The sequence below is a fragment of the Salmo salar genome, chromosome ssa02 (assembly GCF_905237065.1).
Source record: "Salmo salar chromosome ssa02, Ssal_v3.1, whole genome shotgun sequence".
In the NCBI taxonomy this organism is placed as follows: Eukaryota; Metazoa; Chordata; class Actinopteri; order Salmoniformes; family Salmonidae; genus Salmo; species Salmo salar.
In genome coordinates this window covers 40,286,917-40,427,185 of record NC_059443.1, presented here as the reverse complement: position 1 = coordinate 40,427,185, position 140,269 = coordinate 40,286,917, and the positions used below count along the sequence as shown (strand labels likewise).

The window sequence follows — 140,269 nt, the reverse complement described above, 5'->3', positions numbered from 1 at the left end:
ATGGTTCTGATTTATATCAGGACTTGTTAAACAAGCCATGTTCCACCCAAGATAAGAGTTTACTGCAATGTTTGTGCTTACAGAAACACCATGCCAATCTGTGCCAAAACAATGCTGGAGAAGTATAACAAAATGAAACGTCTTCACAATTCTTTAGTATGTTCTAATACAGTATTCCAATAATATTTGTTATGCAGTCTAATGGGGCTTACAAGGTAATTTAGCAAACGGCGACTGCATGCCAAATAGAAGCAGAGTGGAAATACGTGTTTAGATTTCTTGATTTCATTAGTTCATCATGCAGTGAAAAAGATACAAAATGTACAAGCTTTTCCATAATGGATCTCTCCACTCGTTCCAACTGAAGCACTCTATCCCACGCCTGTGGATTTCAAGGAGCATCTGCCAAGGAGGGGGCTGCGATGGGGGGTAATCGGCACGCTTGAGAGGGGACCCCCCCCCCCCAAAAAAAAGACCCAGTAGGGCTCCTTTGTGCAGCTGTTCAGCCGTTTTAGCACAAACCCCCAAGAGCCACCTGTCACTGCAACTAGAAAGGAGCTTGTGTGTGTGTGTGTGTGTGTGTGTGTGTGTGTGTGTGTGTGTGTGTGTGTGTGTGTGTGTGTGTGTGTGTGTGTGTGTGTGTGTGTGTGTGTGTGCGCTGGGGAGCAGGGGGCTTGTGTGTGTGTGTCTGTGCACATGCTTGATTGTTTGTTTGCATATCTGACAGTTACATTTTTGAAGAGGTAATTTCAAATGAAAAGAGAGGAGACAGAGATATTCAGTTGGACTTGGCTTGGGATGAATCCAGAAACCTATTCAACAATCTTTCATTCGTTTTATGATTTGGTCTCAGTAGTATACCCAAGAGCCTTTTACAAAGATATGAGATGAATAGGAGCAAATGAAGCACTTTCTGTTGCCTGTGGAGGTCTTTACCACATATATGAAATGAAGATGAATTGAAGACTGATGTGAAAAAATACATATAATAGCATCGAGGGAAGAGCATGACGTTTCATTTGCAGGAGATGAAGAGTAAATTAAGCATCAATATCCTTCTGCCTTGCAGTCAGGCATAGGTTCATGTACAGTGGAGAGCAATACGCTAATAAACATGTGAGATTACTATTAAAAATGGGACAAGTACTTTACATTTGGTGTTGTCAATTTGATATAACATAAGAGCTCATGACACATAGACTGGGTTGGATATGCTCATAGTTCAATGTTGCATAGTGCAATAACCTAACAACCGTGTTGGCAAAACAGGTTGTCTTTGTATGTTCTCTTTCTGTATACTAGAATGTGCTACTGTGAGTGCTGCAAGCTGGAGACCTAGAACATTGTACAGTTAGACCTTTCAGCATGACTTCCCTGCATGCAGTATTTGGAGAGATTTGGGAGTTTAGTGCAAAGGTTTAAAAGGTTTATTCACTACCTCTTTAGAGCTCCTTGCTTTGGCTTTGTCATTGTAATCCCAATGTTTCTGCCAATCTATCAATTTTTCTGTACTCGCACAGAACAGTAAAGAGCAACTTGCCATGGGTAATTTAATGAGGAACAATGCTTTTCTTAATTAGCTCTCTCCGTGATAAACCACTCTTCATACTTTCATACTTTGGACTACGTTGTAACTGCCCATGGCGAAACAGGGATGACATGGCATGTGAACAATTCGATCAACAATACAAAAGCACTCTTTGCTTATTTCATCCTGTTTATTCAACTTGAGACACCTTTTAACGTCCTTGAATGTTTCACATGGACTGTAGCTGAACAAATGCAAACCTTTCGAAATCTAATTTTATTTGTCACATCCTTTGTAAACAACAGGTGTAGACTAACAGTGAAATGGTTACTAACGAGCCCTTCCCAACAATGCAGAGAAAAAAAAAGAGAAATAGTAGAAAAAAAAGATTTTAAAAATGAGAAGATTAAAGGATCAGTGTAGAGTTTAGCACACAGAACAACATTGTGTTCATGCCATTTGAAATGTGTCAATCTTTGCACAGGAAGCAAAGGAAATCTGGTCCCAGATCTGTTTGTGCTGTATCACCAACTCGTATGGTTGTTATCAAGGCTATAGAGCACAAACAGATCTGAAACCAGGCTAAAAGGAACTCATTGATTTGATCACAGATTTCTTAAACATCTCAGTTGTGATGACAAGAAAAACACAATTTTAAAGAAAGGTTTGTAGATTGGGCCATTCTATAGGCCCATAATACATAACTGTGACAATAACAGTAGAAGGAATATAAACATTTTAGATGGTCTTCTACCTGGAAGTTACTGATTAAGCTTTTTCATTTCAAGAGCCTTTTTCTACTGCCCTCTCAAACCCAAGCTTGAGGGAGAAAAGCAGTCTTGCACCCTTTCATTCTATGTGCTGGAGCACACTTCTTTTTAAACCTCCTTTTCAAGAGATCTGCAAATGCACCTAATCTTTTGTACCCCCTCTTTCCAGGGTATTCATACCCTCTCACACCCCTCTTCCCCCATCCTTTCATCTGTCTCTCAATGACCCCACACACGCAGTCACACACAGGATTAATATGTTGGATAAATCTTTTGATAAACACACATTTGCTACAGCCTGTAGTGCCAGTGAACTTATTGCAACTGAATTATCTTGATAGATCCACTGCACACCCAGTGCATGATGCAAAGTCCTCACCCTATCTTTAAAGAATATGGGTATAACTGTTTCTCTGTGCGCTGAAGTAATGGTTGGTGATAAGGCTACACAAAGGAGTCAGTGACACTTGTTGTAAAGTTGGCCTCCAAAAATACAGTACCAGTCAAAAGTTTGGACACACCTACTCTTTCCAGGGTTTTTCTTCTTTTTTTTAAACTCTTTTCTACATTGTAGAATAAAACTATGAAATAACACAAATGGAATCATGAAGTAACCAGAAAAGTGTGAAACAAATCAAAATATATTCTTCAAAGTAGCCACCCTTGAATGAGTAGGTGTGTCCAACATTTTGACTGGTACTGTGTACATGAATAACAAATGAATACAGAGTCGTCTTGTGCAAGATTACAAAAGCGACACATTCGCAACTGTGTGTAAAAAGCCAGATTCTTCTCTTTTTTTTCTTTTACCTTTATTTAACTAGGCAGCTCAGTTAAGAACAAATTCTTATTTACAATGACGGCCTAGGAACAGTGGGTTAACGGCCTTGTTCAGGGGCAGAACGACAGATTTGTACCTTGTCAGCTCGGGGATTTGAACTTGCAACCTTTCGATTACTGTTTGAGAAGTTCCAACTACTGAACAGTGAAGCCACCTGATTGTTCCAGAACACCTGTAAAACAGAAAGAAGCTTTAAACAATGAATAACAAATAATTCCATGGTTGAATTACATTGGGTTGACTCAATTACATTGAGTTGCCTCACCTTATTTTGGTGGAACACCCTCAATGTACTTTTAAAGGTAGTCTCATCCATTCTATACAGCCGTATACTTCTGGCGTGCTCTCTCTTTATTTGCTTGAGCTGACAGCGTGATAGGAAAATGAAAGGGCCCAGAAAAAAGCACACTGTTGGAGGAGTCAGGAGGCCTATGTTCTTATAGAAAGCATTACCATGTGGTGGTAATGAGCCATCGGAAACAAGGGGGGGTAGAGAGGAGAAAATGGCCTGACATGAGGGCTTCCATTAGCTTTCTGCATGTAAAGGGGTCTACATAGAATTCGCAAACAGGGCCGACAGAGCGTAGCGCAGTGTCGCAATGTCTTTTTTCGTCACAAGTTTTAGGAAGCGTCTGTGCAAACTGGTGAGACATACGAGAGTCTTTACCACCCTTCGATACAGTTGTATTCGGACGAACACGCAAAAGACAACAGCTGGAAGGAGATATCCCGGATATCACATTTGATCACTGATACTGATATCAAAGAAACATGGAGAAAGATTTGGGACTGGTATGTTCGCAATCTGAAAAGGGGGAAGGAGATGAGGAGTGGGGCTGCCGCTGGTGTGTGTGTCCCACCGATTGTCTGACACCTGGATTGGTTTTGTGTTCACATGAAACATTGTCAGACACCAATAATATGCCAAATACGGTATGTACTCTTGTCAAATCAAATCTAATTGCATTGGTCGCATATACATATTTAGCAGATGTTATTGCGGGTGTAGCGAAATGCTTGTGTTCTGTCATGCAGCCGAGTCCTTTTGTACATTGTGTGTGTTTCTAATCCTATGTTTTTAGACGTAGCTAGATCATGTGAAATTTGCTCTTTTCTGGATGGGAGAAATTGTGAGTGGGAAATATTCAGTGTTGTTATCATACTGATTATCAGGGCTAGTTCAACAATCTGAAATAAGACACTGTGGTGTGTCGGTGTGCTAATTAGATTGAGATGTTTATAAAAATCTGTTATTTTGAGTTAGCACTTTAACTCAAAAGGAGCCTATGAAGATATTTTAAGATTGCTTGCAATGTATTCTAATGTATTCGCCATCTGCTTGTAGGTGGTGGAGTGGGGTGGTGTTTTGGACAGCCCAGAAACAGAGTTGAGCCCTGAGGGCCCATCTACAGGTGGTTCATTGCCCCTTGGTTTATCATCGCTCTCCCCGGCCTGGTTCATCACCTCCTCGGCCCTTCTCCCCAACGCCCAGGCCCTTCTCACCAGCATGTTTTTTTTATATTCACTTATTTCCTAATTCATGTTACTGTTGTTTACTTTGTGTTTTTTCTCTCATTTCCCCTTTCATCACACTTTTCACCTGTGTATTACATAGTTTTACGTTCAACTATTTTCCTAAATAAATATCAAAAAGGTCTGCAAATGTATTTGTCTGGTTATTTACACAAAAAATATTACTGTTCTGAATCAGTCACTCAGTAAACTACTGCTTTGTACTGTACATGAGCTATGTAGATGAGGTTAATGTATTGGGGGTCTGTCCTTATTGCCTTCAGCTGGACACTCATTCTCACCGCTGTACCATTGCAATAAAGTAGCGTGTGTAGCGTGTTGATGACTGTGTCGTCAGTGTCTGTAGTGCAAAGGTAATTGTGGAGGGCCACGCAGGCCTTCACAATGGTCTCAGCTTTCTGTGGGGCAACCTCAAGGGCTCGTTCCAGGATCCTCCATCTTGCAGCAAGGATCCCAAAGCAGTTCTTTGACATTGAGAGTGGTGGTAGTTGTAGATATTCTTGGCCTCATCAAGGCCAGAAGAACCTTTGAATAAAATAATTATTGCCATTAGTATTGAACAACGACACGATGGCTATCAAATGTGTACCGTAACAACCGTGTGGCCTATGCTTTGGACATAGGCCTTTATCCTTTTACTGGGATGCCAGATCACTTTTATGCGAGACATATAACTACAACATCTTTAATGGTATAATGTTCACATCATACTGTATGTACAGTACAGTCAAATGTATTTAGCATATCTTACCTGGATATGGTTGCATTAGGTTTACCATCAGAGGGAATGCTTTGTCTCCCACAAAGACATATGGGCTCAGTGTTTGGGTCTGTCGGCAAGCACTCTGACCTTGGTAGCGGCAGCTGGCCGAACTTGCTTCAGACTATGCGGCAACGTTGATCATGGTGAAGCCCATTTTGCCAAGGAGGGATGAGAAACAAAATCCTCCTTCAGGACATGCCAGATGGCACAGCGCATTTCCGTGACGATGACACAAACTGTTGAGATTCCTAACTTACAACTCACAGCAATACTTTGCTGTGTGCTGCCAATCGCCAAAAGCCGAAGGGTCACAGACAGCCTTCCTGCATCAATTACGGGCAAGCTGTGAGTTCTCTCACATACACGATGTGAGAGGCAAGCCGCTGAAGCGAGCCGTGAAATCTGGCAACAGAGAGCCGAAAGTATTGAAAATGTCTTTCCTCGTCAATGCTTTGCAAAGTTTGGACAAGAGACTTGTATTCTCCATCGTCCCCTCTTGTAGATTTTCAATTTTTTTTATTCTCCTGAGTAATAAGAGCAGTTCAAGCTCTTGCTGTTCAAACTTTAGCAACTGCAATTCATAGAAAGACATGTTTGCTTCTGTGGCTAGCTAGCTTTCGTAAACAGGCATATGACACCAGGTCCCGAAGTTCAAATGTCGTCGCTAGCTAGAGTCAAAAAGAGTGCCTCGGCCCCTCTTGATTGGTAAGCAACTCTGGCTTACCCCAAGCCCCCTAGGGGATATACACTACACAGACTTCTTCTCTGGGTGTAACGCAACAAAAAGAGTCTACGCACGTAAACCATGTAGCAGCCTTTAGACTTCATTGCATCGCACACACTTCACACTGCACACAGGAAGAGGGGTCCCACCCTCCCCTCTCTCATCCCTCGCTTATTCACTCACTGCTCAGGAAAGGGCTTGATTTGAGAGTTGCAGCTGCACTCTCTTCACCCAAACACACAAAGAGAGAGGGAGAGGCCCTCAAACTCAGACACATGCATAATCACTAACATGAACAAGTACACAAGCAAGCAGGCCAGTAAGCAATAATCACGTCGCTCAATAAATTGCTACTGATTGCTTTGAGTGGCGCAGGCCTGAGGCCCAGCAGTTAATTAAGGAAATTGGGGAATAGGGGGGTAAATAAATGGCACTGAGATTTTGAAACTATCACTGAAGAAACAAATGAACAAAAACAAACAAACAATAGAAAAGCAGAGTAAATACAGATGATACAAGATAATAGCAGACAGACAGATCACAGATCTTGCCATGAAATTATGGAGAGCCTTTGCAGGGAGACTGAAAAGCGACTGATACCACAAAGAATGAAAAAAAGCCACACAAGATAAGTTATCTACAGACAGATAACACTTGAAACTCGCCTGATCTGATTGTCTTTGTACACTTCCCTTTTGAGCATTATACTCTTTGAACATATTGGCTATGGTTGTCTCTGATGGGTAACGATATAGTCCATAAGCAGGGTTGGTTAGGTTACTTTCTAAACGTAATCTGTTACAGTTACTAGTTACCTGTCCAAAATTGTAATCAGTAATGGAACTTTTTGATTACACCAGCTCAATAACTTAATCTTTCTTTCAGTTACTTTTGGATTACCTAAAAGAAGACAAAAAGGTTCCAACAAACACATTTGGTGTGTCATCATAGTCTTCTCTGTCTTGTGGTCAGACTCACTCAGGTAGAACAAACTTAAACTTGCAACTTCTCCCAATGCTAAATAGAATGTAATTGAGGAAAGAGAAAGGTGTCATAATGTATTGTTTCAAACATCCTTTCTGAATTTAAAAGTAATCCAAAAAGTAATTATCTAGTTTTTCAAAAGTATCTGTAATCCAACTACAATATTTTCACTGGTAATGAAACTGAATACAGTTACAGTTTTTGTTGTTGTTGTCAGATTACATGTAACTGATTACATGAAATCAATTACTCCCCAACCCTGGCCAGAAGATAGTTTAAAAATGCTGTCATTTTGTAAAAAAAAAAATCTGATAGCTGTGTGTGTCTGTGTGTGTGTGTGTGTGTGCGTGCGTGCAAGTGAGTGAGAGGGCACTTGTTTTAGAGGGCGCAGTGCAGTGGCCACAGACCTATTCTGGTCTCTATTCCACAGAGCCTAGTGTCCACCGACACAATGAGTCTGGACTCTGAAGCTCAGCTGCTGTGAATGGCCGAGGTCATCCATGGCCCCTTAATGAAATAACAATAGCAGGAATGTCCAGAATGTCCCAGGAGAGAGTACGCCCAGCCAGCTCGTATAGTCTACTGAACATGCTATCTCTGAATGTTGCCAAATGCTTTCTGTGATGCGTGGGTAGAGTAGCATCAAGGAAGCTTGGTCAAGACAATAGTTAGCTGTCAGCCTATATGCTGGATTTCATGGTGTCTGAATTTGTTTTCATGCTAACCTGAAAAGCATCAATTGCAGCTATACAAAACTATTGGTCAGAATAAGTGTTTCGTTAAATGTTTTTTTATTATGTGTTATAACCTGTAATACAACCCTTAAATACTTACTAGCAACAGACACTGATGTTTGTACAATGCCTTTGAAAATGATAAGCATAATTCCACAATAGCAGTCCATTGAGCATGTTAAGACCTGACAGATACATACGAGCTTGAGTCATCCGAACACATGAGTTTGCTTTTAAATTACAGGTCTGGACGTGCAAAATACCCATTTTGTCCTGATATTGCTCTGGCTGCCCACCTCTGGAAGTGTTCCGGAACAATCAAGTGCCACGTGTCTCCAGTAATGTTCACTTTTTTAAGTTGTGAGAGGATAGCCTACATATCCTATAATTCACATTCTATACTATGTGTAAGACCGTGCAGGGGTGGGCAACTCCAGTCCTCGAGGGCCTGATTGGTGTCACACTTTTTCACAATCCCTAGCAAACACAGCTGATTAATAAAATTGCATTCTAAACTGAAGATCATGATTAGGTGATTATTGGAGTCAGGTGTGTTAGCTGGGGCAGGGGCAAAACTCTGACACCAATCCGGACCTCGAGGACTGCAATTGTCCAGACCTGTAAGAGAATAAAGTCACAGGGCTCCATACTAACATTTTCAGTTGGTGACAGGGCTAGCTTTCAGTAGCACAGGGAGTTGGCAAGCTGGCCCAGTGGAATGCAGAAGAACCGCATGCATAGATGCTATCTGAAATACTCTAAGAAAATAGGAGATGCTAATCTGGTTAGCATCAGCTATAATTCCAATAAGAATGCTAACAATTTTTTTTCAATTGGAGTCAATACCTTTTTCATAGGTCCACATGGGGAAGTAACGTTTTCAATGAAAATCACGGAATCGGGGTACGGGCCAATCTTTCCCAATTGAAAGCAGTTCAGCCAAGCCTGAATTAAAGCAATATTGACACACCATAGTTACATTTTCGGGGGTATTATAACTGGATTAGAACTCCCGTCAAAATGTTGTGAATGATATATATTCATGTCATTACACTCAAAAGTGACTTCGTCTTCAACCAGTGAATGCTAGCGATGCTAATAGCACACCCTGCACAGGAAATGTATATTTTTAAGGAGTGTGCAGTAGCTTGGTAACGATATCAACCAAATTATGTTGTATCTGACATATCAAATAACATTCCCAGCTAATGAGAAAACAGTCATGGTATTTAGTTTGAGAGAATGAACAAGATTTAACAAGGCAACCTTGGGGCTAATTTGAATGGTCTCCAACGCCATATTTTGAGGGATTTTTACATCCGTACCCCAGTACGACCCACGTGACCACAGTAAAACGTCACTCCATGATAAGGTATAGTTCCTCACAGGAATAAAGTTTCACTGCGGCAGTGGAGGCTCCTCAGAGGAGGAAGGGGTAGATCATCCTCCTCAGTGAAATTCATGGTAAAAAATTTAGAAAACCTTAATCAATAATCAATAATTTAGTGACGTGAATATACACTGCTCAAAAAAATAAAGGGAACACTAAAATAACACATCCTAGATCTGAATGAATGAAATAATCTTATTAAATACTTTTTTCTTTACATAGTTGAATGTGCTGACAACAAAAACACACAAAAATAATCAATGGAAATCCAATTTATCAACCCATGGAGGTCTGGATTTGGAGTCACACTCAAAATTAAAGTGGAAAACCACACTACAGGCTGATCCAACTTTGAAGTAATGTCCTTAAAACAAGTCAAAATGAGGCTCAGTAGTGTGTGTGGCCTCCACGTGCCTGTATGACCTCCCTACAACGCCTGGGCATGCTCCTGATGAGGTGGCGGATGGTCTCCTGAGGGATCTCCTCCCAGACCTGGACTAAAGCATCCGCCAACTCCTGGACAGTCTGTGGTGCAACGTGGCGTTGGTGGATGGAGCGAGACATGATGTCCCAGATGTGCTCAATTGGATTCAGGTCTGGGGAACGGGCGAGCCAGTCCATAGCATCAATGCCTTCCTCTTGCAGGAACTGCTGACACCCTCCAGCCACATGAGGTCTAGCATTGTCTTGCATTAGGAGGAACCCAGGGCCAAACGCACCAGTATATGGTCTCACAAGGGGTCTGAGGATCTCATCTCGGTACCTAATGGCAGTCAGGCTACCTCTGGCGAGCACATGGAGGGCTGTGCGGCCCCCCAAAGAAATGCCACCCCACACCATGACTGACCCACCACCAAACCGGTCATGCTGGAAGATGTTGCAGGCAGCAGAACGTTCTCCACGGCGTCTCCAGACTCTGTCACGTCTGTCACATGTGCTCAGTGTGAACCTGCTTTCATCTGTGAAGAGCACAGGGTGCCAGTGGCAAATTTGCCAATCTTGGTGTTCTCTGGCAAATGCCAAACGTCCTGCACGGTGTTGGGCTGTAAGCACAACCCCCACCTGTGGACGTCGGGCCCTCATACCACCCTCATGGGTCGGGCCCTCATACCAGCCTCTGCTCAAACGGTTTCTGACCGTTTGAGCAGACATATGCACATTTGTGGCCTGCTGGAGGTGATTTTGCAGGGCTCTGGCAGTGTTCCTCCTGCTCCTCCTTGCACAAAGGCGGAGGTAGCGGTCCTGCTGCTGGGTTGTTTCCCTCCTACGGCCTCCTCCATGTCTCCTGATGTACTGGCCTGTCTCCTGGTAGCGCCTCCATGCTCTGGACACTACGCTGACAGACACAGCAAACCTTCTTGCCACAGCTCGCATTGATGTGCCATCCTGGATGAGCTGCACTACCTGAGCCACTTGTGTGGGTTGTAGACTCCGTCTCATGCTACCACTAGAGTGAAAGCACCGCCAGCATTCAAAAGTGACCAAAACATCAGCCAGGAAGCATAGGAACTGAGAAGTGGTCTGTGGTCACCACCTGCAGAACCACTCCTCTATTGGGGGTGTCTTGCTAATTGCCTATAATTTCCACCTGTTGTCTATTCCATTTGCACAACAGCATGTGAAATTTATTGTCAATCAGTGTTGCTTCCTAAGTGGACAGTTTGATTTCACAGAAGTGTGATTGACTTGGAGTTACATTGTGTTGTTTAAGTGTTCCCTTTATTTTTGTGAGCATTGTATTTAGTATAGTTTTATCTAAAAAGGATAACCTCTTTAATGTTTCACAATTTATATTTTTATTCAATTCACCGAGGAGGATGGTCCTCCCCTTCCCCCTCTAAGGAGCCTCCACTGGCGGATTGATGGCAGCCTTGTTGTGAAACTGAAGGAGAGATGCTGCTTATAAACATAGCAAGGTGACTGGGGACAATTGTAGGGTTAAACAGTACAAATACGACCTACGCAGATCAATCAAGACGGCGAAACCCAAGTATAGGGACAAAGTGGAGCAATTCAGAGGGTCGGACACGAGGCGTATGCGGCAGGGGCTTCTAACGATCATGGATTTCAAAAAGAAAGCCAGTCATGTCGTAGACACCAATGCCGCCCTACAGGACATGCTTAACACCTTTTTCTCATGCTCCGAGCATAATGACGACTCTGAGCTGCCAAAGAGAGCCCTTGAGGACAACGAGGGCTACATGCTTATGGTTTCCACGGAGAACGTATGTAAGTCCTTCAAACGTGTTAACCCTTGCCGGCCCAGACAGCAACCTAGCTGCAGACCAGCAGACATTTTCAATCTCTCTCTAACTCAGGCCATTATCCCCACTTGCTTCAAGATGTCCACTATCATCCCCGTGCCCAAGAAAGGGAAAGTAACTGAACTGAAAGACTACCAACCTGTAGCACTCATTTCTGTCATCATGAAGTGTTTTGAGAGGCTAGTCAAAGACCACATAACTTCCTCCCTCCCAGACACACTTGACCCTCTCCAATTCGCTTACCGCCCGACAGATCCACAGACGACGCAATCGCCATTGTACTGCTCACTGCCCACACTCACCTGGACAAAAGGAATGCATATGTCAGGATGCTGTTCATTGACTACAGCTCGGCCTTCAATACCATAGTGCCCTCTAAGCTCACCACAAAGCTCATGGCCCTGGGTCTGAACACCTCCCTATGCAACTGGGTCCTGGACTTCCTGACGGGCAGCCCCCAGGTGGTGAAGGTAGGGAACACTACCTCCTCCACACTGATCCTCAACACGGGGGCCCCACAAGGATGAGTTCCCAGTCCCCTCCTGTACTCCCTGTATACCCCCGACTGCGGGCCCTCACAGTTCCAACTCCATCATCAAGTTCGATGACGACAGTAGTAGGCCTGATTACCAATAATGACAAGACACACTACAGGGAGGAGGTAGGCACTCTGACGGCATGGTGCTAGGTAAACAACCTCTACCTCAACGTCAGCAAAACAAAGGAGCTGATTGTGGACTTCAGGAGTAACCAGGCTGGGCATGCTCCCATCTTCATCAACCGGGCCGCCATTGAGACTATCAAAAACTTCAAGTTCCTCAGCGTACACATCTCCAAGGAACTGAAATGGTCAAACCACACAGACACCATTGTGAAGAAGGCATTACAGTGACACTTCAACGTCAGGAGGCTGAAGAAATTTGCCCTGACCCTGAGGGCCCTCAGTGTTCTACAGTAGCACCATCAAGAGCATACTGTAAGGCTGCATCACAGCCTGGTACGGCAACTCCTCCACTGCCGCCCGCAAGGCGCTACAGAAGATGATACGCTCAGCCAAACATACAGTACCATTGGGTGCACACTGCCTACCCTCCAGGACACCTATAACACCAGGTTTCGCAGTATGGCCAAGAAAATCATCAGGGACCTCAGCCACCTGAGCCACTGCCTGTTTTCCCTGCCTCCATCACCCCCCCTCCCCCTGCTGCTCCCCCCATGGACATTTACACCCTCCCCCCCGTAATGAAATGGCTACCTGGACTATCTGCACTGACTCTATTTTGCATAAACTCCATATACACTCACAGGACTCTATCAACACACTCACACTGACCCTCTTACACAAACACATGTACACGTTCACTCATTTTATACACTGCTGCTACTACCTCATATTCCTGCACATTGATATGGTACTTGCACTCCCTATATATAGCTTCCTTCTTGTGTTTTATTTCTCTTGTTTTTATTTTTCTTATTTTAACTCTGCATTGTGTGGTTGTTAATTTCTGTATTACCAAAAATGAGGAGAGAGACAAACTTCACACACCAGTCAGAGTTATACTTAAACTACATCTTTAATAATAAGAACTTTGCAATAGCACTGACTTTCAACGATTCCCTATTTCTAATGAACCGTTGAGAGTGACAACACAAAAGTACAAAGATCTTTTATAGCCAAGATACACCCCCCCTAGTCGACACAACAAACCACAGATATTAGGAACAGTTCACAAAGGAAGACTTTATAATGAGAAAGGAGTATTCCGTAGCCAGATAGCATTCACTATAAATTATCGTTCAGTTTGGTCCCTAATATGAGGTTCTAATCATTTTCCTGGTACTTCATAGCAAAAAAAACACCAACTCATCCAATGGCATAACTCAATTGTCAACACTAGATACTCCCATCTCAAGTAAAACCCCTTCTTGACCCCTCTCCTGGACAAGCTCACTGAGGGGAGTGAGCCTCTACGTCATACACTATCCCAGGATAAGTGCAACATCAGAGGGGACATACAATGGTTCCATACACTGCCATACACCTCCCCCCAATGCCAAAGGAGGGAGTGGCTTGCACACAGACATTGTGGAGACAAGTAATTGGTTCCCCATTAATCACACCATCCCTTCACATGGTTTAAGAATAGGTAAAGACACATTCACATATGAAGACAATGTTCCATCCTGTCCTCTTCCCTTTCTGATATTCTGCATAGCACCAGAGACATGTAAAAGACAAGTCTGACCTCTCCCCTCTGGGCCCCAAGTGACTGAGCCCTAACTGAGGGAAGAAGTGCAACTGCCAATACCAGAGTCCAAAGGGATACATTCTAATAACAAGTATATCACATAAGCATATTATGCAGGTAAGACATCTTAATTATCTATGTTACCCAACTAAATCTGATTCATCGGCCACAATTGTTTGTCTACACTTGTTGTATTCAGTGCCTGTGACAAATAACATTTGATTTGACATTAAAACTTAAATAACCCGTCCTTAGCTAGCTAGTTATTCCAAACAACATCTGTTCTGAAACTATGTCAAGATGACACATATGTTCCCAAAACACAAAAACTGTCCAGTTGTGCGGAGGATTCTACTATGTTTATTTTAGTTTGCAAAACACATTCACCTGATGTTACAAGAACATTCGCAGAACACATTTTGTCTGTTCTTTAAAGTTTCCCAGAACGCTTCTTTAGGTTGTGGGAACATTGTGGAGACATGACAAGACATGTGCTGACATTCAGATGATGTTTGTATCAGGGAGCAAAAGACATTCCTTTGATGTTGCAAGTATGATGACAGAACAGCCTTACTAAGTTCTTTAAAGGTTCCCAAAACATTTAATTAGGTTGTGTGAGTTGTTCCCAAAACACAAAATATGCTCAGTTGTGATGACATTGATACAGTGTTTAACATAGGTTGCACAGGACATTCTTAGAATATTGTTAGAATGTTGACAGAACACCTGGTCTAAGTTCTTTAAAGGTTCCCAGAACATTTCATTAAGTTATGGGAGTTGTCTGAGATGTTAAAATAATATTCTTGTGATTTTCACATAGGTTGCACAGGACTTTCCCTTTATGTTGTAAGAATGAAAGAGGTCGTTTTTTTATGACATTTATAGCATATTTGTTTTAGGTTGAACAAAATATTCCATTGATGTTCACGCAATATACATTTTACCTCATCTTGGAGGTCCTCAGAACATTTCAAGAACATTTCGAAAATGTTATATTTAACTTTTACCTAATATTACCACAACATTCGCAGCATGCAAATTAAGCCAGATTTGAATACATCTCCATTATGTTTTCTCCAGATTTAATGGCAATTCACATTTGGGGACTGCCTTTCATTCATACGACATTTGAACAGCATTTAATGATACAAACAAATGTTTTATACTTGTATGTTGACAAATCTGCACATGATTTCATTCATAGGACATTTGAACAGCTGTTACTCATTCAAACACAACCATATTTTTTTTACACTTCATATGTTGACAATCTGCATATGTGGGGTTAAACCTGCAATGTTTGGTTCCCAAGACAGGTCTTTTATCTTAGCTAATGTTATGGGAATGTTCCCGGTTTGCTGGGTTTCCTTTTATTGGAGAATTTGTTCTGTGTAGCCGCCCTCAAGATCTTCACCCCCACCCCCGGATGCAGACGCATTACTTTTTATGAAAAAATATAAGTATGAAATAACAGAAATCAGAATAGAGTATGCAATGATTCAGTAATATAAAGAAAGATAACTGAAAGCCAACACTTCATTCAGTGTATTCAACAAACTCACCAAAGATGGCATCCATCCTAACATTGTCAAGCTGCGGTGCAGGTGGGAAGTCAACATTTGCATTTGACTATGATGACTTTGACACAAGCCCAGATAGTGACGACCGTAGCTAACGTGGCCAATTTATTCCCTACCACTTGATTTCACTTCGAGTAGGATAGCAGCCTTTCTTTTTTTTTAACCTTCTACTGCAGGTCCTCGAATATCACATATGTGACGACGCATTACGTAACTAAGTAGATCAGTATTATAATGCAGTTAAAAATATGCAATGAAGTAATTATTTATAGCAGTGTGTTTGTCTAGAAGTTGTTGAATGTGGTGGGCCGTAGCAAGCTATCTGCTTTAGATTTCGACATGATCGATCTCTGTCGAGGGAAGAGGAGCTGGTTTTACATATTGTGTATATTTATTTCTTCTAAACACATTTCCGTTTGTTGGCAATGTCCGACAAACTACTATCAGTTATTTGTAATGTAATTATTTAGTTATAGAAACATGATACCATCAATGCAAGCTGTAAAATGACTCCCAACATAGAACACAGCAACCTTAGTAATGTGCAGTGCCTTCAGAAATGTATTCACACCCCTTGAATTTTTCCACATTTTGTTGTATTACAGTCTGAATTTAAAATGGATAAAATTGCAATTTTGTGTCCCTGGCCTACACACAATACTCCACAATGTCAAAATAGTTTATATATATTTCTTAAATGTGCTTAACAAGTCACATAATAAGTTGCATGGACTTAATAATAGCGTTTACCATGATTTTTGAATGACTACCTCATCTCTGTACCCCACACATACAATTATCTGTAAAGTCCCTCAGTCGAGTACTGAATTTGAAACACAGATTCAATCACAAAGACCAGAGAGGATTTCCAATGCCTCGCAAAGAAGGACTCCTATTGGTAGATGGGTAAACATAAAAAAAGCAGACATTGAATATCCCTTTGAGCATGGTGAAGTTATTAATTACACTTTGGATGGTGTATCATAACACCCAGTCACTACAAAGACACCGCCGTCCTTCCTAACTCAGTTGCTGGAGAGGAAGAAAACCACTCAGGGATTTCACCATGAGGCCAATGGTGGCAATAAAACACCATTGTAGTTACTCCACAATACTAACCCGAAAAGAAGGAAGCCAGTACAGAATAAATATATTTCAAAACATGCATCCTGTTTGCAATAAGGCAAAACTGCAAAAAATGTGAAAAGAAATGAACTTCATGACCTGAATACAAGGCATTATGTTTGGGGCAAATCCAACACAACACATCACAGAGTACCATTCTTCATATTGTCAAGCATGGTGGTGGTTGCATCATGTCATGGGTATGCCTGTCATCGGCAAGGACTATGGAGTTTTTTTAGGATAAAAATAAATGGAATTGTCACAGATCCCTAAGGAACTTTCATTGCGCACACCTGTCCCATATTCCCACTGATTAGTATTTGTATATATATGTGCCCTTTGGATTCCATTTGGGGGTCGATTATTGTTACATTGTCCGTTGGTGCGTGTGAGTACCTGTGCTGTGTGTTTTGGGCTTACGTGCCCTTGTGGATTGCGCAGATGATTACGGGTCTCGTCCCGTGTGTTAAACATTGTGCGCGTGTGTAATTTATTTGAGGTACTCGTCTCTTTTTTTGGGGTTTCAACCCTGTGTTTTTGTTACGTGTTTGTTTAGTCTTCGTCCCCGTGCCTTTACATGGCACGCTGTAATTTGGGTCAATAAAAAAAACTATTATGCATTCCTGCGCCTGTCTCCCGATCACTTTATACCAATGTGACAGGAATACAGCTATGCACAGTCAAACTGCCTAAGGAAAACCTGGTTGCCCAGCTGCTGGGTCAATCTACCAACCCAATTTGCTGGGTTTATGTCACAACCCAACACACTGGGTTGTTTTAACCCAGTAATATAGTCTAATTTACCCAGCAATTGGGTCAAGCCCTCAACCCAAGGCGCTGGGTTGAATTAACCCAATTCTATGTTTGTCCAATATTGACCCAGCGCTGGGTTGTCAAAATTACCCAAATTGGGTTATTTTTAACCAAGCATTTTTTTGAGTAACAATATATATATATTTTTTATAATATGAATTGCCATATTAGGCATAACTCAATTTCTACCTTTTAAGATGCCAAAATATAAATATTTTTCAGTAATTGTTTTCAGTATCCTACTTTTCTTTTCTTTTGATTGTTTCAGTGCATGCATTCAACAAGCTTTGGATGAAGGTCTTGGCCGCCATCTTCGAAGTTCACTCAAAAAGACAATAGTTCTGAAATGGGTTTGATTTAGTTTTTGTTGTTTTAATTATTCATATTTTGTTAATTCTCTTTTAAACTTCCATTGGTTAATCTATTGTTCAATTATCACTTGGCACATGTAAATCATTCTGTAGTTGTCCCTTGAAACATCCTAAGGTCAACATCCCCATAGTGTTCACACTTCTCTCATGTAAATGTTGTAGTTACATAAAAAGATGAAACAATTTACTTGTCTTTGCTATTTTCTTCATTATCATGCTGATGATTTCAAGTTGTATTGAATTTATGTTTATATGTTAAAGACATTGAATGTATGTTGTAGTAAATATATACAGTATATTTACTACATTTAGTATGTTTCGTTTTTTTTATTTGAAGTAAGTTCATTTAAAGTTATGTGATTCGGTTTATTTACATATATTTCAATGTTGTTTAACATGCAGTAACATAAAACCTGATCTAATTTGCACATTCATACTGAATTCGCAGTAAACAAAATGTTCGCCACAAGTTTCCCAGAAGTGTTTGCCAGAAGCCAGTTTTTTTGGTAAGCGTTTACTGTACTAAGTAAAGCATTATGTAAGTGGGAAAAAATTACACACAGTTCAGACTAATGTGACACAATGACACAATGCGACGCCGAACGTGTTGTCTGTTGGGCAACAGGGTACAGGAGGCTAACACCAGAATGCTCCACAACACGTGGGCCTGAATGGCTCACTCAGTCCACCTTGCCTGCCCTCAGGGTCCCGCGCCATACCCACTTTATACCCCCTTCTTCTGCTTCAATGCACTCCATGTTTATATGACTGCATCGCTTCATTTCACCGGACTCCCCCCCTTCACATGCACACAACCCCCCTCAGCAGCAGGTTAAAGAGCCTCCCTCAGTGCCTTCATTACCATGACAAACCAGAGAGAAAGAGAGAGAGAGAGAGAGAGAGAGAGAGAGAGAGAGAGAGAAAGAGGCCGAGAGTGGGAAAAGTAAATGAGAGAATGGCACCTCCTTCCCTTGACCTCTGGTTGCAGCTGAACGTTTGGATTGTCCCTCCTCTCCTACTGGCCCTGATGGAGTATTCATGAACCTCAATTGGTCAGCACATTTATGAATTGTTGTCCGTCAAGAAATGTAGTTGCCTGTATTTAGATACACTCTGAACAAATAATTGTATTGTAACGGGAGTATATCAGTGCTTTTCATCTACAAGGATGATCAAGAGAAGGACAGATTTATGCTGTTAGGAAAGACAAAATGTTTTTAAAGGCATTGATTAATGTACATCATTTTCATTAAAAAAGAAAGAGACAAAGAAGCATGGGGCACTGGGTTTATAGACTGAGCTATTAGGTAGGAATGCTCACATTTGCTTTGCCGTCTGCAGCCAACTGTTGGGCTTAGGTCACTAAGCCCAAAAAATGTATTGATTAGATGTCACATGTGCGGACAACTGTCAAAGTGTCACACAGGCACAGGAGGTTGAGATAACTAAGGGGAAAGGTCAAAAGGTCAAGCCCTGGTGACTGTGACTCCCCATTTCTCATTACCATCACACACACACACACACACACACACACACACACACACACACACACACACACACACACACACACACACACACAGGGTACATTTGGACAGCTGGCAGATGAACAAATTTTCGAATGACAATGTCTGTTACAGTAATTCATTCTCTCTCATCACTGTCCATATATCATACCATTGCCACCAACATGGTCATTAGAAAGTCCCATTCCCTGTTAACTGGCCACTGCGAGACTCAGTCAACTTACTGAAATATAGGCCAAGGTCCCTCACCCATGGGAGTAATCACATTCTTATCATCAACAGGGAATGACGACACTGTGAGGAGTGAGCTCACACGCTGCCTGCCATATGCCCTCGCCACACAGTTCTAGCATACACACTCAGAAGATAAGGGTCTGTGCATGTGTGTAGAATACGGTGTCCGTGTTAGGACAGCTTCCACCTTGGGATACGATCTCATTAGGAGTTAAAATAATGAGGATGATGTCCCTGACCTGGTGTGCACCACATACATACAAGATCTCAGTAGAAGCAACACAGCATGTTAGTGATTTTGAAGATTGTCTGTAGTTTGCAGTATGATTAGGCAGATGAGTTGGTTATTTACCAGCTGTGCCCACCAATATGACCCATGAGGGGTATGTACTCAAGAGGGTGCAGTCTTTCAAATACAGAGTACAGAATACTCTCAAACAGACGTTTACAAACAGTACACCAGAATGATCTATTTTAGGATAATCCCCCCCGTGTTAGTCCCCAGTGGTTTAGACCAGACTCTTAAAGAGACCACAATCCCCATTACAATCCCTTTGTTAGAGATTCTCATTATTCGTCTATCAATGGATTAGCCCCACCTTCCAACCAGCACTGCAGAGGGGGAGGACAAGGAGAGAAGAAGATTGAGGAGTGTTAAGAGCTATAGGTTATAAGCAATGGAAACAGAGCTAACCGTTGTCCTTACTTTACCTATAAACTTAGAAATGCAAACAGTACTGTCCTTGAACATCTTAATGGAATTAATACTGTATCAAAAATGAGGGCAAGAAGAACGCTGTAGGCCTAGTATTCCATTTTCAGTAGATACAGAAAGTGAATTGGGCCTGTCCAACAACCACTGGTGCAGTGTTGGCAGCTTAAATTAGTTTATAGAATGTTCCGTCACATAAAAATCTTTGAAAAGGCCCCACTATCAACCAACCATCTTAAATTCAATTTCTTATCCGCTTTACTGTAAATTAGTTTTCTGTCCCACATCAGATTGGACGCAATCATGTTACACAGAGAAACTCAACATAATTCCAATACAATCCTACAGGAATGACTTCTGACGACAACAAACAATTTTTATCCCATTAGATGGACATGCTTAATTAATACCACCGAGGTACAAAGCCTGTTACAGCAGTGACTCAAGGGCTTCTTTTAACTTTGCATTCAATTATCCTATGAATGCCTTTAAGATGACAGCTGCAGTCCCCTAAGATGATAAGACATTATAAAGGCGTTATTCATGCTTATATCAAGCCTTACAATGCATAATAACCCCATCATAATGCACTATACCTGCACACACACTATGAAAGGTTTTACTGAAATAAATATTGGAAAATAGCAGACAAAATTTGCCTGCTGACAGCTTGGTCCAAGGACACAGCAGCGAACGCCTGGCTTGATTTATTGCTTATTTTTATTTTATCTTTATTTACCTAGGCAGTTAAAGAACAAATTCTTATTTTCAATGATGGCCTAAGAACAGTGGGTTAACTGCCTTGTTCAGGGACAGAACAACTGATTTTTACCTTGTCAGCTCGGGGATTCGATCTTGCAACCTTTCGGTTACTAGTCCAACACTCTAACCACAAGGCTACCTGCCGCCCCTGTACATTTAACCTCTCTTGGGTAGGGGGCAGTATTTTCACGTCCGGATGAAAAGCGTTCCCAAAGTAAACTGCCTGTTACTCAGGCTCAGAAGCTAGGATATGCATATAATTTGTAGATTTGGAGAGAAAACACTCTAAAGTTTCTAAAACTGTTAAAATGATGTCTGTGAGTATAACAGAACTGATATGACAGGCGAAACCCCGAGGACAAACCATCCCCTCCAAAAAATAATTCAGCCTACCACTGTTTTCAATGGTTGTCACTTATTATAAGGGGAAATATTCCCATATTGCAGTTCCTAGGGCTTCCACTAGATGTCAACAGTCTTTAGAAAGAGTTTCATGCTCGTTTTTGGAAATATTAGCCAGAAATTGTAGTTTTTCTAGGTGGCTCCCATTTTGGCTGTAGTGTTTCCAAGCGCGTGGAAGAGAGTGCGTTCTTTGGTATGTTTCTCCGGTAAAGACAATAACGATTCTCTGTCTTAAATTTTATCGTTTATTTACATATTAGGGTACCTAAGGTTTGATTATAAACGTTGTTTGACTTGTTTGGAAAAGTTTATTAGTAACGTTTGGGATTCATTTTTGTATGCATTTTGATGGAGGGAAACAGGGTGGATTATTGACTGAAGCGTGCCAGCTAAACTATGTTTTTATGGATATAAAGAAGGACATTATCGAACAAAAGGACCATTTGTGATGTATCTGGGACCTTTTGGAGTGCCAACAGAAGAAGATCATCAAAGGTAAGGCATTTATTATATCGCTATTTCTGACTTTCGTGGCGCACCTGACTGGTTGAAATATGTTTTTCATGCTTTTGTATGCGGGGCGCTGTCCTCAGATAATCGCATGGTGTGCTTTTGCAGTAAAGCCTTTTTGAAATCTGACACAGCGGCTGGATTAACAAGAACTTAAGCTTTATTTTGATATATTACACTTGTGATTTTATGAAAGTTCAATATTTATAATTCTGTAGTTTGCATTTTGCGCTCTGAAATTTCACCGGATGTTGGCCAGGTGGGACGCTACCATCCCACCTGCCCATAAGAAGTGTTAACCAATGTACAGTATATTGCCACAGAGAGAGATCAGTACTGATACAAGTCTAGTGAGGTGTTCTGCTATCAGTTCAGGGCTCTGGTCAAGGCAGAAAATACTCTCCCGAATAAGGGCTGCTTGTTCTTCTTCTCCTTCTCGGAAGAACAGGAGGCAGAATTCACCTCTTGTGCAGTCTGTGGTGTCATAGCGCAGCAGGTTGAAAACAGAATATTGTCTGCCCTACAAAACAAACAGCATTAGGATATCTTAAAGGATTTTGGAAATATTGACCTGTAAACACAGATACCATAGGAGGAAGTATTAGTTCTGAATATTTATGATGAACTATTTGGTTCAATACACAACTTTACAAGTCAAATGTCCTCTCATTCAGTGCTGTGTGGTCCTGCCTGACAAAAATACATACAGTTACACGTTTTTTTTAATATTGTGGCTATTGTAATCGGCTCTAAGGAAAACAAGTGGGCTCAGACATCAACATTTATTTTTGGGGGGTCCAAGGTTCCATGAAGGATTTTGTATCTTTAGCCCCTAGTCTTGCATTTAAGTCAGGGGAACCCACTAGATTTGACTCCAAATACAATATTGAGTCCAAATTCCAATATGGCTGCCACATTACCATTAAATGGTAGATTAATCACCTGTATATGTACACATTTTAAATTCAGAGACAATTTTCAGATTTGTGTACTGCACATATGACCTGTACTCAAGATTATTTTTGTGTAAAAAAGTATGGGCATTAATATGGAGTTGGTCTCCCCTTTGCAGCTATAACAGCCTCCACTCCTCTGGGAAGGCTTTCCACTACTGTACAGTGGGGGGAAAAAGTATTTGATCCCCTGACGATTTTGTACGTTTGTCCACTGATAAAGAAAGGATCAGCCTATCATTTTAATGGTAGGATTATTTGAACAGTGAAAGACAGAATAACAACAAAAATATCCAGAAAAACGCATGTCAAAAATGTTATAAATTGATTTGCATTTTAATGAGGGAAATAAGTATTTGACCCCCTCTCAATCAGAAAGATTTCTGGCTCCCAGGTGTCTTTTATACAGGTAACGAGCTGAGATTAGGAGCACACTCTTAAAGGGAGTGCTCCTAATCACAGCTTGTTACCTGTAAAAAAGACACCTGTCCACAGAAGCAACCAATCAATCAGATTCCAAACTCTCCACCATGGCCAAGACCAAAGAGCTCTCCAAGGATGTCAGGGACAAGATTGTAGACCTACCCAAGGCTGGAATGGGCTACAAGACCATCGCCAAGCAGCTTGGTGAGAAGGTGACAACATTTGGTGCGATTATTCGCAAATGGAAGAAACACAAAAGAACTGTCAATATCCCTCGGCCTGGGGCTCCATGCAAGATCTCACCTTGTGGGGTTGCAATGATCATGAAAATGGTTAGGAATCAGCCCAGAACTACACGGGGGGATCTTGTCAATGCTCTCAAGGCAGCTGGGACCATAGTCACCAAGAAAACAATTGGTAGCACACTACGCCGTGAAGGACTGAAATCCTGCAGTGCCCGCAAGGTCCCCCTGCTCAAGAATACATATACATGCCCGTCTGAAGTTTGCCAATGAACATCTGAATGATTCAGAGGACAACTGGTGAAAGTGTTGTGGTCAGATGAGATCAAAATGGAGCTCTTTGGCATCAACTCAACTCGCCGTGTTTGGAGGAGGAGGAATGCTGCCTATGACCCCAAGAACACCATCTCCACCGAGAAACATGGAGGTGGAAACATTATGCTTTGAGGGTGTTTTTCTGCTAAGGGGACAGGACAACTTCACCGCATCAAAGGGACGCTGGATGGGGCCATGTACCGTCTAATCTTGGGTGAGAACATCCTTCCCTCAGCCAGGGCATTGAAAATGGGTCGTGGATGGGTATTCCAGCATGACAATGACCCAAAACACACGGCCAAGGCAACAAAGGAGTGGCTCAAGAAGAAGCACATTAAGGTCCTGGAGTGGCCTAGCCAGTCTCCAGACCTTAATCCCATAGAACATCTGTGGAGGGAGCTGAAGGTTCGAGTTGCCAAACGTCAGCCTCGAAACTTTAATGACTTGGAGAAGATCTGCAAAGAGGAGTGGGACACAATCCCTCCTGAGATGTGTGCAAACCTGGTGGCCAACTTCAAGAAACGTCTGAACTCTGTGATTGCCAACAAGGGTTTTGCCACCAAGTACTAAGTCATGTTTTGCAGAGGGGTCAAATACTTATTTCTCCCATTAAAATTCAAATCATTTTATAACATTTTATGACATGCGTTTTTCTGGATTTTTTTATTGTTATTCTGTCTCTCACTGTTCAAATAAACCTACCATTAAAATGATAGAATGATCATTTCTTTGTAAGTGGGCAAACGTACAAAATCAGCAGGGGATCAAATACTTTTTTCCCCCACTGTAGATGTTGGAACATTGCTGCAGGGACTTGCTTCCCTTCAGCCACAAGAGGTCGGGCACTGATGTTGGGCAATTAGGCCTGGCTTGCAGTAGGCATTCCAATTCATCCCAAAGGTGTTCGATGGGATTGAGGTCAGAGCTCTGTTTACGCCAGTAAAATTCTTCCACGCCGATCTCAACAAACCATTTCTGTATGGACCGCGCTTTGTATATGGGGGTTATCGTGACATGACTATAATTAATCTGATAACTTATTTATTTTATCAACTATGTTTAATTGTTACTTGGTTAAATTAATCATATAACAATTAACTCATTAGGAATTTGGGGCACCACGGGAAAAGTTGTTTAACGAGTTACTATCTCCCGACTTAAACTCTAAAGATATCTCTTACATCAATAACAGTCAATTATTAACCATTAATACCTCATCAGTCTCATTCTGAGCGTTGCATACTCCTTGATATCTGCAAGAACCCTAACCTTACTGATGAATCAGCAATACACAAATTGGCTTAATAATTTATTTACTAACTAAATAATAACACAGAATACACATACACACTTACATGAGATAAAAGTCTCTAGTGGACTGACAAGATATGACAGCTTGTTACACATCTGGAGATGGAGGGGTAGGTAAAGAGACAGAGAGACAATAAGAGAACACTTGGATACATTTGGAACCTATGCTCAAAGGAATAGTAATACTTTGCACATGAACCACCACTCATTCGGATAACAAATGCAATATATATATTTACACGTAGATGTCCTTCTCTGTCGTCTCTCTGTTGAAACCAATCGATCCGTCTATGGGGAGTGGCTCGATGTAAGGCTCTGGTTGTCCACCAGAGGTCACAACGGCCTTCTTAGTTGTAGAGCTTCTCTGGTAGTGAAGAGTTTGTTAGAACAAATACTTCAGATGTACCAACGATTGTCGGACATGGGATTCTCCTTCCCACCTTGTGTCTTTAGGCAAAGTTCTAGACTACTTTACATGCCAGCTGCAGACTGATATGATGAGGTCTAGTGAGTTCATCTTCTTGTGTAGAGTTTGAGAGATTCAGTTTCTAACCATTTCAACGTGTGGACCACAGCCTCACGTCTTTTGGTCTCGTAGTGGTCTCAATGATTGATTATTCAGGGTTCAGCTCCCGACCACTTTACACGCCAGTAGTAACCTGGCAATTTATTGGTCTCACCATTTTCAGCCGTGTAGCCACAACTCCACGCTTTCTGGTCTTGTAGTTTTAACCATTCGAGATGTCCGGCTGGTCTATCAACTGGTCTAATGTAAATTTTGTTAACAAGGCTTTTATCCTCAGGTAAAAAGGGGTTGTTCCATCATGCCGACACAATGTCTGTGCTCAATTGGGCGTGGTTACTGACTGGGCACAAGTTTATATGAAAAACAATTCTCATTTAGAAGGCTAAAATCACATTGCTATCTTCACGAAAGTATTCTCATATTTAATCATATATTTCATACAACACTTAGATGTAAAGTTGATACATAGAATGTACACTTTCAGACAGTTACTTTGTAGAACCATCCTTAATGGCATCACAAAATAATAAACAATATGGCATGATTATCCTTTAGATCCCCACCGACCATTCTTAACATTTTTATGTCAGGAATAATGTTTCAATGTTTCCCTTTTATTGACAAAGAGTTTCATTATTCCTCCTCAACCAAACTTTACAGTTGGCACTATGCATTCGGGCATCCACCAAACCCAGATTCGTGCGTCAGACTGCTAGATGGTGAAGTGGGATTCATCACTACAGAGAACGCGTTTCCTCTGCTTCAGAGTCCAATGGCGCCGAGCTTTACACTTTTCCACCCCATGCTTTGCATTGCACATGGTGATCTTAGGCTTGTGTGCGGCTGCACGGCCATTTCATGAAGCTTCTGACAAACAGTTCTTGTGCTGACGTTGCTTCTAGAGGCCGTTTGGAACTCAGTAGGGAGTGTTGCAACCGAGAACATGATTTTTAACCTACCACTTCGTGGCTGAGCCATTGTTGCTCCTAGATGTTTCCACTTCACAATAACAGCACCTACAGTTGACCGGGGAAGGTCTAGCAGGGCAGACATTTTACCAACTGACTTGTTGGAAAGGTGGCATCCTATGACTGTGTCACATTGAAAGTCACTGAGCTCTTCAGTACAGGCCATTCTACTGCCAATGTTTGTCTATATAGATTGCATGGCTGTGTGCTCAATTTAATACACGTTAGCAACGGGTGTGGCTGAAATAGCCGAATCCACTAATTTGAAGGCTTGTCAACATACTTTTGGCCATGTAGTTTATGTTAGGAATCCAATATCCACCATAAACACTCAAACACCTTTGTATGGATATATAAAAAGACAGCAGACTGCTTGGCATGGCAACAGTAGTATTCCAAGTGACAAGCCTCTGAGGATCAATGAGGCAACTGGGAGGCTCCAACGAATGGAAAGAGATTCCAACCCTGACACCCTCTCCCGCGCTCTACAACTTGCCCCCACTGTGGTATAACTTGTCCCTCCAGGATTGCTAACGCTTAAGTCACCTCTTTATCATTTAGAAGTGAGCTTTGATTCATTGCTAGTCCAATACGTCTGCCTGAATCCAACATGACCTTCCCCTGGCTCACTGCAATTGTGATGCACATTTGAATGTTCTGGTGCCCTCATCTTGTTTGTGTTGAGCTGGCACATTGCTTCTGCCAGACAATCATGTCCACCATCCTGGCTGTTTTATGCTGGGGTGATTCATACATTGATATGGGAAACGGTGTAGTAATCCCAACATTCTTATAAGGACAAACAAGAGGTAAATCTTGCTGTAGGTGATCGTTTATGGTGGCTGGGGATTGACTGTGAGATAGTGGTCTTTGGTAACCATGCTTGATCAGCTCCACCTCCTCTGCAACCATTTTACTGTCCATCAAAGCCCAGGGATCATCTTCAAATGTAAAAATGTGTGGAGCTGTGCTATGTCCCTCACAACCAATGCTTCTTAGGTCATAGTCTTTGACCTAGCTACACTAACTAACCTCTAGGTAACCTGATGTCACTCTCACAGGTTCTGTCACTCTCCACATCTTCTGGGCGAGCCCCAGTCCATAATCAATGCCAACCACCCACAGTTCATATCATCATCATATGTAGGACGTGACCTGCAGGACTTTTTGCCACATTCAACATTAAAAAAAACTCTACCCACAGGCCAATTAGGCATTGGAAAGACCTAAAGGCAAGTCTGTTTTGACAGCCCTTTCACAGACTTTCCTTCACAACCAGACAACCAACCATTCCACCCCTGGAGTGTCCCCGGCCTCATTCAGGCTTGGATAACATTCCAGTTAGTCAATGGGTCTCTTTGGTATGCAAGGTGCATCTGCTGACTGGCTATAGTGAACTACAGAAATGGAAACTGATCACCCCACAGCCCCAATACCCTGTGTGTCATACAGGAAGGATATTACCCTTTTCGCTGCAGCTTGCCCAGAATGACCAGCTAACTGTGCAAGCTGGTCAGGCCCCAGAACTACAACCACCACTGGCTACTTTGTCTCCTCACCCTTTGCGGACTCACTCATGTCCTGGTCGCCTCAAAGACTTTGAATCAACCTTGCATACTTAGTTTTAGTGGGGAAAAGAGGGTTGTACATATACACTACTGTTGTACTACAGGTTGCTTTCCTGTAACTTGGTTACACTACTGTGTGCTTGTGTCGTGAAAGGCTTGTTATTATATTTTGTGGAAATGCCCATTGTTGATATGCTGTAAGTGTGTGAATGAGATTAAAATACGAACACACATTGAAAAACTAGCTGGCTTCGGCTATTCAAACTCAACAGAGGCATGGCAGTACCACTCATAGTCCTAGATATACCAAGAGCTGTATGAAACCATTTTAAAGACAGAAAAACACAATAGAAAATGAACAAGGGCTACTTATATGCAGGCGAAGGTGTTGGAATGTAATCCCGTTGGCTGTATTGGATTCAGAATCAAATGTATTCACACCAACAGTCTTTATAGGCATGAGTGTACACAATTCTGAAAAAAATGCCTCATTTACAAAATTCATAATTACAGGTGATTTGACTTCCATCAAATTATGGCAGACATATTGGATTTAGAACATCAAAATATAAAGATAAACTGTGATTATTATTAATTGCAAGACTACGGGCTAAAGATACAAAATCCTTTAAGGAACCTTGGACCCCAAAACATTTAATTTCGATGTCTGAGCCCAGTTGTTAGAGCCGATTGCAATAGCCACAACAACTTGAGAAAACGTGTAACTGTATTATTTTCTTTCAGGCAGCACCATACAACACTGAATAAGAGAGAACACATTTGACTCGGAAAGTTGTCTAATGAACAGCTACCAAAAAGTGAAGTTTATCATAAATATTCATAGTTGATATTTCTGCTATAGTATCTGTGTGTTTACAGGTCTATATTTCCAAGATGCATGTAAAAACCCTAATGCTGTTTGATTGTGTATGTAGGGCAGACAGCTGACTATCTGTATTCCAAATTTTAGCAATATCAGAGATTGCAATATTGCACTACATTATTTTGCACTTTTTGAGTTAAGGGGTTGTGTCACAATATTTATCAATTTAACCACCTTTGCAGTAAAATATTTTTATACAACCATATGGTTGTGTTTGTTATACCTCGGGTAGGGGTATCTCAAAATGTTGGGGGCCTTGCCACTATCCTAAATGTGAACTCATTCCAGATAATCAAAGGAAATGTATGCCATTTCTTAAAGACGCTCCACCTTCTTTTAATGCTGATCTTCCAAAGCTTTTGAAGAAAAGGACATTTTCTTGCCCTGCTTTTTTTGGTCCTGATTTGGCTGCGGGTAGGCTGGGATCGGCAACAGCCTCATCCCTGGAACCACTGGGATGCTCATTTGGGTTGGGATCAGATTTCTTCTCCTTGGGAATCTTTTCGAGAATCTTTTTGAGAACTTGGTTAGTGCAATTAACAGTTTCTTTACAGCTCTCATTGATGGAAGTGAGGTACGATTCACCAGTCAGCTTGGCATCAGGAATCAGAAGCCCAGCTGTCTGAGACAGTGTGTCTGCCACATGTTTAGCTATCACTTGCGTGAAGAGATTGACTACTCCTTGGCAGATCTTGGAGAGTGGCTTAGAACACCCTGAGCTGGCCTGGCCTGTATGTGAATATGAAGTGGGTGTCAGACTCGCAATGGGTCTGAGAAAGGGAAAGCAGAAGGCCACATCAGTATCTCCTGGTGGAAGGAGGAGGACTTGGAGCAATTGCTCTAGAAGGGACTTGAGAGACGGCTCTGTGAAGGCATAGACTATCTCTCAGTATCCCTTTGCTGACAGCTCCCTCTGGATCTCACCTGTCTGCCTTCTGCTTGGCAGACAGGTCACTGAAGACAATGGGGTGCTGTTCTCCAGAAGGAAGCTGCAGATCTGCTCCACCAGGTGGTCTATGAATGGCCGGAGGATGCCTGTAGATAGAAGGGTCTGAAGGCTTCTCTCAGCTGAAGCTGCATCCTTCCCTGTAGCCAACATATTTGCCACGAGATTGGATACTGCCGTGTTGGCCTTATCTAACGCCTCTGACTGTGCCACTTCCTGCCCTTTTTTCCAGTGCTTCAATGACCCTAAGGGTTATATCCGTGAGGGAGTCTTACAGATGACGAGGTGCTTTAGACACCCTGGAGAAGGAGTGTCACGACTTCCACCCAAGTCCGTCCCTCTCCTTGTTCGGGCGGCGTTCGGCGGTCGACGTCACCGGCCTTCTAGCCATCGCCGATCCATTTTTCATTTTCCATTTGTTTTGTCTTTGTCTTACACACCTGGTTTCAATTCCCCAATTACTTGTTCATTATTTAACCCTCTGTTCCCCCATGTTGTTTGTGAGTAATTGTTTGTATGTAAGACGGTCCGTTATGTGGGCTCGCTTTATTGTATTATATTTGTCTATTTTGAGTAAATTACGTTTATTTACTCATATCTGCTATCCTGCGCCTGACTCCTCTACACAAGCTACACACAGACCACATTACAAGGAGCTGAAAGCTGTCACTTCTCATTGTGTTGTCACAAAGTCCAACACTAGCTTTTTCTGTCTTAATGGTCAGACACACTTCTTGTCTCATTCAGACACAACACAGGGGAGTTTTTCAGGGGTGCTTTGATGTATTTCTCAACAGAGGCATTATTGTTGAACAGCTGAGGATTTAAAGGGATGGATGAACTTGTCCACCTTGACCCTCACTTTGCTATAAAATCAAGCAGCGGAGCGCAACCAGTCCTTCGGGAACTCAGGCCCAGTCTAGGGTCAAAACATATTGAGCTCTTGGAAGGAATGAAAGTGGTCTCTGAGATCCCAGCCTCACTCTGGTCTGCACTGACAGGTGTGGGGACAGACGTCTTGAGCCTGCGCAGGCTGACTCCTCCCCATGCTGTATGGTCAGTGATGATGGTGCAGCTGACAGAGTATCACTCTGGTCACTAATAAAGAAATCAGTGTCTGTAGAACTAAAGAGAATGTCGCTTACTGCTCTTTCAGCTTTAGCCTGGAAGTTATAATGATGAAAAATAATAGGGAGACTCCAAGAGGACCCAGTTCTTCGTCAGAGTATGTCTCCAATCTCACAGAGTACCAATAAGTTGTACCAGAGGAGGATTAATCCTCCATGTGGGACAATAAACTGTTTAGAAATATACTGACCTCAACGGAGGTTTCAGATTTTGGCGCTTCCTCTGTTGTATTCTCTGATAAATAAGAGAGGACAATAGTACTAATAACATTTTTGGTCCTCGTGTCTATGTGGACTTGGTATGCCTCCTGGGCATTGGCAGGCAGGGAATGAGAACTCTTGCCGAGTTACTCACAAAGGGCCCAATGCCTTTACCTGGTCTCTGAAAGTTTCTCATTCTCCCTGGATGGAAGTATATAATTGATAGGAACAATGGCAATGGCAGCATGGTTCAAGTCATCCTGAAGCTCCTCAGCTGTGGCTTCTTGAACTGGAAAAGGCATCTCTAAGTCCAAGTCTTTATTTACAGTCTCAACATTTCCAATGCTTCTGCCGTCAGGTCTGGGAAACTGATGACAACATTTAGTTTGGAGTGTCATGGGGCACTGATCTTGGTGGTAAGGCAAGTAGAGGATCAGACAAGGACCTCACTGACAGCACTAATGGCCATGGTCAAGTCCTCCACTGAAAGATTAGTTCTCGGTGACTTCGAAAAGCTTGTTCAATGTGTCGGCCAAAGCTCAGATGCAAAAATGTTTGCTCTCTGAGTTTCCAACATCCTAATTGTGAGCCTGGTCTTCTTCCGTAAGTGGTCTGCAACAGACATTCAAAATCAACATCATATTGTTTTGGAATAGGTTAGGTAGTTTAGACAGCGCAATACAGCTCACTACCACTTCCACACTCAATTCCCCCAGGGGGCAGGAGCAACCTTGTCCCAGTGCTGAGCCTGGTTGATAAGCACATCAGGTGCTGTCAATTAGGGTGATTGTCAGTCAGTGCCCCAGCTTGCAAGCCATGAGGCTGCTGGTTCGTTTGGTGGCCATGATGCCTTTCGTTTTGTTTAGGCATACCTGTTTGTAGTTTTCATTTTTGTATATATTTGCTTCCGTCACCATCTGAACAATAATCTGAATAATCTGCTTGGACTCGCCAACCAAGAGGTCAAGAGAGACAGAGCTGGCCCTGGACCAAGGAAAGGCACATTCAACACCTAGGCATCTTACAGACCAGTTAACTAGTCCTAAGACCCTAGACATAACGAGTACAGCAAAAGCAGTAGGCTAGTTATTGGTTTTCGTAACAATATGCATACTTGTCAATAGAGTCCCCTGTTCAACCCAACCTGATGTTGGACAAGTTTATAACTTCAAAACAATCTACTTCTGTCTATTTGTGTTAGTTAGGTAAAGAGAACACTTGAACTAACCCGGAATTTAGGTTATTGAGTGCTGAACAGAGGAACGCTCTATCCTCTGTTAGGTTCAGTGATTGGGAAGAGGATGAACATTTTTTGGTATTTTATTAGGATCCCGATTAGCTGTTGCAAAAGCAGCAGATACTCTTCCTGGGGTCCACACAAATCATGAAACATGACATAATAAAGAACATTAATAAACAAGAACAGCTCAAGGACAGAACTACATACAATGTTTTTTTTTAAAGGTACACGTAGCCTACATATCAATACATACACACAAACTATCTAGGTCAAATAGGGGAGAGGTGTTGTGGGGTATTGTTTTATCTGTTTTTTAAACCAGGTTTGCTGTTCATTTTGAGCAATATGAGATGGAACAGAGTTCCATGCAATAATGGCTCTATATAATACTGTACACTTTCTTGAATTTGTTCTGGATATGGGGACTGTGAAAAGACCCCTGGTGGCATGTCTGGTGGGGTAAGTGTGGGTTTCAGAGCTGTGTTTAAGTTGACTATGCAAACAATTTGGGATGAATGTTTCTTATAAAAAGAAGAAGTGATGCAGTCAGTCTCTCCTCAACTCTTAGCCAAGAGAGACTGGCATGCATAGTATTTATATCAGCCCTCTGATTACAATGAAGAGCAGCACTCAACCACACGACTGGACAATAATTAAGATAAGACAAAACTAGAGCCTGCAGGACTTGCTTTTTGGAGTGTGGTGTCAAAAAAGCAGAGCATCTCTTTATTACGGACAGACCTCTCCCCATTTTTTACATCTATTGAATCTATATGTTTTGACCATGACAGTTTACAATCTAAGGTAACGCAAAATAATTTAGTCTCCTCAACTTGGTCAACAGCCACACCATTCATTACCAGATTCTGCTGAGGTCTAGAACTTTGGGAATGGTTTGTACCAAATACAATGCTCTTAGTTTTAGAGATGTTCAGGACCAGTTTATTACTGGTCACCCATTCCAAAACAGACTGCAACTCTTGGTGATGGAAGATCCTTCACATGGGAAACCATCCAACATCATCAGGACATCTTCGGACTTTGGCTCCTCGAGCCTCTACTTAGAATTTGTATTCTGAGCTCCCATTGAGGTACAACAGGACACTGGAAATGAAAGGGACATTATGTGTATAGAGAGCATGATTTATAACTCTTACAATGGTCATCGCCAGTCATTGACCGAGAACACTTTGTTTACTCAAAAAAAGGATATGTTGGTTTGTATTACTAATATGGTTATTCACCTGACTCGAAACTTGATGTAAACCCTAGCAGCTTCCCTAGAGACACTATCGACCTGGACCTATCAGAGAACAGAGGCACATATTTTAATTGTGCAATAACTTCTCAAATATACTCTGTGCAGTCCTTATCTACAGAACACTATTGGGTGACATTGTAAAAAAAAACTCAGTGCTTATTGGGTTTGAGAATAGTCTCATTAGATGTGTTTGCTGAAGGCAAGAACAAGTATTGGAATCCAACATACTTATTATTAGTTTTCCTGTCACCTGTAGTGCCAAAAACAGTAAAAGCTATTAGTACCAAAACAACTTTAAAACATGAAGACTGACACTGGTACTGTTGCTTGAAAGAAACTCACGCCCCAAGCACACATCAAAATCCACAAAGAAATGGTTAATTGACCATAAAAATCAACATTTTGCAATGGCCATCTCAGCCTCCAGACTTGAAACCCATTGAAAACCTGTGGTTTGAATTGAAGAGGGCATTCTATAAGTGCAGGCAAAGCATATCATGGATATGGAAAGATTCTGTATGGAGGATTTTTTTAAATGTATTTATTTTATTTCACCTTTATTTAACCAGGTAGGCAAGTTGAGAACAAGTTCTCATTTACAATTGCGACCTGGCCAAGATAAAGCAAAGCAGTTCGACAACATACAAAAACACAGAGTTACACATGGAGTAAAACAACATACAATCAATGATACAGTAGAAAAAAATAAGACTATATACAATGTGAGCAAATGATGTGAGATAAGGGAGGTAAAGGCAAAAAAGGCCATGGTGGCAGAGTAAATAAAGTATAGCAAGTAAAACACTGGAATGGTAGATTTGTTATTTGAAGAAAGTTCAAAGTTAAAATATAAATAATATGGTGCAAAGGAGCAAAATAAATAAAATAAATAAATAAAGTAGGGGAAGATGTAGTAGTTTGGGCTAAATTATAGATGGGCTATGTACAGGTGCAGTGATCTGGGAGCTGCTCTGATAGCTGGTGCTTAAAGCTAGTGAGGGAGATAAGTGTTTCCAGTTTCAGAGATTTTTGTAGTTCGTTCCAGTCATTGGCAGCAGAGAACTGGAAGGAGAGACGACCAAAGGAGGAGTTGGCTTTAGGGGTGACCAGAGAGATATACCTGCTGGAGCGCGTGCTACAGGTGGGTGCTGCTATGGTGACCAGTGAGCGGAGATAAGGGGGGGACTTTACCTAGCAGGGTCTTGTAGATGACCTGGAGCCAATGTATTTGGCGACGATTATGAAGTGAAGGCCAGCCAACGAGAGCGTACAGGTCGCAGTGGTGGGTAGTATATAGGGCTTTGGTGACAAAACGGATGGCACTGTGATAGACTGCATCCAGCTTGTTGAGTAGGGTATTGGAGGCTATTTTGTAAATGACATCGCTGAAGTCGAGGATTGGTAGGATGGTCAGTTTTACGAGGGTAAGTTTGGCAGCATGAGTGAAGGATGCTTTGTTGCGAAATAGGAAGCCAATTCTAGATTTAACTTTGGATTGGAGATGATTGATGTGAGTCTGGAAGGAGAGTTTACAGTCTAACCAGACACCTAGGTATTTGTAGTTGTCCACAAAGTCAGAACCGTCCAGAGAAGTGATGCTGGACAGGCGGGCAGGTGCAGGCAGCAATCGGTTGAAGAGCATGCATTTAGTTTTACTTGTATTTAGGAGCAGTTGGAGACCACGGAACGAGAGTTGTATGGCATTGAAGCTCGTCTGGAGGGTTGTTAGCACAGTGTCCAAAGAAGGGCCAGAAGTATACAGAATGATGTCATCTGCGTAGAGGTGGATCAGAGATCCACCAGCAGCAAGAGCGACATCATTGACGTATACAGAGAAAAGAGTTGGCCCAAGAATTGAACCCTGTGGTACCCCCATTGAGACTGCCAGAGGTCCGGACAGCAGGCCCTCCGATTTGACACACTGAACTCTATCAGAGAAGTAGTTGGTGAACCAGGCAACGCAATCGTTTGAGAAACCAAGGCTACTGAGTCTGCCGATGAGGATGTGGTGATTAACAGAGTCAAAAGCTTTTGCCAGATCAATGAATATGGCAGCACAGTATTGTTTCTTATCGATGGCAGTTACGATGTCGTTTAGGACCTTGAGCGTGGCTGAGGTGCACCCATGACCAGCTCTGAAACCAGATTGCATAGCGGAGAGGGTGCGGTGGGATTCGAAATGGTCGGTAATCTGTTTGTTGACTTGGCTTTCGAAGACCTTAGAAAGGCAGGGTAGGATGGATATAGGTCTGTAGCAATTTGGGTCAAGAGTGTCACCTCCTTTGAAGAGGGGGATGACAGCAGCTGCTTTCCAATCTATGGGAATCTCAGACGACACAAAAGAGAGGTTGAACAGGCTAGTAATAGGGGTTGCAATAATTTCAGCAGATAATTTTAGAAAGAAAGGGTCCAGATTGTCAAGCCCAGCTGATTTGTAGGGGTCCAGATTTTGCAGCTCTTTCAGAACATCAGCTGAATGGATTTGGGAGAAGGAGAAATGGGGGAGGCTTGGGCGAGTAGCTGTGGGGGGTGCAGTGCTGTTGAATGCAGTAGGGTTAGTTAGGTGGAAAGCATGGCCAGCCGTAGAAAAATGCTTATTGAAATTCTCAATTATAGTGGGCTTATCGGTGGTGACAGAGTTTCCTATCCTCAGTGCAGTGGGCAGCTGGGAGGAGGTGTTCTTATACTCCATGGACTTTACAATGTCCCAGAACTTTTTAGAGTTTGAGTTGCAGGAAGCAAATTTCTGTTTGAAAAAGCTAGCCTTGGCGTTTCTAACTGCCTGTGTGTATTGGTTTCTAACTTCCCTGAAAAGTTGCATATCGCGGGGGCAGTTCGATGCTAATGCAGAACGCCACAGGATATTTTTGTGTTGGTTAAGAGCAGTCAGGTCTGGGGAGAACCAAGGGCTATATCTGTTCCTGGTTCTAAATTTCTTGAAAGGGGCATGCTTATTTAAGATGGTGAGGAAGGCATTTTTTTAAAATAACCAGGCATCCTCTACTGACGGGATGAGGTCAATATCCTTCCAGGATACCAGGGCCAGGTCGATTAGAAAGGCTTGCTCGTTGAAATGTTTCAGGGAGCGTTTGACAGTGATGAGTGGAGGTCGTTTGACCGCTGACCCATTACGGGTGCAGGCAATGAGGCAGTGATCGCTGAGATCTTGGTTGAAAACAGCAGAGGTGTATTTAGAGGGCACGTTGGTTAGGATGATATCTATGAGGGTGCCAGTGTTTGCGGCTTTGGGGTTGTACCTGGTGGGTTCATTAATAATTTGTGTGAGATTGAGGGCATCAAGCTTGGATTGTAGGATGGCTGGGGTGTTAAGCATGTCCCAGTTTAGGTCACCTAGTAGCACGAGCTCTGAAGATAGATGGGGGGCAATCAGTTCACATATGGTGTCCAGAGCACAGCTGGGGGCAGAGGGTGGTCTATAGCAGGTGGCAACGGTGAGAGATTTGTTTTTAGAGAGGTGGATTTTTAAAAGTAGAAGTTCAAATTGTTTGGGTACAGACCTGGATAGCAGGACAGAACTCTGCAGGCTCTCTCTGCAGTAGATTGCAACACTGCCCCCTTTGGTCGTCCTATCTTGTCTGAAAACATTGTAGTTAGGGATGAAGATTTCAGAGTTTTTGGTGGACTTCCTAAGCCAAGATTCAGACACAGCTAGGACATCCGGGTTGGCAGAGTGTGCTAAAGCAATGAATAAAGCAAACTTAGGGAGGAGGCTTCTAATGTTAACATGCATGAAACCAAGGCTATTACGGTTACAGAAGTCATCAAAAGAGAGCGCCTGGGGAGTAGGAGTGGAGCCAGGCACTGCAGGGCCTGGATTCACCTCTACATCCCCAGAGGAGCAGAGAAGAATGAGTATGACGGTACGACTAAAAGCTATAAGAATTGGTCGTCTGTGACGTCCAGAATAGAGAGAAAAAGGAGCATGTTTCTGGGGGCGATAAAATAGCTTCAAGGTATAATGTACAGACAAAGGTATGGTGGGATGTGAATACAGAGGAGGTAAACCTAGGCATTTAGTGATGATGAGATGGATATTGTCTCTAGAAACATCATTGAAACCAGAAGATGTCATAGCATGTGTGGGTGGAGGAACTGAGAGGTTGGATAAGGTATAATGAGCAGGGCTAGAGGCTCTACAGTGAAATAAGCCAATAAACACTAACCATGGTCTAAGATCCCTCCCTATGTGTTGTCCTATCTCATAAAACATTTTAGGGAAAGGCTCCGGCCGCTCAGAGTAGTTATCCTTGCAAGGTGAGGTATAGAAAGCTATTGAAAACAGGGGTGCTAATAATTTTGACGCCTATCTTTTTGAGAAGAAAGATTTGAGCATACATCATAGCTCATTATTTATATTATTTATTTTATACAGTGTTTTTGGCTCATCTTTATCAAGGGTGCCAATAATTCTGGACCTGATCGTACATATTTAGACATTGGGTCATATAATTGATGTCCCATGAGTGCTCTGTGCAACAACCCCTGCACCTTGTTTTCCAGTGATGATGAGTAATTCTATGTTCTTACTTCATTTCTTGAGTAAGACTTAGGCTACCATGGGGTTTGCCACTTAATTGGGAGGGAAGCCAAGGGTTAGATGCTGACATCTGAATAACCTGGGGAACCCCAAGTTGTGCACGGTGTACAATCCTAAACAATTCAGCACTATGGACTGTGACGCAACCATTTATCACTGATTCAGCTCCATGGTCATAGACATACTTTATTGACACTGCTGTCAGTTCCCATTCCCCTTCCACCTAAACTTAGGTTGCAAAATCGCGACACGCATCTCCAAGTGCCTGGCCAATATCTCAGCTTGGATTTTAGCCCATCACCTCAAGCTCAACCTCGACAAGATGGAGCTACTTTTCCTCCCGGGGAAGGCCTGCCCACACAAAGACATCTCCATTACGGTTGACAACTCCACAGGGTCACCCTCCCAGAGTGCAAAGAACCTTGGTGTAACCCTGGACAACCTTCCCAAATTCTCCCGTCACCCCGCTCCTCCGCACACTCCACTGGCTTCCAGTCTAAGCTCGCATCCACTACAAGACCACCTTTGGTCTCTTGGCCCTCCCACCCCTATAGGGGGGCAGCTCTCACTCAGCCCAGTCCAAGATCTTCTCTGTCCTGGCACCCCAATGGTGGAACCAGCTTCCCCAAGAAGCGAGGACAGCGGAGTCAATGCCCATCTTTCGAAAGCACCTAAAACCCTACCTCTTCAAAGAGAATCTTAAATAACCCTCCTCACCTCGACCCACCCCCCCAAAAAACGACTTCCTAAACCAACACTTGAACTTGACTGCCCCCCTTTCTAGCTCTGACTTTGCTGACAATTACTTCATTGAGGAAAAGTGTACTTATATGCCTGTGATATGTGGTTGTCCCACTTAGCTATAGTAAGATGAACTGTAAGTCGCTCTGGATAAGAGCGTCTGCTAAATGACTAAAATGTAAATGTACATTTTTTGATCCGTAACTAATTTCTCTGGGTGTTTTTAATCATGTACCCATGTGCCCTCATGTGCTACATGCAATAGAAATAGGATAAAACACTCATATAGAGAAGAATAGAAAGGAAAGGAAATAGACATTTATCTAAACACAAAACAGACAATACTGATATGCCTTTGTGGGTATTATTCATACATTAAAGTGAACCAATCCCTAAATGATTTAATATCCCCTATGTCTCAGTGTTTGAGTAGACTTGTACTTCACTAGCCCTCTAATATTTCCATCACTTATTGTAGTTATGAAAAGAATTGACTTCATTGTCCCATCTCACCAATTGCATATAGGACCATAGAGAATACTGGGGAATAATTACACAACTAAATGGATGAAACACACACAGTGTGTAGCCATATGGCCTGGGATAACAGGAAGGCCCAAACACTTGTCTCCAAGGTGATGTCAACAGTATGAAAACAGATGAGGAAGCATGTGTGGAATTTTACAGTGTGGGCACCACTGATTCACTTCTTCCGCCAGACTGTGTTTGGATCTATCTGTGTGTCTGTGTGTGTGAATGTGTGTGTGTGTGTGAGAGAAAGAGAGAGATTGAGTAAGCAGGGGCATGTGTACACTCAAACGTACACAAATGTGATCCTCTTTTCTTCTATTGATCTTTCAGCATATGACAGCATGTGGGTATTTCTATAAACTAGGGTACCAGTGAACATTTCTTGTAGTGGACAACTGTTTGGAGCTGTTACACAGTCATGAATAATACTTAGCTTTTTCTTCACGTGAATACATTAAGATATAAACGGGGAACTTAAAAATCAGTGGATAGTTGATTAGGTACACCACCCCGTTCACAAAAATAGTTTTCTCCTACAGACAGTGAGTAACATGGCCATGGCTTGCTATATAAAGCAGGCAGATGGGCATCGAGGCATTCAGTTACGGTTCGAACGAACGTTAGAATGGGCAAAACTAGTGACCTAAGAGACTGAGCGTGGTATGACCGCCGGTGCCAGGTGAGCCGGTTCCAGTATCTCAGAAACATCCGGCCTCCTGGGGTCGTCCGGAGTCCATGGATCCATCCTGCCTGGTGCCAACGGTACCGACAGTACTAACTGTCATGGCATTATGTAATGGAACCATGGTAACACATGAGCCAAGTCATAGAATATGGAAGTGATCACACCACAGGAGCTACCTATCAATCTACACTGAACAAATATATAAAACAACATGTAAAGTGTTTGTCCCATGTTTCATGAGCTGAAATAAAAAAATCCCAGTAATTAATTGTCCATATGCACAAAAAGCTTATTTCTCTCAAATTTTGTGCACAAATTTGTTTACATCCCTGTTAGTGAGCATTTCTCCTTTACCAAGATAATCCATCCACCTGAATGTGCAGTTTTGTCACACGACACAATGCTGACTGCAGGAATGTCCACCAGAGCTGTTGGCAGCCTACTGAATGTTCATTTCTCTACCATAAGCTGCCTCAAACATTTTAGATAATTTGGAAGTACGTCCAACCCGCCTCTCAAATGCAGACCACGTGTAACGACACCAGCCCAGGACCTCCACCACCAGCTTCTTCACCTGCAGGATCATCTGAGACCAGCCAACCGAACAGCTGATGAAACTGTGGGTTTGCACAACCGAAGAAACCGCCCCAGGGAAGCTCATCTGCATGCTCGTCGTCTTCACCAGGGTCTTGACCTGACTGCTGTTTGGCGTCGTAACCGACTTCAGTTGGCAAATGCTCACCTTCGATGGCCACTGGCATGCTGGAGAAGTGTACTCCTCACGGATGAATCCTGGTTTGATGGCAGACAGCGTGTATAGCATGACGTGGGCAAGCGGTTTGCTGATGTCAACGTTGTGAACAGAGTGCCACATGGTGGCGGTGGAGTTATGGTACGGGCAGACATAAGCTACTGACAGGACAACAAACACAATTGCATTTTATCGATGGCAATTTGAATCCTCAGAGATACCGTGATGAGATCCTGAGGCCCAATGCCGTACCATTCATCTGCCGCCATCACCATGTGTCAGCATAATAATGCAACACCCCATGTCACAAAGCTCTGTACACAATTACTGGAAGCTGAAAATGTCCTTGTTCTTCTATGGCCTGCATACTCACCCATTGAGCAAGTTTGGGATGTTCACGACAGCATGTTCTAGTTCCCACCAATATCTAGCAACTTCACATAGCCATTGAAGAGGAGTGGAACAACATTCCGCAGGCCACAATCAACAGCCTGATCAACTCTATGCAAAAGAGATGTCGCAATGCATGAGTCAAATGGTGGTCACACCAGATACTGACTGGTTTTCTGATCCACACCCCTACCTTTGTTTTTAAAGTATCTGTGACCAACAGATAAATACAGTACCTGTATTCCCAGTAATGTGAAATCCATAGATTAGGGCCTAATTCATTTATTTAAATTGACTGAATCCCTTATTTGAGCTGTTCAATATAATTCATGAGTAGAATCAAAACCTGTTCAAACCCTGTCATATTTGGAATTTATCGATTTTACACAAATTGTGATAAAACACGACCTTTCTTTCCTTACATTTATAATACTGTTTGTTGTTACATCATATACTAAGCATTTAACAATTGAATTACACATTGAACTTGATCCTGTAAAATTCATGGATATTGCTGTCGGACACTTTTGTATGGAGATCTCAGAAGTGCACTGTAACCTCGTAACATTTCGTACCTCCCTATGTTACAGTGTGAAAACAGTTTTGATGGGCACACATATCCAAAATAATGTCTGCGATTGCAAAATCAAAATCATTTAACAGAGAGTAACTTTAACATGCTTAATAAATAAAAAATGTGATACTGTCATTAACAAGGTTCTTCAATAATTACAGTGGCATGAAAAAGTATGGTGAACCCTTTGGAATTACCTGGACTTCTGCATAAATTGGTCATAAAATTTGATCTGATCTTCATCTAAGTCACAACAATAGACAAACACAGTCTGCTTAAACTAATAACACACACAATGATACGTTTTCATGTCTTTATTGAACACACCGTGTAAACATTCACAGTACAGGGTGGGAAAAGAATGCGAACCCTTGGATTTAATAACTGGTTGACTCTCCTTTGGTAGCAATAACCTCAACCAAATGTTTTCTGTAGTTATGGATCAGACCTGCACAACTGTCAGGAGGAATTTTAGACCATTGCTCTTTACAAAACTGTTTCAGTTCAGCAATATTCTTGGGATGTCTAGTGTGAACCACTCGAGGTCATGCCACAGCATCTCAATCGGGTTGAGGTCAGGACTCTGACTGGGCCACTCCAGAAGGCGTATTTTCTTCTGTTGAAGTTGTTGATTTACTTCTGTGTTTTGGGTCGAAGTCCTGTTGATTCACCCAACTTCTGTTGAGCTTCAATTGGCGGACAGATAGCCTTATATTCTCCTGCAAAATGTCTTAATAAACTTGGGAATTCATTTTTCCGTCGATGATAGCAAGCTGTCCAGGCCCTGAGGCAGCAAAGCAGCCCCAAACCATGATGCTCCCATCACCATACTTTACAGTTGGGATGAGGTTTTGATGTAGATGTGCTGTGCCTTTTTTTCCTCCACACATAGGGTTGTGTGTTCCTTTCAAACAACAAAACTTTAGTTTCATTTGTCCACAGAATATTTTGCCAGTAGCACTGTGGAACACCCAGATGCTCTTTTGCAAACTTTTTTTTTTAGACAGCAGTGGCTTCTTCCGTGGTGTCCTCCCATGAACACCATTCTTGTTTAGGGTTTTACTTATCGTAGACTCATCAACAGAGATGTTAGCATGTTCCAGAGATTTCTGTAAGTCTTTAGCTGACACTCCAGGATTCTTCTTAACCTCATTGAGCATTCTGCGCTGTGCTCTTGCAGTCATCTTTGCAGGACGACCACTCCTAGGGAGAGTAGCAACAGTGCTGAACTTTCTCCATTTACAGACAATTTGTCTTACTGTGGACTGATGAACATCATGGCTTTTAGAGATACTTTTGTTACCCTTTCCAGCTTTATGCAAGTCAATAATTCTTCATCTTGGGTTTTCTGAGATCTCTTTTGTTCGAGGCATGGTTCACATCAGGCAATGCTTCTCGTGAATAGCAAACTCAAATTTTGAGTGTTTTTCAATAGGGCAGGGCAGCTCTAACCAACATCTCCAATCTCGTCTCAATGATTGTACTCCAGGTTAGCTGACTCCTGACTCCAATTAGCTTTTGGAGAAGTCATTATTTTTTTCCCAACCTACACTGAATGTTTAAATGATATATTCAATATAGACAAGAAAAATATAATAATTTGTGTTTTATTAGTTTAAGCAGCTTGTGATTGTCTGTTGTTCTGACTTAGATGAAGATCAGATCTAAATCCAGATCATTCCAAAGGGTTCACATACTTTCTCTTGCCACTGTATGCACAATAGTTGTTTGATGCGCATTTGATGTCTAGCTGTTTAGTGTATGAGGGGACATTATCGCGCTACATCATCTGATTCAGGATTTTTTTGTTGAATGACAGTCAAGCGATAAAGAGCTCCTGTTATACCGCATGTGATTGAACAACAGCCAAAGTGCAGGAATTACTGTTGATCTCAGAACATGTTTGTGTCCATGTTGTTACGGCGGTCAAGATAATTAGCCTACTCCGTGGACAACATTAAATCAGGATTCCTGAGATAAGATTACAGTCAGTGTACGTTTTGATCGTTTCTTTTCCCGAGTTAAAATGGAGCAGTCAGGAATGGGAAAACGGTCAATTGTTTCATTCTTAAATAAGAAAACATTTAAAATGACTTTTGGGCCTCCTGAGTGGTGCAGTGGTCTAAGGCACTGCATTGCAGTAATAGCTGTGCCACTAGAGATTCTGGGTTCAAGTCCAGGCTCTGTTGCGACCGGGAGACCAATGGGGCGGCGCACAATTGGCCCAGCGTCGTCCGTGTTAGAGGAGGGTTTGGCCGGCAGGGATGTCCTTGTCCCATCGCGCACTAGCGACTCCTGTGGCGGGCCGGGCGCAGTGCACGCTGACACAGTCGCCAGGTGTACGGTGTTTCCTCCGACACATTGGTGCGGCTGGATTCCGGCTTAAGCGGGTATCGTGTCAAGAATCAGTGGGTTTTGTTTTTGAGGGCTCTCGGCCTCTCCCGAGACCGTACGAGAGATGCAGCGATACGGATAACACGAAATCAGGAATGTTTAGCAGGGCTATAAATTATAGAAAAGTTGACTAAAGCACAAACAGACCTGGCTACTAGGCATGACAAAGAAACATTTTGAATGTGATGTAGATGTTTTGTTGTTGCTAGGTGGCGTTATAGTCATTATGCCTACCTAGACTTTTATTCCTGTAACTACAAACGTGAAACTGAAAGAAAATCATATTTAAACATATATGACATTTAACATGAACATTGGCCCCTTTATCGAAAGACCCATATACATTTTAGTCATTTAGCAGACACTCTTATCCAGAGCGACTTACAGTAGTGAACGCATACATTTCATTTTTTTTCTTTCTTTTCGTACTGGTCCCCCGTGGGAATCGAACCCACAACCCTGGCGTTGCAAACACCATGCTCTACCAACTGAGCTACACGGGACCATAAAGACATATTACAGACACCACCAATATGTACACCACTATTCCCACTTATTTACATGACCAATCACCAGTGCACATTCTCACCAAAGTGTATATTTACCATCAATAACACACCTTTTCTTCAAGTCCTAGGCCCTGCAAAGATCTCAGAAATGGTGTACATTAAAGAGGTACATTTTATTTTATACTACACACCAAACTAACAAAGGAATATAAAGTATCATGGAGGCATGGACGGTCCGTTGAGGTAAAAATATGACAGCTGTTGGCCCTAAATATTCCCCCTCTCCCCTCCCTCCCTCCATATGCATTGCGAATATCAGGGAATTGTCAATGGTTTAGAACCCCATTTCAGCCAATCAGATTGCAGATTTCTCCGAACCCGTTTCATAAGTACAGTTATTCACAATAAGAAATGACAGAAAAACATATCCTTTACTGTTCATCCATCTTTCTGTAACCATTTCAGTTTCAATATAACAACTCTGGGGAAATACTAAGGTAGGTCCACTTTTTATGACATGATTATCTTGTTCTCAGAAAACCGTACATGCGCGCACACACTGACACACACACCAATTCCTGCATCTTAACTATGAGATAAATTCACAGACTCAGTAAATTTGTACCATGTTGTGCTTATAGTGCCAGCCTATTAGAGGAACATGTGACGACGCATCAGAGAATGGTGTCCTCGCTCTCTTCAGAGTGTGTGCTGAGCTGAGATTTGAGCTGTGACTTCCTCTGTGTTGTGATGGCCGCCCAGATACGACACAGCATCCCTCCTCTGTGGAGGAACAGTTACAGTAAAAAAAAAAAAAATAAACATTACAGTACACACCCTTTGTGTGTGGGTGGGTGTCACATCCATACACCCTCCTACTGCACAGATCCCTGGTCACACGTTGACACATCTCAGCGAATTCACAGTACTTTCGCAGTCCTTTGAATAACGACATAACAACCATCCAAACAGAAAACAATGGGTTTTCCTCATTAGCGCAGATCAGTTTCCTGTATCTGCTTTAAGGATGTGTGAACATGATTGGAGGAGGAAGTTCACCTTATGGCACAGTACATCAAGTCATCCCTGCAGGCCATGGTGAGGAGACAGTCCAAGGTGAACTCGTGATAGAGTAACTAGAAACAAAAGCACAGCGTGAATTGTACTTACGCAACATCAGTGAGAACAAGCCTCACGCAAACACGGATCGAAACTGAGCTACATTACTTCCTATTTTTTCAGGTTTTTCGTGGTATAGACTTTTGTGACTTGTCATATTATTATAATGTGAATAAGGCTCACTCTTTTCACCAGTTAGATGGTTTATTCCATGCATGTAGTTACCCATCAATCAATAGTCACACCATATTTTGAGAACCAATCCCACATCATTAAGTCACAAAGTCATTTTGAAGTTCCTTACCTTGTCTATGGTGTCCTGATCTACTGGGATAGCCTTCAGCCAGCAAACCAAGGACTTGACTTCTGGGTTCGAACTTATCTGCAGGGACAACTCTGTATCTACAGGAGGATGAGAAGACAAGTCGGTATGATCTGGTCACCAGTTTGCACCATCATGCTACTAAGCTGAAAATTATGAGTATTTCAAATGCATATTTTCAGTACTGGTTAAGGTGTTAGACTGACAGTCACAGGGACTGAGGTTTTGAGTCCCAGTCGGGGCTATTCGCGACAGTATACGTTAACGGTAAAGGAAGTAAACCTGACAGATACAAAGCAAAAGCGTTAATTAGGGTCTAATAAACAAAAACAGGCCAACATTTTCCAATGCCAGTTTCTAATCATTATTATGACCGACACATCTGGTTCGAATTCTCAAATCTCAGCGGCAATGAGCTACACGCCTTAATCTCAAACCAGTAGAGCAGAAATCCACTGTCTGAGGGTGAGGTGTGGAGAGAGATCTAGAAACACAGGGTGTGAATCACAAAATCTACCAACTGTCTCAATGGCATTCCATCTCTCCATTTTAGGAACATTACAGTAGGCACGCTGTAACTTGTGGGGCCACTGTCATACCACAAGCTTCAACCTCCAGTGTCTACATGTATACAAAAACACACAGGATTTGATGCCTGATATTCATTATTTATTAGGCAAAGTGTGTTTGGCCTTGCTACATACTAAGGTGTGGCAGAGTGACAGAATTTGGCTTACTTAGGTACTTCACCCAAACTTACAATGTTTACCAACACACTAGCCTTAAAAGGGCTGACTAATGTCAACAGTCAGACCGCTTTGGGACGGAGTAGGAGCTGAAAACATTACCTGTGGGTTCTGATGTGTTCCTGGTAGTGTCGATCTGATCCTGTGTCCTCTGGACAGAGTTCCTCAGTAGCTCCTGGTATTCGCTCTCTTTCTCACTCAGCTGAGTCAGCAGTCTGAAACACAATTAGTCATTATGAACCAGGCCTGAACAGTACATTTCCCTATTTACACATATCACTTCACTGTCCATATTGTAACTGGTTGCAATTTAATCATTGGTGGTATGCTGGCACTTTCACTGAATCTGTAGGAATGACTTTATCTTCTTAAAACTTTAAAGCCCATTATACTAAAGTTGAAATAAAAGGAAACCCCATGTTAAAAGGTGGAATAAAGAATAAAATGACAATACAAATGCATTTTTTTTGTCCTGCCAATAAAGCAATGTAACATAAACAGCTAAGTAAATGGCACTGAACCTGCGAGTCTCTAGCCGTAGATCTCTCAGTTCCTGACTGAGGGGACAGTTAGTGTTGTACTGGAGGCCATTGGGTAAGCAGGGGCTTTCTGAAACCTCCTCTATGGTCTCTGTGTTGGCTGGCGCCACCACCTGGTCATCTGAGAAAACTGCAGGCAAAAGCTTTACTAGCTCACTGGGCCGCTGCTCTCTCTCTGGGCTACTCTCCTCCGTCTCAAAGGAAGACTGCAGCTGGAGCTTGAGCTCTGAAAGACATTGAGGTGTGTGTGAGCATGTGTGTGGGGATTTGGGAGGTGGTGAGGTCTTTGAATGGCGGGGTTGGACTCAATTCCAAATCCAGAGTCATATCATGAAATTGAACAGTAGTTCAATGAGGAATTTCCATGTCCAATACAACTGATAGAAGTTGAGATAGAATTAGGCCTGACTGCTCGTTCTTACCTGGTAATAGTACAGTGATGGCGTCCTGCACGGCCTGCCTCAGCAGGTTATCCAGAGCAAACATCCAGTGAGGTTTCACCTGCTGCTGCCTCAACACCTTTTTCACCTGCACACTCGAGGGAGTGAGAAGAACGGGTTAGCACAATACTATTGGGTGTGATGCAGAGCCTGTGGTAAAACTGCTGGCTATTGACACATATACGACTCCACCTGCTCAATCCCACGTCCACCCTTGTCTTGTGATTACTAACTATCTAATTCTTCGCGGAAAGTATGGAAAGTATGGAATTATATGGCCAATTAATGACAGTACGCAATCTTTTACGTGCCAGGGAGAAATGGAAACTGGCAGGGCTACTGCCCTCAAGGACTGGCGATGCAACTCCTGGGTAATGTTCATTAAGTACCAAATTAAAAAGAACAGGGAGGGACTACTCCAATAAGATTTTGCAAGATGTTTTATAATGTTTTCCGTTGCATACCCGAATGAACACAACCGTGACCTCCAGTGACCTACCGCACCCTGGAAGCTGAAGAGCACCGCTTGCAGATTTTTGAGGGGTACTGCGGTAGCAAGCAGTGTGGAGCGCAACTTCACCAATCTGTTGGTCAGGTGCCTTCTGTCTGGAGAGCGGATGTTCTCCCGCAGGCAGCCAATCAGCTCAGAGATATGCTCTGAGGTCGCGGACCCAACTTCTGTTTGCTTAGAGGCAAGGAGAGAGGAAACGTTATAAAATAATAATAGGCAAAGAAACCAACAAATGTAAAATGCAGACATAAACACGCATTCTTTCACACCTAACATGTACAGCAGACTCCTGATAAGGGTAAACTCAGTTTAAGTGCCTTGTGGTCCTGTGTAGCTCAGTTGGTAGAGCATGGTGCTTGTAACACCAAGGTAGTGGGTTCACCTTCCCCGGACCACCCATACGTAAAATGTATGCACGCATGACTAAGTCTGCTAAGTGGCATATTTTATTATTATATTATTTCACCATACATTGTTTTTAATTGCTCTGGATACATGCATGCTCCAATCGGTTGAGTGCATGCCCTCATAACCATCCTAAGCCATTGCATTTATCAGGAGTTGACTGTATTAGGGATATATCCTTCTCTGGGCCCATAATCAAAAATTGTCAAAGAGTAGAAGTACCGATCTAAGATCAGGTCCATCCTGTCTTATCCATTATGATCTAAAAGGTAAAACAGATCCTAGATCAGCACTCCTACTCTGACACATACAGCCCAAGATCTCTCGCTCTCTCTACCTGAGGTAGTGTGTTCTGGATGTTGTGCACTACGTCGGTGATGTACTCAGTGAGGATCCTGTGCAGTGTGGTCCTTCTCTCGCTGTCCTTCCTCAGTAAGAACAGGCCCAGGTTCTCCCCTGACGTGGCTGGACTAGCCGTCATGTCCACAGCACTGGCCTCCTCTGACACCCTGGCCACCACAAGGGGGAGACGAGATACACCAAAGTCACATAGATAAAACATTCTGCCAGACAAATATGGTCTTGGCAATATTTAGCATGGGCTCCATCTCAATTGCTGGAAAATCTGACCTCTTCTCTACTCCTCCCCTCTATCTGCAGTGATTGGAAAATACGACAATATGGTGGAAGTTCATCACGGAGCAGCTGGATTTTTCAGACAATTTAGAAAAAGCCATGGTCTATTTTGAGGTTATCTATTGCATTATATTGCATTTACATTAAGACAATGATCTACAATGAAGTTGTTTCACAAATCGGATGTAATCGAATGGGGAACCAGAGGGTATAGGATGTTTAGCCCTACGACAGGAAGCCTCTGGTGCTGGGTGGGCTCTTTGTATTGCCCTTTCCTCTGAGGGGGGAGAGGGTCCTCCGGAGGTCCCAGGAGCACGACAGGTCCATCCCGTCAGTGTCCCTGTCTGTATCTGTCACACGTATAGACACTGGGACAGACATACTGCGCTGGTAGATGTCACCTACAGGACACAAAGCAGGGCAGAGTCATTACCCTAATAATGGTGACGGAATGGCGATGAGCATAGCGTTTCTGAATTAGGAAGACTATATACAGACAAGAGGAATAATAATTCATATTTCAGACAATTATGAAAATAATGAACATGAGTGTGGAGATAGATAGATATATGAGTGGCCAAGAAAGGTCGTGCGTTCCCATCGTCGGGGGTTATGTGGTCAGGAGTAGGCAGTGTTATCACAAGACCAGACTCTGGCACTGATGATGATTGATGACTATAAAAATGAAGACGCTAACTATGATGATTAAAATAACGCTACCTATGATTATGATGATAACAATGATGATGATGAAGATGACTCACCAGCATCCGTAGGCAGTGTCTCAGGCTCTGGCTTGGCCTTCCTCCGGGAGGTGGACTTGAGGAAGGAGTCCTTGAGCAGCTCAGAGGCCGTGGCCCTGTTGTCTGGGTCCGGGGTGAAGCATCTCATGATGCAGCCTTTGGCATCACCTGACATACACTCCGGCACCTCCGGGTGGATCTTGAACATACCAACCTAGAGGGAGACGGGAACAGAGTACGTACACTTCAGGGTTGTGTTCAGTAGGGCACGCAACGTAAAACGTTTTGCAACGGAAACTTATTGTTTCTTATTGGACAAGTTCAGGTAGTCCCTCCCTGTTTCAGTATATTTACATTTTAGTCATTTAGCAGACGCTCTTATCCAGAGCGACTTACAGTACTGAATGCATACATTTCATACTTTTTTTTTTTGTACTGGCCCCCAGTGGGAATCGAACCCACAACCCTGGCGTTGCACACACTATGCTGACGCTGCAAACACCATGCTCTACCAACTGAGCCACAGGGAACACAGTATATCTTCAGTTTGATGCTTTATGAACACAACCCTGGTTTCAGCTGGTAAAATTCTTTAGTCCAGTATTTACCTAGTATTCCACAGGTACAAGGTATAGGCTACAATGTAATAACATACTAATTATCAAACCTTTTGGTTTCTAACAGAAAGATTACCTTGAACATGGCTGCCTGTGGGCTGCCCAGCTCGTGGAAGGGTGGTTTCCCCGTGGCCATCTCTATGATGGTACAGCCCAAGGACCAGATGTCTGCAGGCTTTCCATAACCCCGCGGGCCCTGGTCAATGATCTCTGGAGCCATGTACTGCAGTGTCCCTAAAAACACCACAGAGACATTTAGACACCTACCTACACAAACATGTAGACAACACATGTAAATAATATTCATCCCAACAAAGTCAAATACAGTGTTCATATGCAAAAAGCATGGCCACATATCCAACCACACTCATACAAAAGCATCAAACATACACACACCCACACACACACCTGTGAAGGTCTCTGTGCAAGGGTTGATTCCCGCCAGTCGTTTCGAGGTGCCAAAGTCAGAGATCTTGAGAACACCACTGTAGGTGTTAATCAACACGTTGTCACCCTGTGAGGAAATGACTTGTTTCTTACACTAGACACACTTTCCTCACAACGCATTGAGACACATTAGTAGTTGAGTAAGCAACATATACCAGGTTCATGCTCAGTAGGCCACAATGTAGTGAAACGTTTTGAAGTGGAAAACAAAAAGGAGCGTTTCTTAAGTGCAGGAAGTCCTTTCCTGTTTCACTCCATTTTCCGTCGTTTACTACCTAATGAACACAACTACCTCTGACTGTGTGAATTAAAATCCGCTGTGGCATTGGTACTTTAAAAACAAAAAACATTTATTTAGCAACAACAAACCTCACCTTGATGTCTCTGTGGACTATCTGGTTGTCATGGAGATACTTAAGCCCTTCCAGGATCTGCCTGGTGTAGAAAATGACGGTGGCCTCGTTGTCTTTCAGGGGTCCCCATTTGGAACGCAGGAGAGAGGACAAGCTTCCTACATGGGAGAGATGGCATTGGAATGGGTTACGGTTAGATATGGAAGGGATTGCATTTAGGATTTGCAACCCCCCTGGGCCTCGTTTCCCAGTTGCGATGTAACTTAAGCATTACGATGACGTACCAGATGCATCATTATTTACGAGCCAACTTCTTAAGAGGGTTTCCAAAACAACCACCCAGAGAGAACGTTCGCTTAGTGCCTTGTTATACCACTGTCGACACTGATAGGATTTTCTTTAAAGCAGCGCTTGCTTTCAGATCAGATTTCTCCATTCAAATCTTAACATTAAAATGATTCCACAATACTGACCAAGGATCAGCCCCTAGAGAGATATTACCACCTATGGCTGAAAATAGGCTATTGAGGCAGCTTATTATGCTTACCCAATAACAATGCACTACATCACAGATTGGGCATATCATTGACCACGTGGTCACACATCATGAAAAACACTGAAGCAAAAAGTACAGACAATAGCCTAGCCGAAAAATATAACTCAATTGATGGATATAGCCTACATAGACCCATGTAGGCTAAGCATCTTTTAATAAAGTCATCTCGGTTTTCATTCGAAGCATAATTTTATTCTTCACTTCTTTTGTAACAATTTCAAATACTTTGGCAACTTTGTATTTGTAGTCAACTTAGTTCTGAAGGTAACGGTAGTCACAATCAAACAGAAAAAAGTCAAGATGTTTATGCTGTTTAGCGAAGACCTGTGAATAAAGTGATGCGAAAGGGCAAAAAAATGCATACAATGATGGACTTTGGCTGCGCTACGAGTGGTCTGGATCACTAGGTTCTAACTATGATCTTAACGCTACGAAGACTCTGGGAAACAAGGCCCAGAATATTCACAATGAGAAAATGTCGGAAGCTGAAATAAAACATTACTTTTTAAAGTATTTTCACTTTTTCTTAACACTGGTACATCAGTGACTTAAAAAGCATTGTGAAATCCATTTCTCTCATTCGCTGTGGTACTGGAAACACCCACACTTCCTGTGTCATATCCTGCCTGTAGCTATTGCACTGAATTAGACACACACGCACGCATGACACACACACACACACACACACGCCAAAAAGACCTCCAGACTTTCTGGAAACTAAAATACCATAATTTTGTAATATTCCAATTGATTTCACTAAGCCTTGACAACAGCGCCAAGTCTGGGACCAAAAGGCTCCTGAACAGCTTCTACCCCCAAGCCATAAGACTGCTGAACAGTTCCTCAAACGGCTACCCGGACTATTTACATTGACCCCCATTTTTCTTGCACTGGCTCTATGCACACTCACTGGACTCTACCCCCACACTCAAGCATACTACACTGACACTCCAACACACACACACACACACACACACACACACACACACACACACACACACACACACACACACACACACACACACACACACACACACACACACACACACAATTCTGTTTATTATCTATCCTGATTGCCTAGTCACCTTTACCCTTACCTACATGTACATATTACCTAAATTACCTCAACTACCTCGTACCCCTGCATATTGACTCGGTACCGATACTCCTATTATATAGCCTCGTTATTTTATTGTGTTAACATTTCCTTTTTTGCTATTCAGTTGTAATTTTTGTATTATTATTTTTTAACTCTGCATTGTTGGGAAAAGGTTTGTAAATAAGCATTTCACGGTAAAGTCTACACCTATTGTATTCGGCCTGACTGAAACATGGCTTAAGCCTGATGAATTTACTGTGTTAAATGAGGCCTCACCTCCTGGTTACACTAGTGACCATATCCCCCGCGTATCCCGCAAAGGCGGAGGTGCTGCTAACATTTACGATAGCAAATTTCAATTTACAACAACAACAAAAAAAACAACGTTTTTGTCTTTTGAGCTTCTAGTCATGAAATCTATGCAGCCTACTCAATCACGTTTTATAGCTACTGTTTACAGGCCTCCTGGGCCATATACAGCGTTCCTCACTGAGTTCCCTGAATTCCTATCGGACCTTGTAGTCATGGCAGATAATATTCAAGTTTTTGGTGACTTTAATATTCACATGGAAAAGTCCACAGACCCACTCCAAAAGGCTTTCGGATCCATCATTGACTCCGGACCTACTCACTGTCATACTCATACTCCGGACTAGTTTTGTCCCATGGAATAAATGTTGTGGATGTTAATGTTTTTCCTCATAATCCTGGAATATCGGACCACCATTTTATTACGTTTGCAATTGCAACAAATAATCTACTCAGACCTGAACCAAGGATCATCAAAAGCCATGCTATAAATTCTCGGACAACCCAAAGATTCCTAGATGCCCTTCCAGACTCCATCCACCTACCCAAGGACGTCAGAGTACAAAAATCAGTTAACCACCTAACTGAGGAACTCAATTTAACTTTGTGTAATACCCTAGATGCAGTCGCACCCCTAAAAACAAAAACATTTGTCATAAGAAACTAGCTCCCTGGTATACAGAAAATACCATAGCTCTGAAGCAAGTTTCCAGAAAACTGGAACGGAAATAGCGTTACACCAAACTGGAAGTCTTCCGACTAGCTTGGAAAGACAGTACCGTGCAGTATCGAAGAGCCCTCACTGCTGCTCAATCATCCTATTTTTCCAACTTAATTGAGGAAAAAAGAACAATCCAAAATGTATTGATACTGTCGCAAAGCTAACTAAAAAGCATCACTTCCCAAGAGAGGATGGCTTTCGCTTCAGCAGTGACAAATTCATGAACTTCTTTGATGAAAGATCATGATCATTAGAAAGCAAATTTCAGACTCCTCTTTAACTTCTTTGGGATAGGGGGCAGTATTTTCACGGCCGGGTAAAAAAACGTACCCGATTTAATCTGGTTACTACTCCTGCCCAGAAACTCGAATATGCATATAATTAGTCGATTTGGATAGAAAACACTCTAAAGTTTCTAAAACTGTTTGAATGGTGTCTGTGAGTATAACAGAACTCATATGGCAGGCCAAAACTTGAGAAGATTCCATACAGGAAGTGGCCTGTCTGACAATTTGTCCTTCTGTTGCATCTCTATCGACATTACAGCATCTGTGCTGTAACGTGACACTTTCTAAGGCTGTCTGCTGTCTCTGGTCAAAGTACAGCAGTTTGTAAGTCGCTCTGGATAAGAGCGTCTGCTAAATGACTTAACCTCTATGGGCTAGGTGGGACGCAAGCGTCCCACCCGTGGTGCACTCCATCAACAGCAGGTGCATTTCAAGAGCGGCAAATTTGAATCCAAATAAATGTCAAAATTCAAATTTTTCAAAACATACAACTATTTTACACCCTTTGAAAGATAAACATCTCCTTAATCTAACCACGTTTTACGATTTCAAAAAGGTTTTACGGCGAAAGCATAAATTTAGAGTATGTTAGGACAGTACATTTACAAGAGTTGTGTGTAATGTTGTGCCAATTCAAAGACAGGCGTCACCAAAACCATAAATCAGCTAAAATGATGCACTAACCTTTTACAATCTCCAACAGATGACACTCCTAGGACAATGTGTTAGACAATGCATGCATTTTTAGTTCTATCAAGTTCATATTTATATCCAAAAACAGCGTTTTACTGTGGCGTTGATGTTCAGGAAATCGTTTCCCTCCAATAACCGGCATTCAAGTCAGCACCACAAATTAAATAATTAAAATTAGAAAACATTGGTAAAATATTATATTGTCATTTAAAGAATTATAGATTTACATCTCTTGAACGCAATCAACTTGCCAGATTTAAAAATAACCTTACTGGGAAATCACACTTTGCAATAATCTGAGCACTGCGCCCAGAAAAATACGCGTTGCGATACAGACTAGCCGCCATGTTGGGGAGATCTAAAATCGAAAATACTATGTAAATAATCCATTACCTTTGATTCTCTTCATCAGATGTCACTTCCAGGTATCACAGGTCCATAACGAATGTAGTTTTGTTCAAAAAAGCTCATCATTTATGTCCAAAAATCTCCGTCTTGTTAGCACATGATCTAAGCCCGCCGGACTTCACTTCATGAACGAGGGGAAAAAATATATTTACGTTCGTTCAAACATGTCAAACGTTGTATAGCATAAATCATTAGGGCCTTTTTTAACCAGAACATGAATAATATTCAAGGTGGACGAATGCATTCTCTTTTATAACGCATTGGAACGAGGGTACCCAACATGAACTCGCGCCAGGTGTCTAATGGGCCATCATCGTTCCATGGCTCTTGTTCGGTCAGATCTCCCTCCAGAAGACTCAAAACACTTTGTAAAGGCTGGTGACATCTAGTGGAAGCAATAGGAAGTGCCAAAATATTCCTCAGCCCCTGTGTTTTCCAATGGCATAGGTTTAAAGGTAATACAACACATCAGGTATCCACTTCCTGTCAGAAAATGTCTCAGGGTTTTGCCTGCCAAATGAGTTCTGTTATACTCACAGACACCATTCAAACAGTTTTAGAAACTTTAGGGTGTTTTCTATCCATATATAATAAGTATATGCATATTCTAGTTACTGGGTAGGATTAGTAACCAGATTAAATCGGGTACATTTTTTTATCCAGCCGTGCAAATACTGCCCCCTAGCCCCAACAGGTTAAATGTAAATGTGAATGTACAGCAGCAGAGTTTGTAAGTGGTCAGCCTGGGGACAGTGAGACTGGAGATGCGCGGTCACGAGAACTCGCCATGTTTTCCTTTCAGTCTGAATGAATACAACGTTGCCCGGTTGGAATATTATCACTATTTTATGAGAAAAATCGCATAAAAATTGATTTTAAACAGCGTTTGACATGCTTCTAAGTACGGTAATGGAATATTTTGAATTTTTTTGTCACGAAATGCGCTCGCGCGTTACCCTTTGGATAGTGACCTGAACGCACGAACAAAACGGAGCTATTTGGATATAACTATGGATTATTTCGAAACAAAACAACATCGGTTGTTGAAGTAGAAGTCCTGGGAGTGCATTCTGACGAAGTTGGAGGATGTCAAAATAGCTAGCCATGATGGCCGAGCTATGTACTCAGAATATTGCAAAATGTGCTTTCGCCGAAAAGCTATTTTAAAATCGAACATAGCGATTGCATAAAGGAGTTCTGTATCTATAATTCTTAAAATAATTGTTATGTATTTTGTGAACGTTTATCATGAGTAATTTAGTAAATTCACCGGAAGTTTTCGGTGGGTATGCTAGTTCTGAACATCACATGCTAATGTAAAAAGCTGTTTTTTGATATAAATATGAACTTGATTGAACAAAACATGCATGTATTGTATAACATAACGTCCTAGGAGTGTCATCTGATGAAGATCAAAGGTTAGTGCTGCAGTTAGCTGTGGTTTGGGTTTATGTGACATATATGCTTGCTTGGAAAATGGCTGTGTGATTATTTGTGTCTATGTACTCTCCTAACATAATCTAATGTTTTGCTTTCGCTGTAAAGCCTTTTTGAAATCGGACAATGTGGTTAGATTAACGAGAGTCTTATCTTTAAAATGGTGTAAAATAGTTGATTGTTTGAGAAAATTGAATTGTGGCATTTTAGTTGGTTTTGTATTTCGCGCCGTGCGATGCCATTGGCGGTTGGCTAGGGGTTCCGCAGGCGGAACGGGGTTCCGCTAGCGGAACGTCTGTCCTCAACAGGTTAAATCTGCGTATTCCTCCAAAGCTCAGTTGTCCTGAGTCTGCCCAACTCTGCCAGGACCTAGGATGAAGGGAGACACTCAAGTTTTTTAATACTATATCTCTTGACACAATGATGAAAATAATCATGGCCTCTAAACCGTCAAGCTGCATACTGGACCCTATTCCAACTAAACTACTGAAAGAGCTGCTTCCTGTGCTTGGCCCTCCTATGTCTAACATAATAAACCGCTCTCTATCCACCAGATGTGTACCAAACTCACTAAAAGTGGCAGTAATAAATCCTTTCTTGAAAAAGCCACACCTTGACCCAGAAAATATAAAAAACTATTGGCCTATATCAAATCTCCCATTCCTCTCAAAATTTTGTTGCGCAGCAACTCACTGCCTTCCTGAAGACAATGTATACGAAACGCTTCAGTCTGGTTTTAGAACCCAACATAGCACTGAGACTGCACTTGTGAAGGTGGTAAATTACCTTTTAAATGGTGTCAGACCGCGGCTCTGCATCTGTCCTCGTGCTCCTAGACCTTAGCGCTGCTTTTGATACCATCGAACACCACATTATTTTGGAGAAATTGGAAACCCAAATTGGTCTATACGGACAAGTTCTAGCCTGGTTTAGATCTTATCTGTCGGAAAGATATCAGTTTGTCTCTGAGGAAGGTTTGTCCTCTGACAAATCAACTGTACATTTTGGTGTTGCTCAAGGCTCCATTTTAGGACCACTATTGTTTTCACTATATATTTTACTTCCTGGTGATGTCATTCGGAAACATAAGGTTAACTTTCACTGCTATGCGGACAACACACAGCTGAACATTTTGATGAAACATGGTGAAGCCCCAAAATTGCCCTCAGTGGAAGTCTGTGTTTCAGAAATAAGGAAGTGGATGGTGGCAAATGTTCTACTTTTAAACTCAAAACAGAGATGATAGTTCTAGGTCCCAAGAAACAAAGAGATCTTCTGTTGAATCTGACAAGTAATCTTGATGGTTGTACAGTCATCTCAAATAAAACTGTGAAGGTCCTCAGCGTTACTCCGGAGCCTAATCTCTCTTTTTGACAAACATATCAAGACTGTTTCTAGGACATCTTTTTTCCATCCACGTAACATTGCAAAATAAACTTTGTCCAAATATGATGCAGAAAAATTAATCCATGCTTTTGTCACTTCTAGGTAATATTACTGCAATGGTCTACTTTCCAGCTACCCGGATCAAGCACTAAATAAACTTTAGTTAGTGCTAAACACGGTTGCTAGAATCTTGACTAGAACCAAATAATGTGATCATATTACTCCAGTGCTAGCCTCTCTACACTGGCTTCCTGTTAAGGCAAGGGCTGATTTCAAGGTTTTACTGCTAACCTACAAAGCATTACATGGGCTCGCTCCTACCCATCTTTCCAATTTGGTCCTGCCGTACATACCTACACGTACGCTACGGTCACAAGATGCAGGCCTCCTTACTGTCCCTAGAATTTCTAAGCAAACAGTTGGAGGCAGGGCTTTCTCATATAGAGCTCCATTTTTATGGAATGATCTGCCTAACCATGCGAGAGATGCAGACTCGTCTTGACCATTAAGTCTTTATTGAAGACTCATCTCTTCAGTAGGTCCTATGATTGAGTGTAGTCTGGCCCAGGAGTGTGAAGGTGAACGGAAAGGCACTGGAGCAACGAACCGCCCTTGCTGTCTCTGCCTGGCCAGTTCCCCTCTCTCCACCGGGATTCTCTGCCTCTATCTAACCCTATTACAGGGGCTGAGTCACTGGCTTACTTGTGCTCTTCCATGCCGTCCCTAGGAGGAGGGTGTCGCTTGAGTCACTGAAGTGATCTCCTGTCCTGGTAAGCGCCGCCCTTTGGGTTGTGCCGTGGCGGATGGTGGTTGAAGATATCCCTCTAGTGGTGGGTGGGCTGTCCTTTGGCAAAAGTGGGTGGGGTTATATCCTGCCTGTTTGGCCTTGTCCGGGGGTATCGTCGGACGGGGCCACATTGTCTCCCGACCTCTCCTGTCTCAGCCTCCAGTATTTATGCTGCAGTAGTTTGTGTGTCAGGGGGCTAGGGTCAGTCTGTCATATCTGGAGTATTTCTCCTGTTTTATCCGGTGTCTTGTGTGAATTAAAGTATGCCTCAGGACTACCTGGCCTGATGACTCCTTGCTGTCCCCAGTCCACCTGGTCGTGCTGCTGCTCCAGTTTTAACTGTTCTACCTGCGGCTATGGAACCGTGACCTGTTCACCGGACGTGCTACCTGTCCCAGACCTGCTGTTTTCAACTCTCTAGAGACAGCACGAGCAGTAGAGGTACTCTGAATGGTCGGCTATGAAAAGCCAACTGACATTTACTCCCGAGGTGCTGACCTGTTGCACCCTCAAATCACTGATTATTATTATTTGACCCATCTGGTCATCTATGAAGATTTGAACGTCTTGGCCATGTTCTGTTATAATCTCCACCCGGCACAGCCAGAAGAGGACTGGCCACCCCTCATAGCCTGGTTCCTCTCTAGGTTTCTTCCTAGGTTCTAGCCTTTCTAGGGAGTTTTTCCTAGCCACCGTGCTTCTACACCAGCATTGCTTGCTGTTTGGGGTTTTAGGCTGGGTTTCTGTACAGCACTTTGTGACATCAGCTGATGTAAGAAGGCCTTTATAAATACATTTGATTGATTGTGACAGTTTCATAATTAGGGGAGCAGAGAAAGATGAGCAAGACTGGAAGTATTGATGAGGGAATGAGTGAATACAGTACCAGTGTGTGAGTGGTGGAGAGAGATTGAAAGAAGAAGAACGAGTTGTAGAGAGACACAACAACCGAGAAGTGAATACTGAAACCATTAGCTATACGGCAGTTTAAAAAAGGTAAAGCAGGACAAGATTACCAAAACTTCCGTCAGTGAGAGAATGAATGAATACTGTACATACCAAGTGAAGGATTGATAGAAAGACTTGTCTAAAGACTACACATTTGTAGTAGAGAGGCACAAAAGTTGAAATTAGAAATACTGAATAAACCGGTTGCGTGTGACCTGGTTTATGGGACCATAGAAACAGAACGAGATTCAATATAGAATATAGAATGAAATAGATTATATTTCTATGCACTGTACCTCCAGGAACCTCCTCCATAAAGATCTTGATGAAGCCGTCCTGACTCATAGAGCCCAGGTACTGAACGATGTTCCTGTGCTTCAGCCTCTTGTGCAGAGCCATCTCCTCATGCAGAGGCTGGGAGTAACTGAGATTCACACACAGATGGGGAGAGAACCAACAGTTAGCATTGGCACTAGATTTGCATAGCATTAGCAAACGGGACAGTGTTCATCTGCCGTTATAACAACATTGCTACAAAACTTAAAACAATGCTAGTGCTAGCTGTGCCATCATTGAAAAACAACAAAATTCACTCCAATATTGCAGTTGTGCTGACATGGTGTAGTTGTGACCCACACGTACTGTATGAATTTGATGAGAGCTTTACAAGCACCCGTCATGTGCTGCTTTAACCTGTGTGGCCATTAATTCTACAGAGGAACTAAGTACTAACATTTTTTTAACTATGGGGCTAAGCTCTTAGTCGAGGTCGAAGGCTCGTAAACAAGGAATGGGGAAATCTAAATAGACATTCTTCTCTTCAGGGAGTAGATTCCGGTGTAGCTATGGGGATACTGGGCAAACATTACACATTTGGAATGTTGAGGAAAACATCTGCGCATTCATTATTGTCATCAGTAATCGTGAATCGTTTCGCTCACATTGTATAATATATTACACATAGTAGGCTAAAATAATAATTCGGATTTATGGTATCATGTGCAAAGAAAAGTAGCCTGTCCCCAGATCTGTTTGTGCTGTCGTGTCAACAAGTATGGTCATTGTTTGACAATACAGCAAAACAGAACTGGGACCAGGCAACAAAAAAAGGGGAAATGTAGCCTGGTCCCAGAACTGTTTTGTGTTGTTGTGCTGTCGTGTCAACAAGTATGGTCATTGTTTGACAATACAGCTAAAAACAGATCTGGGACCAGGCGAAGAAAAAAAAGGGGAAATGCGTTTTCCATACGTGCTGTCTTTCTCTGGGATCTCCTTGATGGCGATGCGGACTTGGTTGCTCAGGTCCCTCCCAGCATACACCACGCCATAGGTTCCTTTACCCAGAACCACCTTGTCTCTGTTTTCGCTGGTCTCATAGATAAACTGCAGGTGGTAAGGGAGGTTTATTTCAACAGGAACACGGGTGTGAAACTATCATGTGCGTGTGTGTGTGTTTCATAAAAAATGTGTCTAAGAGAGTGTGTGGGTTAGAAATATTGTAAAGAATTTCACAAGCAACCACAACAGAAAAGGTTGAGAGAGAGCACAAGGCAATGGAAAAGGATGTTCATTTAGAAACCTGCTGCTGCTCTGAACTGCAGTGAACTGAAATACTATTTGAAATGATTTCAAATAGTAATTAAACCCAGGTTTGCTGGAGTGACATGCTGGACTGAATCCAATGTTCTGTGAATACCAGGAACTTAACACACACAAAAATGAGGGTTCGGGAATACGGTAACCATAGCACTACTTGGGCAACGGTTAAGGGGAACTTTTCACCTATTGACTCCATCATGACAGGGCATGTTTGTGTACTGGAAGGGGGGGGGTCAAAAATAGCAAAAGCAGCCTCGAGAGGGAGGATTCTACAGCCCTATCGCAATTTGTGTCTCCACAACTCCTTTAATCCTTTCTCCTCAACTCCTTTTCAACCGGATTGGAGGAGAAGGTCCTATGTCTCTCCCCTCGAACCCTGGTTCCCAATGCGTTTTCAGAAGGAGGAAAGAAGAGAGGAAATATGAATTGAGAAAGAACCTAGCTGACCTCCAGTAATCCTCCAGTGAGCTCTCTGGGGTACTCCACTGGGGATTCTGCCTGGCTTAGAAGAGAGTTGACCATCTCACAGAACCTGATGGAGAAACAGCACACACAAGAAACTAAATCATATGGAAAGTCAGTTCAAATACATGTGAGCATGTCACATATCAGTCAATCATATATTTATGGACCTCACAAGCAAATCATAGATAAGACCTGCGGAAACGTACGCAAACAAATTCAGTACACAGCACTGTTATCAATCTTATATGCCATGAAGTATTAAAGGGGACCTTTTGACTGAAAGGCGAATAACTGGCACTGGTTCCACAAATACTACTATGAAAACCACTTCCTACCTTCTCAGAAAGTCTTGGATAACACCTGGAATTTACTGTATCCCAATACACAACACCTAGCTAATAATGTACTGTATTAGCACACAATGTAAAATGCACATCCCTATCAATCCACACCGAAAGGGGAGAGAGAAGCAGGCTCTATTTTCACTACGCCAGTGTAAAATAAACATTAACAGTTGTCATGTCAATACAATCAAATCATGTGATAATGGTTGAAAGAACAGGCCCAATCTGTATGTAGGTTTTGTGAGGAGAATGTGGCGAAGGAATCAATGGTTGTTACACCCCTTCCTGCTAGACAGCTGGGCTAAAGGCTGCTTTTTGGTGTGCGTGCGTGAGCGTGTGTGTCTATGTACAAGTATGTTTGTACATGTGTGGGACTCACCCCTTACAGTGCAGCTCGCTGGGAAAGCAGAGTTGGAAGTCATCCGAGTTCTCCAGGACATACAGGAAGCAGCTACGCTCGTCAAACTTGGAAACACTGAACAGGTCAAAAGGTTAAAGAGGGGCATTAAGAGCTACACAACACTTTAAAGCTAACAGCGGCATCCCAATGAATTAACAAGTATTCTCAAAATACCAATGCAGGCAAACAAAGTGAAGGGAATATGAATAATGACAAGAAAAGCCAACAATAGCACATTCAATATGTGGCTCTCCAATTCAGAGAAGGACGTTTTCTTTCCATCTCGTATAAATTGAAATACTGATATGTTTGAAGCCACCAGGTGACAGTAGGCCTGGCGATATGACGATATATATCGTGTGACGATAGACGTTTTTCTATCGTTTACTTCGTTGTGTCGCAAATCACACACTTCACAGCAATATTTTTCGTCAAACGTGCCGTGTGGAAGGAAATTTGCAACACAAACAAACATGGAGGAGAGTGAACATGACACGGAGCTCGTACCTAAAAGAGGGGCTACTTCGGTCGCATGGACGTAGTTTAGGTATGAAAAGTCTGACACGGACCAGAAAACCGTCCTCTGCAAAATATGCCGCAGGCCGGTCCCGACGACAGGCTCATACACCACTAACCTCTTTCACCACCTGCGTAAGAATCATGTGAAAGAGTGTGGACAGAGTCTACGGATGAGACCCAAAAAAGTAGTCGAGTGCTCAAAACAAACCCCCGACTCAGACATTGCAAGAGACTTTTGCCCGCGGCACACCATATGGAAAATAATCGCAAAGATGGAAGGAGATAATAGCTGCCGTTACAACTTACATCTGCAAAGACACGGCCCAAATTTACACGGTCGAGAAACGGGGGTTTTGTGAGTTGGTGCTAACGCTCGACCCAAGGTACCAAATGCAAATTGATATGTGACACGTATTAATGCCAAAATAACATGCAAAACAGGCAAGCCCCTAAAAATATTTATTATATATTTTAGGCCTATATTTATTTTGTTTGCAACTACAGTTGAAGTGTTTTCTATTTACCTTTTTAGATTTTATACATTCATATTGTTACATGCTTAATTGAAAATTTGCACAAAGGTTCTAAATAAAAGGAGAAATAATCAAATATGAGTAAATACCTTTTATTTGTTGCGTATAAATGTAAATAAGAAATGTAATAAGAAATAGGCCTTTACATGGTCATTTTATACCAATTATTTATTCATTGAATTTACAGAAAATGTGCTATATCGTGATATGTATCGTTATCTGGATATGAAATGACCTATATCGGGATATGAGATTTTGGCCATATCGCCCAGCCTTGGGTGACAGTGTTGCAAATATAAACTGAAAGAAAATCAAATCTATCTATCGCCCTGGAGGCAATTCGGTAAGCAAAACAAGGTTAAAGTACACAGTGACCTCCACAGACAAATAGACACGGACACACACACACATCCAGTCACAGTCTTTGAAAACAACACAGACAAAAACACCCTGATGGCAGTGGCCAAGTCCACCAGACAGATAAAGTGTTTAGACTCAGTAGACCGCAACCTGGCTTCAAATACTATTTGAAATCCATTCAAATACTTAAGCTGGGCTTGATTGAGCTTGCCTGGCGCAATGGAACCAATAGAGTAGTCGCAAACCTGCAAACTCCGCCCATCTGGAACTCCAGGCAGGCTAAAGGAAATGCTGAAATATTTCAAATAGTATTTGAACCTAGGTCTGGTAGACTAGCCCTGGTGATGTGTATGGGCTGCAGGTGTGAACACGACACACCCACACATCACAGGGCCAGGAATTTAGCCAAGATATGTTAGCACACACTGTACGTTACTGTACCTCACTCCCCGGATTTGCGAGGCTGGGAAAGTCCACTGGGCTTTCTGGCCTTTCTATGGAAGGGAAGACATGGCAGACTGTCAAAATTCTCACTCAACAGTCTAAACACACACAAAGTATGCACGCACCTGCGCACACACACACACAAAGTATGCACGCGCGGGTGCACACATCCTCCTTAGACGATTATAGGCATGTCTTCTTTCCCGTCACTGACGTGGTGCCGTTTTGAAAACACTCCACGCCTATTCTGGTTAAACACACCCTTCTTGAACTACCATTTCCTATGTCTTAACATGTTGAAAACTGTAGACGTGTACAGTATAACTCAGTAGTTCAATATCTACAAGGTGGAAGAGGGGTCCGTTTACCTGGTCCCAGATCTGCTTGTCCTGTATAGCCAACTCTTATGGTCATTGTCATGCCAAACATGGTCTGTACCTTCAGGGGTGTGATGTGGTTGAGCCGAACCGTGCAGCTGTCGTCCTCCTCACTCACACACACTATGGTGGGCTGGAGCACTTTGGTCGGCTCCAGGATCAGAACCTGAGGAACGGCCATGGTTAATGGTGATAACCGTTTTTGGCATTAAAAGGTTCCTTTTCCAAATACTTTTGCTGCAGAAAGGTACTGTACATTGTCAATGTGACAAACTCTCCCGGGAGGGTGACGCCAAGTGCCAACATCATTAGCAATTATCTGACCATGACCGTGCAGTTAAATGCATGTAAAAGCAAATATTTTTTACTGCACTGCATTTGAATGCCCAGAACTGTTATATACTAGGCAGAGAGAATCTATTGAGGTCTCACAAAGCAATGTGGGTTTGAGGAACTGGGAGTACTTGGAGCGGTAGTGTCTGACAGAGTGTCTTGGCAACATGCCGCTATGCTCTAACTAAATAAAGCTGAATGTACTGGGAGCTGTGGTGAGGTCTTACTGGGCAGCGGTCAGTGGAAACAGTGGGCTTGCAGGCTTGCAGCATCAGCTCCATCCAGAAGTCCACAGTCTCCTGTTTAGACGGTTTCACCTCCGGGGGCTTGGTGAACTGATGGTACAAGATGAACGTCTCCATGATCGAGCCCACATACCTTAAAAGAAAGATGCGAATAAGCATTTGAATATCAAAATAAAGTTCAAAACATTGACCTTAAAAGGGGTCCCCTAAATGGACAGTATCTTTAACATTAAAGGTCCCGCATACTCAAAATCATTTTTTTCATCAAATGGAAGATATTTGGATCAAACCAAACCAAATCAAAGTAGGATGAACAAAGTAGGAAAAATGACTGTTGCTGGTACATTGATCAAGTCTGCTCATAAAGCTACTGTTCCCCTCCCCGAGTCAAAAACTTGAATTCAGGTGGCGGGATAATTTAGGGTTTCGTGTGACATCACATAAAGCCCTCATTTTAATACACCGATGGTAACGTCTTATTGCCTCATTTAAATAAGTACCGACTCGTAACCATCAGCACAGAAGGTGTGTTTGCAGAGGGGTGTGGTTTACATAGCTAGCTAGTCTATTGGTACTAAAATCTGACTGCAAGGTGACATCAAATTACAGGTTTCTCCTATTCATCAACGGCAAAGATAATTATAGGTTTCCCCTTTTATCTGTGACTGGTGTTTGCTAGTTACTGGCTAGCTAGTTCTTCAGCCAGCATGGAACAAAAGGGGGGGGGAAGGCTCGTTCAAAACTCAAAACGCGGTTGTCATGTCAACATATGTCAGTTCTGCTGCAAAATGCAAGAGAAGAGACATGCCAAACGGGAGATCCTGACATCATTGATAGTCATGGTTTATAAATATGGTCTGGCAGTCAACACACACACACACTTGAAGTCGGAAGTTTAAATACACTTAGGTTGGAGTCATTAAAACTAGTTTTTCAACCACTCCACACATTTCTTGTTAACAAACTATAGTTTTGGCAAGTCGGTTAGGACATCACTTTGTGCATGACACAAGTAATTTTTCCAATAATTGTTTACAGACAGATTATTTAACTTACAACTCGCTGTATCACAATTTCAGTGGGTCAGAAGTTTACATACACTAAGTTGACTGCCTTTAAAACAGCTTGGAAAATTCCAGAAAATGATGTCATGGCTTTAGAAGCTTCTGATAGGCTAATTGACATAATTTGAGTCAATTGGAGGTGTACCTGTGGATGTATTTCAAGGCCTACCTTCAAACTCAGTGCCTCTTCGCTTGACATCATGGAAAAATCAAGACAGCCAAGACCTCAGAAAAAAAATTGTAGACCTCCAGAAGTCTGGTTCATCCTTGGGAGCAATTTCCAAACGCCTGACGGTACCACGACCATCTGTACAAACAATAGCACGCAAGTATAAACACCATGGGACCACGCAGCCGTCATACCGCTCAGGAAGGAGACGCGTTATGTCTCCTAGAGATGAACGTTCTTTGGTGCGAAAAATGCAAATCAATCCCAGAACAGCAAAGGACCTTGTGAAGATGCAAAAGTACCACTTTGTCCACAGTAAAACGAGTCCTATATCGACATAACCTGAAAGGCCGCTCAGCCAGGAAGAAGCCACTGCTCCAAAACCACCATAAAAAAGCCAGACTACGGTTTGCAACTACACATGGGGACAAAGATCGTATTTTTTGGAGAAATGTCCTCTGGTCTGATGAAACAAAAATAGAACTGTTTGGCCATAATGACCATCATTATGTTTGGAGGAAAAAGGGGGATGCTTGCAAGCCGAAGAACACCATCCCAAACGTGAAGCACGAGGGTGGCAGCATCATGTTGTGGGGGTGATTTGCTGCAGGAGGGACTGGTAGACTTCACAAAATAGATGGCATCATGAGGGAGGACAATTATGTGGATATATCGAAGCAACATCTCAAGACATCAGTCAGGAAATTAAAGCTAGGTCACAAATGGGTCTTCCAAGTGGAAAATGACCCCAAGCATACTTCCAAAGTTGTGGCAAAATGGCTTAAGGACAACAAAGTCAAGGTATTGGAGTGGCCATCACAAAGCCCTGACCTCAATCCTATAGAACATTTGTGGGCAGAACTGAAAAAGTGTGTGCGAGCAAGGAGGCCTACAAACCTGACTGAGTTACACCAGCTCTGTCAGGAGGAATGGGCCAAAATTCACCCAACTTATTGTGGAAGTCTTGTGGAAGGCTACCCGAAACGTTTGACCCAAGTTAAACAATTTAAAGGCAACGCTACCAAATACTAATTGAGTGTATGTAAACTTCTGACCCACTGGGAATGTGATGAAAGAAATAAAAGCTGAAATAAATCATTCTTTCTACTATTATTCTGACATTTCACATTCATAAAATAAAGTGGTGATCCTAACTGACGTAAAACAGGGATTTCTTACTTGGATTAAATGTCAGGAATTGTGAAAAACTGAGTTTAAATGTATTTGGCTATAGTGTACGTAAACTTCCAACTTCAACTGTATATATTTTATGAGGCATACCCACACCTCACCCTGTCCAGTTTCAACTGAAATTGTCCAAGATGAACTAGCTACAAGATGAACTAGCTAGCTAACTTCATGATCTCACTGCAACACTGCTCATTACATCCAAGTTTCTTGTCATAAGTATTTCAAATAACTGTCAGTCAAGGCAAATTTGGAGCATTTTTAAAATCAGGAAAAAATAAAGGCTATTTTACATTTAATCCGGATGACTCTACTGGCCCTTTAACAGGATATTTTGAAATGTGCCCTCTCATCCTGGTTTCTAATAATGTCAATGTCAAAAACCAGGTTCATATAAACATCAGTGTTATTGAGGAATCTGTTAAGAATGATATACTCATATATTTCACATCAAGAATGCCTGCCTGGTCCCAGATCTGTTTGTGCTGTCTTGAATGTCTGCAGTGACAATGACCATAGGATCTAACAAGATGAACTGTGACTCCTCTCACCACATGGGTGCATTGAGCCGGTAGAGTTTCTCTGAAGCCTCGATGACCTTCCTGTGTTCGTTGGCCAGGATGCTGGCTCCCAGGTAGAAGCCTACGTCCCAGTAGTCCTGCATCTTCTCCAAGCTGCCCTTCCTCCCCAGCAGGCTGCTCAGGGTCACGCCTAGAAACACACACAACAAACACAAACAGACGGGCGCAGACAGACACAGAGGTTAGATAGTGAGAATATTAGTATTATTATTTTTCTTTTCTTTTCAGGCTAACAGTATGGCATCGAAATGTAACAAAAGAAAAAGACATGACACAGAAGCCCAAAAAGAATAACAGTGACATGAATTGATAAATAATGTAGGGGTGTAATTATTTAGTGTCCTTATGCAGGCTGTTAGTAATGATGGTAGTGATTGGCAGGGAGTACGACTGCACCAACAATTAGCCCACATTCACTGCGGTTGATTACCGGCATGGATAAATATAACAAGGCAATTGTAGTTTACTTAACCACACTAGTTCCCCTTGACAGGCTACTGATTCAGGGCAGTGGAGTGTCGGTGAGAACAACGTACCTATTTTGCGCAGCTCGATGGAGGTGTCAAATTCGTGACCGGCAGCCATCAAGAGGACAACGTTGTTGATGCCGGAGTGAAGGGTTTGCTCTGTCTCGAAGGCTTTGCCGTACCTGGGGGAGAATTCATGAAGGGAGATTAAAATGGATTCATTAATAAACATTTATTGCTGCCTAGTCAATGAGCTGACCTAAGCAATGATTTGTTTAATAACAGCGTATCATATAGTATCAGGTGTGTCAGTTGTCATAAGCCTGACACCAGGTGTCATGACTATTGATGCCATCTGCTATGTCTTAATTCTAACAGTGTTATGTAGCCTTTATGACAGAGGACTCAAGTAAAGTGTAACTGAAAAGGATGGAGGGAACTCAAAGGGATAACATAACAGACTGATGTAGAGCCCTAGTAAGGAGGACTTGACTGGAGTGAGTGAAGGGATGCTGTGGGTACGGTGTGCATATTAGGACAACCGACAAGTCCGAGTGGCTTTGACACCAACTCCTTGTGACTCTAAGGCTGTACTAATATGGACACTGTAATGGTAGGTCTCACCAGTAGCAGGCCTGGTCTCGACTGCGATGGTCTTTAAAGCCAGAGCTCATGAACATGTCTTTATAGATACGGCCACAGAGGCAGTGCACGTCCGACGCCACCCTGTCACCTGACTCCACAATGGGCAGAATCACCTCCAGGGCCTTGGCACGGTCACCTGGACGATTCCTCCTGAAGGTCAAAGATTAGGAAACATTATGACAGATGGAATCCTCAGAATCAACAGCCTGTGTCGTGCTCAAAGTTAAAGTGTCGGGAAAATGTCTTGAAGAAAATCTGTGTGCTTGCTTCAGCCGTCTAAAATAATAAAGATAGGGGGAAAAAAACAGTACTGTAAATTCCGGACTATAAGCCGCAAATTTTTTCCCACGCTTTGAACCTCGCGGCTTAAAACAATGACGCGGCTAATATATGGATTTTTCCCGCTTTCAATTTTTTTCTCTCAAAAAAAAACATTCTGTGACGTGCTCAGTTTTTTGGCGGCATGAAGCTTTCATTAGACCAATGAAATTGCCGAACGGGTTAAGGTCAAACAACTTTTTTGTTTACTGTTTAGATTAAATCGAGCGCTCTCAAACTTCCCATCATTCTGATTACGGTAGTCATTTTGTCACCCTCATCATGGCAAAGACACGGAGAAATGCATATGATGCAGCTTTCAAGTTGAAGGCGATTGATCTGGCTGTTGGAAAAGGAAATAGAGCTGCTGCACGGGAGCTTGGTCTTAATGAGTCGATGATAAGACGTTGGAAACAGCAGCGTGAGGTGAGGAATTGACTCAGTGCAAAAAGACAACTAAAGCTTACTGCAAATTATTATTATTTTTGTTACAAGCCGTGTTTCGTTAAAGCCTATTTATTTTTGTTACAAGCCGTGTTTCGTTAAAGCCTGTGTAAAGTTCATTTGTTTCAATGTACCGGTAGGCACCTGCGGCTTATAGACATGTGCGGCTTATTTACGTTCAAAATAAATAAAAAAAATCAGTGGGTGCGGCTCATATTCAGGTGCGCTTAATAGTCCGGAAATTACGGTACTGTGCTTTCAGCAAGCCCCCTAATTAAGTGTTCAAATGGGGGTTGGCTTTAACCCATTTAGTGTTGTATATACATTATTTCCTTCTATGATATCATGTGAAAGACTATCGTCAAACAGAATATGTGAGCAATTCACAAGTGGAGGAACAATGGTACCTGTTTAAAGCAAATATGTAGTGAAAATTGATATTCTGCTGGGCAGCCACCAAGCACGTGGGCAAGTTGTTCAGGCTCTCTACCAGTTTGATAATGGCATCGTAGTCCTGAAGTCAGAAAGAGGACTGGATTACAGCAAACCCTTTATCAACATTATAATATCATCTCTGATTTCAAAGCATTATAAATTAGGCATAGCTGCAGACACCTTTAATATTTTTTAAATAGACACACAAAGTGAAGATCCTCCCTCAAATTGATTTACTTTAACCCCTGCAGTACTTCTTATACATGCATGTAGGGTTGCGCGATGTCAACCTATGTTCAAACGTGATTAAATAGCCATAACAAATGGTGATATAAAATTAATATCCCCTTTATTTGCCAAGCCAAAAATATATACAGTACCAATCAAAAGTTTGGACACAGCTACTCATTCAAGGGATTTTCTTTATTTCTACATTGTAGAATAATAGTGAAGACATCAAAACTATGAAATAACATATATGTAATCATGGAGTAACCAAAAAGGTGCTAAACAAATCAAAATATATTTTAGATTCTTCAAAGTAGCTACCCTTCGCCTTTGACAGCTTTTCACACTCTTGGCATTCTCTCAACCAGCTTCACCTGGAATGCTTTTCCAACAGTCTTGAAGGAGTTCCCACATATGCTGAGCACTTGTTGGCTGCTTTTCCTTCACTCTGAGGTCCAACTCATCCCAAACCATCTCAATTGGGTAGAGGTCGGGTGATTGTGGAGGCCAGGTCATCTGATATAGCACTCCATCACTCTCCTTGGTCAAATAGCCCTTACAGTCTGGAGTTGTGTTGGGTCATTGTCCAGTTGAAAAACAAATGATAGTCCCACTAAGCGCAAAGCAGATGGGATGGCGCATCATGACAAAATGCTGTGGTAGCCATGCTGGTTAAGTGTGCCTTGAATTCTAAATAAATCACAGACAGTGTCAACAGCAAAGCACCCCCACACCATCGCACCTCCTCCTCCATGCTTCATGGTGGGAACCACACATGCAGAGATCATCCATTCACCTACTCTTCATCTCAAAGACAATGAGGTTGGAACCAAAAACCTCAAATTCGGCCTCATCAGACCAAAGGACAGATTTCCACCGGTCTAATGTCCATTGCTCGTGTTTCTTGGCCCAAGCAAGTCTATTCTTTTTATTGATGTCCTTTAGTTGTGGTTTCTTTGCAGCTTGAAGGCCTGATTCACACAGTCTCCACTGAACAGTTGATGTTGAGATATGTTTGTTATTTGAACTCTGTGAAGCATTTATTTGGGCTGGAATTTCTGAGGCTGGAAACTCTAATGAACTTATCCTCTGCAGCAGAGGTACCTCTGGGTCTTCCTTTCCTGTGGCGGTCCTCAAGAGAGCCAGTTTCATCATAGCGCTTGATGGTTTTTGAGACAGCACTAGAAGAAACTTTCAAAATTCTTGAAATTTTCCGGATTGACTGACCTTAATGTCTTAAAGTAATGGACTGTCAATTCTCATTGCTTATTTGAGCTGTTCTTGCAATAATATGGACTTGGTCTTTCACCAAATAGGGCTATCTTCTGTATACTAACCCTACCTTGTCACAACACAACTGATTGGCATTAAGGAAAGAAATTCCACAAATTAACTTTTAACAAGGCACACCTGTTAATTGAAATGCATTCCTGATGACTACCTCATGAAGCTGTTTGAGAGAATGCCAACAGTGTACAAAGCTGTCATCAAGGCAAAGGGTGGCTACTTTGAAGAATCTCAAACATAAACAATATATTTTGATTTGTTTAACACTTTTATGGTTACTACATGATTCCATATGTGTTTTGACTGGTACTGTATATTTGTTTACATTTAAAATAATACATAGTTATAAAATGGACACTAAAAAGCCTGCTAAAACATATTTTAGTAGCCTATTCCTCTCTGTTGGAGCTGTGGCATAAAATAAGTGTGTGCCGACATATATTATGGGTTGTAAATCATGAAGGGCCCGGCTGCAGAGCACGTAACTCTGCTGTCCCCAGAACTGGATAATTATTCAATGATTTGCATTTTTGCCTAATCTTCCTCTCTTATTAGGTATAGGCTTCTATATATTGTAGGTAGGTTCTGTATATCGCTAATAATAGGCTATTGAAGTAGGACTACTCTACACATTTCTTTCATAAGCTTTGCTCAGCTGTAAGTTTCCTTTTAACTTCTCATTAGATTTTCCCATCAAACTATTGTGCCCATTGAGAATGAAAAAATATATCTTTCTGAAAGGACATTTTGCGCTGCTTTGGTGAAAATCTTAACTGTCTACATTGTTCTTTTGCATTCTTTGTAACATATTTATTGAAATAGGTTATGCAGGCTATAGCAAAGAAATAGGCCACTTGGCATGGCTCTGCTGTCGGCTGCCCAGTCAGCTCTTTACTCCATGGAGCCAATCAGGTTGAAACAGGCTATACATTGTCTGTCACATCACCATCAGCGATGGCTGTCAATCCTCTTCGATATCCGATATTATCGTAATATCACCCAACCCTAAAAGTTCTTGCCTACAACTGAGACCCCTGAGAAGATGAGCTTATTTTTTACTTAGAATGACCATGGAGGCCTGCCATCTAATCAGTGTTAGCATTCAATCCCCTTTATATTGGTCTTTGTGTTTGCAGAGAAAGAGCATGTGTTTCATGAAGGTAGTCAACCAAACACAGGCAACCATCACGCAGACTGTAGATCCGCCACACTAACACACAGGTTTTAAAGGTAGATTCGGTGATGCATGACGTAAACTGCAGAGTTGGGCCAATTTCCACACCAACTAAAAGTATGAGGCACGAGGCTAAACTTCTCAGCTATTTTGGTCCCGCAGCTAATCACACTGCAGCAGTTACTCTGTGAATGAACTGACTTGCGTCACGCTCAACTGCAACGAGTGGTTCATTCGTCTGCACGTGGTAACGCCATATCGCCGATTCTCAGTTTAAAACACCACAAAAGCATTCCACAGTCATAAAAGTGAGCCCATGCCAAAAAAATCTACTACCCAAACACGACAGCCACCATAAGATAAACAAGGGCAGTCTTGACACTGGCAAACACAGAACCACTGAGCCCTGGGTCGTGTTCATTAGGCACCAAATGGTAGGGACTACCTGGACTTGTCCGATAAGAAGCGCTCGTTTCCATTTTCCATTACACAAAGCTTTGCTACAGTGTAACCTAATAAACATGATCCAGGTCCCTCGCTCCCATAGCTAAGCCCACCTGGACATCCCGGTATGACAGCAGTAGGTTCATGATGATGTCTGGGCTGAGCAGCTCCACCGTGTCAAGGCGCTTCTGGATGCGGCCCAGCTCCTGACTCAAATCCTGGCCACTGAAGCGCTCCCGGGCCGTGCGGATCTCATGCCGGATGGACTCCCGGAAGTACTCACTAATAAGAGAGTCAGTTGTACCCTTACACTTACACTTAACCCCTGAAAATGCTTGTGATCCAGGGGCATATATTATATATAACACAAATGACTGATAATATCTCATGTCTAACTGAAAGACATTTGCATTTGGGCAGTCTAGACATTTCCAAGCTTATTTGCTGCTATTATCCCACCCAACCAAGCTATCAAACCAAGCAGATTGGTTGAGCAAGAAAAAAAAACGACGTGAAAGACAATGAGGGAGTCATAAGGGAATAACTATACATGCAGCGTGGGTCGCATGACATGCTGACCTGGCATGAACGTGCACATTATCCAGCAGTTGGATGAGCCTCTCTACCAGTGGGGTGAGGAGGGGTTCTAGTTGGAAGCTTGGCTGCATCAGTTCTTTGATGCCGTTTAAGAGGGTTGCATCGCAGGCAAACACCTTGCCCTGTGGCAACACTACATACGGGATGAACGTGTAGCTCCCGCACTGCTCCTGAGGGAAGACACACATATGAGCATTAACATTCAAGCTCTCACACACAAGCGTTACCTATATGCAGCATACATAAACATTATGACCAAACCCCAGCACACTATTAGCAAACAGAAACATATACAATATTCACGTTGGAACCACTGTATTAACGTGTGTTCAAATATTAGGAAATGTTTTTGCTTAATCCCATCTCTGCAAAACCTTTATAAATATAAATGGAGGTGATGAACACTGTTCCATTGTCATATGCCTGCTTGAGGACTTATGACAATGGAGTACTCACCTTGCTACCTTATCCAGACCAGTGGTATCATGCTCTAATAGTGGCGCTGCTTTAAACACACATATCTACTAAACACACACATCCGCTTGATAGGCCTAAGGAAATCCATTGACCTATAAACCCATAAAAGACTGCAATTCAACCTTTGTTCAACAATCCTGAGAAAACAACCTTAGGATCAACCTATATCAGAGAAATCTGGGCTAAAAAAGTCACAAATCCTTATATATATAAAAAAAAGGACAGCAGTAGTTATTGGCAATATTATGCAACTGGTGGTGGGATTGTTGTGGCAATAGAAGGGACATCTTTATGGCACTGTAGCCTACTTTTTCCAAAATGTCACACCCTAAAATCTGTTTACAACCCAATTTCCCCCCAAAGTGAGCTGGCAAAAGGCCCACTTGGTCACTTCCTCAATCATTTAATAATTGTAAACTCTCACGATGTCCTGGGTGTACCTTGAGTGCTTGCAGGTCACTGTCCTGTTTGTAACAATACAGGATGATGTTATTGGTCATGCTGAAGCTCTCTCTTACGCCCAGGTGATAGAAGAGTGACTGCTGGCAGCAAGTGTCACTAATTTCCACAACTGCCACATCTGTCAAAAGAGAAGGGTCAAATTGGGTGTCGAAATTCGAAAACACCCGTGCAGCGCAAGTACACACTTAAAATACCTGTGTGTGCAGAAGACACTCACACACTAACTTTTTGGCCAACAATTTTGAAGAATGAAGTAGTGTGGTGTGGCAAATGCCTTGCTGACAGTCGACATGACTATACTTGCCTGCATTGTAGAAGATATCAAGAACGTCAGTCGTCCCAAGCGATATCCTCTCGAAAGGAATGGTTTTGAACACCGCGTGCGTGTCCGCGCAGGCTTCTTTCACAGACTTCAGTGTCAGGTTCTCTTCTGTCGGTGGCAGGGATGCATCTTCAACGATAATGTATGCAACAGCAACAGCCCTAGTCCGGCTCCGGGGTGACATAATCTTATTCGAGGTGCTGAGATCAATAGCCAAAGGGTCCTGCCATAAACTTCCAGCTGATACCCAAATCGGATCCTTTCTCTTGACCTCGTGCAGGCTCATACGTCTGCGTTCGGTGGTATACATTTTCCCAAATATTCAAGAACGCATATTCCAGTGTGTCATAGACAGTGCAGCTCTGTCCCTGTAAATTCCCCAGGTGCGTCTCGTCTCGACCCGTCTCCAGTGACATTCCGCGAAATGTTCCCTACACGCCTTCAACCCCTCCCATATCCCCGGCTGCGAACTCGCCCAATGTCTACACGCAAACTTCAAAACACAGGACACATTACAATATGGAAATAAACAAACTTCTTTCTCATTAGTGTAGCAAGTGTTCATGTGCACATGAACATCGCATCCACTTTGGTATTTTATTAGGATTCCCACTAGCTGTTGCAAAAGCAGCAGCTACTCTTTCTGGGGTCCACACAAACATAATACAGAACATCAATAGACAAGAACAGCTCAAGGACAGAACTACATAAAACATTTTTAAAAGGCATATGTAGCCTACATATCAATGCATGCAGACAAACTATCTAGGTCAAATTAACTGTTGGATTTACAGAGGCTCTTCTACGACCTCTGCTGGCGTAGCCAGAAATTCGTTGGGTGGGCCTGCAGAAATGTTGCTATTGAGATACGTTTGTCGTTTTAGAGCTAATCTCATGCTATTCTACACATTTTGCTATGATGCTGATAGAAAATATTGCTATTTTAAAGCTAATTTCCTGTAATTCTACAAATTTTGCCGTGGGAGAGAGTGTTTATTTCCATATTGTAATGTGTCCTGTGTTTTTTAGTTTGTGTGTCTAAGAGCTCCATGTCTTATCTGTACGCACGGACGACTCCATAAGTAATACTTTTGTCACCTATTGGCCTGTAGAACTATTATTATTAAACATGTATTCATTAAACTGGTAACGGGGATCTTCAGATAAGTCTTGTGAGGCTTGTTTGCCTCTTGAGCAAAACAACCGACATGTATGTATTCATGAGATAAGGGTGATATCTGCAGAGGTCGTGGATTGAGATGTAGCCCATGCAGAAATATGTCCGTTTTAAACAGAAGGATTTTGGTGGGGATTTTTTTATGTTAATTTGATTTCCGCAGGGCCGTGGAAATTGTATAGGGTTAATGTGCCATATTTCATATTTGGGCAAAGAGCTCCATGTTTAATAATGGGATGGTCCATAGTGAGAGCCATAGCTACAATGGTACTGGTTTCACCTGTGAGCTGGAATTACCTTCTAGCTCTGGTATGTGAGATGTGTGGGAGGCTGTCCATAGCCTGGTATACCCCAACCTGCTATAGTTGGTTTAGTAGGGTAGGACTGGTTAAGGCTTAAGTTTTCAATTTAGATTGAACTCTGCATTTTGAGTCTGTTCATTTTGTAAAACGTAAATGATGTAAATTCATTCCTTCATTGGATTTCATCATTCACCGGGAACCACTTTTCACTGTTAAAAAAAAACAGGACATTATTTTGCACCTGATTTTGCTGACTCCTGCTACTTACTGCCTATAAGGCTGCATCAACATTGAGTCTCTACGTCTAATCAGAGACAATTTGGCATTTTTCAAGCTAATTTCCTGCAATTCTACACATTTTGTAATGGGGCAGAGACTTTTTGTTGTTGCAGCTTTAAAGCTAATATCCTGCAATTCTACACTTTTTGCTATGAGGCAGAAAACCAGAACTGTGTTATGTTCCAAAAACATTTCAAGGGGAATACAAGAAGTATTGATGGAGTACTATGGAGCCTCCAAGTCCCATGTTGCCCTGGGATAAGAACATACACTGTAGAAAAGGAGCTAGGCTATGCGTTATATTTGTTCTTAATATCGACATTAATAGTAGAATGATAGTGTTTCACAATATTCTTTCCACAAAAAAAATGTATTTGGTCCACACAAAATTGCATTTATGGGTAGAGCCTTCTTATTGGTCAACAAAAGACGACCATACCGTGGTCAAATTGACAGTTTCCTTTCGCTTCCGTACAGGTTAGCTGACGTCACAACCACGATGTGCGTTTACAACGGGCAGCAGGCCGTGTGTTCTGGTTCTGGATGGCCAGATAGCTAGCAACAATGACAAGACACTGACATGTGGTGAATCCTTAGTGGCTCGTTTCAGCTCAGTTGTACCATGTCTTATTTGTAGGTGTTTTGACTGATGTCCCATCTATGATAATATGGCCAAAATGTTTTCAATAAACATTGGAGATGGACTATGTTGACAAATGCTGTCAGAAATCTATGCCAACCCCGTGTTTTGCCCCATAGTTGCGCACTTGTTGGTTTTGTTGCTAAACAATCAATCCCTTCTATATCCTATATCCCCAAAGTAAGATTCCACAGCCACAAAGTCAAAATTGGCTACAAAAAAATAGGTTAGGGTTTAATTTAAGGTTAGCATTGCGGTTGTTAGGGTTAAATTCAAATGTTAAGAGAAATTGTTGAAATGGGCGGGGTTTATGACTTTGTGGTCATAGAAACGAGTGACGACAAATCGACTGGGGCCAGCAAATCTCATCGTCAAATCGACTGGGGCTGTGCGATTTCTACATGTTTGACGTTTGCTGTCCCCAGTTAATTTGACAAGACAGCTCATCTTTTGTTGACCAATAAGGCTGCACCATTAGAATGCAGTTGTGTGAGCCCCCAATAACATTATTTGGGAAATATATTATCACTGTATAAATTAAGGACTTTAATGAAATTACAATACAAAAATGTTACATCTAGCTTTTTTATTATTACATTACATTGTATTGCATTACACCCTCTAAACTTACTCGACAGATACCAGTCTTTGGCCAAAATATGTTCAAAATATGTTCAATTTGCTGTGGTTAGCAATATTCATGTAATTTTTTATCTGGCAGTAGCTCTGTGGCCCACACTTTGAGAACCACCAGGGGTACTCAACTCTTAACCTACGAGGTCCAGAGCCTGCTGGTTCTCTGTTCTACCTGATAATTAAATTGTACACACCTGGTGTCCCAGGTCTAAATCTAGTACCCGAAAAAAAATTAAAAAATAAAGCAGTGTAACTGGCTTTGAGGTCCAGAGTTAAGTTTGAGGGGTCTATGTGATACTATTACTGACGATATGACAGAAATGAGAAAACATTACTCACCCAAAGCAGCGCGGCATAGGACTGCAGGCAAGGCTAATAAAACTGAAATAACCATGTTATCAGAATTTTGGGTACATTAGTCTGTAGAGCTTGCGAAATTTACATCTAGTTTAAAACTTGATGTGGCTTACTGTGTGGTTACGATGGTTTACTTGAACATACATTAAGCATCAAGGTTATGGCGAACAAATATCAACAAAACTAAGAGTCGTTCACAACCTTTATGTACAATACAAAATATCTAAAATGGAACTACAATGCAAATGGTGTTCAAAAAAGTAAAAAACTAAATTGTCTTTGTCGTTGGAATAGTCATGCTGTACAGTGTGGTATGAGCTTTCTCCAGAAACCTCCATAGCCTACAGTCAATTCGGTGGTAAAGACTGGGTAAACGAGAATACACTGCGACACACACATTTTTTCCTACGTCACAAGCAGCACACATTTAAAGCAGATACATACACGCGTATGCTTTCTTTACTCCTTGTTGCAACGCTCAAATACACTATATGATGAATCCAGCGTTCACATTCAATACATCCAGTGTATTTACAGTTAAGGTCTGGACATAGGCTAGCCTTCAGCAATATACTAATTTGTATTCAATGTTCTATTCCAAAAATATAATAATAAAATAATTTTTTGTAAAGTAACTTCTTTCTGGCATTGAGCACTTGTGTTGAACGTAAGCAGTCAGATATGGGGGGGGGACTCAACCACACGACTGATCTTAAGCTAATGTCCTGAGAATAGAGAGTACTGAGACCTGTTACTGCAGGTTAAAGCAGGTTTTTATGACCGCCAAATAGAGACCACAAAGACATCTCCTACCACTTTTTTATTTTATTTGTTCCGTTAACCCTGAAAGCTGCTTAACCCAACACGCCATGGGTTCAAGTTAATTGTTCCATCTGTGTTAAGGAGATGGCCAACAGGTGGTAGGCATCAGTGAACATTATTTTCCAACAATACACTTGACTGGAATAATCCGTGGCCCTGTCAGAATACTTGAAAGAACGCACATTTCCTTCCTTGTTTCCCTGAGGTAAGCACATATTTACAAAGCAAAATCCTACTATTTTCAACAATCCAACCAATTAAGCTCTGTAATTACTTCAAAAAGGAAAGTAGGACGAAAGGACGCATGTCGCAACTATTCGAAAAGGCTCGGAGGTCTTGCATTCACTCATCCAGGCCCTCGTCATCTTCCTCCGCCCTGGCGTCCACCTCAGCTGTGTCGGAAAACTCATGCAGCAGGACGTACTCGCGGCTACTGAAGCCAAACTTGAGCACGTCCTTCTCCTTGAGCTCGTAGTAGCGCTGCGCCTCAATGCGCTGGTTGTTCAGGTAGGTGCCATTGCCCGAACCTAGGTCAATGATGTAGGGCTTCACCCGCCGCCCGCCAGTTCCATCCGAACGCGTGAACTCCACCAGCCTGGAAATCAGCAGACACAGAAAGAACTACATTACCCAGAGGTTGAAAGTGTCCCGACCTAGAGATTGAAATCACATAAACCCAACAGAACTATATTATCCAGATGTCAAAAGTGTCAGACCTCAACAAAATGTTGGGAAATTATGTAAGCAGGAAAATGACAATTTCAAAACAGAGACCATTTTCGAAGGATTAGCAGCTAAACTAATGTCATCCCGAGGGCCTGATTTGAGCAACCAAGTGATTGTCAGATCTCACCTGTACTGGAACACAGCGTGCTGTTTGGAGCAGGAGGGGTGGTCGATGGGGATATCAGCAATCTTCCTCTGCCGCCCCATCAGGTAGGCACTCTGCCTGTGGACGTACATGACCGGGAGCTGCTCATCGTTCTTGAAGGGGTACAGTCGCCACCTGCGCTTGGGGATGCGAGCCTCGGGGGGCTCGTTGTACTTGATCACTTCCCCCCTGAACGTGTTGGTATCTTCCGTGAGCGCACCAGACAGTTCAAAGTTGGGCTTCTCTTTATCGACTGGGGGGCTGTCTTTGCCCTCGCCCCCCTCTTGGGTACCTTGTCCGAAAGCTTGTCGCTCATCATTGTTCTCCTCAAACCGGTGCCGGTTGTCCCGTCGTTGATTGTCATGCTGCTGTCTCTCTGCCTGCTGCTCCTGGAAGGAGCGGGATTCTCGCTCTCTGGGCCTGTCCCCACCTCCACCCCGCTCTCTCTCTCCTCGTTTTCTCTCCCTGGGTCTGTCAGACTCTCTGGGTCCGTCAGCCTGCTCCCACCTACTTCGCCGCACTGGTGGCTCCGAGGGCTCTGGCTTGTTGTTGCGGTCACGCCTTCTATGGTCATTGGCACCTCGGTCAGCACCGCGGTGGTCACCCTGCTCCTATTGGGGAGACAGTGGGACAAGAGCATTAGCCTAATTCCCGAGTCAAAATTAGTTAGTAAAGTGTTAATAATGAAAGAACATATTTGCTGCATTAAAAGTTTTACATGAATGCATTTCCCCAATTGTTACATTTACTCATAAGTAGAGACAGAATCACCCGCTTTATTTTGACATCGGCACCGCGGGGAGAGCTTCGGCTCCTGCCGGTGTTTTTGGGCGATCTGTCTCGTCTTCCCAACGCCCTTCTACCTGGCGAATGACCTTTTGCCCTGGGTGGCGATCTAGTCAATCAAATCAACAAGGAAAGGCTTTAAAACCAATAGTTAATTTAACACCAATGCTAGCTAGCTACAACGGACTGTTCCTACTGGATTCTTCTCTGAGCGACAGCTGACAAATAATTCGTAATACGGGGTTTCGACATACAGGATGGCCGCTGGCCTTGGGAGTCAATCATCCGTGTCAGTGGCCTGCTTGGGCCAGTGAAAATAAATATTGTAATAATGCTATTTTCAATCTGGGATATAGATTTGATGAAAAACACAAATTCCCAAAGCTGTTATTTCTTTAGGCACATTATTTATAACACGCAGCGCACACATAGCTGTTGAGACGAATAATCTGTCGGGCAGCAAGAGGATGCAGCTCAACTGGTTGTCGCGTAGAGCAGCTCACAGAAGAACGACAGCAGCAGCAGGGAAGACGTTTCAACTTATGATAACTACCAGTAAAAGCTAAGGCAACAATAGGTATGCAAACCGGGTATTTAAAAAGTTTGGTCCGAAGTCATGGTTAAATCTTTGCGATGCGCAATTCAGTCATCAGGCTCTGTTTGAATGAACAAATTCTAAATGCTTTACTAAAAAAAAAAACTTCCCAATTTGTTTTGCAAACTCTGGCATCACATTTAGGCTACATGGTACAGTACAGAAACACCATTAGCCGAATTGTCTCTTGCTAGGGTGCGCAATTGAATTGAAAGGCAACTACACCCCCCTCCAACATTACATTTTTTACAGACCTCAAAACTGGTCTCCTGATGTGGTTTAAGCATTGTTTGGGACTTGGAACATCCATTTTTTAAAATCATTTTCTATATATAAAAAGATTGAGAGTGAAAACCAGACAAAAATAGGAAAACCCAGAAACTGGGAAAAACAAAACTGGGGAAATGGAATTTAGAAAAAGATAGCAGGACCCTATAAAATCTGTTGACTGTTAAAAACCACGAATAACACCTTTTGAGATTACATTAAGGTTTAATAAACAATCAATGTAAATATTATATTGTCAAGTTAAAATGCAATTATTAGTGTATGGAGTGTAGGTTATTATAGGCTACTTGCTCAGCCCGCAAAATATGTATACAATCAACTGATATTTAAATTATCCACGCATTATCCTTTTTCCTGTGACATCTTGGCCCAGGACAGTATATCATTTATTCCATTTGGACCAGTAGCTTTCAGTTGGCACTGGGCCGGTGTGCCACTGGCAAATTTACCATTTATAGCTAGTCTGATTAATCAGGCTGTAATACAGAACTGGTATATACAGCCTGAAACTAATGACAGCAAAATCATGTAAATGTTCCTTAAAACAAACTTTACCTTGTTCCGAACCATATACCTACCGGCTCTCTAAAAAGTTGGGTAAAATTGAGAAAATGAAGGACAAACCACTCAGACAACCAGTAATGTTTAAATGTAATTTTATTCAACATTCTGGAGGCATGAGTTTCGGGCTGCGTACCAATTAACTGTGTATTACTGCCTGATTAATCACACTAAACACATACAAGGCCCTCCCTCGTCATCCGTCGGGCAAATCTGACCATGACTCCCTTCTCCTGCTTCCTGTTAACAAACCAAAGCTCAAAACAGGAAGTACCAGTGATGTGGTCAATATGGAAGTGGTCGGAAGCAGACGCGAGGCTACAAGACTGTTTTGCTAGTATAGACACTTGTGATATGTGGCAGGGCTTGCAGATTCATTTTATTTAACCAGGTAGGCTAGTTGAGAACAAGTTCTCATTTGCAACTGCGACCTGGCCAAGATAAAGCATAGCAATTTGACACACAACAGAGTTACACATGGAACAAACAAAACATACAGTCAATAATACAGTAGAACAAAAGAAAACAAAAAGTCTATATACAGTGAGTGCAAATGAGGTAAGTTAAGGCAATAAATAGGCCATGGTGGCGAAATAATTACAATATAGCATTTAAACACTGGAATGGTAGATGTGCAGAAGATGAATGTGCAAGTAGAGATACTGGGGTGCAAAGGAGCAAGATAAATAAATAAATACAGTATGGGGATGAGGTAGGTTGATAGCCCATCTGTTAACAGCCCATCTATGTACAGGTGCAGTGATCTGTGAGCTGCTCTGACAGCTGGTGCTTAAAGCTAGTGAGGGAGATATGAGTCTCCAGCTTCAGAGATTTTTGCAGTTCGTTCCAGTCATTGGCAGCAGAGAACTGGAAGGAAAGACGACCAAAGGAGGAATTGGCTTTGGGGGTGACCAGTGAGAGCGCGTGCTATGAGTGGGTGCTGCTATGGTGACCAGTGAGCTGAGATGCGGCAGGGCTTTATCTAGCAGAGACTTGTAGATAACCTGTAGCCAGTGAGTTTGGCGACGAGTATGAAGCGAGGGCCAACCAACGAGAGCGTACAGGTCACAATGGTGGGTAGTGTATGGGGCTTTGGTGACAAAACGGATGGCACTGTGATAGACTGCATCAAGTTTGTTGAGTAGAGTGTTGGAGGCTATTTTATAGATGACCACCAAAGTCGAGGATCAGTAGGATGGTCAGTTTTACGAGGGTATGTTTGGCAGCATGAGTGAAGGATGCTTTGTTGCGATATAGGAAGCAGATTCTAGATTTAATTTTGGATTGGAGATCCTTAATGTGAGTCTGGAAGGAGAGTTTACAGTCTAACCAGACACGCAGGCATTTGTAGTTGTCCACGTATTCTAAGTCAGATCAGCGAGCAGGTGCGGGCAGTGATCGATTGAATAGCATGCATTTAGTTTTATTTGCTTTTAACCTCTTGGGGCTAGGTGGGACGCTAGCGTGCCACCCGTGGTGCACTCCATCAACAGCAGGTGCATTTCAAGAGCGGCAAATTTGAATCCAAATAAATGTCAAAATTCAAATTTTTCAAAAATACAACTATGTTACACCATTTGAAAGATAAACATCTCCTTAATCTAACCACGTTTTACGATTTCAAAAAGGTTTTACGGCGAAAGCATAAATTTAGAGTATGTTAGGACAGTACATTTACAAGAGTTGTGTGTAATGTTTTGTCAAGTCAAAGACAGGGTCACCAAAACCATAAAACCAGCTAAAATGATGCACTAACCTTTTACAATCTCCATCAGATGACACTCCTAGGACATTATGTTAGACAATGCATGCATTTTTAGTTCTATCAAGTTCATTTTTATATCCAAAAACAGCGTTTTACTATGGCATTGATGTTGAGGAAATCGTTTCCCTCCAATAACCGGCAGTCAAGTCAGCGTCAGAAATTAAATAATTAAAATTAGAAAACATTGGTAAAATATTATATTGTCATTTAAAGAATTATAGATTTACATCTCTTGAACGCAATCAACTTGCCAGATTTAAAAATAACCTTACTGGGAAATCACACTTTGCAATAATCTGAGCACTGCGCCCAGAAAAATACGCGTTGCGATACAGACTAGACGTCATGTTGGGGAGATCTAAAATCGAAAATACTATGTAAATAATCCATTACCTTTGATTCTCTTCATCAGATGTCACTTCCAGGTATCACAGGTCCATAACGAATGTAGTTTTGTTCAAAAAAGCTCATCATTTATGTCCAAAAATCTCCGTCTCGTTAGCACATGATGTAAGCCAGCCGGACTTCTCGTCATGAACGAGGGGAAAAAATATATTTCCGTTCGTTCAAACATGTCAAGCGTTGTATAGCATAAATCATTAGGGCCTTTTTAACCAGAACATGAATAATATTCAAGGTGGACGAATGCATACTCTTTTATAACGTATTGGAACGAGGGTACCCAACATGAACTAGCGCGCCAGGTGTCTAATGGGACATCACCGTTCCATGGCTCTTGTTCGGTCAGATCTCCCTCCAGAAGACTCAAAACACTTTGTAAAGGCTGGTGACATCTAGTGGAAGCAATAGGAAGTGCCAAAATATTCCTAAACCCCTGTGTTTTTCAATGGGATAGGTTTAAAGTCAATACAACACATCAGGTATCCACTTCCTGTCAGAAAATGTCTCAGGGTTTTGCCTGCCAAATGAGTTCTGTTATACTCACAGACACCATTCAAACAGTTTTGGAAACTTTAGAGTGTTTTCTATCCATATATAATAAGTATATGCATATTCTAGTTACTGGGTAGGATTAGTAACCAGATTAAATCGGGTACATTTTTTTTATCCAGACGTGCAAATGCTGCCCCCTAGACCCAACAGGTTAACCTGTTGGGGCTAGGGGGCAGTATTTTCACGGCTGGATAAAAAAATGTACCCGATTTAAGAAAATGCATATACTTATTATATATGGATAGAAAACACCCTAAAGTTTCTAAAACTGTTTGAATGGTGTCTGTGAGTATAACAGAACTCATTTGGCAGGCAAAACCCTGAGACATTTTCTGACAGGAAGTGGATACGTGATGTGTTGAATTACCTTTAAGCCTATGCCATTGAAACACACAGGGGTTGATTAATGTTTTGGCACTTCCTATTGCTTCCACTAGATGTCACCAGCCTTTACAAAGTGTTTTGAGTCTTTTACTGTGAGATCTGACCGAACAAGAGCCTTGGAACGGTGATGGCCGATTAGACTCTGGCGCGCGAGTTCATGTTGGGTACCCTCGTTCCAATACGTTATAAAAGAGAATGCATTCGTCCACCTTGAATATTATTCATGTTCTGGTTAAAAAGGCACTAATGATTTATGCTATACAACGTTTGACATGTTTGAACGAACGTAAATATATTTTTTCCCCTCGTTCATGACGAGAAGTCCGGCTGGCTTAGATCATGTGCTAACAACACGGAGCTTTTTGGACATAAATGATGAGCTTTTTTGAACAAAACTACATTCGTTATGGACCTGGGTTTCCTGGAAGTGACATCTGATGAAGAGAATCAAAGGTAATGGATTATTTACATAGTATTTTCGATTTTAGATCTCTCCAACATGGCCGTTTGTCTGTATAGCAAAGCGTATTTTTCTGGGCGCAGTGCTCAGATTATTGCAAAGTGTGATTTCCCAGTAAGGTTATTTTTAAATCTGGCAAGTTGATTGCGTTCAAGAGATGTAAATCTATAATTCTTTAAATGACAATATAATATTTTACCAATGTTTTCTAATTTTAATTATTTAATTTGTGGTGCTGACTTGAATGCCGGTTATTGGAGGGAAACGATTTCCTGAACATCAACGCCATAGTAAACCGCTGTTTTTGGATATAAATATGAACTTGATAGAACTAAAAATGCATTTATTGTCTAACATAATGTCCTAGGAGTGTCATCTGATGGAGATTGTTAAAGGTTAGTGCATCATTTTAGCTGGTTTTGGTGACGCCTGTCTTTGAATTGACAAAACATTACACACAGCTATTGTCAATGTACTCTCCTAACATAATCTAACTTTATGCTTTCGTCGTAAAACCTTTTTGAAATCGGACAACATGGTTAGATTAAGGAGATGTTTATCTTTCAAAGGGTGTAAGATAGTTGTATGTTTGAAAAATTAGAATTTTGACATTTATTTGGTTTCAAATTTGCCGCTCTTGAAATGCACCTGCTGTTGATAGGGTGCACCACGGGTGGCACGCTAGCGTCCCACATAGCCCCAAGAAGTTAAGAGCAGTTGGAGGCCACGGAAGGAGAGTTGTATGGCATTGAAACTCGTCTGGAGGTTAGTTAACACAGTGTCCAAAGAGGGGCCAGAAGTATACAGAATGGTGTCATCTGCGTAGAGGTGGATCAGAGAATCACCAGCAGCAAGAACAACATCATTGATGTATACAGAGAAGAGTCGGCCCGAGAATTGAACCCTGTGGTACCCCCATAGAGACTGCCAGAGGTCCAGACAACAGGACCTCCAATTTGACACACTGAACTCTATCAGAGAAGTAGTTGGTAAACCAGGCGAGGCAATCATTTGAGAAACCAAGGCTGTCGAGTCTGCCAAAAAGAATGTGGTGATTGACAGAGTCGAAATCCTTGGCCAGGTTGATGAATATGGCTGCACAGTAATGTCTCTTATCGATGGCGGTTATGATGACGTTTAGGACCTTGAGCGTGGCTGAGGTGCACTCATGACCAGCTCTGAAACCAGATTGCATAGCGGAACTTGGCTTTCGAAGACCTTAAAAAAGACAGGGTAGGATATAGGTCTGTAGCAGTTTGGGTCTAGAGTGTCAACCCCTTTGAAGAGGGGGATGACCACGGCAGCTTTCCAATCTTTGGGAATCTCAGACGATACAAAAGAGAGGTTGAACAGGCTATTAATAGGGGTTGCAACAATGTCGGCAGTTAATTTTAGAAAGAGAGGGTCCAGATTGTCTAGCCCGGCTGATTTATATGGGTCCAGATTTTGCAGCTCTTTCAGAACATCAGCTATCTGGATTTGGGTGAAGGAGAAATCGTGGGGGCTTTGGCGGGTTGCTGTGGAGGGTGCCGGGCAGTTGACCGGGGTAGGGGTAGCCAGGTGGAAAGCATGGCCAGCCGTAGAGAAATGCTTATTGAAATTCTCAATTATAGTGGATTTATCGGTAACAGTGTTTCCAGATAAGGGATTACAAAGGGAAACCCAGAGTTGCCCAGCGATGCAGAACTCCTAAACAAGCTAAATGCCCTTTCACGCTCGCGTCAAGGAATAGAACACTGTGCCTTGCTTGAAAGCCCATTTTTCCAGATGACTGTGATATCTAATTCGCATACTGTCCCAACAGATCCACAGATGATGCAATCTCAATTGCACTTCACAATGCCCTCTCCCACCTGGACAAGAGCAGAAATAACTACACCATAGTCCCCTCCAAGCTCATCACCAAGCTAGGGGACCCAGTGACTGAACCCCTAACTCTGCAACTGGATCCTGTGTAGGCAACAATAACTCTGCCACGCTGACCCTCAACACAGGGGCCACTCAGGGGTGTTTGCTTAGTCCCCTCCTGCACTTCCTGTTCACCCACGCAGCTGCATGACCACGCACGACTGCAACACCATCAAGTTTGCTGACAACGCGATACTGGTAAGCCTGATCACTGACGCCGATGAGTCAGCCTACAGGGAGGTCGACAGAGTCTTAGAGTGTGGGTGGAAAGATTTGGCAAGGGACCTCTGACCCTCAAAAAGTTCTACAGCTGTACCATCGAGAGCATAATGACAGGCTGCATCACCCCTCGGTATGCAACGCCCTTGACCGCAAAGCACTTCAGAGGGTGGTGCAGACAGCCCAGTACATCACAGTCAGAGGAAGGCTAAAAGAATTGCTAAAGACTCAAGCCACAGACTATTCACGCTGCTGCCAGCCGGAACATCGGCTCTCAGGCCAACAGGCTCCAAGCCATAAGACTGCTCAATAGCCAGTTAATGGTACCAGAACTATCTGCATTGACCCTACGCACACTCACTAGACTACATACACTGACACTCCCACAGACAATACAAACTACACACGCACACACTCATTTGCCGCTGCTCTTTATTTTACTCAATCTATCCTGATGCCTAGCGACTTCACTGTCTTCATGTGCATATCTACCTCAAATTGCTCGTACCTATGTACATTGACCTGGTACTTGCTGTATATACTGTCAAATCAAAATCAAATAACAATGAGGCTATACAGGGGGTACTGGTATTGAGTCAATGAGCTGAGGTACAGGTTATGGTAGCGCCATTCTTGTGTATTTTAATAATTGGGAAGGGCTCGTAAGCAAGCATTTCACGGTAAAGTATCCAGTGCTTGTGACATTTTTATTTGAGTTCTAGCTAGCTATCACTGTTTCCAGTCAACTAACATTAAATGAGCTAGCTAATTGAGGGAAAACTAGGCGGCATTCAGTCATTTACTTTGCCCACTACCACCTCATAAGAATTTAATACAATCCTGACACCGTGTTAACGTTTAGAAACGTCAATAATCATCACTTCCATACGTCTTAAAAGACATATGGAACTTATCAGCGAGAAATAAAAAAAATACACTCAATCTAACAATTTTGCATATTCATTCAGCTATGGTTCAACTATGCTTACACTGGTGGTCGGTCGCATCGTCTTCAGAAACAAGCGCTTTAACGTGGAGATATTTCAGTGTGGAAACACTAACCTTAATCCAATCAAGGCGTGTATCAATTTACCCTTTTTAAAAAAAAAATTGGTATTAATATTTATATGAAAAATAAGATCATGCTTCCAAAGCCGTACCACCAGCGACGCGTGTTAATGTTCAGATTGAGCGTCGGTGCTCATAACAAAACTCGCCGTATAGAAGACGCCTTTGTTCAATGACTTGTGTAATGTAATGGAACAAGAGTCGTGATCGAGGGCTAATTGAGGGTTACAAGACTAAAGCACAACAATAACGCCTACTAGTTAGCTAAATCGTTAGCTTAGTGGCTAGCTAGTTGCTATTATTTATATTGTGTAACATCATGGCCTTGCAACCCTACGGTGTAATTTGTGTTCGCTAGCTACAATACTATACACCCATGAAATCAGGCTACCTGCTTGTTCGTCTCCTCTGAGGCGGTGGGCTTGGGCTGCCGTTGGACCCCGAACTCGAGCGCCGTGATCTCTGGGGCCTAGCAGGGCTGTGTTTCTCTTGTTTGATTTTCGGTTTTGAGTCCCGCACCGGAGATTCCAACATTTTATGCCGCCTCTCTTTTTCCATTATGAAACTTAACCAATAGTTGAAAATCAACTAAATAAAGGTCATTGCGAATACATATGTATAAAAAGTGAACAACAAACTCCACTGCAAACGCTGAGAAAATGCTCTATTGTGCGCAAGGAAACGCGTTTCCGCTTCCGGCAGAACGCTTTAAATATTTTTCACCGTGGCTATGGACTAGTTCACTTTAGTTCCGTTGTAATATTGCATACCTATTCTATCATCTTTTCAATAAGGTCGTACACCTAGACAATGTTATACTTAAATGTATGTACTTAATTTTCCTTCCCCATTTCATAGCGTCAAAGGTTTGAAAGAACTCTGAATCATGCCTTCGAGCAGCTCGGATAGGTTAATGAGTAGCGCACGGAATTAAGTTGCCATGGTAAAAATAAACAATTAAACGTCTTCAATTCACATTTCAACAACACACATTCCTTGAGACATTACCTGCTACAACCAAACACTTTTTTACGTGTAGTGTAATCAAAGTATCACAATGATTCCTCCGGCTGATTCTCTGCTGAAATATGATAACCCAGTCTTGGTGAGCAGAAACACAGAAAAGAAGTCTCCAAAGGTAGGATAACGTAAAAAAAAAAGTTTTTAATGCTGGCTGCTACCGTTAGTTACAGTAGCTAAATGTATCCATATAGTGGTATCTAACATACATTATGTCCACTGTCATTATTTTGAAATCAATGTCATGCCAATGTTCCTAGTGAGCTGTGAGAGATGTCAATCAATTGCATTTTTTTTTCTTCAACAAACTGGCTGAAGATTGATGTTCTTCTAATCTAAATTATGTGACTGCAAATTCAGGCACGACCCCTGAAAGTGGCTCCCCAACAGCCTGCCATGACTGGCCCTGTGCCACCTCCACCCAAACCCAAGACCCCCTCAGCCGATACCAACAAACAGCAAACCGAGGAGATCCTCAATGCCATCCTACCACCCAGGTATGACATGACATGGACACATCTTTACTGATAACACCCTTCTCCCTATTTTTTCCTCTTAGGGAAATTAACCAATATTCCTGGTTTTGCAAAACCTGAAATTTGGCAACCCTGTGTTAATCTCAGTTCTACCACTGTTACAGGGAATGGATGGAAACCAACCAGCTGTGGGTGCAGCAGGTGTCCAGCACGCCGTGTACCCGCATGGACGTGGTGCACCTACAGGAGCAGCTGGATCTGAAGCTGCAGCAGAGACAGGCTAGGGAGACGGGCATCTGCCCAGTCCGCAGGGAGCTCTACTCCCAGTGCTTCGGTAAGGAGACAGGGGAAGGCAAGACGAGATGAGATGCATGGACGGTAGTAATAGTAGAAAAGTGTGTTGGATACACATCCTAAAAGCTGGGCCAGTTTCCAAGAGGACCTAGATTAGGCTAGCCTCAAGCTGGTTCTGAACTAAAAATCAATTTCACTGGGTTTAATCTGTGTCCGGGAAACTGGTCCTAAAGAATGTTGCATTGTGAGTTTGTGTTTAAAACTCTAAGCCATTGATTGCCTGTAGATGAGTTGATCAGACAGGTAACCATCAACTGTGCTGAGAGAGGACTGCTGTTGTTGCGTGTGCGAGACGAAATCCGTATGACCATTGCTGCTTACCAGACACTGTACGAGAGCAGTGTGGCCTTTGGCATGAGAAAAGCCCTGCAGGCTGAGCAGGGCAAGTCTGACATGGAGAAGAGGGTAAGGAAATGGGTCACACACAAACATTTTACACTTTTATAAAAATAAATTGGAATTTTACGACCTTTGCATCATTGTAGATTGACCTCTACATTTTCAAGCAACCAAGCTAGTGTAGACCAGCAGAGGGAGCCATCTTCCTAGCCCTCATGGCTGCATTTACACAGGCAGCCTAATTCTGATATTTTTTCCACTAATTGCGTCTTTTGGTCAATCACATATAATCTTTTCACAGATCTTTTTCAGAGTTGATCTGATTGGTTAAAAGATCAAATTAGTGAAAAGAAATATCAGAATAAGGCTGCCTGTCTAAACCCAGCCCATGACGTCAGAGAACGCTCAGCTTTTACCACTTCATCATACAGATAAAGCTAAAGATAGTGAATGAGGAGAAACAATCCAAGTGAATGGACTGCTGCACCATTGAATGATTAACAACCTTTATTACCCCAAAGTGAATTTGATTTGCATCTACTTGTGTAGATCTCCGATTTGGAGAACGAGAAGCGGGACCTGGAGAGACAGGTTAACGAGCAGAAGGCCAAGTGTGAGGCCATTGAGAAGAGGGAGACTGAGAGACGGCAGGTGGAGGAGAAGAAACACACAGAGGAAATTCAGTTCCTGAAGAGAACCAACCAGCAGCTCAAGGTAAAGGCGTTCAGTCATCATCACTGTGCGGTCTTGCCAACTCCTATGGGCATTGTCATGCCAAATAAGGCAGCCAGGATTTTCCTAACTCATAGAAAGTCTTTAAAATTAAATCAATCAATTGATGTCATTTGAAATATACTTTACAAAAATATACATGCAACAAAAGTGTTGGTACCAGCTGAAATTATCCCAGAAACTTGCCACATACACAAAAAGCTTTTCTCTCAAATGTTGTACACAAATTTGTTTACATCCCTGTTAGTGAGCATTTCTCCTTTGCCAAGATAATCCATGCACCTGACAGGTGTGGCATATCAAGAAGCTGATTAAACAGCATGATCATTGCACAGGTGCACCTTGTGCTCGGAACAATAAGACCACGCTGCTGCGCCTTCTTCACCCCGCTGTCTGTGTGGGTGGACCATTTCAGTTTGTCTGATGTGTACGCCGAGGAACTTTCCACCCTCTCCACTACTGTCCTGTCAATGTAGATAGGGGGCTGCTCCCTCTGCTGTTTCCTGAAGTCCACGATCATCTCCTTTGTTTTGTTGACATTGAGTGTGAGGTTATTTTCCTGACACCACACTCCGAGGGCCCTCACCTCCTCCCTGTAGGCCGTCTCGTCGTTGTTGGTAATCAAGCCTGCCACTGTAGTGTCGTCTGCAAACTTTATGATTGAGTTGGAGGCGTGCATGGCCACGCCGTCGTGGGTGAACAGGAAGTACAGGAGAGGGCTGAGAACGCACCCTTGTGGGGACTAAGTGTTGAGGATCAGCGGGGTGGAGATGTTACCTACCCTCACCACCTGGGGGCGGCCCATCAGGAAGTCCAGGACCCAGTTGCACAGGAATTCCTCTTGTATATTTCTCTACCATAAGCCACCTCCAACAATTTAGAGAATTTGGCAGTACGTCCAACCGGCCTCACAACCGTAGACCACGTGTAACCACGCCAGCCCAGGACCTCCACATCCGGCTTCTTCACCTGCGGGATCTTCTGAATCCAGCAAACCGGACAGCTGATGAAACTGTGGGTTTGCACAACATTTGAATTTCTTCAGTCAGCTTATCTGCGTGCTCGTTGTCCTCACCAGGGTCTTGACCTGACTACAGTTCGGCGTCGTAACGGACTTCAGTGGGCAAATGCTCACCTTTGATGGCCATTGGCACGCTGGAGAAGGGTGCGCTTCACGGATGAATCCCAGTTTCAAACTGTACCACAGGTATTGAAGAGTGGGACATTCCACAGGCCACAATCAACAGCCTGATCAACTCTACGCGAAGGAGATGTCGTGCTGCATAAGGCCAATGGTGGTCACACCAGATACTGACTGGATTTCTGATCCACGTCACTACCTTTTAATTTTTTTTAATTTTTTTTAAATCTGTGACCAACAGATCTGTTATCCCAGTCATGTGAAATCCATAGATTAGTGCCTAATGAATTTATTTAAATTGACTGATTTCTTTATATGAACTATAACTCAGTAAATATTTGAAATTGTTGCATATTGCGTTTATACTTTTCAGTGTCTTCGGAAAGTATTCAGAACCCAACTTTTTCCACATTTTGTTAGGTTACAGCCTTAATCTAAAATCGTGTTTTCCCTCAATCTACACACAATACCCCATAATGACAAAGCAAAAACACAGGTTTCTAGAAATGTTTGCTATAATTTATATTTAAAAAAATAACAGTTACTTAAGTATTCAGACCCTTTACGCAGTACTTTGTTGAAGCACCTTTGGCAGCGATTACAGCCTCAAGTCCTCTTGGGTATGACGCTACAAGCTAGGCGCATCTGTATTTGGGGAGTTTCTCCCATTCTTCTCTGCAGATTCTCTCAAGCTCTGTCAGGTTGGATGGGGAGCGTTGCTGCACAACTATTTTCAGGTCTCTCCAGAGATGTTCGATCGGCTGGGCTCAAGGACATTGGACTTGTTTGGCATTCGCCAAACCCAGGTTTGTCTGTTGAAGTGTGATTCATCACTCCAGAGAACGCATTTCCACTGCTTGAGAGTCCAATGACGGCGAGCTTTACACCACTCCAGCCGATGCTGCTTGGCCATGGAAAACCCATTTCATGAAGCTTCCGTTGAACAGTTCTTGTGCTGACGTTGCTTCCAGAGGCAGTTTGGAACTCGGTAGGGAGTTCCAAACTACGCGCGTCAGCACTCGACGGTCCCGTTCTGTGAGCTTGTGTGTCCTACCACTTCGTGGCTGAACCGTTGTTGCTCCTGGACGTTTCCACTTCACAATAACAGCACTTAAAGTTGACCGTGGCAACTCTAGCAGGGCAGAAATTTGACAAATTGACTTCTTGGAAAGGTGGTATCTTATGACGGTGCCACGTTGAAAGTCACTGAGCTCTTCAGTAAGGGCATTCGACTGCCAATGTTTGTGTATGGAGATTGCATGGCTGTGTACTCAAACGTATACACCTGCCAGCAACGGGTATGGCTGAAATAGCCAAATACAAAAGTATGTGGACATCCCTTCAAATTGGTGTATGTATATTTGATAGATATTTTTAACATTTCAATTTCTTATCCTTTACAGGCCCAGCTGGAGGGGATCATTGCCCCAAAAAAGTGATTCCTTCATTCCACAAGTGATCTATATCCAGCAGATTTCAGATGGTCCAACACAGCAGTATGTAATAAGTCTACTTCATAACCATAAAGCCTTGCGTTACTATAGCAGAATAAAATTTTAAAAACCAAATTACTTGTTCATATTCTTTATTTTATGGTATGACATGTATATTTGGATAAAAATTGTCACTTGATGTTTTTTTTTCATTCAAAAGTGCAGTACATATCCTGGGTGCCAGTGTTTCTGCTCTCTAGCCAACTCCTTATGGAATTGTCGTGCCAAATGTGACAGTTCCATAAGGAGTTAGCAAAATAATGAATACAGACTGGCACCCAGGCTATGCAGTACAAGTGTACTTTTTTGGGGGGGGATGACAGACTCATCCTTTCACTTCGCAGTGAAGCTCCATATGAGTTTAAGTAATAGTTTGACGCAAGTGATCATTGTCACTTCGCTGAAGGTCACTTAGGATCAGGTTAATGCGTCAAGCAATTCACTTGATTAAGAGGTTAATCAAAACCTAATTTACTCAATGCCCCTTACCCAAATCACTTTCCATCAAGATACCAAGAGTAGGTACCAAGATTCTTAAAACAATTCATTACAATGACATGGTCATTAAAATAAATATTTATTAGAAATATCCCAGTTTGGTCTCTTGGACCCCAGACTAGCGCTTCAATCTCTTGGCTTTCTTGCTCTCGCTGGGCGCCGTAGGTATCTTTCTGTTCTTGTTCTTGTTCTTGACGTTGTGTGTTTCGTAATAGCGCGTTCCAACTTTCTTCACCTTCTGAGCACGATCCGCTGCTCTCCTCTGGGAGGGGGGGGGGGAGACAAATGAGGGAGATTTAAGCCTGAGGAAGAACAGTGCCTTCATTCATTCCATTAACAATAGCGGTAGGGGAGCGGCCATCCATCGGAGGCGTCCAGTCTAGATAGATAGATAGGCCTGTTTGATGTCAAACAACAGGGTAAGTGAACACGCAGTACCTGCTTGGATGTTAGACTTCTGTTTGGACGCATGGGCTCCTCTGCCTCATCGGTTTTCCTCTTCTTGCCAACCTGTGTTACGGCTGAAGAACAAAAGGTTGGCCAGTAAGTGGATGACCCGTAGGCATGGAATTACTAAAACACTTAATATGACATTCCCATTCTATTTATATGGTTTGATTGCTTGTTTGGTTTCAGTTTGACAGCAGTCTTTGGCCAAATACCTACTATCTGCTGCTATCCATGAAGACTTGTATAAAGTCTGTACTTTGTGTAAAGGAAAGTGCATATTTTGCTAGAAGGCCCTTTTATTCTTTGATGGAATACATTTGCCGGGTTAAAAGAAAATAAATCCCATGACTGAAACTTAAGTTGATCTCAGATCAAATGTCTGCGGAGGGAAGTGAACCTCCCCTTTCATGTAAAAAAAATTAATAATGACCATTATGCTTTTAGGGAAAGAGGATCATTTTGTACATGTATTAAACTGCAAGGTAGACCAATTCCAGTCCTTTTCAATTGGAAAACAAATCCATATGACAGAAATCCGTGACAGAACTTTAACCCCTGCATTTGGCATGTCAGGTAAGCCCACAAAGGAAAATCACAAATAAAGTTGAAATAAAGTTGTTACCTTTAGGTTGAGGTTTATTCGCCGCCTGCTTCACTTTCATGTCTGTGAGCACTTTGTCAGAGAATGCCTTCGGAATCCTGTACAAAAAAAAGAACAGTAGAAAGAGTCGTCACATATAACCTCATTACTCCCCAGTTTAGTCCTGTTGGAATTCGCTGAGCCGACAATGGAAAGCAAATTGGCCGCAGACGACTCTTATTTGACGTTGTTGAGCGAGGGCGTGAGCTGAAGTTCACCAGCGAGAGAGCCAGTTGGTGAGTACGCGGAACATGACATAAATGGTGATGGAAAACCCCATCTATCAGACAGAACGGTATGAGCAGCTGCCAATCCCCAGGTGCCTGGACAGTGAAAAATGGGGCATGTTTCACCTCAAAGGACCCAGGCACCCTTCATCTCTCTATGGCTTCGTCCCAAATGGCATCCCATTTCCTACATGGAGCACTACTTTTGTAGTTCACTATATAGGGAATAGGGTGCCACTTGGGACAGAGCTATGCCTGTCTTTTGGACAAGCTCTGGGGTTGATGTGGGTTTGTTAGAAAATAATAAAGCACATCTTCAGAACAAGACTGAAATGATAAGTGGTGGGGAGAACTGAGAAGAATAAGACAAACCGGATGGCGGAGAAGCGCTTGAGTCTGGCCCGGTCCAGGAACTGCTTGTACTTCGCAATCTTCCCATCCAGCTCGCGGATCGTCTCACGCGAACTCTTTTTTTCCTCCACCTTGACAGGCTGACCGGCTGGGGTGGCGGTGGCACCCTCAGCATCTCCAGCTGCTGTTTCCCCATCCCCCTTCTCTTCATCTCCATTTTCCTCTTCCTCATCCACGTCCGAGCCGGATAGGTCCGAAAAAACGAGGTAGTCGGTCTGCACGGGTGCCAGGTCTTCATCGTTGAACTCGGGCGCCACATTGATCTTGCCAAAGTTCTGCCGGACGTTGGAGAGGATCTTCTGCACCTGCTCATGTTTGTGTTTCTGCTGCTGCTGGGCCTCCTGCTCGGCCGACACAGCAGCCACCACCTCCTCGCTCTGCTCCTCTGTTGCTCCTTCTTCCTGTACATGCTCTGTAGCTTCTGGTGCCCCCTCCATTGGTAGTACATCCTTGCCCTGAAAACAACACACCAGTCAGTACAACTTTCATAAATCATGGCTAGGTTCCGAGTCTCCTGAAGTGTGCACTTGCACACTCATTCAACATGGATTTTAAAATGATGGAAACTCCCTCCAGCCAATGCTTACACCAATCCAAGAGGGAGTGTGCAAGTGCACACTTCAGGAGAAAGGTAGAGAATCAGGATGCATGCAGACCATGTGTACATTTCAGATTGAGTGGACAATATTGCCCACCTGCCATCTTGTTGCTCACCTGAGAGGACCACAACGAAAATAAGACTTTGGGTTTTAGCCTCAATCATTTTAATGTATGCATTGTTGTCCCTGGCTGAAGCAGCTTTATCTATTTTTACTTGTCAAATAAAGCAAATAAAAAAGATAACTTGACCAAAGAAAGTCAATGTGGCAAGGCCTGTGATGATATTTTACATTTAGCCAGAGGGTGGCAGACTATAACTAGAACGTGTGCTAACATTACTGTTGAGAATGTCTCTTTATTTTCGTATGCGAGGGAGAGGGTTTTATTCCGGCCGTTCGTCCACCTCTCACCTCATGCTCTCCCTCACAGCCAGGGGGTTTTACGAAGAAGGGGATGCGTCCTCTCTGCCAGTCGTTCAGCACCATTTTGGAGACACAGGGAAGGTCTGGCTCACCCCCCTGCAACAGATAATACATGAGAAGAAAATAAAGTAGGAATAAATGGAGCGTCCTTATATGCCACTCGGGATTGATGGGTTCTAAGTAAGCTTTAGGGTCAAGTGTCGAATTTCAAACTGATCAAGAAAATGGCCCAAACAAAAACAGTATGTTTAGGGAAGATCATTTTTACCACTGACCTATAGCTTGTCAAATACACAAAGATATATCCTGAATATAACATACACCTTTCAGGACTAAAGTATATTGTGACATTCAAATTCCTTTGACCACAAAGAGTTATAAAGATAATTCAGATAGATGAAAGAGTCAGAAATGAAGACAAGCAGCCCAGACAATGTAGCCTGGTGGTCTCAGATCTGTGCCGTCTTGCCAATCCATATGGTCATTAGCATGCCAAACAACAACCATAGGAGTCTGGGGCATTCAACAGCCTACAGGCAATTACCCTGTACTGTGACTTCAGCCCCTATTGATACACTCCAGGGTTATGTTAATTAAGTACCAAACGAGACAACTGACTGAAACAGGGAGGGACTATCCGGTCGTGTCCAATAAGAAACACTTCTGTTTTCGGTTAAAATGTTTTCCCTACAGTGTGCGCTAATTAATATGACACAGGTCCTGACCTTAAGGAGTTTGCCCATGCGCATCGCCAGTTTCTCCAGGAAGTCCTCTGGGGAGCTCCAGGTGGGGATGCGGTATGTCTTCTGGATGTACTCTGGTTTGGCCCGCTCTAGCACCGCCGGGATATGCTCCTCCGGGTTACGGATCTTCTCCACTTGCACCTGGGAAACAGCAGTGAAGCATACAGTGATACAATTGTTAGGTTAGAAATGCTACAAGTTTAGACATGGAAGTATAAAAAAAAAAAAAAAATGGTGAGAAAGTTAGACGCACAAATATCATACCCCCTAGACATGCTAACCTCTCACCATTACAATAACAGGGGAGGTTAGCAATTTGTTCATCTAACTTTCTCACCCATCATTATTCACTATTCATTCAGGACTATCTGTAATCATGGTAGCATCCACATTAATAAAGAAGTGTTTAGAAACATTCTATTCACCATGAAAGTGACGTCAAAATGATACAGTATTTACCTTTCATTTCTATTGGGCACAACATTATCTGAAACGCAACTAAAACAAACTACAAATGCATCCAACAAGTTCATACAGTCACAAGCTTGATTAAATCACTGCGTGCTAGGAGTATGGGACCAAATACTCAACTTCAATACACAAGTGAATTTGTCCCAATATTTTTAGTCCCCTAAAAGTAATTTCCAAACAGATTACCCAACATGGATGAAAATATCCTCAAATTAAAGCTGACCGTCTGCACTTTAACCATTTCAAATCCAAAGTGCTGGAGTACAGAGCCAAAACTATTTTCCACTGTGCCAATACTTTGAGCTCACTATATAACCCTGCCTGCTCAAATAAAATAATAAAAAATGGTTTACTACAAACAAAACAACCATATAGATTATTGATGGAGAAAAATAACATACCACTCCTTTCAACACGATGTCGCTCTCGCTGTCTTCAGAGGGGTAAACTACACCTGGGCAGTCGATGAGGAAGATGCGTCGCATCAGGGTGATGTACTGCCACACCTGGAAGAAGAGATAATGTAGCAGAAATGAAGACCCTACTGCATCAACAAAACAGATCTTAAATTATTTATTTTTTTTAATAAAAAGAGAGAGAGGACAGACCATTCAGAGCGCACCCCAGAACTGTCCACATTTACTTTGTCAGCCAACAAGGTGAGCAGGACTTGCGAACAGCAAAAGGAATAGCGAACAGCAAAAGCACTAGCTTATGTCAATCTACTATCCCCCACAGTACAAAAGTTGAACTATTGTATTCTGCCATTAGCGGGAAAACACCATTATCAAAAGTGACCGCAAATGCAATTATGCATGTAATGCTTTTATTATTTTATGGTGAAAATTATCTTCCTCAAACTTGAAACTCACGAGTTGTGCATGTATGCCAGTTAGGCTCTATACCCACTGTAAAGCGGATTAATTCGTTTTGTTTTAATAAGTTATTTTGCTACTTTGGTTGTGATATAAACCTTAACAAAACATATACAGTAGGCCTACATGAGGTGTTGGAAAAGGCGGGCCAAACAAGCCCCCATTAACATCGACGGGGCTGTAGTGGAGCAGGTCGAGAGTTAAGTTCCTTGGTATCCACGTCACCAACAAACTATCAGGGTCCAAACACACCAAGACAGTCGTGAAGAGGGCACGACAACACCTTTTCCCCCCTCAGGAGACTGAAAAGATTTGGCATCGGTCCCCAGATCCTCAAAATGTTCTAGAGCTGTACCATCGAGAGCATCCTGCCTGGTTGCATCACCGCCTGGTGTGGCAAGTGCTCGGCATCTGACCGTAAGGCACTACAGAGGGTAGTGTGTAAGGCCCAGTACATCACTGGGGGCAAGCTTCCTGCCATCCAGGACCTATATAATAGGCGGTGTCAGAGGAAAGCCCAAAATATTGTCAGAGACTCCAGTCACCCAAGTCAGACTGTTTTCTCTGCTACCGCACGGCAAACGCTACCAGAGCGACAAGTCTAGGACCAAAAGGCCCCTTAACAGCTTCTACCCCCAAGCCATAAGTCTGCTGAACAATTAATCAAATGGCCACCGGACTATTTACATTGACACGTTATTATGTTGTGTTACTTTATTGGTAAATAATTTCTTAACCAACAGTGCAGTTCAAGAAGAGTTAAGGGCTTGTAAGTAAGCATTTCATGGTAAGGTCTACACTTGTATTTGGCGCATGTGACAAATAAAGTTTGATTTGAAGTCACAAAAAAAGGTATGCATTGTTTCTTGCCTTACACTGGGCATCATCCACAAGTGATAGGCTAATATTGTAACCCATCAAACTATTCTTGATTTAAATATTCTTTACATATAAATAAAATCTGTGAAATGTATTTATAATGGACCATTATCATGCACCTGTCTCGAAACAGGGGCAGGGGGAAAAAAAATACATATCATCTATGCTTAAATAGCAAATGGAGGATGCTTTTCCCGTGGTTCATTTTCATGCCTGCCAGGTAGGCTATACTTCTGTTTCAAAGACAAGCAATGTGCTTAATTCTAGGAAAGTTGAGATATATAGTAGACCTAGCCTATAGAAAGGTGATGGGAACCTCTTCTTTTTAATAGAAGCCATCACTCTGTTTTCTTACGCAATTGCATAGCCTATAGAAATGTTGCGCAACATGAGCTCTCATGAAGTGTTTGACAATGCAAATGTCATCAAAAATATAAAAATCAGAGTGATTAGAAGGAGAGAGCGCCGAGTACCTGGCAGTTAGCGAGTTTGGTAGGCTACTAATGATCATCAGCCGCATCAGAGCTTGGAGAAGCCTAATTAGCATGACTAAACAGTCACGTAGAATTTGACTACCTTCATAACTGCTGGTGTGGCGGTAATACGGTCACCGTAACAGCCCTAATCAGGGCCCTAATCACCGTCGTGTTGTCGGCAAACTTAACGTGTTGGAGTCGTGCGTGGCTAGGCACCAAAACTGGGTGGTTGGTCATTTATAGTCTTACAAATCTATACATACATTTGTTAATTTCAATGATAATCAATCATACAAAACTAGATTCTATCCACTTCCTCATTCTCTGACTAGTTGTTGCATAGAGATCGCAATGTTGTATCGGTCTCAAATGGCGCGCTTACAGACGCTATAATGGGACAGATAAAACATTACTAGCTCTATAAATCTCTATGCAACAATGGGGAAATAATGAGAAAGTGGATAGAATTTCAGATCTTATGACTATCAGTGAAATCACGTTGCACATTGAATTTATAAACTACAAAATGGTAAGACCTGTTTTTAATTTAAAAAAGTTTTGGTGCCACTCTGCACACAAGCTTGTTAGCTAGTTCTGGTCTAGCTCTCAACTCCAGGCAGCATTACGTGTAATGTTACAGTGTCATGAATAAGGGCTGGCTCTGGTCCAACGTTAGTTAAGCCAAAGCTCTGAAATTCAAAGACATTAAATTAGGTATAATTCTGTAGGCCTAATTCAGATAATGCATGTCATAAGAACAAGATGCACAGTGCTCTCCTCACCCACAAAATTTCAGACCATACACTACGTGCACAATTATTAGGCAAGTGAGTATTCTGATCTTAGCATTATTTCTATTCACATTTTCCAACTCCAAACCATATAAACTTGAATGCTTATTGGATTTAAATCATTTTCAGGTGATATGTATTTGTGTAATGAGGGAGGGTGTGGCGAAAGTGAATAACATATTCAAGGTGTGCATAATTATTAGGCAGCCTCATTACCTCAGGTAAAATGGGCAAAAAAATAGATTTAACTGACACTGAAAAGTCAAACATTTTAAAATTCCTTTCAGACAGATGCAACACTCTCGAAATAGCTAAACTATTGAGGCGGGACCACCGGACAATCAAATGTTTTGTTGCGAATAGTCAAAACGCATGAGAAGAAAAGGCACAAATTAACTGCAAAAGTCTTGAGAAGAATTAAACGTCAAGCTACCAGGAACCCATTATCCTCCAGTGCCACCATATTCCAGAACTGTAACCTACCTGGAGTGTCCAGAAGTACAAGGTTTCAAGTGCTCAGAGACATGGCCAAGGTCAAGAAGGCTGAAACACGACCACCACTGAATAAGATTCACAAGTTGAAGCATCAAGATTGAAAAATCTGTCTTCAGGTATTATTTCTTTGCCCAAAGGTTTTATGGACAGATGAAATGAGAGTGACTCTTGATGGACGGGCCCGTGGCTGGATCAGTAATGGACACAGGGCGCCACTGAGTCAGGCGCCAGCAAGGTGGAGGACGGGTACTGGTATGGGCTGCTATCATTAAGGATGAGGTAGTTGGACCTTTTCGGGTTGAAGACGGACTGAAACTCAACTCCCAAACATACTGCCAGTTTCTGGAAGATTCTTTCTTCAAGCAGTGGTATAGGAAGAAGTCCTCAGCATTCAAGAAGGCCATGATCTTCATGCAGAACAATGCTCCATCACATGCATCCAAGTACTCCACTGCTTGGCTAGCCAGCAAGGGCCTCAAAGATGCCTGAATAATGACCTGGCCCCCTTTCTCACCTGACTTAAATCATATTGAGAACTTCTGGGCCCTTCTCAAACCTGAGGGAAGACAATACACCTCTTTGAACAGCATTTGGGAGGCTGTGGTTGCTGCTTCAGCAAAAGTTGATCGTGAACAGACAGACTCCATGGATGGAAGGCTCATGGCAGTTATTGAAAAGAAGAGTGGCTATATTGGTCACTGAATATTTTTGAAAGGCCAAAAATGTTATTTAATTGTCATTGTGTTACTTATCTTCTACACTTACTCTAAAAATGTAGAATAAACAAGTGAGTGGGGAGAAATTATTTTTGTAATTTAGTTGCCTAATAATCGTGCACACATATATTCCCGTGAAAAAAACAAAACTCACTTTCCTTTGTTAAACACTAATGTTTGAGGTACATAACATTTGATTGACTGAAACCATTGTGTTTGTTCAACAATAAAATGAATCCTGAGGAATACATTTTGCCTAATAATTGTGCACGCAGTGTACACTTGTCTATCCAATGCATGTACATAGCTTGCCCGCTCCATAGCAAGCAGCTCTATCCATTGGTGAAGTAATTTAATGTTGAGGTAAATTGTTAAAATAATCGATTTCTGAGGTTTAAAAAGGAACACAAAATAACGGACTAAACAACTGGGAAATGATTTCAGTTCCAACCCCTGGTAAGGTCCCCTGCTTTTGAGAGGAGCTGGCCACTGTACTAAGAATCACATTGCTTTTCTCTTCTGCCTGAAAACCAATACTCATATCCCCATTTGGACAACGGAAAGAAACATTTGACAAGCTTTTTTTTCTTCTTTATACACAGAACATAAAACGCATTGCACATCCATTCAAACAACCGGGGCGAGAGAGAGAGTTAGACAGGAGGGCCAGCCTAATGCTGAACAACCTTGTTTGGCCACAGACAGGCAGACAGACAGACGCTAGCAGCCTCTGGCGAGAGCCACCTTGCAATGGGCGATAAACTCTCGCTGGTTACGCGCCGATCTGATAGATCCCAAAGGGGAGGGGGGAAAAAAACGTTGATCTCGTTTGCACGCTCACAGCTCTAGCAACAGCCAACTCCGATACTATCACCCTCAGTGGGGTTTCCAGACCTCCAGATCCACCGTTTGGTTCCAAACAGGATGAACAGGTCCAGAGAGAGGAAATGAAGAATGAGGGTTATTGTTTCTTGCTTTTTGGCCACGTCTCTGCCAGGTATCAGACGTGTATAATCGAGGCGGAGGGGTTTAAATACATATACTTCAGCGCATCGTTGGGAAGTTACTTAGGATATGAATAGCACACTGATACACAAACAATGCAGCCGCCAACATTCTATTCTGTGCTCTCTCTAAGCAATCAAGGGAATTGCGTGAGATCGTCCCCCCCGCATTGGCCATTATTGAGATTACATGGACGTATGTACATTGCTCATCATGACACCCCAGGTATCAACATGGGCTTATGTTCAAGTGTTTTTATTTTAAAAAGGTATATTTGAAGGGACCGATACCATACCTTGGTCTCACCGGCGAGGGGTGCCACGTTGCAGACCTTCTTGGAGCGTAGCGTGTTGATGACGGAGCTCTTTCCCACGTTGGGGTAGCCGATAAACCCAACGCTGATCTGCTTCTTGTCTGTGTGGAGCTGAAGAGGCAAAACAAGTTAAAATAGCAGTTTCCTGAACAACAGTCTATACTTAACCCGTCTTCAATTCCGGACAGCAACAACTCCAGACCACACTTTGATGTTGGCCAAAGCTAATAAAACATGTGACCATGTAATCTAAAAAAGCTTGTTTTCACCAGCAAAAAATAGCTACTGGAAGCAGATAAGTCTACACCATGGATCAACAATCTGTCAAAACCAAGAGGTAGGTATAAATATTAGTCTCTAAACTTTTCTCCCGAAAGGTAAAATTCTAACAGCCACTTTTTTTGTACAACCCGATCATGGCAACATTGGTATGTTTCCTACTCAACACGGTTATCTTAAACCCAACAAAGAAATTGTCAGCGATATACCTTTCAACTTGATTTATGTTAACTAAGCCTGTGCTCTCCTGAGCATCCAAGGCCCTGTTTTATGGCCCGTGCGTACCAAAAATAGCTTGGCAGCAGATGTGAGGACCCCGTGCGGAGCCGTATGCTCATAAGGGTGGTTAGAGTCGGGTGCCATGACAAAAGTTGGCCATTTGTACCAACCTCTGCTCCTTAGGACCTACTTTTGACCAAATGGGGAGTTTAGTTCGGTCCGTGTGGAGTGGGGGACTCGTGTGTGAGAAGGCGGTGCCTACCTTGCCAAACTGCCTGAGGAGTTGGATGAGGGAGCCCTTGCCGAACGAGTTGGTGAGGCTGGCATGGAAGGCCAGGGTGGGGTACTCGGCGGAGAGCACGGCTACCCAGCGTTTCTGGTTCGAAGACAACAAAACAGACAGACCTAAGTCAGACAGACATGGACATACATTTACTCTATGTGAAATGTTAGTTTGCACAGCACGTGTGTCAGTATGTCGATAATAGTCTACAAACCAGGCGAATATCAAACACATCAAATATCCTGCAAGTATGCACAATTCAGTTGGCCATTGAACAATTTGTGTCTAGAAATGTATCATTACTCTAGGGGTCGGGCAGCATCTTCTCCGATGCTGATGGAGTAAATAATATACTTTTGCGCGGGAATGAGAGGTGGTTACACAAGATTAGCACTGAAGAATAACCCATTTAAAACACAGGCACAAACAGTGTGTCATTTCAATGTAAATCTGACATTCATTCATAATGTGTGCTGAACAGTGCATCTCCAGCAAAATCCTGCAGCACATCATGAAAACAGTTGGCGCGGACACCATCCTTCCTGTTTTGGTGACCCCCGAATCCCCACCACACACACACACACACACACACGTTATTTGAGGCCACAAGCTACCCTTTGTCAACGTAGAGCAAGTATGATACGGGATTGAAAGAAAAAAAGTTGTGGATAACTACTTACATAAAACTCCTGAGAACATCAACTCACTCCAGAAAACAATTGACATAGAAGGCATTGGCAGTCTTGATCATATATTAGTCTCTTGATCAAACACTACTGAGCCAAACCAAACTGAGCTGGTTTATTTTCCATCTGCCATAGTTGCTGGAACCGTGTTGAAAAAGACAATGTGAAAAGAAACAGACAGCTCAGTACAGTTTGGGCCGGCACAATAGCATGAACAGGGTACATGTGTAGGCTTGGCCAGAGGTGTGGACTCGAGTCACATGACTTGGACTCGAGACGGACCCAAATCACAATGATGACTTGAGACGCAAGACTTGGAGCCTTAAGACTCTGGACTCGACTTAGACTTGAAATTATCTGGGCAGGTTGTGTCACTACTCACCATAAAGCCAGACAGCATCGCACTTGAAATAAAACGGATTGGCTTGTGAAACGCACACTCGGCCCTCTGATTGGACCAGCAAGCTGTCAATCAACACAGGTCGGGTGGGGGCAAAGCATCAAGCAACAATTACTAGCATAGCTAGTCAAAATTGCTTGCAATTGATAATTGAGTTACGAAGCTTGCATTAGGAATTTGTTGCTAAATTAATGAAAAGGGCTGTCTGGTAGCCTCAATAGATGGTCACAAAATCGTTTGTCTGTAGGACTATAAAAAAAAGGTTCTATCTGCACAAAGATATTGAGCATCAGATTTAACATACTAGATATCAGAACTGTTTTGTAGTGAATAATAATTGTTTTAACCCATTAAAAGGTCCTCACCATAAAAAGGTACCTAAAGTACAGAGTATCAAAATCCTGCGACATTAGAAAATGATTTACCATCTGCAATTGCAGATAGAACTTCATGACTCTGAAATGTCAATCCTTGTTCAGCCATAAGTTTGACACTTGTTCTATGTTCAATTTTTAAGAATCCTTTAGCTATTTGAATACATCAATTATAGAATGGCACTATTTTTTTTTTTCTTCCATCGGCAGGGACTGGGAAACTGGTCAGAATTGAAGGATCAGACGAATTACTGTTATCACTGAACAACTATGTGACATTTACTAGATTTTTTTTTTCTTCCTTTATTTAACTAGGCAAGTCAGTTAAGAACAAATTCTTATTTTCAATGACGGCCTAGGAACAGTGGGTTAACTGCCTTGGTCAGGGGCAGAACAACAGATTTTGTACCTTGTCAGCTCGAGGATTCGATCTTGCAACCTTTCGGTTACTAGTCCAACGCTCTAACCACTAGCCTACCTGCCACCCCTTTATAGATTTGACACCGTTTTTTGCTTGTGTGCCATTATTGCTGGTTAGACTAGCCTAAAACATACAGTGCCTTGCAAAAGTATTCACCCCCTTGGCTTTTTTCCTATTTTGTTGCATGTAATGGACATACACAAAATAGTCCAAACTGGTGAAGCAAAAAGTATTATTACCCGTTTAAAAAAAAACTGAAAAGTGGTGTGTGCATATGCATTCACCCCCTTTGCGATGAAGCTCCTAAATAAGATCTGGTGCAACCAATTACCTTCAGAAGTCACATAATTAGTTAAATCCCACCTGTGTGCAATCTAAGTGTTACATGATCTCAGTACATATACACACCGGTTCTGAAAGGCCCCAGAGTCTGCAACACCACTAACAAGCAGCACCATGATGACCAAGGAGCTCTCCAAACAGGTCAGGGACAAAGTTGTAGAGAAGTACAGATCAGGGTTGAGTTATAAAAAAAGATCCAAAACTTTGAACATCCCACGGAGCACCATGGCACCTCAACAAACCTGCCAAGAGAGGGCCGCCCACCAAAACTGACAGACCAGGCAAGGAGGGCATTAATCAGAGAAGCAACAAAGAGACCAAAGACAACCCTGAAGGAGCTGCAAAGCTCCACAGCGGAGATTGGAGTATCTGTCCATACGACCAGTTTAAGCCGTACACTCCAGAGCTGGGCTTTAAGGAAAAGTGGCCAGAAAAAGCCATTGCTTAAAGAAATAAATAAGCAAACACGTTTTGTGTTTGCCAAAAGGCATGCGGGAGACTCCCCAAACATAAGAAGGTACTCTGGTCAGATGAGACTAAAATTGAGCTTTTTGGCCATCAAGGAAAACGCTGTCTGGTGCAAACCCAACACCTCTCATCACCCCGAGAATACCATTCCCACAGTGAAGCATGGTGGTGGCAGCATCATGCTGTGGGGATGTTTTTCCCCCCATCGGCAGGGACTGGGAAACTGGTCAGAATTGAAGGAATGGTGGATGGTGCTAAATACAGGGAAATTCTTGAAGGAAACCCATTTCAATCTTCCAGAGATTTGAGAATGGGACAGGGGTTCACCTTCCAGCAGGACAATGACCCTAAGCATACTGCTAAAGCAACACTCGAGTGGTTTAAGGGGAAACATTTAAATGTCTTGGAATGGCCTAGTCAAAGCCCAGACCTCAATCCAATTGAGCATCTGTGGTATGACTTAAAGATTGCTGTACACCAGCGGAACCCATCCAACGAAGGAGCTGGAGCAGTTTTGCATTGAAGAATGGGCAGAAATCCCAGTGGATAGATGTGCCAAGCTTAGAGAGACATACCCCAAGAGATTTTCAGCTGTAATTGCTGCAAAAGGTGGCTCTACAAAGTATAGACTTTGGTGGGGTGAATAGTTATGCACGCTCAAGTTCAGTGTTTGTCTTATTTCTTGATTGTTTCACAAAAACTATTTTTCATCTTCAAAGTGGTAGGCATGTTGTGTAAATCAAAAGATACAAACCCCCCAAAAATCAATTTTAATTCCAGGTTGTAAGGCAACAAAATAGGAAAAATGCCAAGGGGGTGAATACTTTCACAAGCCACGGTCCTTAGAGGGAGATGGCAAAGACGGGTTACTATAAACCTGGTATCGTTTAATTGGTCAATGGTAGTTGTTTTAGGTTGAAAAGGTTACACCTCAGATGGTATCAATGGAACCAAGGTCTGTTGTTCGCTCTCTTATCCTGTATCCAGTCCACGGAGGAAGGTTGTATGATCAATTCTCATTTCCTAGGCTTCTATGTCTCTGGCCTAATAGGCATCTTTGTTCATGCTTTGTCTTGTAAGTTAAGATCTATATACTTGGAATATTGCTTGCAACTTAAGCTTTATGCCTCATTTTACAAAGCAATTAAATACACTTCTATTTAGAATTCCATTCTCAGACATTTCTTGATTGCCTATTACTGTAACTCAACTGTAGTCTCTTGCATATTGCCATTTATCTTTTGGAGTAAGATACATATTTTAATAGGCTAATTGCTTATTCTTACTATGAGACGCACGGGAGGTGTATATACACTGAACAAAAATAAACTAAAAATGCAACAATTTCAGACTTTACTGAGTTACAGTTCCTATAAGGAAATCAGTCACTTGAAATAAATTCATTAGGCCCTAGTCTATTGATTTCCCATGACTCGGAATACAGATATGCATCTGTTGGTCACAGATACCAAAAAATATTTTTTTTTTTTTTTTTTTTTAAAGTAGGGGCGTGGATCAGAAAACCAGTCAGTATCTGGTGTGGCCACCATTTGCCTCAGAGTTGATCAGGCTATTGAATGTGGCCTGTGGAATGTTGTCCCACTCCTCTTCAATGGCTCTGAGAAGTTGTTGGATATTGGCGGGAACTGGAAGACGCTGTCGCAAATGTCGATCCAGAGCATCCCAAACGTGCTCAATGGGTGACATGTCTGGTGAGTATGCAGGCCATGGAAGAACTGCAACATTTTCAGCTTCCAAGAATTGTGTACAGATCCTTGCGACATGGGGCCGTACATCATCATGCTGAAACACGATTTGGTGGCGGCGGATGAATTTCACGACAATGGACCTCAATATCTTGCCACTGTATCTCTGCGCATTCAAATTGCCATCAATAAAATGCAATTGTGTTCGTTGTTCGTAGGGTTGCAAAGGGTCAAAAACTTTCCGGGAAATTTCTGGAATTTTTCCATGGGAAGTTAAGTCCGGGAATTTGGGGAATTTTGCTTAAATTCATCAACAACAAAAAAGTTAGCTTATAACAGTGAACCTTTTTTGTGGGATACACAAGGCAATTCTAGGTCTTGTCGTATATTTTGGTTAAACTATCCCCAACTCAATGGAATTGCAACCCTCTGCATGCACAGTGAATTCTTCCATCATAGGTCCAGTGCACTCCTCCATCACATATACAGCTGATTCTCAAGATCTTGCAAACTAATGAGATGCTATTGAGCCCAAACTACTACACTGTCTGAGCCAAGGACAATATGCTTTCTGGTAAGTTTTGATTACAATACTGGGTGGGGTGAATATATTTTATATGACATACATGTTTTTTGTTAACTAGTAAATAGTAGCCTACAGCAAAGTGTGTTTAAATCATTAACTTGTTTACAATTTCTGCTAGTTAGTGTTGTTTTCTACCATGTGGGTTTTTAGCTTTCTTGAGCCTGCTAACTGAGAAGTGTTAATTCACCTGTTTCCATACATGTTTCCTTTTAAAACATTTCTAAAAGGAGTTGTTTAATCTGCTTAACTATTTATCTGTACATGGAATTGTATGTTGTTTTTTTACCCATTTTTTTCTAATCTTTACAGGACAATGCCACGGGCACTATCTGATGTGTGGAGACATTTCACTGCAACTAATGTAGAAGGAAAAGCTGTGTACATTTGCAAATACTGTGTCAAATCATATGTGAAGAATGCAAAGATGCAGAATCATCTTGCCAAGTGCATAAGGTTCCGTCAGTGCTCACAACAAGCAACCTCTGACAAAAAGTCCCTCTACTTCTATTCGAGGTGAAAATGATGACTGGTTCACCTCTGATGCTCACAGGCAATGTGTATTGGAAGAGATTTCTGAACGTTCTTCGCCCAGCATACACCCCTCCGACCAGACATGCTTGATCTACTAATTTTCTGGATGCAGAGTTAAACGGAGTTCAAGTGAAGGTCAAGCAAATCATAGAGAAAGCAGACTGTATTGCAATCATCTCTGATGGGTGGTCGAATGTTCGTGGGCAAGGAATAATAAACTACATCCTCTCCACCCCTCAACCAGTATTCTACAAGAGCACAGACAAGGGACAAGACACACACCGGTCTCAACATTGCAGATGAGCTGAAGGCAAATGAGCTGAAGGTATTTGCACTGGTGACAGACAATGCTGCGAACATAAAGGCTGCTTGGTCTAAAGTGGAGGATTCCTACCCTCACATCACACCCATTGGCTGTGCTGCTCATGCATCGACTCTGCTCCTCAAGGACATTGTGGCACTGAAAACAATGGATACACTCTACAAGAGAGCCAAGGAAATGGTTAGGTATGTGAAGGGTCATGAAGTTATCTACCTCACCAAGCAAAGTGAGAAGAATAAGAGCACCACATTGAAGCTGCCCAGCAACACGCGTCGGCGTGATGTTGTCATCATGTTTGACATTCTCCTGGAGTGGGAGTCTCTACAAAAGAAAAATGGCCATATCGCAGTCTGCCAATATGGACAGCCCCATCAAGAGGATCCTCCTGGATAATGTATTTTGGGAGAGAGTGGTAAGCAGCCTGAAACCTACAGCAGTAGCCACTGCACGGATTGAGGTAGACAATGAAATACATCAAAAAGCGTAAAGACTTCTGCCTAAAGCCCATACACGCCGCAGTGTACATGTTAGACCCCAAGCATCCTGGCAAGAGCATCCTGTCTAGTGCAGCGATCAACAAGGCATATGGTGTCATCACTAACGTGTCTCGCCACCTTGGCCTGGATGACGGCAAGGTTCTTGGCAGTCTGGCAAAGTGCACTTCCAAGCAAGGGTTTTGGGATGGAGATGCAATATGGCAGTCGTCCCAACATATCTCATCAGCCACCTGGTGGAAGGGACTTTGTGGATCTGAGGCTCTTTCCCCTGTTGCCTCCATCATCCTCCAAATCCCACCAACATCAGCCACCTCAGAGCGCAACTGGTCCTTGTTTGGGAAAACACACACACCAAAGCACGCAACAGGCTGACCGATACAAGGGTTGAAAAATTGGTCGCCATCCTGCCACATTCTCTAAAATGACGTTGGATGCAGCTTATGGTAGATAAATTAACATGAAATTATCTGGTAACAGCTCTGGTGGACATTCCTGCAATCAGCATGCCAATTGCACACTCCCTCAATTTGAGATATGTGGCATTGTGTTGTGACAAAACTGCACATTTAAGATTGGCCTTTAAAAGTGTGTAGGCCTTCTTGTTCTTTACTGGCTTTGTATTGTCCCCAGCACAAGGTGCACTGTGTAATGATCATGCCGTTTAATCAGCTTCTTGATATGCCACACGTCAGGTGGATGGATTATCTTGGCAAAGGAGAAATGCTCACTAACAGGGATGTAAACACATTTGTGCACAACATTTGAGCATATGGAACATTTCTGGGATCTTTTATTTCAGCTCATGAAACCAACACTTTACATGTTGCATTGATATTTTTGTCAGTGTAATACGCATAGACAATAATTATTACCCCCCTACACGTGCATTTGTCTCAGGATAGAGTAAAGGGATCTCTTACCGTGACCCAGGTAGGGATAAGGTCACACTTGTTGAGCACGAAGATTAGATGCTTCCAAGGCTTCTCCTTCCTCATGTAGGTCTCGATGCTCTGCGAGCGCGTACCCATGGGGTCGCGGGCATCCAGCACCTGTATGATGACGTCTGACGAGTCTATCACCTGTGGGTTAAGGAGTGATATTGAGAGAGGAAGGCAGAGTCAGGGTTTAGACATAACCAGGAGTGAGAGTTCGTAGTTGATCTAAACTCATCTCAAATCACTATATTTCAGAAACATTTTTTCAGTGATGTAAAGGCATAAGCATGACTGTCACTGTGGTCCATTTCTCCTCTATGGCAGTGACTCTGAGGCTGCATGACTGCAAAGCCTAGTCAGACTGGCCTGCTTGTTCTTACGCTTGCGTATCCAACCCCATCACTGCCTGCACACCCCAGCTCGCCATCACGGCTAAATAACATTTTAAAACAGAGAGATGCACAGAAAGAATGGAGAGAGAAAAGCAGCTGTGTAGACTAATGGCTTGTTAGGGGATGCGGATGGCTGCTCACAGCTGTCACACGTGATATTATTGGATGACACATTCTGCTATGACATTTCGGACATCACGCTCTGAACTTTGATATTCTATTTGTAGAAAGTGTAGGGATGCATTCTGTAATTCATTTCAATATGAGAAACATAGTGGCAAGTTTGCATCCCTGATACCTGCACCGTACTCAGTATCTATTAGGAAATATCAAGGTGAACTAAAATAAACATTCCTAGATCAGATAGAAAGATGCTGTACCTTGTAGAGTTCTCCCCAAATCCTCTTCGACTGGCCCTTCTTGAAGATCTCCTCACGAGCCTCCTCTCTGTGTGAAGATAACATACAGTGCAACAGGTGCCACACCCGAACAATAACCACAGACTGGAACTGCTCATGTGGTCCAACATACAGTCTAAAGCTAGGCTATATTATCAAAACAAAGAAAATGGAGTATCAATCATGGAATTGGGGTAGTAGTAAATAGAAAATGGCTAGTAGTTATTGGTATACCTGAAAAAGCCCAGTACATTTGGAAGGCATTGTCACCGCCAGTCAAAGTGACAGTGACAGTAGCCAGTGACAGAATTAACAGGAGCTACTGCACTCACCTGACCCCGTCGTCCTCTGTGACCAAGTCGCGGTCCTTCTCAGCGCTGTAGGTCTGTGCTGAGACCTCAGCCTGTTCTGCCAGGTCCTTCATGTCTCCCACCATCAGGTTGGGTCGTTTACGCTGCGCCTTGGGCCCAAACGTGGTCTCAAAGCCCTCTGTGTCCAGGATGTGTACCTTAGAGTTCTGCAGAAGATGGTGGCCAAGGGGAGGAGACAGGGAGAGATAATTTAGACAAAACTGTTTGACAGAATGCACTGGTTAGATAACAGGAGGAGAAACAGGGGCTTTTGCTATCTATTTGAGAGGCCATTCTATCACAGCTGCTTCCTGAGGAGAGAAGCAGCAGGAGGGAGACATTAGGAAGACAGACAGGGGGAAGACTTTACGATAGATGTGAAAGATGGATGTGGAAATGTGTGACGATAGATGCGATTATGTCTGTGCTTTACTCTCTTATTATGGTCTTCAAATGGGTGTCTGAGCTCTATAACCATAAGTGTCCTCAAAATGTCTGCAAGTTGTTCAGCTGCCTTGCAGACAAACCACAACCCAGGGGGCTGGAGAAGAGCAGTTCTGTGCTCGCACAACAGATTTACGGCCGCCTGCGTTGTATCACAGAGTGTGGCTTCGTAATGCTGCATGCAATGCAAAATAAATACTTCCGCTAAAGCAACAGTTTCTTTCTCTTCCTCGTTGCGAAGAAACAAGCAGAATAAAAGCCCAACGGCTTGGAAGGGGTTACAGTTGGAACACAACTCTTGGGTGGAACAGTAGTAGAGAGAAAGAACAGTGATGTAGAATTCCATGTGTGTTCCGTGTGAGGTATAGGTTAGGTTATAATTAGTTGGAGCAAACTGCAAAGCTTTACGCGACGGAGCTGGTGGCCATGTTCCAGGGGTTCCAACAATAAACAACGGTGGAGAACAAACACAGCACACATAACCTCAAGTATGCAGTGAAACTGTCAATAAACTGCATTGTCTGAGCCAGATCTGATTAGGAGTTAAAATATCCTCCGACACGGCCGTAAAAGGTAGCCTTAGTCCTATTGCAACTTGGAGAGAGAGAGAAAAACAGTTTACGGATCTTGTCAAAAGCAACGATGTTTAAGATTTCAGCTTCACCTTGACCATCCGCCAGGATGTTTTGGAGGTTGTTCTTTTTAATGTGTCCATCCCCTCCAGTTTCATTCTTCCACCCCTTCTGGTCTTGTTTTGAAGTATTCTAATGCTAAGCCTGGCTTTTTAAATTCAAATCTAACAGTAAATGACCATTTTTCATCCTTGGGGGGGGGGAGGCAAAAACTCAAAATACGTGCTACCGACTGAAGACAGAAACTATGGTGAAAACATCACCATAAAATAGAATAAGAGACCTGACAAAGACCTTGGCGAGAATACTCAGCCAACAAACAGTGAAGATCAAAAGACAGAGAACCAAAATTGACATCCAATTAAAAATTATTTATGCAACGTATCTGGACTTGCTCACATTGCTTTGGCATGGGGCTCAATGCCCTAAATGGCGTAAGACATAAAATGTCAAGAGGAGGAAGGAGGAGTGGGTAAAGGAGGGAGAGTAAAATAGGAGAAGGCCATTCATCTCCAATAGCTTTGAGCGTCTTCAAAGGTCTTGCACGCATATGGAGCTATTTAGAGGGAAAAGAACAGAAAAACTCAGTCAACAACAATGTTCAGAGAGAACATGAAGAACTGGACAGAAGTATTGTTTGTAGTCTTTTGGGGCGTTTTTTTTTTTTTTAGCTGGGCGAAATGGACAATAAGTCATATTGTGATAAATTTGACCATGTTGCTCGATAACAAATACAAGAACATTCACTGCCCATTAGTGGCAGGGCTCTGGACAATTACCCAGTAAGACAGATGGCAGCCTATGATTAAAAAAGCTATTATTTCATGTAGCATATACAGGGAATGAAAAACTAATATTTTCATATGAAACCTGTCAAAATAAGATCCAGAATTATCAGATGTATTTTTGGCTCTTCAGAGAATTTGATGACATCTTTGTTCATATTGACCTATAAGCTATATTATTCACATCCTGAGGAAGTGCAAACTCAAAATATTTAGCTAGATTGATAACTCGAAATATTTTTGTGTTTATATATAGCCATGTAGGATAATTTATTAATCCATCAGTAAAATGTAGGCTAATGTCCTACAACAACAACTTTTCAGCGCCAGGTGTAGCCTACATGATGTAACTAAAACAGTAGTAGCTTAAAAAAATTTGCCTGCAGTAGCATTGTCATCAACGGTCATGCTTCTCAGAATGCATCTCTCCCTCCACCATCCACACAGCAGCGAAACAGGGACAGGCAGATACTTTCATAGCAGGAATCAACATAATGCATACTCTATTACTGTTGACCAAATGGTTCTAGAACAATCTACAGGAACGTTGTGTAGCAAAATCACCCGGGGGCGCAAAGTTGGCCAACTGCATCGAACTCTCTCTTGCAAAACACAACTCGATACAGGCAGGTTGGTTCATTGTGAAGCGCAGCAAAATGAGCGGGAATAGGCCAGTTGGAGAGGAAGATCCCACCTGACCTGTCAACCCGTGCATTTTTCACCTCACAAATACAGCCTGGTTAAACCGGAATGAACGCTCAGTCTGGTGTAGTCTGGTGTAACCAGGCTCTAAGAAATAGGCTACCTGAGGAAAACAGAGTAACGATTTTACAATAAGTTAACTACTGACTTTCAGCATAAATAAAGAGAAGGGCACTCAACTTGTACCGCACTGACTCAGATGACTGATTATTGGTTCAAATAAAATAATAAGATGATAGCTGGAGTTGTATTGTTAGATTTCAGTGAAGCCTTTAATTTTATTGATTATAAATTGTTATTCAAAAAAAACTAACTTGCTATGGCTTTACATCATCAGCCATCACATGGTTGCAGAGTTATTTATCCAACAGAACTTAGTGTTCTAACATCAGACATACTTTTGTGTATGTGGACACACCTTGAAATTAGTGGATTTGGCTATTTCAGCCACACCGTTGCTTACAGGTGTATAAAATATGAGCACACCGCCATGCAATCTCCATAGACAAACATTGGCAGTAGAATGGCCCTACTGAAGAGCTCAGTGACTTTCAATGTGGCACTGTCATAGGGAAATCTTAATGCTACAGCATACAATGACATTCTAGACAATTCTGGCCTTCGAACTTTGTGGCAACAGTTTGGAAAAGGCCCTTTCCTGCTTCAGAATGACAATGCCCCGGTGCGCAAAGCCAGGTCTATACAGAAATGGTTTGTCGAGATCGGTGTGGAAGAACTTGACTGGCCTGTATAGAGCCCTGACCTCAACACCATTGAACACCTTTGGAATGAATTGGAACGCCGACTGCGAGCCAGGCTTAATCAACCAACATTAGCAGCCAATCTCACTAATGCTCAAAGCTGAAAGTCCTCGCAGCAATGTTCCAACATGTAAGTGGAAAGCCTTCCCAGAAGAGTGGAAAATGTTATAGCAGCAAAGCGGGGACCAACTCGACATTAATGCCCATGATTTTAGAATGAGCTGTTGTCCACATACTTTGGTCATGTAGTGTATGTGCAGTGTCTCTCAGGGCAGATGCCTTGGGCCGTTACTCATCTATTTTTCCTTTTACAAATGTTTTACCACAAAGCTATAATGACTGTATGCAGATGAGTCCACACGCTACATTTCAGCAACCAAAGCCAGAGAGCTCACTGAAATTCTAAATAAGGAGTTAGTCAGCATCAGAATGGGAGATTCATAATAAACTCGTCTTAACTACATTAAAACTAAAAGCATTGTATTTGGTTCAAAACATTCTCTAAGACCTAAACCTCAACTGGAGTTGGACATAAAGGTGTGACCATTGAGCAAGTTGAGGAAGCTAACCTTCTAGGTATTACATTGGATGGTCAATTATCATGGTCAAGTCATATTAACAAAGTTTTGGTGAGTATGGGGAGGTGTATGTCTGTTATAAAAAAGATGGTCTGCGTTTGACACAAATCAACTGTACTAGTTGTTCAGGCTCTGGCCTGGTCCCATCTTGATTACCGTCCGGTAATAGGGTCAAGTGCAGCAGAGAAAGACCTAGCAAATCTGCAGCTGGTTCAAAACAGAGCAGCACGCCTTTCCCTTGACTGTACATAAAGAACTAAAATCGACACCATGCATGCCAGTCTTTCTTGGTAGAGGGTTGATGAGGGATTAACTGCTTCTGATCTACTTTTTATAAGAAATATTACTGATGAAAATTAGAGGTCAACCGATTGATATTTCAAAGTCGATTATTCAAGGATCAAAAAAAGCCGATACCGATTAAAATCGGACAATTACCATACATACATACACACAGCTGAAGTCGGAAGTTTACATGCACTTCGGTTAGAGTCATTAAAACTCATTCTTCAACCACTCCACTAATTACTTGTTAACAAACTATAGTTCTGGCAAGTCGGTTAGGGCATCAACTGTGTGCATGACACAAGTCATTTTTCCAACAATTGTTTACAGGCAGATTATTTCACTGTATCACAATTCCAGTGGGTCAGAAGTTTATGTACACTAAGTTGACTGTGCATTAAACAGCTTGGAAAAGTACAATAAATTATGTCATAGCCTATCAGAAGCTTCTAAAGCTAATTGATATCATTTGAGTCAATTGGAGGTGTACCTGTGGATGTATTTTAAGGCCTACCTTCAAACTCAGTGCTTCTTTGCTTGACTTCATGGGAAAAAAATCAAAAGAAATCAGTCAAGGCCTCAGAAGAAAAAAATAAACTGTAGACTTCCACAATTCTGGTTCATCCTTGGAAGCAATTTCCAAACGCCTGAAGGTACCATGTTCATCTATACAAACAATAGTACGCAAGTATAAACACCATGGGACCACGCAGCCGTCATACCGCTCAGGAAGGAGACGCGTTCTGTCTCTTAGAGATGAACGCACTTTGGTGCAAAAGGTGCAAATCAATCCCAGAACAGCAGCAAAGGACCTTGTGAAGATGCTGGAGGAAACAGGTATAAAAGTATCTATATCCACAGTAAAATGAGTCCTATATCGACATAACCTGAAAGGCCGCTCAGCAAGGAAAAAGCCACTGCTCCAAAACCGCCATAAAAAAAGCCAGACTACGGTTTGCAACTGCACATCAGGACAAACATCGTACTTTTTGGAGAAATGTTCTCCGGTCTGATGAAACAAACATAGAACTGATTGGCCATAATGACAATCGTTATGTTTGGAGGAAAAAGGGGGAGGCTTGCAAGCCGAAGAACACCATCCCAACCGTGAAACACGGGGGTGGCAGCATCAAGTTGTGGGGGTGCTTTGCTGCAGGAGGGACTGGTGCACTTCTCAAAATAGATGGCATCATGAGGGAGGAAAATTATGTGAATATATTGAAGCAACATCAAGACATCAGTCAGGAAGTTAAAGCTTGGTCACAAATGGGTCTTCCAAGTGGACAATGACCCCAAGCATACTTCCAAAGTCGTGGCAAAATGGCTTAAGGACAACAAAGTCAAGGTATTGGAGTGTCCATCACAAAGCCCTGACCTCAATCCAATAGAAAATTTGAAAAGCGTGTGCGAGCAAGGAGGCCTACAAACCTGACTCAGTTACACCAGCTCTGTCAGGAGGAATGGGCCACAATTCACCCAACTTATTGTGGGAAGCTTACGGAAGGCTACCCGAAACGTTTGACCCAGGTTAAACAATTTAAAGGCAATGCTACCAAATACCAATTGAGTGTACGTAAAAACTTCTGACCCACTGGGAACGTGATGAAAGAAATAAAAGCTGAAATAAATCACTCTACTATTATTCTGACATTTCACATTCTTAAAATAAAGCAGTGATCCTAACTGACCTAAGACAGGGAATTTCTACTAGGATTAAATGTCAGGAATTGTGAAAAACTGAGTTTAAATGTATTTGGCTAAGATGTATGTAAACTTCCAACTTCAACTGTATGTATTTCTAATAATGACAATTACAAAAAAAAATTACTTAATATAATACATCAATAAAATCAATTTCGTCTCAAATAAATAATGAAACATGTTCAATTTGGTTTAAATAATGCAAAAACAGTGTTGGAGAAGAAAGTAAAAGTGCAATATGTGCCATGTAAAAAGGTAACATTGAAGTTCCTTGCTCAGAATATGAGAACATATGAAAGCTGGTGGTTCCTTTTAACATGAGTCTTCAATATTCCCAGGTAAGGGAAGAGTAGCAACAGTGCTGAAATGTGTCCATTTACAGACAATTTGTCTTACCGTGGACTTTCTTTCAGAGATACTTTTGTAACCCTTTCCAGCTTTATGGAAGGCAACAATTCTTAATCTTAGGTCTTCTGAGTTATTTTGTCTGAGGCATGGTTCACATCAGGCAATGCTTCTCGTGAATAGCAAACTCAAAAAAAAAAAATCTCTAATCTCGTCTCATTGATTCGACTCCAGGTTCGTTGACTCCTGACTCCAATTAGCTTTTGGAGAAGTCATTAGCCTAGGGGGTTCACATTTTTCCCAACATACAATTATGAATGTTTAAATTATGTATTCAATATAGATTCAAAAAAATACAATTTGTGTGTTATTAGTTTAAGCACACTGAGTTTGTCTATTGTGACTTAGATCAGATCAAATTTTATGTAAAATGTATGCAGAAATCCAGGTAATTCCAAAGGGTTCATACTTTTTCTTGCCACAGTACCCGGAACATTTGCGTTGTAACATTATTCTACTAGCATCTAAATTTGAATGACTTGAGTGAGAAAGATGAACATACAGTACCAGTCAAAAGTTGACACCAACTCATTCAAGGGTTTTTCTTAATTTTTACTATTTTCTACATTGTAGAATAACAGTGAAGACATCAAAACTATGAAATAACATACGGAATAATTTAGTAACCAAAACATATTTCAGATTCTTCAAAGTAGCCACCCTTTGCCTTGACAGCTTTGCACACTCTTGGCATTTTCTCAAACAGCTTCATGAGGTAGTCACCTGAAATGCATTTCAATTAACAGGTGTGCCTTGTTAAAAGTTAATTTGTGGAATTCTTAATGCATTTGAGCCAATCAGTTGTGTTGTGACATGGTAGGGGTGGTATACAGAAGACAGCCCTATTTGGTAAAAGACCAAGTTCATATTATGGCAAGAACAGCTCAAATAAGCAGAGAAACGACAGTCCATCATTACTTTAAGACATGAAGATAAGTCAATCCAGAAAATTTCAAGAACTTTGAAAGTTTCTTCAAGTGCAGTCTCAAAAACCATCAAGTGCTATGATGAAACTAGCTCTCATGAGGACCGCCATGACTGCTGCAGAGGACAAGTTCATTAGAGTTACCAGCCTCAGAAATTGCAGACCAAATAAATGCTTACAGAGTTCAAGTAACTGTTCACTGGCTATTTGACCAAGAAGTGATGGAGCGCTGCATCAGATGTCCTCCGCAATCACCCGACCTAAACCCAATTGAGATGGTTTGGGATGAGTTGGACCACAAAGTAATGGAAAAGCAGTGCTCAGCATATGTGGGAACTTCTTCAAGACTGTTGGAAAAGCATTCCTCATGAAGCTGATTGAGAGAATGCCAAGAGTGTGCAAAGCTGTCAAGGCAAAGGGTGGCTACTTTGAAGAATCTAAAATATATTTTGATTTGTTTAACACTTGTTTACTATATGATTCCATGTGTTATTTCATAGTTTTGATGTCTTCACTATTATTCTACAATGTAGAAAATAGTAAAAATAACTCTAGGGGTAATTAATATGGTGTTTTATTTTTTGAAAGAAATTGAATATTATTTTAGATGATGTACTAAATATGGGTTAAATAAAAATAAAAACTATTTATCAACATATTGTTCAATGTTTAAAAAAAAAATAAAGGCCAGTGGTTATTCTGTGACATGTTTTGCAACGGTATTGTTTCAGTGTCCTGATACTAAACCTGGTATCGATGTCAAAATGCTGGTATCGTGACAACACCACAGTGTGCTCAAATTAATGCGCCCCTGCTTGGTACTCACGTGTGCCTTGACTCTGTCGTGCAGGAGGGACATGGGCAGCCTGCTCTGTTTCATCACCACGCGGTATGGGTCCTTCTTCACCACACCCATCTCATCCTGGAACTTCTGTAGGGATGACTGTTTGATGACCCGAGTGTTTGCTGAGACCAGAGGGGAAGAATTAACCAGTGCGTGTGTGTGTGTGAGTTGAGGCTGCCATCTTATCTCTCCGTACACAGATATTTAAAAAAAAGGCATAAAACAGATTTATTCTTACAAATCAAGGGTTTGCTAGTCATTATTGACAAGAACTCCACCATTCTGTATAAAGTTTCAACTAGCCAATCAAATGCTTGACAAATTGCCATTATACCTGTCCAATCAATAATAAAAACAGACCCAAGAGAATGTGTGGATTAACCTGAGACAGTGTGGCAATTGCAGTTAACAGCACTACTCACCAAACCATTTGATGTTGGGCTCCACTCTGGCCTGTGTCCCATCAGCCACAGTGGACTGGTACGACAAACGCTTGATCACCTGGCCTCTGTTGTTGCTAATGGCAGAGGAAAGTCAGTGGTCACAAAACCAGGTGCATGGAAATTATATTACAACACAATCATTAAAAAAAAAAAAGAATGAAGAGGAGCTACATATAGAATACCAGGAACTGGTGTGCTTTATCTGGGTAAAGTGTCAACCCCTGACCTGAGAGTTACATTAGCATTAAAGTAAAGAGTTAATATGGAAGTGTAACTTTTTTTTTTCTTCATCATTTACCATCTCTGCTTTTGTCTGTACATATTCAGACGCCTGACAGTTGCCCGGTCCCTCATGCTGTTGCCTGAACCTGCAGGAGTCTTTGGTCGGTCTGTAAAAGGTAGAGTCGTAAGGTTATATGCCACACAGTGTTAGGTGTGTTGTGGTATTTTGGGTTAATTAATTGTCAGTGTCAGAACAATATTGGAAATCCATATAAAAAGTGTGGTTCTCAATTTTGTTATGGAAGTTACGTTGTGTTTTTGGCATAAAGTTAAACAGAAAGTGTAGCTAAATTAGCTAGTTACTGAACTAATTATGTCAGTGCCAAACATTTTGTATACGTTTCCATTTGTAGCTAACACTAATGTCATATATGGACCAAATGTTTCTGTGTAGTTAGACGAAACAGACAGATCAATCAGAGAGAAAGTCTATCACGTTAGCTAGCTAACATTAGCTGTAAACAAACAGTAACGTTACATCACGCATGGACTGTAACTTACCAGGATTACTGCTGGCCGCCGATGTGTTTATCGTGCTTTTCCCCTTGAACCGTGGCTTCACCATCTTGACAGGTTATCTGACACACACACGTAGACAATATACTCTAAATGTCAAGTTATAGCTTCAACTTCTTCTATGTAACCGAACCACGTGTCCTAAACCAGAGTCCCACACATTCCGGAAGGACGTCATCAGAGAGCGACAATACATGTGTTATTAAGTATTAAGTATACAAACAGGCAATGATACCATATGCTAAGGGTAACAACAAATTACAGATTATACAAAGACCTTAAAATATATACATATATTGATTGTTTTAACAGCTTTCTTATTAGAAGAATGTAGAATGGTCTTAATGTACTGTTCAAATTCCTTACAGAAAACACGGAAGTGTGTTTTTATTACTGAATTTACATTTATGAATATGACATTTTTCCATTAGCACAATTAGATTTATGAGGTAAAATTGTGAGTGTCTTTTTTTTGTCTTTTTGTCTTTTTTTTGTCTTTTTGTCTTTTTTGAGTTTCTTCAGGTAATGATTCGCAGGGTAATACTTATGGGTCATTCTGAGAGACCTATTTGACCTCGTTAACAAGCAGGTATTTGTGTGGTAATAACCAGACTTTTCCCCAACAGATATTTTAGACAGATGTATTCCATTAAGTTGTGACATAAGGAATGGATACAATATCCCTTTGAAATAAAGCACGTATAGATCTGTTCTGAGGGAACAAGGATAAACACATTTTTCCTACTGGAGAGTCAACTGGATTAAGCGAGGGTAGGTCAAGAAGGTGAGGTCTGGTTACACCTCTAAACAACATGAGAGTTCCAGATGGAATAGCATCAAAGACTATGGCAAACTCTCTAGGTGTAACAGGGATATTGTAACGAGCTAAAAAATTCCTCATAATTGAGTAACAATCCTTCTACATTTAAAGTTGACTCACCAGCAGAATATGATTATTAAACCAGTTGTTAAAAAATAAATACTTTTTTCTATACAAAATATCCTTCCAAATGAAATACCTATGCAGGGGGAAAAAAATCATATTTATATATTAACGACCACGCTAAGAATACTTGTCTATGAAAAGCAGATAATTTTGTAGGAATCTTATCAATGTTATCCAGGCTGCATCACATCCGGCCGTGATTGGGAGTCCCATAGTGGCGGCGCACAGCGTCGTCCGGGTTTGGCCGGGGTAGGCCATCATTGTAAATAAGAATTTGTTCTTTACTGGCTTGCCTAGTTAAATCAAGGTTAAATACAATTTTAAAAACAATAATTACAAAGTAACATAAAATTGAAGTCACCAAAACGGGAGAACATACAATGAGGGATGAAATTCCAAATTGAAGTTAGATTCTATAAGAAATGTTTATCCCAATTTATCTTAAGATCTTAAGATATTATAAGGGATGAAATTCCAAATTGAAGTTGGATTCTTTAAGAAATGTTTAGCCCAAGTTATCTTAAAAGTATTATTCAAAGTGGAAAATCCCAAAAATTGAGACCACCATATTCATATGTGTTCATAATGACCGATTTCCTAATATAATGTGTACGATTCTTCCAGATGAAGTTGAAAAACATCTGGCCGACCGCTTTACCTATTTTGTAGGGACTGGGCTGCATAAGTAAGTCTGGAGATACCTTCAGCTTTAGAAAACAATGCTCAACCTTTCAAGGATAAATCACTTTGCAAACAATGGTTCAACTACTTTTTGTTTTTTTCAATAATATAAAATTTAATGAGCATCTTTCCTGTTGATCCTTAGATATGGTAATCCCAAGGTATGTTACTTTTTCCTTGACTGGAATATTGCATATAAAGGGTATCACACTTTAGCAGCAAACAATTCACACTTATTAAGGTATAGGAAAAAAACAGATGCTTTGGAAAAAATATTTATCGGCTGCTTTAGGAATCTGGTCAGCATCTTTCAAAAAGAGGGTGGTGTCATCTGCAAGCAGACTTATGATAATATCTCTGTCAGCAATAGAGATCCCTTTTATATCGCTGGATTTAACAAAACTTGAAAGAAGTTGGGTTGCAAGCAGGAAGAGGTAAGGCAAAATTGGCCAACCTTGCCTAATTCCTCTTTTCAAATCAAATCTAGGAGAAATGTCATGCTTTAATTTAATGGAACTGTTTCCATTTACATAAAGAGTTTTAATAGTACTACAAAATAATTCCCCAAAGCCAAATTTCTCAAGGGAGAGAACTAGAAACTCATGTTCCACTGTATCGAAGGCTTTATAAAAGTCTAAGAAGACAATAAATCTCCGAAGATTAGATCAGAATAGTCAATAAGGTCTAACACAAGTCGGATATTATTAGATATATGTCTATTCCTCATGAAGCCAGATTGGGTCTCTTCTATAATTGAGTCCAATACTGCCTTCATTCTTTTTGCAAGTATAGAGGCTAATATTTTGTAGTCATTATTGAGCAGACAGATTGGACACCAATTATCGAGGAGAAGCAAGTCTTTCTTGGGCTTAAGGATACTGGTAATCAGACCTTGAGTCAAACTGGGAGGGAGAGCATTATTTGCAATGCTTTCAGAAAAGACCTCCAACAGAATTGGAGCTGACTGTTGAGAAAACGTTTTGTAAAACTCAGCAGATATATCATCAGGAGACATTTTATTTTTAAGGTGTTCAATAGAATAAATTATCTCTTCAACTATAATAGGGTCATCACACTGTTCCCTCTCAGCCTCCCCAATTGATTTCACATCCCCCAGAGAGTTAAAAAAAAGATTTGAGGACATCTCACAATACTTAGAACTATATAAATTCCTGTAGAAGTTACAACTAAAGTTAGAGATTAATTTGGGATCATCTGTGATGAGACCATTCGTATTTAATTGTTAAATTGTATTCTTTTTAGAGTGGTATTTTTCTAAACTGAAAAAATAAGATACATTTTGTTCACCCTCCTCTAGCCACTTTTTCCTAGATCTGACAAAGGCTCCCTCTGCTTTCCGTTCATACATATCATCCAACTTGTGTTGTAGCTCAAAAATAACAGATTTGTCCTCCTCTGAGAGACTTTCAATAGGCTTTTGAACAGGAGAGGTGATCTTTGTAATTACACTTTCTTCTTCAGCTCGTCTTGGCAAGAATACTCCCATATTTTCTGAAATATTTTCCAACCTCATGTTTAAAAAGCTCCCAGTTATTACTGTATGAATTGTCATTTATAGCTTTGTTCCAGAAGTGTGTAATTTCCATCTTGACCAACTCATGTTTTAATATAGAGCTATTAAGCTTCCAGTAGGATTCTCTGCCAAGGCCATTATCAGAGATAAAAAGTTTAATGTCAATATAAATAGCTATATGATCAGTAATGGGAGTGGCCAGGATGTTAACAGAAATACTCTGTTTATCAAAACATTTAGACACCAGCCAAAAATCTATGCGTGATTGTCTGGAAGCGTGCCTTATTACTCCAAGTGAAAGACTTGTCATTAGGAAACTTTACTCTCCAAATATCTATAATATCCATCCTTTCCATAAACTGCCTCAAACTTCTATTCATAGAAGTGGACTGTCCCGGAGGCCATCTATCAATTAAATGATTCGGAGAAATATTAAAATCCCCACCTACTATAAGTAAAGCATTAGGGAACTTGCTTAGCCATTGGAGAATACGCTTTTCCAAAGATTCAAGTAACTGATCATACACAAGTTTGGAATTGTACCCATAAATGTTGGTAATAATAATAATAATGATGTTGTTACAGTTGATAACAAGACAAAGAATGTGACCAAAAGGGTCACATTGACAATACATGTACCAAAACACTGATCTGTATACAATGACGAAACGTATTAGGCTTATGCCGCATTCAAAACAACTGGGAACTTGGAAATCTCCGACTTCCAGTTTCAGTGTATAAATTTTTTTTTTTTAAATAAAAGAGCTCCGAATGGGAAAACGGAATTCCAACTCGGGAACTCTGGCCTCTTCTAGAGTTCCGACTTTCCAACCTGAAGATCACTGACGTCATGATTTGACCTTGTATTTTCCGAATTCCCTGTTGTTTTGAACGTGGCACAAGACAACTGGGAACTCGGAAAACAACGAGGTCAGATCATGACATCAGTGATCTTCAGGTTGGAAAGTTTGAGCTCTAGAAAGATGGCAGAGTTTCCGACTTGGAATTCCAACTTTGATGCCGTTCAAAACTATTTTTTCCAGTCGGACCTCGTTTTTACCCAAAGTTCCCAGTTGTCTTGAACGCACTGTTGTAGGAAATCTGAGATTTCCAAGTTCCAAGTTCCCAGTGGCTTTGAACGTTGCATTATTTGGACAGACTTTAGTGATAGGTATGGTGCGTTCAAGACAACTGGGAACTCAAAAAAACCCCCAAAAAAACGAGGTGAAATCATGATGTCAGTGATCTTCAGGCCGGAAATTCAGAGCTCTAGAAAGATGGCAGAGTTTCCGACTTGGAATTCTGAGTTGGAGGACCGTTCAAAATTATTTTTCCCAGTCGGAGCTCGTTTTTTCCCAGAGTTCCCAGTTGTCTTGAACACACTGAAGTCGGAAGTCGGAGATTTCTGAGTTCCCAGGTGTTTTGAAGGCTACATGTAATCTCTCTCTTCACCTCTTCCTCTCTGACCATGTGATGCACAAGTAAGGGTCAGTGCTATCCTGGATCATTAGGACTTCTCCACCCTTACCTTAAACATAACCCTTAACCCATAGCCATATAGTTTCACTAATAAAGGACTATTAAAAGCGCAGTGCACTAAATTACATTTTTTAATTCAGATTTCTCAGGGGATGCTGTAGCGCCCTCAGCACCCCTACTTCCCGCGGCTATGCCCTAGCCCATCTATAGGGTTAGGGTTACTGTTCCCACACAGCCATACATCCATGTTACAGCATGTATTTACAGAAGACAGAGGGACCACCTGTGCTAATTAGTTATCTAGCATGCTCCACCTGTGTGTAATGGATTAAGGCCACCTGAAACATGTTGTCAGTGACCATGTTTACATGCACACCAATATCGTGTTATTATTCAGGATACTCAGGTATTCTGTTTTTGAGTTGACACATACTGTATAAACCTCAAATCTCGTTTACAATAACCCGAAAAAGTATGTATCCCGGTGTTAAAAAACCCGGATAAGATGCCTGGGATATGCTGATCTAAAACAGGATACTGTTGCATGTAAACATCTTATCCTGTTTACTGTTGTATTGCGCTCTGTGCAGGCTTAGTTTCACATATCATGGATGTTGTGTGATGATGTTTTCATCTGATTGTCAAACAAATCACTTCAAAAAGCAGGTTACCTGCGCAGTTCATTCCAACATAATAATTTAGCCTACTATAATTAATTGACTATAATTTACTACTGGCTACTTTCACCCCTAATTTAGACAACTTTCTGCTAATAATTTCCAACATTTGCTAGGCCATAATATAATTTCCGACATTTGGGAGGCCATTTGTTTGTCAACTATAGTTTGATACATGCAGCTTCTCTTCTATCATAACTTGTTCCCCCAGAAGACTAAATAATGTAGTGCTCACCAGAATAATGTCTTACATCGATAGAATTAATGCATTAGTAATCTATACTGAAGAAATATATAAACGCAACATGCAACAATTTCAAAGATTTTATTGAGTTACTGTTCATATAAGGAAATCAGTCAATTGAAAAAAACTTATTCGGCCCTAATCTATGGATTCCACATGACTGGGCAGGGGTGCAGCCATGGGTACTTTGGAGGGCATAGGCCCACCCACTTGTCAGCCAGGGCCCACCCACTGGCGAGCCAGGCCCAGCCAAGAATGAATCCCCCCCAGACTATCCTGCAGGTGAAGAAGCCGGATGTGGAGGTCCTGGGCTGGCGTGGTCACATGTGGTCTGTGGTTGTGAGGCCGGTTGGACGTACTGCCAAATGCTCTAAAATTATGTTGGAGGCAGCTTATGGTAGAGAAATGAACATTAAATTATCTGGCAACAGCTCTGGTGAACATTCCTGCAGTCAGCATGCCAATTGCACACTCCCTCAAAACTTATGAGATCCAGTATGTGGCATTTTATTGTCTCCAGCACAAGGTGCATCTGTGTAATGATCACGCTGTTTAATCAGCTTCTTGATATGCCACACCTGTCAGGTGGATTGATTATCTTAGCAAAGGAGAAATGCTCACTAAGAGGGATATAAACAAATTTGTGAACAAAATTTGAGAGAAATAAGCTTTTTGTATTTAAGGAACATTTCTGAGATTGTTTTTCTTCCGCTCATGAAACATGGGACCAACACTTGACATGTTGTGTTCATATTTTTTTCAGTGTAGTTAACACTGGTTAAAGTTTCTGTTTCATTTAAGGAGCAGGGAGAAAACACAATAACTCCAAAACAGTGCAAAGATTGGTCCTGTGCAAAATGGCAATGTCTCATCAGTTTGAACAGTTTTAAGGAAATGAAAAGCTGAGAAAACGATGAAACACATATGGGTGCATATTTTATGTGGTTGAAATACTGTCTGCTTGCTTAACAGTGTCAAAGACAACACATTACAAACGCATTCGCATTTTCTCAAGCGATGCTAAAAAAAATCTATATTTCTTCACTCCTGTTCCCGAAACAAAATAAACATTTGTTGTATAATTTCATTGCAAGAAATGCATAATTCTGCAGGAATTCATATTATACTATACAAAAATATAAATGCAACATGTAACAATTTCAAAGACTTTACTGAGTTAGTTTATTTCAGGAAATCAGTCAATTTAAATAAATTCATTAGGCCCTAATTTATGGATTTCACAGATATGCATCTGTTGGTCACAGATACCATAAAAAAATTGCCCTCACAATGGGCCTCAGGATCTCATCACACTATCTCTGTGCATTCAAATTTCCATCGATAAAATGCAATTGTGTTTGTTGTCCGTAGCTTATGCCTGCCCATACCATAACCCCACAGCCACAATGGGGAACTCTGTTCACAACGTTGACATCAGCAAACCGCTTGCACACATGACGCCATGCACGTGGTCTGCGGTTGTGAGGCCGGTTGAACGTACTGCTATATTTTCTAAAACGACCTTGGCTTATGGTAGAGAAATTAACATTCGAATTATCTGGCAACAGTTCTGGTGGATATTCCTGCAGTCACCATGCCAATTGCACACTCTCTCAAAACTTGAGACATCTGTGGCATTGTGTTGTGTGACAAACTGCATATTTCAGAGTGGCCTTTTACTGTCCTCGGCACAAGGTGCGCCAGTGTAATGATCACACTCTTTAATCAGCTTCTTGATATGCCACAACTGTCAGGTGGATGGATTATCTTGGTCAAAGGAGAAATGCTCAATAACAGGGATGTAAACAAATTTGTGCACAAAATTGGAGAGAAATAAGCTTTTTGTGCGCATGGAACATTTCTGGGATCTTTTCTTTCAGCTCATGAAACATGGGACCAACACTTTACATCTTTCGTTCAGTGTATATTACGCTACAGGTGAGAGGTTATAGGCCTACAGTCAGTGTTCATATTTCAGTTACTATCCATTTAACCCATATATTTAAATGAGGTCAATTCTGTTTATTCATAGATACAGGGATACTCATGAGTGGGATATCAAAGGTGCATGTAAACAGCTTATCCCGGATAACACTAAACACAGCCTGCTGCGGTATATGAGCTACTATCATGAATACTGTGCTCATGTAAACTTGATCATTGAAAAATACTGTCTGCTGGAATTGTGATGAAGCCAGTTAAAACACTGCATAGTAAGTGTATATTTTAGCATTTGTGGAATAATTTTGATGTGACATGAAAGTAAAGGGCTTTATGTTTCGGGAACCGTATAGCAATTGAGAATCAATTCACATTTAGATGGAGCTTTTGGCTGTTTTGGCTGGCAGAGCCAGTTACCTATGAAAATAATATATAACATCCTTGGATCTTAAGGTAGGCTCTTTAAGAGTACACCTACATCCTGGGCTAGGTCCTATGCAGTTTTGTCCAGAAATCGTTTAGCTGGTGTTCTAAGGTCTTCTGCTTATTTTACATTCCCAAACAAATTCCCAAACGGGTGCTGTTTAGCCAAGCGAAATACTAACAATGCAAACCACGTCCCAAAACGACCAATAAAATACATGTTCTGTCTTTTTCGAGGTGACCTCCCCCTTTCCGCCCTCCCTCCCCAAACTAAATGTTCTGCTCTTTCACTTTTTTGTAGAATTTGTCTTTTTTTTTTTTATCACCAACTGAGAAAGCAGTTTTTTATTTAGACCCTATTTATATAGTAACTTGTACTGGTGATACGAGCTACTAAATACTATAATTCTGCACATTGCTGCTTTTTCCAGAAGAGGGTGCAATACTGTTGTATTGGTTTGCTTGCCTGGGTCATAGAGGATTGTGCACTAAAGTGTACATTAAGCCTTTTACTGTCAATCCTATACATCTATTCCTATTGCAACTGTTCTTTCAGGTTATACATTGGGATTATAAATAGCCTTCCCATTTTAGTTTCACAGTTGCACTTTATTTAACCACATAACAATTTATTTTATACCCTACCCATGTGTGCAGTTTATAGGGCTAAACATCTATTTATATAGGCCTAACTACCATCTTTGGACTGTTTGTCATACATCTTACCTGTCTTCATGCTGTTGTTTCAATTCAGCATTCTAAACTGAAAACACTGTCATTCTAATTACTTATCCACTAATGTATTAAAAAGTTAGCCTAAATGCATCAGTTTCAGCTCAAATGCAAATGTTGGTTAGATTACATTGTTATTCTGCAACAATCTGTGCTCATAGTAGATAAGTTTATGAAAATGTGGTCTTCAAGGTATTTTTGTGTGTGACGGCACAGCCCTGACAAATATAATACATGTGTTTTGCCTACAGTCTATAGGCTAATACACTTGAAACCTGTGCAGATACCTTGTGGAATGCGTAGATAACGGCATCAAAGGCCTTGCACATTGCCAATAAGAAACAGGCATACCCAGCTTAATAATGGTCCTCTATATCCATTTTATATGACGTTTAAAGGAATTTAAAAGTGTTTTACCTTGACTGTGTGTTTAGAGGTATTTTACCCTGTCGGAAGAGACTTGTAAGGTTCCACTTAAACAGCCTGCTGAGTATTTTTTACTTTCATCATCAAGGTACACTACCGGTAAAAAGTTTTAGAACACCTACTCATTCAAGGGTTTTTCTTTATTTTTTACTATTTTCTACATTGTAGAATAATAGTGAAGACATCAAAACTATGAAATAAGACATATGGAATCATGTAGTAACCAAAAAAGTGTTAAATCAAAATATATTTTATATTTGAGATTCTTCAAATAGCCCCCCTTTGCCTTGATGACAGCTTTGCACACTTGGCATTCCCTCAACCAGCTTCACCTGGAATGCTTTTCCAACTGTCTTGAAGGAGTTCCTACATATGCTGAGCACTTTCTGGCTGCTTTTCCTTCACTATGCAGTCCGACTAATCCCAAACCATCTCAATTTGGTTGAGGTCGGGGGATTGTGGAGGCCAGGTCATCGGATGCAACACTCCATCACTCTCCCTCTTGGTAAAATAGCCCTTACACAGCCTGGAGGTGTGATGGGTCATTGTCCAGTTGAAAAACAAATGATAGTCCCACTAAGTGCAAACCAGATAGGATGGTGTATCACTGCAGAATGCTATGGTAGCCATGCTGGTTAAGTGTGCCTTGAATTGTAAATACATCACAGACAGTGTCACCAGCAAAGCACCCCCACACCATAACACCTCCTCCTCCATAGGGAGGGGGTGGGAAATACACATGCGGAGATCGTCTGTTCACCCACACATTGTCTCACAAAGACACGGTGGTTGGAACCAAAAATCGCCAATTTGGACTCCAGAACAAAGGACAAATTTCCACAGGTCTAATGTCCATTGCTCGTGTTTCTTGGCCCAAGCAAGTCTCTTCTTATTATTGGTGTCCTTTAGTACTGGTTTCTTTGCAGCAATTTGACCATGAAGGCCTGATTCACACAGTCTTCTCTGAACAGTTGATGTTGAGATGTGTCTGTTACTTGAACTCTGTGAAGCATTTATTTGGGCTGCAATTTTTGAGGCTGGTAATTCTAATGAACGTATCCTCTGCAGCAGAGGTAACTCTGGGTTTTCCATTCCTGTGGCGGTCATCATGAGAGCCAGTTTCATCATAATGCTTGATGCATTATGCATTATGCATTTCATTGTAGTTGGTAGGAGACACTATACTGTCTAACAGAAGCAGAACGCTTCAATCGAGTACAGGCAAAACTGAATAGACAACAAAGACAGAATGCAATATGGAATTTTATTGAATAGTTTGGGGTATACTCATCAGAGCCAGATGCTGATGATAGGTAGCCCTATGCTAGGCAGCTGGCATCAAAACCCCCTCACTGGGGGAAAGGAGTTCCAATGACGGGCCTTAAGGTTATTATGCTGGTGGTGGTGGGGAGGTGGATGGTTGTCAACAACTGTTGCTGAAAAACAACAAGTGAGAGAACATGAGTAAGTTGCCAAAAAATACCTCCCAAGATTTATACCCCTTGGTTGAGAGAGATGGTGATAATTGCAAGAGTGAGCCCATAGGTTGAACAGCAAGCATGAGGAATGTGCATTACTGTGCCGTGCTTATAGGCTATGAGGTAAATAGGTGAATGACATTCCGCAAAGGAAAGAGGAGAAGAAGCAAGACGCTATGCTGATGATGATATGTTTGCATTCATTCCCACTATGCCCATTTAATAGGAAACAGTCAATTATGTTCTGCATACTTGATAAATTTAACAAGCATTCAGACCAGCCTTCTTGATTCAACTTTCGTAAACTATATACTATGTCACTTTGTATCATAGGGGTTTAACAAAGTATTTTACATTTTCAGTCAGTTGACTTTAAACAGACAAAGGGTACGTCCCAAATGAAACCCTGTTGCCTATTTAGTGCTCTGCTTTTAACCAGGCCCCATAGGGCTCTGGTCAAAAGGAGTGCACTATATAGGGAGTAGGGTGCCATTTGGGATGGAGTCAAAGTGATCCTGTTGATGTTTGCCATGTGAGATGGGTCTATATTCTCCTCCACTTGTGGGGTAAGGTTATTTATGCCCTACTCTTCAGGCAGGTTTACAAAAGCATGTATCAGTGCTCCCAGACTCTGGAGCGTCTAAGCTGTGTCTTGGAGGGAGAGTGAGGTCACAGTGCTCTCGTGCAGACAGAGCAAGCGGCGGCAGACACAGCTAAATTACACCACTGCAATAAATTGCAGATTTAGCAAGCAATCTTGTATTAAATTACAGGATTCTGCGTGTATTCGTTTTTATAGAACTATATAACAAAGTGGGCTAGCAAGTAGGGGAGCCCCATGTGCTCTGGCCACTCATCCAGGAGCCAGTGTGAGAAATATTTGACAGATGACTTGCAGAGTGCTTCTCTTCCCTTTCTTCTTCTTGGGTCCTCTTCTAGAGCATCATGGGAAGGAGAACTTGTTTATTTCGTCTCTGCCTCTGCCCAGGGCCAACGAGCGAGGTCATGGCATCCCTCTTGCGGGTTGGTATTGACTCAATCAAGTTCTTGGATGGATGCGGACCTCCTCCGTGGAGCGTGTTCGTGACTGACGTCACAGAAGTAGGACGTGAGATCCAGACAACACCGTTTCCCAGCAGAGCTATCAGAGCTGATCATATGTTTTATAATAAACACAACACTGGACCTCGTATTGTTCTAAGAGTCAAGGCATCTCATAGTATACTGTATTGTTGGGTAACACTTTACGTTAAGTTGCTCTTACACCTGTGGATACTGTAAACGTTGTCGTTAGACCATCATTGCTTTGCTTTGAGATTATTCAGTTATGTCCTAAGTAACACCGCAGGGCTAATGATGTATTCACCTTTGATGTAGCTATAATTAGGCTAACATAAAGAACAAGGTTCAGAGACTGCAGAGGTGGTGTCTTCAAGCTAACCTAAGTATGGGAGGGTTCAGAAAGGCTGGTGCAGTTTAATGAATGAGAACCAATTCCCCTTGATGGGTTACCTGTACCTGGCAACATAGATGATATAAGACAGAGAAACCTGAGCTGCTCTATTGCTGTTCTATGGCTGTTGATGGAATGCAGGTCAAACTCAGGTCAGCGTTGTTTAGGTGTTCACAGGAACATGTAGTGTGTGGCCTCTGTCTTCATTTTGTCTGAGCAAAACAAATCACACCACTTCTTCAGAATCTGTAACTGAGGACAGATTTTGGCCTACAGGAAAATGTAATTCCAAAACACAAAGGCAGGCGTTAAAAGCGCCCCTTCTGTACAGTGAAGCCCTGAAAAATCTCAAAAGGCCACAGCAGCATCAAATTAAAGCTCGTATAAAACCGCAGTGCCCGAAAAGCACAATGATTCGTCATAAGCAATGCAATTAGGCGATTCCTCCCTCGCTATTGTTTGGCTGGGCACTAATACACTGTGGCAGGAATTATAAACATTTTCTTTTCGTTGAAAACATTTGTTCTCTCTATGCACTAGCTAGACAAATGCCAGATGCAGAGGATACAACGAGGCTAAAAGGTACAGTTGCCTTTTTAAAATCGACAGCATGCAGCGAGAGGGGATGATCAAAACAGGCTAGGCCTAGTGAGTTATTCCACTTCGGCTCGCCGTGGCGTCGCATTGAAGTAAGCTCCTAATTGACTGTGTATGTACATTTGTAGATAATATCTCAGTGTGGTTAATTAGAAGGGTCTCAAAGCAGCTCTGCTTTGAGTCAAAATGGGATACGTGGCCCTGGTGAGGGAGTACAGCCTTCGACCGGCCTGACTAAACAAAAAGAGATGAATTGCTGATGGTCTAAGCTCTCTCTCGCACTCTGAGCGCTGTGCTGTGCTGTGGAGACCCTGCTGTAGAATACCTGCTCTCATGACAAGGGGGTTTCAGAACTTGACTGAAGTGCTTCCGAAGTGCTGACGGAGCCACTGCTGCTTTGAGCCATTTCATCAAAATAACTCTGAGATTTTCCACCACATTCGAATGGGATCACCCATCGATGGAGAGAAGTTGTAGATGCAGTTGTGGGTTGGAAACGCAGAGAAACGAGATTCCATCTTCTTTGGGCGGTAGCATGTTCAGCAGAGCCAAACCCAATTGTTAAGGCGGTTCCAACATCCCCACTTTGTGTCATTATATAGCATTTGAAGATCCTCTTGAGGGCTTGTGGTTTTTGCTATGAGGCAGCGGGTATCTCAGCTCCTCGATCTCCATCTATCCACACTCGGCCAACAGGCCAAAGCAGCTACTCAGCAGCACTCTCTGCAGATCACTCATACCCGCCTACACCTCATTAAATATGTGGACAGACTATTGCCAGTTTAATGTGGGATTAGACCGGTTTGGAATTCACGGTAGGGGATCGAACGAGAGAAAGATGGAAAGACGGGAACAAACGGTGAATCACTAAAACTAATGAAAACAATGTTGGAAAAACCCATCTGGAATGGAATTACGGCACTTCTTGTATTTTCTTCTTTAAGAAAATATGTTTTACTAATGGGTTTTATCCTCTGTTTATTTTTGCCCCACTTCCCCAAAACCTTCCACTTGTTTAGTTCTCTAGCTTGCCGTGGCCACAATTTTCACACCACATAAATCATGGCATTATCTGCTGGCAGGGGCTTTGGGAGGCGTTCTCTGCGCCCACTCTTTTAATGAATGGTGTTTATGGGGCCTAATCTACGGCATATAAACTACTGTTTGGGCTATATGTCTCCGTCAATAGGGTTAGGCCGAGTGTATGTAGTACACTAGCTGAACCTTTGCCTAGATTGTTGGTAGGATCCAATCTGCTAGCCTGGCTAGCATCCAAACTGATATACTCTGTTTCACCATTGTTTGACTTCATATCAGTTAATTCCAGGCTACCAATTTACAGTCGTTCAGTGACTTTTCCTCTGCATTGGAATCATATTGGGAGCAACCCACTGGGCAAAAACTGGATGAATCAACTTTGTTTCCACGTCATATCAACAAGAACATTTACATTTACATTTAAGTCATTTAGCAGACGCTCTTATCCAGAGCGACTTACAAATTGGTGCATTCACCTTATGATATCCAGTGGAACAACCACTTTACAATAGTGCATCTAAATCTTTTAAGGGGGGGGGTTAGAAGGATTACTTTATCCTATCCTAGGTATTCCTTAAAGAGGTGGGGTTTCAGGTGTCTCCGGAAGGTGGTTATTGACTCCGCTGTCCTGGCGTCGTGAGGGAGCTTGTTCCACCATTGGGGTGCCAGAGCAGCGAACAGTTTTGACTGGGCTGAGCGGGAACTGTGCTTCCTCAGAGGTAGGGGGGCCAGCAGGCCAGAGGTGGATGAACGCAGTGCCCTTGTTTGGGTGTAGGGCCTGATCAGAGCCTGAAGGTATGGAGGTGCCGATCCCTTCACAGCTCCGTAGGCAATCACCATGGTCTTGTAGCGGATGCGAGCTTCAACTGGAAGCCAGTGGAGAGAGCGGAGGAGCGGGGTGACGTGAGAGAACTTGGGAAGGTTGAACACCAGACGGGCTGCGGCGTTCTGGATGAGTTGTAGGGATTTAATGGCACAGGCAGGGAGCCCAGCCAACAGCGAGTTGCAGTAATCCAGACGGGAGATGACAAGTGCCTGGATTAGGACCTGCGCCGCTTCCTGTGTGAGGCAGGGTCGTACTCTGCGAATGTTGTAGAGCATGAACCTACAGGATCGGGTCACCGCCTTGATGTTAGTGGAGAACGACAGGGTGTTGTCCAGGATCACGCCAAGGTTCTTAGCACTCTGGGAGGAGGACACAAGGGAGTTGTCAACCGTGATGGCGAGATCATGGAACGGGCAGTCCTTCCCCGGGAGGAAGAGCAGCTCCGTCTTGCCGAGGTTCAGCTTGAGGTGGTGATCCGTCATCCACACTGATATGTCTGACAGACATGCAGAGATGCGATTCGCCGCCTGGTTATCAGAAGGGGGAAAGGAGAAGATTAATTGTGTGTCGTCTGCATAGCAATGATAGGAGAGACCATGTGAGGATATGACAGAGCCAAGTGACTTGGTGTATAGCGAGAATAGGAGAGGGCCTAGAACAGAGCCCTGGGGGACACCAGTGGTGAGAGCGCATGGTGCGGAGACAGATTCTCGCCACGCCACCTGGTAGGAGCGACCTGTCAGGTAGGACGCAATCCAAGCGTGGGCCGCGCCGGAGATGCCCAACTCGGAGAGGGTGGAGAGGAGGATCTGATGGTTCACAGTATCAAAGGCAGCAGATAGGTCTAGAAGGATGAGAGCAGAGGAGAGAGAGTTAGCTTTAGCAGTGCGGAGAGCCTCCGTGACACAGAGAAGAGCAGTCTCAGTTGAATGGCCAGTCTTGAAACCTGACTGATTAGGATCAAGAAGGTCATTCTGAGAGAGATAGCAGGAGAGCTGGCCAAGGACGGCACGTTCAAGAGTTTTGGAGAGAAAAGAAAGAAGGGATACTGGTCTGTAGTTGTTGACATCGGAGGAATCGAGTGTAGGTTTTTTCAGAAGGGGTGCAACTCTCGCTCTCTTGAAGACGGAAGGGACGTAGCCAGCGGTCAAGGATGAGTTGATGTGACGACGCTGAATAAATTGGGAAAACTGATTGGATTTGCAAAAAGTAATCAACGCAAAGGAATTTCATATTTTTTTTCACCCAACTTTGAACCTAAATCCAGTTAAAGGGTGACAGTTCGTTGAACTTCTTCCTAGAATTTCTAAGCAAACAGCTG

General features: G+C 42.1%; 4 protein-coding genes across 4 annotated transcripts; 1 reads left to right on the top strand and 3 right to left on the bottom strand.

Annotated features, from left to right (window-relative positions):
- Positions 1-44,591: 44,591 nt before the first annotated feature.
- LOC106583027 (mitogen-activated protein kinase kinase kinase 5) lies at positions 44,592-76,784 on the bottom strand. The gene is made up of 28 exons (XM_014166770.2): positions 76,325-76,784; positions 75,999-76,138; positions 75,064-75,251; positions 74,598-74,766; positions 71,324-71,430; positions 70,134-70,304; positions 69,579-69,691; positions 69,013-69,172; positions 66,023-66,173; positions 65,524-65,628; positions 65,083-65,135; positions 63,209-63,304; positions 62,468-62,552; positions 61,671-61,804; positions 60,718-60,845; positions 51,812-51,948; positions 51,399-51,504; positions 51,067-51,224; positions 50,395-50,587; positions 49,860-50,031; positions 49,332-49,503; positions 48,578-48,763; positions 48,061-48,166; positions 47,621-47,864; positions 47,202-47,314; positions 46,336-46,433; positions 45,972-46,048; positions 44,592-45,695 (listed from the first exon to the last, which is right to left on the bottom strand). The coding sequence occupies exons 1-28, from the start codon at positions 76,650-76,652 to the stop codon at positions 45,587-45,589; spliced, it is 3,999 nt and encodes a 1,332-aa protein (XP_014022245.2). The 5' UTR covers positions 76,653-76,784; the 3' UTR covers positions 44,592-45,586.
- A 2,527-nt stretch (positions 76,785-79,311) lies between these two features.
- On the bottom strand, positions 79,312-91,114 carry LOC106583031 (smad nuclear-interacting protein 1). Its single transcript, XM_014166785.2, has 4 exons — positions 90,806-91,114; positions 82,198-82,321; positions 81,409-82,037; positions 79,312-81,150 (listed from the first exon to the last, which is right to left on the bottom strand). Exons 1-4 carry the CDS (start codon positions 90,970-90,972, stop codon positions 80,898-80,900), a joined length of 1,173 nt encoding a protein of 390 aa, XP_014022260.1. The 5' UTR covers positions 90,973-91,114; the 3' UTR covers positions 79,312-80,897.
- A 48-nt stretch (positions 91,115-91,162) lies between these two features.
- Positions 91,163-96,039, top strand: dnali1 (dynein, axonemal, light intermediate chain 1). The gene is made up of 6 exons (XM_014166797.2): positions 91,163-91,552; positions 91,795-91,931; positions 92,075-92,244; positions 92,491-92,669; positions 93,153-93,317; positions 95,880-96,039. The coding sequence occupies exons 1-6, from the start codon at positions 91,472-91,474 to the stop codon at positions 95,913-95,915; spliced, it is 768 nt and encodes a 255-aa protein (XP_014022272.1). The 5' UTR covers positions 91,163-91,471; the 3' UTR covers positions 95,916-96,039.
- A 5-nt stretch (positions 96,040-96,044) lies between these two features.
- Positions 96,045-124,650, bottom strand: LOC106583018 (nucleolar GTP-binding protein 2). Its single transcript, XM_014166759.2, has 16 exons — positions 124,459-124,650; positions 123,974-124,064; positions 123,655-123,749; positions 123,215-123,354; positions 115,153-115,337; positions 114,803-114,869; positions 114,016-114,174; positions 106,742-106,855; positions 105,964-106,092; positions 100,833-100,937; positions 99,943-100,101; positions 99,206-99,313; positions 98,157-98,650; positions 97,540-97,616; positions 96,906-96,988; positions 96,045-96,729 (listed from the first exon to the last, which is right to left on the bottom strand). The coding sequence occupies exons 1-16, from the start codon at positions 124,520-124,522 to the stop codon at positions 96,586-96,588; spliced, it is 2,214 nt and encodes a 737-aa protein (XP_014022234.2). The 5' UTR covers positions 124,523-124,650; the 3' UTR covers positions 96,045-96,585.
- Between the last annotated feature and the right edge of the window lie 15,619 nt (positions 124,651-140,269).

Bases quoted from the DNA above. Each gene is read 5' to 3' on its own strand.
- LOC106583027 (XM_014166770.2), bottom strand. From the start codon at position 76,652: ATGTATACCACCGAACGCAGACGTATGAGCCTGCACGAGGTCAAGAGA. The intron at 65,629-66,022 runs GTAAGACCTCAC...GCCGTTCCTCAG, and splicing joins TTTCCACTGACCGCTGCCCA to GTTCTGATCCTGGAGCCGAC. The intron at 51,225-51,398 runs GTGTGTGTGTGG...TGGTGTTTTTAG, and splicing joins TTGCACAGAGACCTTCACAG to GGACACTGCAGTACATGGCT.
- LOC106583031 (XM_014166785.2), bottom strand. From the start codon at position 90,972: ATGGAAAAAGAGAGGCGGCATAAAATGTTGGAATCTCCGGTGCGGGAC. The intron at 82,038-82,197 runs GTGATTCTGTCT...TCTCCCCAATAG, and splicing joins CCGATGTCAAAATAAAGCGG to GAGCAGGGTGACCACCGCGG. The intron at 81,151-81,408 runs GTGAGATCTGAC...GCTGATTTCCAG, and splicing joins CACGCTGTGTTCCAGTACAG to GCTGGTGGAGTTCACGCGTT.
- dnali1 (XM_014166797.2), top strand. From the start codon at position 91,472: ATGATTCCTCCGGCTGATTCTCTGCTGAAATATGATAACCCAGTCTTG. The intron at 91,553-91,794 runs GTAGGATAACGT...CTGCAAATTCAG, and splicing joins CAGAAAAGAAGTCTCCAAAG to GCACGACCCCTGAAAGTGGC. The intron at 91,932-92,074 runs GTATGACATGAC...CCACTGTTACAG, and splicing joins AATGCCATCCTACCACCCAG to GGAATGGATGGAAACCAACC.
- LOC106583018 (XM_014166759.2), bottom strand. From the start codon at position 124,522: ATGGTGAAGCCACGGTTCAAGGGGAAAAGCACGATAAACACATCGGCG. The intron at 123,750-123,973 runs GTAAATGATGAA...CTCTGCCATTAG, and splicing joins TACAGACAAAAGCAGAGATG to CAACAACAGAGGCCAGGTGA. The intron at 98,651-99,205 runs GTGAGAGGTGGA...TGTTGTTTTCAG, and splicing joins GCTGTGAGGGAGAGCATGAG to GGCAAGGATGTACTACCAAT.